The sequence below is a fragment of the Equus caballus genome, chromosome 2, assembly GCF_041296265.1.
Source record: "Equus caballus isolate H_3958 breed thoroughbred chromosome 2, TB-T2T, whole genome shotgun sequence".
Classification (NCBI taxonomy): Eukaryota; Metazoa; Chordata; class Mammalia; order Perissodactyla; family Equidae; genus Equus; species Equus caballus.
The window spans coordinates 102314072-102458250 of record NC_091685.1 but is presented as its reverse complement, the minus strand read 5'-3'; the positions used below and the strand labels follow the sequence as shown (position 1 = coordinate 102458250).

Sequence of the window (144179 nt, the reverse complement as noted above, 5' to 3'; positions counted from 1 at the left end):
AAATAATAATTATGTGATGTGATAGAGGTGTTAGTTACTGATGGCGTTCAGGGAAGGCCGCCTCAAGATGCGCCACGCTAGTATGTGGACGATTTCAAGCTGAAGACAATAAAGTCTCAGAAGACTCAGGAAGAGCATCTGACCTCGCCCCTCAAATTGCCTAAAAGACTTTAACATAGAAGGCCTGTCCCAGGAAGGAGCTCATGCCATGTGATAGCTATAGTATGATGTAAAATAGGTGTGATAAAAGCACACCAACAAACCCATTTTTTGGCCTAGCAAAACCTGTTTAACAAACATTTGCATTCCATCTCTATGTAAATTGTCTTCCTCCCCTTTGAAACCCCAAATCACTATCCCCAACGTCCTCCTTGTCTGTGGCTGAGGATGCTTAAATAGGTGGCCTCTGCCAGATGGCTGAGTTACTCAGTTTCTTCTGGGCTTCTCCCATGCATACATGCTATTAAATTTTGTTTGATTTTCTCCTGCTAACTCGCCTCTTTGATTATTTGACCAGCCACAAGAACCTTAAGGAAAAGCAGGGGGGAATTCTTCCACTTCCCCGACACTATATAAATATAAATGTATCTAAGCAACATGTTGTACACCTTAAATTCACACAATGTTATATGTCAATTATATATCAGTAAAAAAAATAAATTTAGAAAAACAATGGTAGTTGGCTCTGTCAAATCTCAGATGAGTCCTCAGACTTCCCAGAATACTCATGGCATTTATGAAAGCAATTATCAAGGTATTCTAAAAATGTTAGTTTAAGTATTTGTGTCTTCAGTATAATAACTTATTTCTTTAACCACCCAGGAAAGCATGGTGTGTATTTTTATCCATTTTTGTTCAATTGAAATTTGTTAAACAAACATCCAATCAAAAATTCTCCATTTGACCTCGTTTTCACCCCGAATCTTGCTAATTCTTTCATTATGCACTGACTAATAAGCAACCTAAATTTAATGGCTCTCCCTTTTTATCCATTAATTAGACTCTTTTAGGGAAATATGTTCAAATTGTCGAGTGCAGTAATGGAATATAAAAAGTGAAAAATCAGCATTTTTCTTTTAGCTCAGGCATCTTTAGATACAAAGGTGGTTAACTGCATGCAGCAATTAAATTACATGAATTAAAAAAGTACAAGAGGCTGCTGTGTCTATTTTGAAGGATTTCACCTGAATGATTGTCTGGGGACATATAACTTAGGCAAAACAGAGATCACTACAGTCAGCAGCACAGTGGTATGCTGGTGAAGGGTTAACAGGAAGTGAGGTGGGAGCAGGGAGGAGCTATAACCATGGGTCTCCAGGACCAGTTCAACTGACCCCATCTTATAAACAAGGTGATTAAGAATAGCCTTTTAGAAAATTTGCAATGTCATGTAGCCAGAGCACGTACAGAAGAAGAACTCTTGACCTAAAATGACCACAGAACCAAAGATTCTCCTCCCTATGGAACCAAAAGATGGGGAGGTGACTGGAACTTAAAAATTGGGCTCTTATCAGAAATGAGGGATCCCTTATTCAGGAAGATCCAGTGTTAAAATTCCTTTTTCATTTCATGATAAATGTTTAGATCCCCACCATGAAAGTTTAGAACCTCATCATAAATGTTTAGAACACTGTCATAAATGTTAGCAGACCACCAATCAAAGTCTGTCCCATCAGCATTTCTGCATGCCAGCCCATTCTCCCTAAACTCTTAAACTCCCCAAATCTTGAATCGGGGAGACAGATCTGAAGGTACATACCCCCTGTCTCCCTGCAGATTGATCTCCCAGAATAAAACTGATTTCCTTCCCCAAGGCTGATGCCATAATTTATTGGTTGTTTACGCACATCCGACAAGAGAATTCCAATTTTGTGTAGTAACAGCACCCTGATCTGTAGACATTTTTTGACTTATGTACTATAGATACCCTCCAAATCTCTGATTTGAAACTGTTGACATGATGTCATGGAATGCAGAGTTGGGAGGATAGAGGCACCATTGCTCTTCCAAGGCAACCACTCCAGCACAAAACTGCCTGTAATAATAGTAAAAGAAAAGCAGTGACAGGTGGTGTAATAGATAAAATAAAGCTCTCAAATTATTCTACTTCAGATTTCACATTAAATGGCAGTCAGAAATTTAACATTATTCTTCAAAAATCATTTTTCTGTGAAACTAACATTTAGAGTTCATTTCAGGGGGATTATCACACTAAATCATTTTAATTCCACCAACAATTTCAAGTATATTTGAAAAAGGGGCAGATGGCCTAAAGTGACAAAAGGCTCTCCATATTACATAAGGATATATGCAAAAAGATAGGAAATGGCCTCCAGAAAGCTATGCTTCATTAGTTAAGTCTTTGCCTTCAACTACTCTTTTCATAGCTATAGTGTTGTTTCAGATATATTTCCTGAGTGCCCTAGGATAAGAATTACAATAGAATTTAAATGACAAAATACCATTTTAGTATGAATTGTGCCTAGGTTTACATTTTCCATACTGCTCTTCTTTGTCCATTGTACCACATACATGTACATTTTAACATATATATTTGACCAAATAAGTTTAATGTAGAGATATTTTGACATTTTAAAAACCTTGCCTTTTAACTGAGAGTGTTATCTGTGGACATGTAAAATGTATTACAGTTCATTATTAACAAATAGAACGTTTCCATATCTTGCTCCAATTACATAGTTTTAGGAAATCCTCCAGTTACTCTGTATTCTCCGATGAGATGACCTGGTTTATTGGTGGCTTCCTGTGTGCTTTCCATTCTCCTGTCTGTATGCAATTCATTTGCACTGGAAAGAAATGTATTTTGAGGGAGATTTTCTAAGGTTAGCTGCCAAACAGCAAATTTTTTTCTTAAACATTTAAAAACTCTCATTGTGCTACTCAAGAGATGTAAACCCAGTATTAAATCCAAAATATCTCATTAGTTTGTATAAAGTTAAGAGCGAATATTTGGTAGACTTTTAAAAAAATCTGTATTCTGATATGATTGTGTAGATATTTCTTACTTTTGGTGATCTACATACATTATTCAAATGGATCTTTAAATTACTCAATAAAAATACCTTTGGAGAAGACTTAGTTTATGCTAGCACTGTGATAAGTTCTAGGAATGAGTTCCTATAACAACAAAAATAGATGTTTTCAGGCAGAGGAAACAATTTATCCTTCAAAAAAGGTGAGAAACAGCATGATGTGCCAAAAAGGAATGAGCACTGGGGCACAGATTTCAATAGTAACATTTAGAAAATTTCACCTCTATCGTATTAGTCATGTGTTCTGAGAAAAATTGCGCACATGAGAATTGAATGATCATCTAAAGACAACAGGCCAAAGTGATAATTGAGGTGAATAATTTGTGTATAAAGCAAATTTATTTAAGGGACTTGATTACCCATATTCTTTATCTGCATGATGTGAAGTGCTCTGCTTTAACTAATGAGAACATCTTTAAAACACAATTGATGTTAAAACGATCTTCCTTATAGATCTTATTTTTTGCGTGTGTCAGTGTTACAGCATTTTTACTTATTTCCCAGGACAAACATTTTTAGATTCCCTAAATGTCAACATATGTGATTCTATGCTATTTTGAGATATTAACCCATGTTTTTCTTTTCTCTGTTATTTTCCCTGAACTTTCTCTTTCTTTGCTCATTTTCATGTGAAAGATATGAGATAGAACAAAAACCACAGGTAATCTGTATGTCTTGGGGTTTGCTTCCTAAATTCCTAGGAACGTTTCTAGGATTGGAGCAGTTAGTGAAAAAAAAAAAAAACCAAACAGGGGCGGGGTGGAATTTCAGATAGTACATTACGCACAGGCTCAGTAAGGGAGAATCACGAGGGCTGGAGATGGGAACTCTTTTATGAACTTGGGAGAGCTGGTGGAAACAAAATATTGATGGTTTTCAGTGTAGAGATCCAGTAGGCAGAATCATATACCACCCCAAGATGTCCTCTTAATGCCCAGAATCTTTGAATGTGTCCACTTTATCCATCAAAAAGCACTTCATGGATGTGATTAAGTTAAAGATCTTGAGTTCGGATGACTACCTTGGATTATCTGGGTGGGCTCTATGTTCTTATAGATGTTCTTTTAAGTGAAATAGGGATGCAGGGAAGTGAGAGTGATGTGACGTAAGAAAGACTCAGCAAGGATTCTCTGGCCCCAGCACAGCAAAGAATCAGAAGCAAGCCAATGGGCCTGAAGAGCCTGTCAATGAAAATAATCCATAACCAATCTATAAATGAAAATTTGGGTGAGTTTATTCTGAGCTAAAATCTGAGGACCATGGCCTGGGGCCTTTCTTCCCGAAGGAAGAAAGGGCACTGAAGAAGTGAGGTATACAGAGTGGTTATATACTCCCAAACAGGATATTTCACATATGATTGAAATGTCCCTCCCACAATAGTCACAAGATTGCCCTGTCCCCACAGCGCTTGATGGACAGAGCAGGTCTTGGGTCTGCTATCTCAGAGGGTGCAGCAGGAAGCAAGTCTATTGTCTCAAGCTGAGTGGTCACAGGTGAGTGCAGCAATCCGTTCCTAGCCTAAGGAAAGATGCTTAATCCTTAAGGAAATGCCAAGGTTGGGAGGGGGAGGGAAGATGCACCTTTATCTCAAGGGCCTTTGTTCTTGCCATAGTGAATATCTAAAGCAGATATACAATGCATGCTCAACGGCCTTGGTCAGGCCTTTTTGGAAAGACAAGGTCAGGCCGAATTAGGTTTACACCAAATGGCTTCCTCATATACTCCGATATATCCTATTACTTGCCATTTTTATTTGTCAAGCCATACTCTGAGAATGCTAGATGTCTCAGTATAGACAGAGATGAAGTGATGACCAGATGAGTTTAGGGACCAAAAATTAATTACTATGCAGAGTTCATGATCTTATGCCCAACTTAGATATCATCCTGATTTTGGGAATAATTACGATTCTTTATTTAACTCATATTTTATTCACAGACAAAAATTTAGAAACATTATTTATGTTTGTATATTTCTAGTTCTTTTTTATTTTTTAGTAAATCTCAAAATACCCATGTGATGCTCTTTGAGAATAAGCAATATCAAAATACAAATGTCTTTGTTCCACTTATTTTTACTGAAATTCTATTTTAGACAGGGACCCAAATATACTATTGCTTTCTTTACATCTTATTAGAATCGCAAGAAAATATTGACCACAAACTTTTAATATGTTCATAACCTAATTCACAATATCATAAAGTTTGAGATGTTTAGAAACTCTTATGAAAAACAAAATACGTATAGTAGATTGAGAGTACACATTCAAACACACATGAGAGTACTTATTGGGGAAGAATATTAACAATATTTAAGAAATTTCTTAAGTTAGGGGCCGGCCCCGTGGCACAGTGGTTAAGTTCGCACTTTCTGATTCTTGGTAGCCCGGGGTTCGCCAGTTCAGATCCCAGGTGCGCACATGGCACCGCTTGGCAAAAGCCATGCTGTGGTAGGCATCCCACGTATAAAATAGAGGAAGATGGGCATGGATGTTAGCTCAGGGCCAGTCTTTCTCAGCAAAAAGAGGAGGATTGGCAGTAGTTAGCTCAGGGCTAATCTTCCTTAAAAAAATAATAATAATTTCTTAATCACTAACTGAAGATTAATGTAAATATCTGCATGAAAAATAAAGAATAATTTGAATATATATATACACAAGCCTAATTGGATTCATTTTTCTCTTAATTATTTTCAATTTCAGGTTCTGGAATGTTTTTTAATGAAAGATAGAGCAAGGCCATTGGCATTCAATATGCTGTACCCTTAACATTGACAATTATATTAGAAGCATTAAAAATATTTCATAAAAAGTTTAGAATAGTTCTCACCTGGTTTCAGACAGCTAAAACATTTGAACTTACTTCTTAGTTGCATAACTTTACCCCTATTCTTTCTTTTAATCTTAAAAAAATACATAAATTGAAGCAGTATTTAATGAGTACTTTGATATTAAAAGAAGAATCAATCTTGCTAATTTCAAAAGAATGAAAAGATTTTTAGATTATTGTAAGGATAGGCGGGCAGTTTGCTTCTGTCAAGTTAATTTGAATAGCCCAAAATATTCTTTTTATTGTAATTGCACTTCAGAATCCAGGCAATAAGGTCAATTTACTATGTTGATAACATTTATTTTTCTCCTGATGACTAAGCATACAGTATTTTCAATCATTTCCACTATAGAGAAAAGAGGAAAATAGACTCAAAACCTCATTTAGTGTATATTTATTACACGGATATGTCTGCCAACTATTCAAATTAAGTTGGCTATTGAAGAAGTTCAAATTTCATTTTTCTTACTACTATAAACTATGAAGGAAATATTTACTCTATAAGGGTAAAAGTAATTTACGGCAACACAATTATAACTGTATATTGATAGAATATTAGTGATCATCTGATTTAAATTATCTTTTTAATAGGAAAGGAAATTGAGAGTAAAATGTTTATTGACTTGCCCAAGGTTTTTCTTTTAACTACCTAGGAACATTCAAAGATATGAAACTTTAAAAAATAACCTTTTAAATGAATCAATACAGAAGAATGAAGGTATCCAGAGGAGAAAGCGAAAAACAATCCTGGGACTGCATTAAAGACACAGGTTTTAATGGCCATGTAGGGACAAGAAGCTGATGCCTTGCACTCAGTCAAATGGGAGTGTTAGAAGTGAAGTAACTAGGTAAAGCCCAGTTCCTCAGAAACTGAACTTGCTCAGTAAAATGATGCGCTGGGAAAAAGAAAATTAAATTGAGATAAAGGCTAGTCAGAAGAGGACTACACTATCTTGACCACTACTAGAGCTGGATAAAATTAGAAAAGGAAGGAAGGAAGGAAAGAAGGAAGAAAGGAAGGAAGAAAGAAAAGAAAGAAATTTCCACCCAAATGTAGATCCATAGTCTTGCTATCACAGGAATTTGAGGTTGAAATGTACACACATGTATGATGCAGGAAACCTAAACATTAGAGATGAAAATAAAGTTGACTCAAATTGGTAGTACCCAAGTGCACCCAGAAGATGTAAATACAGATTCTTTTGGAGGAACTTACTCTCAAGCTATAACCCTCATGATTTTTAAAACTTTAGATCAGTTAAATATCTGTTTCCAATAAATAAATAGTAGAAAAAATGTGGAAACAAAATCTATAGCAACGCATGATTAAAGACATTAGGAACTATTAACAGAATTAAACTTTGATGTTTTTTAATGTGAGATTATCAGCTACAAGAATTGTAAAAAACTCTGTCAGGAAAAGATCATTGAAAAGAAACACTTTGTGGCTGTTTTGCAGACTTAAAATAGACTTTAAAGCAAAAACAGCATTAGCAGGTTTAAAGAGGGCCATTATAGAATGATACAGGTTTCAATTCACCAGGAGAAAATAAAATTCTAACTTCACGTGAAAAACGTTTCTCATTTGTTTATTTTCAATGACAAGAAGTTGTGTTCCTTTTCATTGTGGGAGAGAGGATAGACTTTATGTTCTCCAGTTTCCCTTCTAGCTACAAAAGTCTTTGAAATATATATTCTTTTCCTAATAAAAACTGTCCATTTATGACAAAGACACATCCATATTCAGTCTAAAGTTACTCAAGAGCTTCCACTAATGGGCATGGCCTCTGAAGTAGGTGGACGTTGCTTTTTCACCCATTCTGATGAAGAAGTGAATCACCTCGTTAGCCACATTCTCCATATCGGCTCTCCTTGGGATAATAATAACAATATGGGAGTCTATCATTGTCAAAATTGTTTTCAGCTTCAAGAATTGAATTTCAGACCAAAAATAGGCTAAAAGTAAGGAAAATGTGTGATTGCACATAATGAAAAGTTGAAAGGGGTTGTGATCTCCAAGGGTAGAGCACTCGGGTCCCTAGGTCCATTTCTGTGTGGTTCTCTTGAGTCTGCCTGCTTCCTCATGAACTTCACCCCAGGATGATTGCCCTCCCAGTTCAAGAAGACAGTAGAAGCTGCTGAGGAAAGATAGGTATTTGTTCACATTCCTGGGGAGGGAGAGAAAAGCCTATGCCTACCAACAATATGCATTATTTTCTTTGAATTTTATTAGGCTACTTCATGTTATTGACTTACATCTAGCCCATAAACCCATCAGTTTGATGCCAGGTATGAACAGGATTATGCCTTTGTTCCTGAACTAAGCATGAACTCTTGAACCCTTAAAGGAGTTGTGATCACGAGGACTGACTCACACTAATCAGAACCCAGAAATGCAGCTGGGGTTGGCTGCAGTTTCCTCTGAGTCACCTGAAATGTGTGTGTTGAGTGAAGACAAGAAGAAAAGTGTAGTTCTCTAAGTAAAACTGACAGAGGGGATTGGTAACCCAGTATTGGTAACCCTAACTACTTAGGGGTTAGTGCATGGTATAAAAAAATATTTTATCTTTGTTGAACCTAACTAAGAATCTTAAAATAAAACTTTTAGTTAATAAAGATAGAAAATTGTACAAAATGAATATATCTGTCATGTCTATACTATTTTAAAAAATACTATTTCTTTTAATGTAATCCAAACCACAATTATTGTTTTATCTTCAATGGAGCACAGATAATTTACTTTATTAACAATTAAACTAGGGGCTGTCATCTTTGGTAGTTTGAATATTTTGAAATTTGGCTGTATCATAGTATGACTTTAACAAATGTGAATGTGTTCTCTCCCCTGGAGGTCTATGAGATGGGCCTTGAATTAGTTTGGGTTCTCCAAGGAAATAGAACTAATAGGATAATACGTATATGTATTTAATGAAAGAGAGAGAGAAAGACAGAGAGAGAGATTTACTGTAAGGAATTAGCTCCTGTAATTATGGAGGCTGAGAAATCCAAGATGCATTCCCGACAGCCTGAGAACTAGAACTAATGATGTAAGTTCTAGTCCAAGGCGGAGTCCAAAGGCAGGAGAAGACCCATGTCCTAGCTCAAAGTCAATCGGGCAGACAGAGAGAATTCTCCCTTACTTAGCCTTTTGTTCTATTCAGGCCTTCAACGGATTGGATGAAGCCCATCCACATTGGGGAAAGCAATCTTCTTTTCTCAGCCTACCTATTCAAATTTTAATTTCCTCCAGAAACACCCTCTTAGACACACTCAGAAATAACGTTTATCCAAATATCTGGGCACCTTGTGACTCAGTCCAGTTGACACATAAAATTAACCGCCACAAGATTTATATAGTCAAGGAAACAATGGGAAAGTGTTCTTGAGAAAGCTGGTTTTTCACGAGCGTCTATTATCCATTATTGACTGTGGAGTTTTTATAGGTTTACGTTTCATGTTTCTGAAGAAACTGTGAACATTGTTAGCACTACATATCTGTATTTTCGTGTGAACTTAAAGTCTGTGTTGGTGACCTTCCCAATTGCCTTAATTAGCTGAGTCTTACTAAGTGACGGCAGTTACACTGGTTTACCACATTACTTAAATATGTTCATAGTTTAACACCATTTTCTTCAAAGAAAAACTGCGAATATGCCCCTAGCTTGACCTATTATATTAATTTAAGTGCCTGGAAATCAAACAGAATATGGAAATCAGTTCTTTGTATAAAATTGAGGTTTAACTAGAAACACATTTAGGCAGTAATGCAGCAATGCAATGAAGCTATAAGAAAATCTTGCTTTCATGAACCTGAGACAACATCTGCTGCCTGTGCAGATCTATAAAATATACATAGAATTTAAACACATACATCATATTCATATAATTAATTATTTAAGTTTGTCTAATTTATGAGTCTGTCTTTACTAGTCTACTAATCCTCTCTCTCTAGAGAGAAAGAGTAAACTGTGGTCATTCCAATTTGGTTAGAAAAATGTCTTTCTAATATTTACTCCATTATCTCTACCAGGGTTAGGAATGGCACTTTGAGCAACCAATCCCGTGGCCAGTGACAGGCTTGTTTCCGTGCAACCTAAAGAACATATTTTCATGCGCCCTAAATAAAAAAATACCAAGGTCAGTTGTAAAGCATTTAAAAATTTTCTATCTATCTTGTTAGGACATTTAAAAATTTCTGTCAAATAACGTCAGGGAAGAGTTTTGCTCATAAACCTAATGTGCAACTTGCACATTGAATACGTTTAATGAACATTAGAGAAAAAAATATATATATACATACATGTGTATATACAGTTATTCCTTTGTGTAACATTAATTATATAATTACACATATGGAATAAGTATACATACATACATATATGTATATATACATATGTACATATATACATACGTGTATATACAGTTACCTTTGTCTAACGTTCCTTCTATAATTAAATATATATATATATCTATGTATATGGATATATAAATTTTTCCTCCTTTAGGGCGGAGACATTTTACCCCCACAGTTTCTAGCAAAATTACTGACTCATAGTACTCATAGTAAATGCTCAGGAAACTTTTGACAATAAGTGAATGAACAGATTAATACTAGAAATATTAAGACTTGTATTTTTCTTACTTTCTAACTCAACGAGATAGAAAATATTTCCGGAAAAATAATCATCAGATGTCATAGGCTAGCTTTACTTTTCTTTTTGACTTATCATTAATCCAAGCAAACAAAATATATTATTCATGAAAAAAAATCAAAAAAGCCCATTTCAAAAGTTAATATTGAGCGAATAGAAAAAAATCAAACTAAAAACTTTCCCATGTGTTCAGTAGTAAAGGAAAAAAAAAAACCACCTTAAAATATGCCTTTGAAAACATGAAGAGAAGAGGAGGTCCTGAGAGCTCAAGATAGAGTGTTTCAAATGGCAAGGGATAATATGAAAATGTGAAATGTGAAAATGAGTGAGGAACACAGTCCTCACTCTATCAACACTCTCTGAGATGCTGCAAAAGGGACATATGGGAGCTCAAGCTCCACTAAGGAGTGGGACATTCCTCGCGGTGATCACAGTGATTTTATAACGTTTCTTATACTTGTGAGGAGCCAACGTGTGTTAAAGACAACAAAAAATGTCATATTTATTATAGGCTGTTTAAAATGTTTTCTTTTAAATAGAACGTTATGTCTGTAGCATATATACATAAATATGAATATATACTTTCAATTAAAATTATTGCAAAATAAATATATACCATCTATCTTAGTTTTTTCCCAAAATCTATTTATATAATAAATCATAAATCCTTTGTTAAAAATCTGTATTGCGACCATTTATTTTACATATATTTTTTAATTTGACACTATTATCAGCATCTAGGGACACCTTACATAATAGACACTGTTGCATACTTAATTCTCAATGATAAATGAATAGGATTTTAACTACATCTAATAAACTTGAAAGCATATAGTTGACACACATATCTACAGAGGAAATTGGGGTGGCAGTTGAAATATTTATTGCTATAGGTAGATGCTACATAAAGTTAATGATGCTGGATAAGAAGATGATGCACATGCCCAGGTAGCATCATCCTGCCTGTACAGGTGACCTGTAGATATGATTTGAGATGGAATTTGAAGTGGTTTTACATAGAAGAAAACTAAATAAGCCAATCTTAGTGATTTTACTAGTGCCATTAATGTCAAAAGACCATGGCATGTTTAAAAAGTATATATATGCACAAATATATACATACAAATATGTCTGTACGTTTGCAAGTATACATACATTATATAGAGATTCCTAAATTTTTTGTCATTTTAAAAGTATTTTGAAGAGATTACTAGTTGACTAGTCTGAACTAGACTGAACATACGTGTACTTCTTATCATTTCACTTTTGAACTATACAAAATGTTTTTGTTACTAAAAAGGTCACACTGCTTAAAATATAGATTATATCAAAACAAATTTTGTAAAACAAGTCTATTTTTGTAGATTAATCTATGGATTCATTCATTTGAGATTATTGTGAACATACCTTTTACATATGCAAGCATGTATGGATGTTGGGGAAGAAACGTTTGAAGTATTAACCTGTTTTTTTTTATTGCATTTTTTTCTTTGAATTCCCAGGGCTCTATCTTCCACCCAACTCCAGGCAGCTGGACCTGAGTCACTCATTCCCTCAAGGGGACTGTTGTCTCTATGAAACCAGTATAGCAGAGATGTAAGATAAAATTCTTATAACTATATTTCATGCAGATGGAAAAATTTCCATGAGCTAAACAGTGGATAACAATTGGGAGAAATCCCCCTGACAGGGGACATTTGGCAATGTCTTAGAGTCATTTTTGGTTGCCATAACTAAGGGTAGAGGGGTTCCATTGGCATCTAGTGGGTAGAGGCCAGATCTGCAGCACCCTACAATGCATAAGACAGCCTCCACAACCTAATTATTCAACTGAAAATGTCACTAGTGCCAAGGTTGACAAACCCTGGGCTAGAGGAAGTAAAGAAAGAGGAACTTCTTTAATATGAGAGAAGAAACAAAAGCAAGAGATCATCAAGTTCTATCTAAGAATTCCACCTTCACTAGGATTAGGGAGACCTGTGGAAACTGAGTCTGTTTGCAGACTACGTGACTCTTCATTCCTATGAATGCTAAACATCACCTATGCCAACCAGATACTTTAGCTGCCTTTTCTTTGCAAGCTAATAAGGATTTTCCTTCTACAGCAGCAAGCATGTCACCTATGAATTGCCCAAGCAGTTCTGAGGCCTACTTTTGACCACAGAGTCAAGAGTACTTTTGTTGCCCTATCAAAGGAACTTTCTATAGGCCACCCTTGTTTCAATGATCCAGGACCGGACACTTCTAAGGGAAATGATGGTATGAAAGAGCAAAGCCTTTGCATCTGGCCCAAGTCGGATAAGAGAGCATCGGCTGAAGATTGACCTTGAGCAGTGCAGTGGTTGAGACCCTCCACCTTGTCCTGTACACATCCTCCTCTTAAAAAGCAAAGTGTGTGCATGATACTATCACACAAAAATAATTAAAAAGTCTCCATACTAGCAAACAGTTAAGAAGAGATTAGGAAATATATTGAAGGAAAATGATATTTATTTGTATTGTTTGTCTTACATGCATACTATTTTCCCTTGTAAGTCCATAGTAATTTTCAGGAATAGTCATCGTGATATAATTACTTTCCTGAGATTGACAGCAACAGCCAATCTATTATGGATTTTTATGACATGCTAATTTCCCATCTGTCCAGGGCACTTCTTTTCATCTACCAACGTTTCAGAGAAAAGTTACAAGGATTGAAATCCTGCTTCTCTTCTAATTGCAGGTTGACAATTATTAATGCAATATTCTTGCTAAAGGAGAAGGCACGCCTCTTCATTTTTTAAAAAGGTCAATTTTATAAAAAAAATGAGTGTTCATTATAACCTCCAAATTGAAAATTATTTTCTAGTAATATAAGTAAGCTCTGTCCCTTTTTCGCACTTATCTGTGGTCCTAAAATGACTTCCTTTTTCAAGTTTATTATCCCCAATATTCTCTGTGAAATTTCTTTTACATTAAGAACCTTTCCAACAAGCCTTCATTGAGACATACCATGTAAAGGATTATAAAATTAATGTTAACTCTTTTATAAAAACATTGTGAATGCTGTAAATCAATCAACCAATGACAAACTCAATGATTTCATTTCCCTGTAAGGAAAAGAAGGAAAGCAGGATGCAGAGAAGGCTTCAGAAACCTCCGATCAAGGAAAAAGTTAAGCTACATTAAAGAGAATTACGCATGCTTGTTTTTACATTTGAGTTTTGGCATGCTAAAAGTGGGTGACATTTGTGCCAATATATTGCTCCCTTTGTCCTCAGTGGCTGAGTGGGCTCATTAGAGCAACCTGAGCTGGTTGCTTCACAGCATGAGAAACCTCATACACTTACTCATGTGCTGTACAGATGTTTTTTGAGTCCAACATTTGAAAAATTTTGAGAGGCACTATTCCATATTCCAATTTTTGGATATGTCATTTTACCAGTAAGTAATTTAGAGAAAAATGACATTGATGGTATTGAAAGGGAGGAAGAGAGGATGCATGGAAAATTGGTAGGGAGGTCAGAGTGGAACACATGAAACAAGGTAGTATAGAAATCACTTTGATTAGAGGCAACATATATCACATTGTAGACTAGTGAAGTCTTTGAAAATACTCTGTAAATATAGATTTGAAACACAATTCCAGAATGAAGAAGAAATAAAGGGACTAACGCCATAACTACTTCAAAGGAATGGGTCTTGACAAGAAGGCATGTATTTTAAAATGTTTAACAAACAATAGTTTCTCCCACTTAATAACTCCCCCTGTGAATAAGGGCTTTACAGTCTTCCTGAAGTAATTCAGGGGGAAATCCTCAGTTTGACTAAAATGCCATTAAAATGATGTGACAAGAGAGAAAAGCAATATTAGTGAGAAAGGTAAATTTAGCAGTGCCGATTAGATAAATACTCAGCTGATGTGACAATTATTGAAACGAGCATTTGCAAGTTGCATTAGATCTGCACCTTTTTCATTTAATTTATTAAAATGCTCTGAATACAGATTAACTCCCTCAGCCTAATATTTCTTGGTTCATTAGCATTAAAATGAGAACTTCGAGTTCCTTGGAATAACCTTTAAATTGTTTCTTCTAACTTCAGCTAACTTCTGACAGTATCTCTAAATCTCCTTGAACTATTATTTTGTCATGTTCCACTCTTCTCAAGCTGTTTTTAATTTAGTCTCTACCAAGGGCTAGAGTTTTAAAATTGACTTTTAAAAGCAATCCACAAATTTTGTCGTGGAGTCTGGGGGCACACAGCAAAGAACTTCCAAGCCTTTATTTAGCTATGCTAGCAAAACTTCAGGCCATATGGTGGCTTTGAGAATAAGTCCCTAAAATAGACCGAGGGGCATAGTAAGGGTGGTCAGAAAAAATGTTTTATGCATGATGTTTTCTCCAAACCTTAAGTAGCAGAAAAGAAAAGGTAAACAGTATAGTTCTTGTTACCATGCCTGCTGCTTTTTCAAAAGATTCAGGAAGAGAATTTGCTGAGGGCACTGCATGGTATAGGTTACACCATATAGATTGCACAGAAGCCAAGTCGTTTCATAGAAAAGTATTTTGAAAATGGAGTAAAATATAAAAGGAAAAGAGAGAGAAAAAATAAGCCCTAATGAAAAGACGGAAGAAACACCTGCTGGCAGTGCTGGAAAGACAACAGTCTCAAGATTTCTCAGATGACAAGCAGCTGAAGAGTATCATGTGGGATACTTTGTTTTAAATGGGATGACAGTCGGGGTATAATCTAATAGTTTGCTTTTTGTTTTTTGTTTTTTTAAAATAAGTGTGGTGTTAAGAATTTTGGGGGGAAATATGGTGCATTTAATTGAAATATTAAAGTGCATTTCAAACAGGCAAGCAAGGGAGATTTTCCAGATCAAAACAATCTTCAGAAAATAAGAATGAATTAACTTTATGAATGCTCTAAGGTAAAATGGACCAATGTCACACTCCGTGATTCATAACGGTCTGAGAGAGAGTGTTTGAAGCACTTCAGGAAACTACATTTTTATGGTTTGTTTTCAAATGTGCTAAACCAAAACAATTATGTAAAGTATACCACAAAATTAAACATTTTGACTTATCAACAAAATTGAGAGGTGGTTATGTTACTGATTTGAAATTATTAGATTTTATAACATGTTTATTTATATATTATATTTGTTATCTTTTACTAATTCTGATTATATGTCTGGTAGTTCTACAATATTAATTATGTCACCTAAAATATTACCTATTTCAATGACTATCGATAATATCTTTAGGTTTTCTTATTTCTATTTGCAATAATCTCTAATCTCTTGTAACACATGAAACATAATTGTGTATCTTTTTCTTTTATTAATGATATTGATTCTGAAACATATGATTGATCCACTCCAAATTAACCGCAGTAAATGAAAGTGAAGATGGACTTGTATAGCAAATTCAACTTTTGTGTCAGTGAAGTCCTTCAGTGTGTGTGAGAATAACCACCTATCCGTCACGGAATTTTATCACATAGTAATAAAACACAGTGAAATGAATGGCTTTGTACTGGCGCTCCTGGTTTCCCACTGTGACCTTCACAGGAGAGATTCTACTCCAGTCTACTGCTAAGTGCCTAGAAAACTTCGGCCATCGATCCTACCCACTGAGAAAACACTCTCAAAAATATTTCAATTTCTACGGAAACAATAGTTAACAAACATATGTTTCTTGCTGACACCATTTTGATCTAGAATTAATTTTTTTTTTTTTCTGGCAGTGAAGAAATACTTTTTCTATGCACTGCGTTGCATGCTCTACATTTCTATGCATTACATTTCACCCAGACTGTTCCCATTTAGGCAAACAATTTCAAATTGATTCAGTTTAAAAATAACATCTTGAAATCAGTAAAGCAACTACGAGTTTGTCCGCCCAGAGGGAATAACATATTTGCCTATTTTGGCAACCATTCTTTTGGGTTAACATAATTCTGTCATTTAATTGTCACAAAGGTATTTGAAATAATCCAGCAGAATCAAACTTATTTTAAATATTTTCAGGTAATTATATTAATCATAGGACAGTGTCTATTTAGTGAGTCATGAGTACAATCTTTTCTTAACAAATAGCAGGGTGGAACAAGAAGAAGTTTTAAGATCTGTAATTAGCAGTCCTTGTTCTGCTTCTGGATATATAAGCTTTCACTTTTTGCAAGATCCTCAAACTCTTAAAAACTGTGTACGCTGACCACAAAGCCACATCTGCTGTACTTGTTAGGCAAGGCGGATGTTCTCGAATTCTCAAGTCCCTGTCATCTTTTAAAACAACTGAACTTTTCTTTAGTTAAATCATTCCCTGTTTTCTCATTTGTAGCACATTTGGTGAAGGATTAGAATGTCCTAGCTGGAAGCCAGGAGTTTTATTTTGGGGTTTATTTTTCTCCTCTGTAAAGGGTAACCTTTGATAGTCATTTTAGTGATGTTCTGCAAGTGGTAAACTCTAACTTTTTTCGTATTTATAATTTAAGTATCTTTGATTTTATCCTTAAATGATGGCTAATTTAGATGTAAAACTCTAAATTGAGAGGGTTTTTTTCAGCAATCTGAAACTATTACTACATGCTTTCTGGCATTTATATTTGCTAATGAGAAATAATGTCTTGAAATTATGTCTTTGTAGGTAATACGCCTTTTATCTCTGGCTTAAAAAAAATGCGTTTGTTGAGCTATAGTTTCACCGCATTGAATCTAGTCATACATTTGTTTTATAGATTTTATTTAGTAATCCAGAGCTTAAGGTGGTATAGCATAAATTCTTTCATTACAAGTATATTCCACACTCAGTGGAATCAAACTGATTCTATAAAAACTACTTTTGGGGATTCTCTAAGTGTTAGCTAAAAAAAAAAAATGGCCATGAGGACTGAGATCGTTGTTCTGGGCAATAGGGAATCCATTTTTTCAATTTTCTAGGAAGTCCAACTCTCAGTCCTCTGGTAAGCGGGACCCTTGGTGTTGGGTGGCTAAGTCCTTGTGGTAGCCTAGGTACTGATAGATTTCTTCATATCATCCCTGAAGATTATCTGTACATTTCTTTTGCTTGAGAACCAAACAGACCTTCACTACCACATTTTCTAATCCAGTGCACAGAGTCATTGTGAAAATATACATAGTTTGTAATTCTCATGCTCAGTTTTATTTTTGTTTGGAGTGTTTTATTCTGATTTTTTTACCATTATATATCAATTATATATCAATTTCACTTACTTTTTTCCAAGAACTAGATGTTAGAACTTAACAAATAAAATGTTCATTTCTGTGTTTTAACTTTTCAGCTTCTCTATCAATTCTGTGTTGTACTTCAGTGAATTATTTTCTTGTTTTTGTTAGCCATAGTTTGTTGCTGTAGCTTGAAAATAATGAATTTAACCAATAACATGCCTATAGACATAGAATTCTTTTCCATTTCTCATGGACATGGACCATTTTCATCCTTATGTGATCTCTGCATCTCTCTCTGCACCTCCTCTCTTTACCCTATCATTTTCCTTACTCATAGTGTTGGTTATCATAGCTTCTTTAACTTTACGTATATTAACATCCGTTTAGATCTGTTATTTCGTCAACCCTAAAAATGAGCTTAATCCTTAATATTTATCTAAAATAAATATTATTTTATTTATTATTTAATATTATATTAAATACTTTATCTAGAATAAAATTAATTATTAATAAAATATTAATATTTTATCTAAAATAAAATTCCCAAAGGAACAAATCCAGTTGGTCCATTTTTTTCTCTGCAGGCCACACGTCCTAATATTCTGGCCAAACTGTTGTTGGGCTCAGTGTACCTGGATTAGTCACCTACAGCCTAGCTGACTGGATAGTACATGTGTCAAATAGTAATTTAGATATCCCAAGCTAAGTTCAGGGAGGACAGACACGTTCTGTGAGCAGAAAGACAAAAGTGGGTTTGATCACAATTTTCCATACAGTTACAGACTGTGAAAGCAGGGCCTCGCCATCCTTCTGATCTTTGACATCTTAAGCAAGAGGTGTCAGAAAAGTTATCACAGGGATAACTGGAATGGGATGGCCAAGTGTTCATAGCAACTCTTCTTTTTAGTCCTTAGCTATTGGCTCTTCATTGTGAAGCAGACTTCATCAAGTGTCAGATTGACCACCCACTAGTGAGAATGTGAGCTGGGATTAGGCCGTCATGAGATAGGGCAGTTTTACCCCACTGATGATGTGCTGTTGCCATGGAAATCCTGCTCAGCACAAGTGGAACAGCAGGTTCCGATCTGTGGATAGCGCATACGGCCAGTGCTATATATAAATAAAATTCAAAGTTAAAAAAATGATATTCAAAATAAATTGATTAGTGAAATGATCAAAAATCATGTTCGTTCAAAAATGCATTTAAATATATGTATACATGTTCCATGTGTAGATGGATATGTCTATAGGACAACATAGGTGAAATGGCAGTGAATGTGCAGAAATTAATACAGAGGGGAGTATCAGAAGATCTTAAATGAGTAGTATGTACATTCAAGATAGAAAATAATCTTAGTTAAAATAAAATAATTTTCATAAGTGAATGGTAAAGACTGTGTGTGTATGCCTGGGCACACACTATGCATTAAGACTATGTAGAAATTACATTTAGACTATTTAGAAATTACAGTGTGACACTTTTCCTTGCTATATGAGCTCTACTCAATTTAACTCATACATATTAAAGGCTATTATTATATGCAGGTTATTGTGCTAGCTCCTGGAGATATAATTGTAAATGTGATAGGTATTCCTGCAAAAAATACCTAAATTCAGGAAGGAGTATAAACGAGCACACAGACAGAGATATGGTGTATTATATGCTATGATGACAAAAGAAAGAGGAATTTTTAAATGGAAAAGTCTCATTAGAGGAAATGACACTTAAAATGAGACGTAAAATACAAGGAAAAGATTTTCAGATGAAAAAGAGGTAGAAGGAAGAATATTCCAAGAGAGGATGCAATCAATACATATAAATGTCCCCAAACAAGCATGAAATATCATGAAATTACAGACCGCAAGATAATTTATCTACCTGGAGTAAAAAATCATGAAGGATGGGAAGGTGATGATAGTGGAGTGATACAATTTGAAGTGAGAGAGACAACAAACGGCCAGTTCTTGTAGTGTTCATGTGGAATAGTCTATATGTATAAGAGTCTAAGACCAATGTGGGGTTACAAACTCGGAAAGTAGGGGAGAGTGGAAGAGATCTGTGATCATGTTTGCGTGTTGAAAGATTTCTCTTATTTCAGTGTGATAAATTCACGAGGAAGACGTCTGCAAAAGGCAGTGAGGTCAAGCAGGAGGTAACTGCAGCATTCCATGCAAGCAATGAGCCAGGAGCTTCAGAATTTTCTATGAACCACAAGCCAAATAAGCAGTCTGCTACGTACATTAAGAAAAGGAAAAGAAGCGATTTAAAGTCATGCTTTATATGAGAATCATATTCAAAAATTTATTCAAAATATTAATATTTCAAAGCACAAATATTGATTGTTAAGTTGAATGAGACTATCAGTTTTTTATGACTAGATTCAGAGCTGTTCCTTCTTAGTAGACATACTGCACTGGTACTGAGCACCAGCTAAAATATGAGCCATTGAAATTTTTTTTGTTTATTCTGCTGACATTTAATCTAATAAAATTTTCATCTAAACAGTATTTAGGACTCTTGAGTCTATATGGAATATGTCTGCCCTTAGCTTTGCCAGGGGCAAAATGTATTTTTGTTGATAGAATGAGCATTCTGCTTTCTTCTGGAATTCCCCATTCATGGCTTATTCAGTAAGTCCTTTCAGTTTGTTCAAAGTACTCTTCTTATGTTTTTTTTTCTTTTGAACACTGGTGAAAGCCTGTATGATTGTGTTTTCTGTGAATTAAGGTGATAGAGTATTCTTCGCAAAGATGAATTAAATGGAATATAAACAGACCCATTTTTTCTCAGTGACAAAGAAAAGTATTACAGGCAAACAATTCATGGGGAGATTTGTATTAGGCAATGAAAATGTGTGTGTGTGTTCTACGACTTTAGAAAAATATAAAGTGTTCATTCATTAAAATGATAATTGTCTTACTTTAAAACACAACACTTAAACTAAACAAGGCTTGTGACCCCTCCTTCTTCTCCCAAATATTTTTACCTCCTCTTTTTTTTCTTTTTTCATTTCAGTCTGGAAATATTTTTAAGTTATATAAATGTAAAAAGACTTGTTGGATTATTGGTTTAAAAATCTAAAAATATGAAGAAACATTTTCACATTCATATCAAAATAACTCTTCATGAAAGAAATAATGGAGACATTTAATATTAATTATAATAATGCCTAATGTTCACCATGAGTGTGTTAATCCCATTGTACCAAAGTACCAGCATATTAAGAAGTAACTGCTTAAGTGTGTAGTGATTTTCAGGCCAGCCCCAGTGGGCTAATGGTTAAGTTCTGCGTGCTCTGCTTTTGCAGCCTAGGTTCAGTTCCTGGGCATGGACCTACACTGCTCTGTTAGCAGCCATGCTGTGCTGGCAGCCCACATCCTAAAAAATAGAGGAAGATTGTTGACAGGGATGTTAGATCAAGGCAAATCTTCCTCAGCAAAAAAAAAAAAAAAAAACCCAAAAAGTGTAGTGACTTTCAAGTTTGCTAGTCTTCTGTTGCCCTAAATTAGCATCCCTTTAAGAAAATGAAGATATAGGTTAAAGTTACTCAATAATTCAGTAATAAGGATTCAGATTTGTATTTGCAATATGTGATACAGAGAAACTACCTGTTTTTCCTTAAAAAACAATGTTCAATAAATTTTAAAGGTCAAAAATATACAGAGCATGTTTCAGACCACCTTGAGTGCAAGTGAAATCAATAACGATAGGATTTCATGGGTAAATACTAACTGTTTAGAAATTCAGCATCACTCACATGAATAATTGTTGTGCCACATAAGAAATAACAAAGAAAATTAAAACCCAATGACAGTAAAAAAATCACAAAAATTTATAATATAGAGTCAAAATAGTGCTTAGAGAGAAACTGATAGCTTCAAATACCAATATTGGAGGAGAAAAATGTCCAAAATATTAAAATCAATCACCCAAAATTTCACTTTAAGATACACAAAAAAAGAAAAGTAAATTACATCTAAACAACAGAAATAAGATACAGAAAGCAGACAACCAGAAAAATTACAAAGCTACATGTTGATTCTTAGAGCAGATTATAAAACGCAAGAAGAAAACAAAAACCTTTATAGGCACCTACTCAGATTGATCAAGAAAAAAGGACAAAAATTCCACAAATTATAATATCATGAATGAGAGAGGGGTTATCCCTGTGGAGCCTACAGATAGTCAAAGGATAAAAGAAACTATTTTGTCCAACTTAATACCAACAAATTGGAAATCTTTGATGAAATGGACATATTCCTTAGAAAATGCAACTGAGAAAAACTCACATGCCATGAAATAGGAAATTTTAAGAGCCCTAGATCCACTAAACAAACAGAATTCATCATCAAAAACTTTGCTACAAAGAAAATTTCAGATCCATATGGTTTCTCTGTTAAATTTTATCAAATATTTAAGAAGAAATAATGCCAATCTTGCACAAACTCAGCCAGAAGAAAAGGGAAGAGGTATGTTTCTACTTTGTTATGAGGCTGGAAAAACCATATTTCCCTAACCTCACAAAGACAGCAAAAGAAATTTATGAACTAATATTGCTCATGAATATAAATGCAAAAATACTTTACTGGCAATTGAATTCAACATATTAAACATACTAAAATAATACTAACATATTAAAACATATTAAAAGAGTAATGTAATGCATCATGACTAAGTAAATCTTAGCTCAGTACGGCAAGGTTGTTTTAACAAACCATTTCCATAGATGCAGAAAAAAATTGAAGAAAACAACATCAATTTCCATTAAAAACTCTCAGTGAACTAAGAATAGCTGGGATCTTCCTCAATTTGACAAAAGATAAGTATGATTCATCTATAGCTAATATCATAACTAATGTTGAAATATTGAACTGATACACCTAAGGATATCCACTCTTACCATTTCACGTTCTAAGGAGTATAAAAAGAGCTACTAGAAATAATAATTGCATTTAATATATTTGTAGAATTCAGGGTTAATATACAAAAGTTAATTTTATTTTCAAACACTAGTGGCAAACAATAAGAAACTGAAATTAAAAACATTCTATTTACAGTAGTGTCAAAATTCATATCCGTTAACCACACATTTAGCAAAAGGTGAACAAAAACTATATAATGAAAAGAAACAGCAAACCATAAATTGGAGAAATTAAAGAAAATCTAAAAAACTGATGAGTTATTCCATATCCCTAGTTTGGAAGATCCAAGATTGTTAAGAAATCAATTCTCCCCTAAATGAATGGTAGATTCAATACAATCCCAGTCACCATTCCAGTAAGCTTTCTCTTTCTTTGTAGTAATCAACAAACTGTTTCCACAATTTACAGGGAAATACAAAGGACCTAGCCAGCACTGGTACTCTAGTGGTGAAGATTCAGCTGTCTCATGTCTGCTGTCTGGATTCACTTTCTGACCATGTCAGTTGTCATACGGTGGCGTCTGTGTGTTGCCGTGATGCTGAAAGTTATGCCACCGGTATTTCAAATATCAGCAGGTTCATCCATGGTGGACAGGTTTCAGCAAAGCTTCCAGACTAAGACAGACTAGGAAGAAGGACCTGGCTACCCACTTCTGAAAAGATTGGCCTTGGAAATCCTATGAATAGCAGATGGAGCAATGTGTGATACAGCACCGGAGGGTGAGAGGATGGCACAAAAAGACTGGGCAGGGTTTCGCTCTGCTGTACACAGGATTGCTAGGAGGAGTCAGAATAGACTTGACAGGAGAAACAACAAAAACAAGGATCTAGATGAAACTGAAGACCTACGCCTGAATTCAAGATGTGTGTAAGTTTACATTAATCGAGACACTGTGGCATTTTCATGAGAGTAAGGCACACAGACCAATGGAACAAACTAGAAAGTCAAAGTGATATGCAAAACAACAGACACAAAGGGATATTGTTTTAAATTGCATTTAGTACTCTTGTAGATAAACCTCCTTCCAAATATTTTCAGTAATTTTCCATTCGAAAACTGTCATTTTATTTGGTTATGTGTTTACTTTATCCCTTATAAAAGTTTGTTTATTTAGCATTAACCATTTTAATGATGTTTACAGTAAATATTTAAGTGCCTTTTCATTTTTTTCTGATATTTTGTTACATAAAGTTGTTTTTATTCTTACATAATGAAATGTACCATGGGATGTACCAATATTTTTTCATTGGTTTTGACACTCATTTTTAGATTTCTTTTCCTTGTTTCTAACAGTTTCATCTCTTAATCTATAAAAATCTATTATCTATTTTTTCATACGGCAGAGTGATCATGTTGAGACACTATTCTAATTTTATTTCTCCCCTGCTGTTCCTCCTTCGATAGGACTTGTAGTTTGAAATGGTGTCAGCCTGAACACATTTAACATTGTCTTTCCTAACTTTCCAGTTAATCAGATAAGAAAACACAGAAAGGACAAAAACTGCACAGAAACATCACCAAAGAAAGATCCATTATTGTCAGAACTCAAATTCGACAGCAAACAGTGACAATTCTGAGTTAATGTAAAATTATGAAGTAATTTCTCAACAAATTCCTAGAAACACTTAGGAAAAAAAGTAGGACTTTCTATTCCAACTAGAATATGATTGTGTCTTATCTCATTTTTGTGATAATGGATTTTAGAAAGTCTTTAGAGGTACCTATAACCTTTTATTTTATTCATGTCTTATTTATCAACATTTCTTTCAGATTTGGATATATTTATGTTTAATAATAAATGCAAGATTACCAAACAGATGACTGAATTCATGTTAAATATACTGAGTTACTATTTCCAAGTGATGTTTGCATATATTTTTACAAAGTATATGCAACTTTTTGTCATTTGTACATTCTTGTTTCTGAAATCTTACAATACAGCTTAAAATATCCTATGAAAAACATTTTTAACTTTTTATATTAATTTTATCATTAATTTAAATTCACTTTTTCTTTTAGCCCTCTTTTTTTGAGACTGTTTGAAACTTCTTATTCACAGTCTTTTATTTAATGTCCCATATTTTAAATAATAAGAGATATTTTAATCTCTAAGAGATGATTTCAACTTTCTACTTAGTGTTTGATCCAAATAATCAGCAACATTAAAACATTTCAAGCAAAGAAACTAAATGTGTCATATAAGTATTCATGAGCACCCCCTAAGAAATCTAATGTACAGGTTTTGAAAACAATTGAAATGTGTCAATAGGAGCCACAATATTTATTAAAAAACATAGATATATTGAACTTTTAATATTTTAATGCTTTATTGCTTGTTTTTAAAAAGTAGGGGATGGATTATTTGAAAGTCATTATCTTCTGTATGAGATTTCATTAATTTTTCAGCTGAATATTTCCCAGAGATGCTTGCCTTAAAAAACGATTAAAATGAACATGTGCCCAAAGAACCCAAGAGAAGATGCTGCTTGGAGACATGTTTGTCCGCTCAGAACACCTGACAAATTCTAACAAGAATATCTTTACTCCACTAAAAACTAACATTGCACTTGTGACTGATATATAAAATTTGTGTATACATTTTTTAAATGTACATGTATACGTTTTAAAAAGTAAAAATATTTTGTACTTTAAGATTTTCTCTGTGACATTTCTGATGTTTTTTTTCACGGTAGAAATGTATTTAGAACTTTATTTTTTTATTTTTGCATGATATTATATGATTAACACATTGTTAATGAAAGACTTTCCTTTTTCCTTCTTTGATTTGTTATTCATTCCAGTGTTCTTCTTTCTGTGACTACCATCAAGAATTACTACCTTCCATTTGGAATATGTTCACACACCATAGATTTCATCAGTCTCTTCAATAAGTGCAGACTGGGACAGCAACATTTTAGGGTTGTTGTTTTGTTTTACTTTATCTTTACTGACCCCTCTGCTTTCTTTACTTTCTCACTATTTCTCCATTAACCTACATTTTACCCCAGGAGCAGGGCATCACTCTTCATTTGGTATTTGGTACTGGTTTTCTACATTGCGGGTGAGTACACAATATAGTCTCTCTCTCTCTCTCTCTTTTTTTTTTTGGCAAGGAAGATTGGCCCTGAGCTAACATCTTGTCAATCTTCCTCTATTTTGTATATGGGACACCACCACAGCATGGCTTGATGACTGGTGTATAGGTTTGTGCCCATGGATCTGAATCCATTAACCCCATGCTGCTGGAGCCCTGTACGGGAACTTAACCACTACACCCCCAGGCCAGACCCCACAATATATTCTTTGAAAATTAAACCAAGTATTTGCTGCAACTATCATCAAATCACATAAAAAATTTTGTATAAATACAAATATATTTAAAGCATAAAGAATGCATAAGAATGAATATTTCAAATATTATATGTCATACATTGTATAGATTTTGAATTACTATAATTATGTGATCATTTCTTTGTTTATACTTCAATCACCATTCATTTACAAGAATAAAGTAAATCTGGCTTGGACAGCAAACTAGGTTTGAATCAGAAATCAATATTTTGAGCAAAATATTACACTGACTACTGTTAAAAATATAATGGCATTTTGTTTTGCTTTAAGTTGTAAAACTTTGGGGATAAAGTGGTAAAAAAATATCATCTCCATTTGGATATGCCCTTTCTGCCCCTTAGGATCATGAAACTCTTACCCACTCTTATCATAAGCACACAATCATTGTAATTCCTAGAAATAATTAACCGTACTTATTGTGCTAACTCAGGCCTTCATGAAGTGAAGTCTGGCATATTTTAAGCTTTATTTCTTAGAATCTTTTTGGATGAGTTCAGAGATGTTTTCCTTGGGATAAAGACCCCTTTCAGAGTTTTAGTTTCCTGCAGGCACAAGTGAATCAGGTAAGATGTTGCAGGTGTATTTTATATTAAGATTCTGTATAGGATTCATATTTGGATTCTTTATCCTTGTTTCTTCCTTCTTTACAGAACTCCTGCTTTATTCAGGTAAAAAGTGCCCTGATAAAAACAATGAATTACAGTTAGCTTTATCTGGCGAATTTCAAACCCAGATGCACATTATATTCATCCCAGAAACTTCTACGAAATGCTGATGCCCTGGAGATTTTGGACTAATTGGTTGGGATGGAAGCCGGTATCAGCATTTTTAAAGACCTCCAGATATTTTAACCTTTAAATGCTTAAGCCAATAGTGGTATCCTTTAGGTTAGAGGTTGCATAACCATTACCTAGACTTAAAGGGAAATTTTTTCATTCCTCATGAAATGCAAAATTGAGACCAGAAGAAAGTCCTTATGTCTCTATAGCTCCCTGCCCCTGCCCTCGCCTTATTCTTTGTTCCTTATTTGGAGAAAGCTGAAGTGTGGCAATCCCATGTTTGAAAATGTGGCAGCCCTTTAGTAACCTTGAAGGGTGATATTGCCACTCCTAAAGTTTAAGATTAGAAGGAGTGGAGAAACTGGGATCTTTATGACATTAAATTGCTGAATCAACCCTAAGGATTTCTTGATATATAAATAATAAATATCCTCTAGGTAAGTTTTCTGTTACTTACCATCAAACATGTTCTAACTGATTTAATTATTGTATATTATTAGTTATGGTTAGTTAATATTTATAATACTACTAATAATTATTAATTTATATTACTATCAATTATTGAGGCAATAACTCAATATTTAGTTCTTAATTCAGATAAATTAAAACAAATGAAGGTTTTTAGGCACTGGTTTAAGTCACTGCAATCTTTCATTTTCTTCCAAGCAGTCATTCGCCAAAACCCAAGTCCTTTGAGCTAGCTTAGACTTACTGTTGTGCATTTTGACCAAGGTCATTAGTTTAGTTAGATTGTTAATATTGTGTTCTAATAACATAGTTGCAGCTACATTTGACCCTCTTGGGTCTCATATATTATAAAACTAATGCCTCGTTTAACAGTTTGGAGAAATTGAGGTCCAACCATTTTCTAGCATTTATCTATGTATTCAGAATTTAGTTATTCAAAATATTTATTGAGAAGCATCATTATGAGTCTGTTTAATTTAATGCACAAATATGGATTTGGAATAAAATTTGTGTTCAAATCCAATCCTTGACACTTTTGATTATTTAAAGCACTCTGATATGGGGAAGCATCTGTGGCCTTTCCAAGGACACTAAAAAGGGATAGAGAGGTGAAATAAAAGAGAAAAATATAGGAAAAGTACAGGACGAGGCAGTACAAACTATTGTATTACCAAGGAATCTTTAACCCAAGTCCCACAAGGCAAAGACCTTCAAAAGATTGAGAAATACAATATAAAAAAATTTATTGTTATCATATTTTTTGTATGAAGAAATGAAGGCAAGGAGAGGTCAAATAAATTCCCCCGAATAAATTAGGTATGAATAGATGCAGCCAGGAGCGAAGTCCTCCTCTAATTTTAGCACTGCATCGTACTTTAAAGATTTATGCTGGTGTGTTGTTTCATCTTTCTGATGCATGGTAGAACTATTATAAATGGTAATTGAGCAAAAAGGGGAATAAATTCAAAATAAACAGAAGCCAATGAAACCAAAAGAGTAGTCCAAGAAGCAAAGGTATGAGAAGGTAGAAACCAAGACTGTAGAGGCCACCTCAGGGACAGAACCAGAACTGAAAAGCCACCAGGACTCTTTCTCTGTTTCACTCTTCGTTCTAACACAGGCTTTCTTCCTGAGGCGGGAGCCAGGGTCATCACTTGTGTCACAGGAGTAAAAGGGACTTTATAGTCTCACATCCAATATGAAAAATAAAAATCCTTGTAAAGACCTCGGTTGTCCTAAATAAGGTCACATGTTCATCGCTTAAAAGGTCAGTATGGAGATAAACTGGAAAATATTTATATAACAAAGAAAACAGATGTGATGATTCAATCAAAGGGAAAGCCAGCTTGGAAGACACAACTTAAACACCATTATGTCGTGTAAGGATTTCGGATCTTACTCTAATTGCAGAGAAAGCTACTGAATGGTTTAAGTAGGAGTAATATAAGCACAATTTTGTTTTAATGGATCTTTTTGGCTGCCATGCGAAGATCGAATTAGATAGACATGTGTGCATAAAGGTAGACTAAATGGGAGAATACAGCTTTGTAAATGACCTTTTTCAAACAAAATTTAAAGGAAAATGAACCATTAGGATGGTAATAACCTACATACAAATTGTAAATCTTGTACATAATAAGCAGTGAACCCACTGAACACACCTCAAATCCCAAACAATTATGGAGTTCTTCACATGTTTCATATGAAAAGGAAGTTAGCCAAAGTTAATTATAAACAAAATCAAACATTTTATATTTTATCATAGGATGGTGGCAGGGGAAAATAGGAGGTGGAATAGGTTAAATATTTCAACAGGAAAGCATGTTTTAGTTAATACTTAGTGAACATACCTCTCTTATTATATTTAGCCATATTTTGATGGATGGGAGTAGTCTAGTAAATAATTTACGTAATTATTACTCTTTATATTCATCCTTTAGTTTAATTTACTCCTTAGGTATATTTTTCATTTGACATCCCCAAACCTATTGTCTTTCACATTACAGAAATGATTTAAGGTGGGTTATGCTATACAGTGTTTATCTAAATAAGAATGGAATATTTGAAAACTTGGCAAAAATGTACTTGCTCTAGACATTGAAAATGCATCTGTTTCATATATGCAGAGCCCACTATAGGCAAACTTGTGAAGAAAATGGTGTTTCTTTTCCAAAGTTTCTTACCCCTTCCTCAGTGTCCTTTTCTGTCCACTTCTAACTCCAGGCCCTGCATTCCCTGAGATGCATCTTCCTTATCAGAGCCACAGTGGAACTTTGAGTGAATAAATGAGCATCTCACGTTCCTGGATCAGTGGCTATGTCTGCAAGGTAGCTGGCTGGGTGATAAAACTAACCCATGTCAAAATAAAAATCATACAAAACTACAGGGACATATTCAATGTCCAAATGTCATGCAAGGTCCTACTGGATATAGCCCTTCCATCCACAATACTTTTTGAACTCAGAAGAGGAGAAGTTACTCTAAGGGTAGAAGTTAGGGCAAAGCAGAGGCAGGGACAGTTGTGTTCCCATGTCAAAGGACGAGATTTTAGGAAGTAATGGAACCCCATATTCTTGTTCAAAAGACCATAAATTAGTCACCTTTTGCTTAGCACATAACAAAATTCAAAAGGGAAAGAAACTTCTGAGTACCATAATATACACAGGATTTTAAAATCTTGTATTACGTCATATATACAGTAAACAGGAAACACAACAAGTGAATGTGTAATTCTCAAAGGTTTTTCACTAATCCTTCTACATAATTCTACAGGAATCTTAAACATTAGTTAGTTTGCAATGAATGAAAGCATTTTCTTTGTAATATGAAATTTGTAAATTGCTATATCTTTTTTGTAACGTAACATTGTGAGTGGTCGGGGATGTGTCAAAGATAGAAGATAGTTTCTATTGCTTGTCATGAGTCTCTCAGAGATGTCTCTGAGGGAAAGCAGTCATTGTGGTAATTGTTTTGGGGCCAAGAAAACACGAAAGCCGTAAGACTAAGTAACTTCCCCAAAGTAGACTCGACAGAACCAGGATTTAAGCTTTGCTGAACCTGATTTCAGAATTGTATTTCTTTATATCCTCGCCTTTTTCTTTAAGGTAAATAAAGCCAGGAGACATGAATAGTAAAATATAACATTATTCTAGATTTCTAAATGTCAATAGACTTTTATATGGTAAACTTTTACACTATTTCTCATACTAACCTAACAGATGGTACTGCCTCCGTAAAATGCTAGAATCAACAAAGAAATTAATAGATTTAATTAGCGTTAATTTATCTGAATTAAAGAGCTATGGTATTTTTATACCAGGGTTGATTAAAACACAGAGATGGAAAAATCTTCATATATATTATATAACATCCACGTATATGCGTATATTATATTTAAACAACGTCTATAATACTACTCGTTATATAAGTTTAACCCAAAAAGTAGCTTTACAGCCTGGTTAATCCAAGAGTGCTCTGATATAAGTAATCATTCTCTTGGCTGACAAGCATACCACGTCTTACAATAAAAATCTCCTTCTCTTACTCTAACAAGCAAATTCCCTGTTTCCCAGGAACATTCTTTTAGAGACTCTTGAATGTGTATTGCCTTGAAAGAATGGCCTATCTACATTGCCATTTTCTCCCTTTATTTTCAGTGTTTGGGATTCAGCTCAGGTCGAGACCAAAGAAGCAATTCTACCTCGCAAGTGCTGCAGCTGTTTTCTGCCAGTGCTCCTCCATTCATAGCATGGGGAGGAGTGGCCAGCTCATACAGATTAGTTTAAAAGGAAAATCAATACTGCTTCCTCATCCTCATGAAGTCTTGAGCTAGACTGGCCAGGATCCAGGAAAGGCTCAAGTGGAAAAAACCTCCAATGAGAATGGTACTCAGAGATGCATACCAGGTCATTTGGACTTCTGCCAATGGATACATCACTAGAAGATGGATGTAGCAGGGCAACTCTCCAACCATCTTGTTTAATTGAAAAATATGAATATTGGGAAACAATAAACCAAAGGTTTCTATCCCTTAGCCATGTGTTATTGCCTAGTTATGAACTGGATTATGTTCTTCAAATATTGAAAGGTTTTTTAAATATGTGTATAAATATAACATAAGAAACAAGTAATAAATCATCCTTATTATACATACAACTAATGAGGAATTTTATCTAAATGTTATTGATGTGAATTATTTGGATTCATTTCACTTGTGTGTTTTTCTTTTTCCCTTTATACTGACACATATTAGGAAATCTTAACCAAAATTCAAATCCAGAAATTCTTTCAATTTCATAGAAATATATATTGTTTTCTTAATATATTTGGTTGACCATTCTAAGCAAAAAGTGCCTAGTGCCAAACAGAATCAAAAGAAATGTAAAATTCCATCAATATCAGATGAAAATTTGATGGGTAAGTGTACATTTTTCTCAATTCATGTAATTGTTTTCATTCTACAAAATCCACTATGTGCCAGATGTTGTTTGAAATACTAAAGACAAAAATGATGAACAAGAAAAAGATCATTCCGTCTTTCATGGAGATTGAGTCAAATGGAGACTGATGTTAATTCAGCCATGTGAAGAAATCACTAAATGGACAAAATATTACAGAGTTTTCTTTAACTCTAATACATTTCTCTCCCCACTAACATAATTCCCCCACTAACTTGAAAATCACATAAATAGGATTTACAGCATATTCTAATCAAATCATTTTGGGTATGTTGATAGAAATGATGTCTTATTACTTTCTTGAATGAAGGTACAAATGGACTCATCCATTTTTTTATCCACATTTTTATCATAACAAATAAGCAGAAAATACAGAGTCATACAATAGCAGAAAAATTTAATCCAGATTGTGTAGTTAAGAATTAGGAAAACTGAAATTCTGCATTATATAATCAGTCAATATTACTCTAATAAATATTGGATATTGTAATACAAGCATTTAAACTTTAAATATCATCTCTAGGATTCTAAATATACATTGAAAACATCAAATCTCAACATCAAAATCTATTCTAGGTGAATTATTATATACCATGTATATATTGTTATTATTTGTTAGGTAATAACGGTAGAAATAAAACATGATTCTTACCCTGGCAGTGGGGAGACACATTTAATTGGGAAAACTATAGCAGGTAAAAAGTCTTTCCTAAGTTTGAGAAGCTAATAATTGTCAGAAGTTAACTTTAAATTACAGAAACAGTGCATTTTCCTTTCCAACATTCTACCTCCTTCCCCATCATATAGTTATCCCTTCTTATACTGCCTCTAAATAGTATATAAAATTAGAAAAAATAGGATGTAGGAAACAAAACTTACGTTATGTAGCAAAACATTATGACCATTAGAAAAGGCACGTAATTAACAAGAAAAGAAATGAAAGCATACACCCAAAATGTCATCAAAGAGGATGTATTAGTTTACTGGGGGTGCAATAACAAACACCATAGCCTAGGTGGGTTAAACACAGAAATTTATTTTTTCACAATTCTGGAGGCTAGAAGTCCAAGATGAAGGTGTCAGCAGAGTTGGTTTCTTCTGAACCTCTCTCCTTGGTTTACAGATAGCTGTCTTCTCTCTCTACCTCCACAAGGCCCTTCCTATGTATGTGTCTATGTCCTGATCTCTTCTTGTAAGGACACTAGTCCTATTGGATTAGGCCCACCCTAATGACCTCATTTAATCTTAGTTACCTCTTTAAAGTCCCTATCTCCAAATAGAGTCACATTCAGAAGTATTGAGATTTAGGACTTCAACATAATGAATTTTGAGGGACACAATTCAGCCCTAACAGAAGGTAAGCTATCTTTCTTTGAAAATTAAAAGTGGTTTCCTTTAACATGATTCAAATATAAATTTTAACGTAAAATATATACAAAATATTAAAAAATTAATATAAAGTTTAAATGAAACTAAAGGTTGTTGCATGTGCGTTTTAGTCATTATATACATATAAACCATGATTACAACAGATGTTACATAATGACAATAACATCTAACTTTTTTGTGCCAGCTTCGTATTCTAGGCATTTTGCTATTTTACACCTGTTGATGATTTTATTGCTCAAAACAATTCTGTGGATTGATTCTGTTATTTTTCAGAATTTTTTTGATATAGAAAATGAAGCCTACAGATTTTTAGTAACTTTCCCAGGGCAATGTAAATGCTAAGGAACTCAGGAAATCTATATAGCCCTTTCCGTCTGACTCCAAGCCCAAGTGTTTATTTACTACAGAATAAGGCCTTTGATAACTCATTATACTACATCTTGGTTGTATTTGAATTAGGCTATTGAGAAACAAAGTATGACATAACATATATCATATTTTATACCTCTGGTTTCCTAAAATATTTTCAGGTATTCTCACCAAATAAAAAATATTTTATTTTTCTCTATCATGGAAATGTTTGTTTCCATCACTAATTGTACAACATGGTAGTAATGATGAATTCACAAGACCATATTCTGGATAAACCACTGCAATATTTTTCTTTCCTGAAATTTGCTTGGTTACACAAATACATATTCTAAGTAAAGATAAAGCTTCACACATATTTCATATAATTCTCTTCCAACTTCACACAGAAAAAAAGTAAATATTTACAAGGTTGGGAAATCTTTTTGGTATAAATCATTTAGATGCTGTATCTATTATTTTTCCACGTTATTTTTCTAGACTAACGATGTCAATCATACCACTAAAACTTCTGTTGAATCTTAGGACCATGGACGTGTGTTTTTCTTTCAAGACCTAATTGGAATTTAAAAGTCAGACTTCAAAATTAAATTTAATTTTCTAATTTATATTTTCGGAAATATATCATTGAGAAAGTATAGAAAAGGATATTCTCCTTTTGTCCAACATTATTGTTCTTTATTATACAGACAAATAATTCAATGGTGACTTTTTGTTTAGTGGGGTCTTTTTTCTCTTTTATCTTGTCAATGTTTTTGAGCAAATGTAAAATGCAGATAATTACCTTAAAGTGGAAAATGCTTTCAACCTTTCATACTCAAAGCCATTTTTCAAAGAGTGAATAGTGCTACATAATATAGAATATTTCAAAGAAATCATAATTCTATGAATTTAGAAATATGAAGAGCAACTGGAGTAACCAAATTAGATATCACGCTGTGCTAAATATGCAAAAAAAAATCTTTGTGCAGATGGTGAAAATCAAATCCATTCTCAACTTCACAACCATCTCTATATGATGAAAAATAGTTCAACAAACTATCCATCTGCCATATTCAACCATCTTAAAATCAAATAAATGAAATGCTATAAATAATTTGTGGTTAATTGTACACAATGTTTTGACTTTTTCAAAACTATAAACAATAGATACAAATCCATTCAGCAATTCTTTGATATGCCCCTTGTTATAGTCACTATTAAGATGGATATGACATTAAGGTATTTTCTAGTTGATATTTTTAGAGTGAAGTCATTAATGAAAAGTAGAAGAAAATATTTGGCTCAACAGAATATATATATCTCATTTCTTCTCTTCTGAATTAATTTTACAAAACAAAAATCAAACAAGAAACTTAACGTCTAATGTTAGCTTATAAGACGTATGTGGCATTAACATATTTTTAGTTTATACAGTGACTATAATGGTGTTTGTAGTATAAATTTTAGTGTATGTGAATTTATTTCCCTGTAAAAGGTTAAGAAAAGTAGATTATAAAATGTTTCATAATGAAATTATTTAGGAAAATAGTGTATTTACTAAGTGATTTGGAATTTGCATATTTGCATCCTGTCATCAGTATCACACTCAAGCCTACAGGTAAATTACTGGATGACTTGGATAAATTAATTAAAATATCATTCTTTCAGTCTGTTCTCTGAATAAATAAAAGAATCAGACACATTGGTCTCCAGGCCTCTTTTGTGTCAAAAGTTTTTGATCCTATGATACTATACATGATACTATATATGATACATTAGACTTATGTTTATTTGAAATAGACGGCTGCAAGTTTATAACAAATACAATAGTGTCACGTAACTTAATATTTAAATATGTTTCAAATTAAAACAAGCATGCTTATTTAACCTTCATTTACATATATAATTCTTTCATTCTGAGTTATAAATTAATTGTATCAAAGTCAAATTTTTGGTGTACAAATGATTTGACTGAGGAAACTCCACCTTCAAATTAAAACAAAGGAATATTTGCATAGCAGTATTAATAATTTATATCAGATGACATTATAATGTCGTGACTATTGACCATAATAACAGACCAGGATAAAAGTTTCAAATTCAGTTGGAATTTTATTTATTCCTTCTCACTCATAACATAAATAAAGATGCCAAACACTCAGAAAGCTTAGAATCTTCTCTGTAACAATGGAATTATTAAAAATGACAATATTTGATATAATAAATTTAAACACACCCCAAATATACATATTAAATGTAATATGTTAAATAGGAGCATGTGATTGCATTCAATCAATTAAATTAATATAAACTAGAGATTGAATTTCATCATAGTACTTTTCAAAAAAATAAATATTTAAGCATTTTCAAATACTAAAACCAAAAACAGGCCTCTTTCCTAATATAGAGCGAAACACAAAAATATTTGCAAAAAGAGACTTTCACAGATACATAACTGAATAATGATCAATTGCAGTTCTTTCAGTGGAGGGTGGAGGTTGTTATGAAAAACTGAATCTCTCAGACAGGGGATGGCACAATTACCAGAAAGGAGAAATATAGAAAAAGTAAATTTAAAATATTGTAATACTCTTTGGAATACAAACCAAAGAACTCCAAATTTTTCAAATCAAAAGTACAGCTTCAGTTTCTTTTAGCACATAGTAATACACGGAAAATAAAGAATATTCTAGAGGTAGTCCTAGGATTACGTGGTCTTCATTGTAAGTATGACTTAATTTAAACTGTTCTTATAACTTATTTCATTAATATAAGTGTGAATCTTGTCTTGAATTAAAAAAATAAACAAATTTGGTTGTACAGTTATTACAATGATAACAAAAATGGGACCTTAAAATTTGAAGAGATAAATTTTATCTCATTTTTTTCATCCTTCATAAGTGTCAATGTGCATCATTCTGCCTCAAGACAGAAGTCAAGGACTGCAAGGCACATCATTTAAATCTGACTTCAGATACCATTAAATGGTAACCATCATTAGTCCTCAGATAGCATTGCATATGGAAGTAAACAGACTTTTGCTTTTAAGAGCTTGGGTATGACACTTAACAAAAAAAGACAACTAATAGTCATTGATTGCAAACTATTCATAACTAATCAACCACAGAGAAAGCTATGTTCTATAATTTTTGATTTCAGACTTTTATTTGTATGTTTGCATGTTTATGATTGCCTTTTGTACCTTAAAAACAAAAACACTCTATGTATCTCTATGTATATAAATCAAACTCACAGTACCAACTCTTAACAAAGACCAAGAGCAACTAAGACTCTACATTACTGTCAGAGTGTAAAATGCTTTAGCCACTTTGAAAAATAGTATGGGAGTTTTTATAAAGTTAACATACACTTACTTATATGTACATTATATGCTTATATATACATATACTTATACTTATATATACATATAAATGTGTATATAAAAATAAAAATATATTTACATATTTTTATAAAATATATATGTATATAATATATTATATAAATATAAATTTATATGATATATTTGTATGTTTATATAAATTTATAAACATAAAAATTTATAAACATACAAATATTTAATTTATATTTATTATATATATAAAAATATTTAAAAAATATAACAATGTTTATAAATGGATAACTCTACCTCTAAGTATTTACCCAAGAGAAATAAAAACATTAAAAAAATAACTTCACACAAATGTTCATAACAATTTTATTCTTAATAGACCTAAACCCAAATACCTATCAACAGGTAAATGAATAAATAAATTGTGGTATATTCATATAATAAATAAAATGGATCAAACTAACGGTACATTCATTCACACAAATGAGTCTCAGAAATTATTCTGAAAGAAAGAAGTCACACACAAACATATTATATGAGTCTGTTTTTGAGAAATATTAGAACAGGCAAAACTAACCCAAATTGATACAAATCAGATAAATTGCCTGGGTTGGGCATTAGGTAATTGTGAAGATTGAATTACAAAAAAGGACATAATGAAATTTTCTGGGTAGGTAGAGGTTTTCTATATGTTGATTGGTTTGGTAGTTTTATGAGGGTGAGCATTTGCAGAAAATTATCCACAGTACACTGCATTTTTAAGACAAAGACTTGGGTGGTTGAAAACTCTGCAACATAGCAACGTATTTTTATATTTTCTGGAGACACACCCTGTTGAATCATATGACTATGACTTGTTCACTTCTTTCTATTGTTTAGTTCAAATAAGAAAAGAAGTCAAATTATAAATCTTTAGGAAGTATTGCGAGATAGTGAATGCCACTTATAAATATGATCTTAATGAGATCTTCATCTTATTATAACATATCTTTTACACTATTAAAAGATTTTACTCAAAGAAACTTTTTACCACTTAGAGAATGGGACACATATGTTCCAAATCACATTTAACACAAAATGTTTGAATACGGATATGCTATTGCATCTGCAAATGTGTGCAATTAACTTTTCAATCTTCATAGGACATTAATTATTGGGGCTTATGTCTATTTTAGAGTTAATAGCCATTTAAATATTTTTGATTTGAAACAATCATAAAGCATTCTTTTAAAAAGTGTTTCTGCCTTTGTACCTAGTAGGCAATATTTCCTGTTGCATCTAAGACTTAACCCTTAATATTTTAATAGTACATTCTCATGTATACATGTAGTGCAATGTCTGTCCTCCAATGTTTTACAATTTGAGTTTCTGTTATATAGAGCCAAGCTTTAATATTAGGCCAGGAGATTTGCACACAGTGCACTTCCATGACTGTGTCACCTCATTCTATCCACCTAACTAGGCAGTCATCCTGTTTGGTTTGAAAACATGGCAGGGGTGGGGAGGAGAATCTATTTCTGGAACGTGGGCAGTTTGAAAGAATGTATGGAACATATGATAGGTTTATATAATAAACGTGAGCAATCAATGGAAGAAATGATAAAATGATGTAGGTTAAAGTAATCTAATAGAGAAATCTGAAAATCTAACAATAGTGGCTGCTTTTGAAGTTTCATGAAGAAATCACACATATAAATTATCCAACTTAAACTATATAATCTAAAGACTAGACATTAAAAATGTATTAATTCAGGAAATTTACAGTAGGGCAAAATTCCAGGTCATGTTTGGCAGAAAGAAATGAGAGAGAAGAGTGAATCTTTGAGGTAATCTAAATGAAAAAGCAGCATTATTTGTGGTTTCAATAGACAGGAAAGTGGGGTGAGAGATCAAATGATAATTCCAAGATTTCTTGCCTCTTACAGCAGGATGTTGGCAATATATTCTGAAGATATCATAGCGTGGCAATGGAAAAAACACAAAACCGCCTCACTATCTTATGTTTTCAATCTATATTCGATTCTTCCATTTCATGCAATGGTATTTCACATGACAATCGCTTAAAGGGAGGAGCACTTGAAAACATAGTATAAATTTATATGTTTATTAATCGTGATGTAAGAATACTAAAATTTATGCTATTTCATAGGCAGACATCTTAAGTACTCAAGAATTTAAGTGTTTTCTTTAGAAAAAAATTTACATGGAATTTGCATGGAAGTCTTCATAGCAAATCACTCTTAGCTGATGCTAAGAAAAAAATACTTTCATGTTAGATTTAAAATTTTCAAACTTTATTTCTGAGACAATCCAAATATATAGACATATTTAATGATGATGGTCATGACAGCATTTAACGAGCAATTACTATGTGGTAGACTCTGTATTATGAAGTGTACATGGATTGTCATATTTAATATTCATCAAGATTTTCTGAGTTAATAATATCCATTTGCCATTCATGTTGGAAATAATCCTTTTGAAGGCATCCTTTGCTCTAAAGAGTTTGTCATTTTGATGGTCAAGATATGCTGTATTTAAATAGTAACATGAACAAATCCATGCTTTAGAAGGATAAATTTGACATTGTGGGAGATGTAATACATAAAAAATGTTATGACATCCTTCTCTATGGTTCCTGTCACTACAGCCAACTTAATCACTTTCAAGTTTCACATTGCTTCACTTTAAATTAAGAAATTATAATGTTATTGAGTGTTTACGATGCTATCACTTTGGAAAGATGAGGAAGGGTGAAAAGATGCATAGGACAGCTTACTTCACGCAGCTTAACTGAAGACAGCAGAAAATCCATTGATACAGGAAAAATATGATCAATTACACAAACAGTGGCTCACGGTTAGTGGCTCAATATGTCCTGTATGCAGGCATGGACATGGAAGATTTCACATCAAGATTGACATCGATTTTGTCTTCAACTGCCATCAAGATTGTCTTCAACAACACCAGTCATTGGAGAAATGGAGAGGGGATCATCAATTGTGGGGAAAATTATGTACAGATATATATTTATATATCACTAACAATTACCAAAGACTTAGATGGACTAGAAATTCTAAATTAGTACATGTTGTGATCTAAGAAGGCAAATAAAAAAATACATATACACAAAATAAAATTATCAGAGTATAAAAAGGAAATATATCATGACCAACACAGGTCCCTTTTGTGTAAGGGATGACCTGAGGTTGTCATTACTTAGAGGCCGCATGTGTTGACTGTGGCCGGAATACATCCAATTGTGTCAGGAAAGAATGTGAGCAGTGGCATTTGTGGTTAAACAACTTGCCCAGAGTCGCAGAGCTAGTAAATGACAGCTGGGACTTGAACTCGGATGACATAGCCCGTTCTCTCTTCTACTCTTCTATAACAACTTTGTTTACTAATTCACATTGTGAAATCTTGTAACAATGTTATTGAATGTATGACATTATCTTTATGGGCATGTAAAAATGTGATCAAATGGACTTTTGTATACTTCATATTTCTTGAATTTGGTTTTAAGGTTAAATGTACTCTCTATCTAGAGCTTTGATAGTAACTTCCAGATTTTCTTCTTTTTTAAAATTTACAATTACAAGCTCCACCTCAAAATTGATTCAATTTGAGATATGAAGGAGGTGGGCTAAATCTTTTAATTTCTTCATACAGAGAGATGGTTTCACAGTCACTATTTATTTTAAAAGCCTTTATTTAGTCCCTTAATTCTAAGGATTCCTAGTAAACAATTACACTTTAGTTGTATAACCAATAATATTAGAGTCACACGATCTTGGGTATTACTAAGATTTAATTGTCAATTTAACAGGCAAAACGAGGAGCTATTGTTGAATTAGTTTGTATTTCTTTGAATACTGATAAGATTGAGTATGTTGTTTTTTATTTCCATCTGGATTATTTTGTTTGGTGTGTGTATGTGTATGAGGCACAATGAGAGACAGAGAGAGATTGGTCATATTTGTTGCTCATTTTTCTATGGAAGTTATTTTTGCCTTGTTCTTATTAAGAAAGTCTATATGTTTTCAGATTTTAACTATCTTTTTCCACCATAAAAATTGCAGAGTCTTCTGATTTATTACTTGCCTTTTAATTTTGTCTGCTTTTTGAATTGCAAGCACTTAAAATTTTTTTATGTCAGGTGGAGGTATTCAGCCACTAACTAACGTGGACTAAATCTTTTTTCTTTTTGTTTGAACGTAATCAGAAGCAAAAGTCAGCAAAATCATAGCCTCCATTAGTTTTTAGTCATGTCACTAAGTTTAGTGAGTTTATTTTAATTCCCCCCAGAACCTATCAAATTATACAATGACAATCTTTAGTTCATTGCTTTGTGATTCTGAAGAAAGTTTTTGCCTTCATTGTTATTTTAATGACATATTTGTGGAGGGAAAAGAATTTGTTCTTGTTCTCTCATTATGACTAGGAATTATTGGCTGTTAAACTTGTGAATGACATCTTCAAGAATGCAGGGAGCAGTATTAATAGGGACAATAAAAAGCTGGTAATAACCAAATATATCGCAACAGAAAACATACTAAGTATTCTGTATCTGCACATAATTTTGAATTATATTGTCACTAAAGATTTTTTATGAGAAGTTTATTTTAAAAGTTAAAAATGGCTAGTTATGTTGTAAAGTACAAAAGAATCAGCATGCAAAAGAATAGCAAATATTTCACAACCTTTAGAAATACATAAAAATTTGGAAATAAACAAAGGCAGTACTTTTCCTTCTTTTCTATTGAAAAATTTTGTTATAAAACTGACATATTACTCCTATAATTAGAATATACAAGATAAACTTTTTACTTAACATGAGAATAGTAACTTCTACCTAGTCCTTTATTCATATCTGTTATTAAAGCTGATTAAAGAAACATAAACATTTTTAAAAAGTTATCCTGCAGTATCCAGACATTATATGAACACATAGCATAAATTAAATTGTAGAGATAGAACTGTTCTTAATTTGCAAAGATACAATTTTGAAATAGACATCAGTCTACGCCTCTTTGCAGAGAGCACATCGACAGGATTGTGTGTGTGGTCATACAGACAGATTGATTTTTTTCTAAATCTATGAAAGTATCAAACAACTTCTTGTTTGCAAAACAATGAAGTACCACCTCACTTGCATCACGAGGTTGAAGGGTCCTTCATGGATATCCTCCCGAATGCTGGTTTGGCATTCTTTTCAAACACGGATCTGCCTCTAAAACCGTGGCTGGGCAGTGTACAGAGATCACATGGTGCAACTTCTGGGGGATGTGTGTCAAGAATGCTATGCTTCTAACACCTCTTCTTTGCAGCCTCGAGAAAATAAAGTGATAAACCATGACTATTTCACTCTTACATAGAGTTTTAGCATAACTTTGTTCAGAAATCAGCAATCTTCCTAAGTGGCCGGACACATAGTTGAAGCTTTGCAGCCCACATATGGTCTCTGTTGCAAATACTTTGCCGTTACAGGGAGACAGAAGCCATGGATAACACTTAGACAAATGGGTATGGCTGTGTTCCAATAAAATTTATTCACAAAACAGGCAGCTAGCTAGCAGGCCATAGTGTACTGACTCCTAAATGAGATTACAAGATTGACATCTTGTACATCACGAGTTGCATATTAAGTATTTATAAGATACAGAAATAAATGTTACACTTTTCTAGTTTGCTTTATCAACAATTTGGAGTTTCTTTATAACTCACTTACTTGAATAATGAATTATAAAAGTGGTTCCTTTTCAATCATTCTTTAATATCGCTTGGAATTAGGGTGAGGAGAATTCCACTTTCTTTTCTAATACTCTATATTCCTAACTGACAAATCCAACAATAAATAAATAAAACATCCATCCTTAGGGTGGAAAATTGCCATCCTACATACATCCATCCTTCAGGTAGAGAATTATCATCCTACAAACATACATACAATTGTGGGCCCTTTCTTAGTATACTCTGAGCTTTCCTGCTATAACTTAGTACATGTATTACTAAATATTTCACATTCTATAGAATTACACTAAAAGTACATGCCCATGAATATGATAAGCATAAAATTTGTCAACTAAACCTTAAGGGCGTTTTTAAAAATGAAAGAAGACATTATTCATAATTATGCCAGAAACAAAAAATTTAAACCAGGACTGTCAGGGGCCATCCAAGACTTAAGATCTCTCTATTTATGGGAAAATAAGTTGGAGGGAGACCACTCAGAACACATACAAGTCTGTACCAAAGCTGTAAGTTCTACAGTAATTGGCCCTTGGGGGAGATAGGTTGGACCACTTAGGCAGCTCAGTCTGCTTAGAGGCTGCTCCTGAGATATTAAAAAGGCATGATAGCAAAAATATAAAAGTGCTGACAGCAGTTTACTTAAAGCTAAGGCTACACAGCTGCTGTAAGGATGAAGCTAAAGTGGAGCCCTGCATTAATGGAGATGTGCAACCTGTTATTAGCAAGAGCTGCGCAAGGTTGAGAATATGACTTTCTGGGGAAGAAACCCCGTAGCCAGGTACTCATTTTAGATTTTGTTGAAATATAACCCAAAGAGGCCTGGCTCTTATAAAGCACACTTCCTTTTCTTGTTGGAAATTTTAATCTACATCTGTTATTTTAATTCTTTTTGCTTAGGAAAGGCTGCAAATGAAACAGTGTAGCTTCCACATTTTCCTGATGTTTCTCTATGTAGCAATCATGCATGGGAATTCATGTTACAAAAAAGGGCTGTTTTTTCTACAACTTCAGCTAAAACAATACATTGAATTAAGTTTTTTAAAAGATAATTGTAGATTCACATGCAGTTGTAAGAAATAACACAGAGAGAGACCCCTTGTACACCTTGCTCTGTTTTTCCCTGACAGCAACATCTTAGGGAACTATGGTATGGTATCATAACCAGGATGTTGACATCGCTTCAATCCACCAATATTATTCAGGTCTGCCTAGTTTTCCTATATTCATTCGTGTGTGTGCAAGAAGTTCTATACACATTTATCCTCTGTGTAGTTTCTTGTATCCCCCACCACAGCCAAGATCCTGAACAGTTCCGACACCATGAGAATCATTTTTGTTGCCCTTGTAACCATCCCCACCTCCCGCTTCTTCAGCCCCTCATCTCTATCACCTGCCCACCACCAATGCATCCTCTCCTTCTAAATTTTCTTATTCCAAGAATATTATATAAATGGAATCATACAATGTGTAAGCTTTTAGGGTTGACTTTTTTTTTGCTCAGCATGATTTTGTGAAGATTTATCCACATTTTTGCATGTATCAATAGTTTGTTCCTTTTGTTGCCAGTTAGTATTTCATGGTATGGATGTAACATGGTATATCTAACCATTTACCCATTGAAGGACTTCTTGGCTGATTCCAGTTTTTGACTATTAGAAACAAAGCTGGCATAAACATTCATGTAAAGGTTTTTTTGAGCATGAGTTTTTGTTTATCTTTTGATCAATCCCCAAAAGTACAATTGTTGGGTCGTATGGTGGTTATACATTTAGTTTTTACAAGAAACTGCCCAACTGTTTTCCAGAGTGGTTGTACTATTTCACATTCCCACTGAAGTTCATGAGTGATCTAGTTTTTCTGCAACCTTTGTACTATTTGGCATTGGTACTTTTTTTTTTTTAATTTTAGCCATTCTCATAGGTGTGTAGTGATGTCTCATTGCAGTTTTAATTTTCATTTCTCTAATGGCTAATGATCTTGCACACATTTTCATCTGCTTACTTGCTACTTGTGCATCTTCCTTGGTGAAGTGGCTATTCACTCATTTTGTCCGTCTTACACTCAGATTGGTTTTTTTCTGTTGAATTTTGAGAGTTATTTATAATCTAGATGTTAGTCAATTGTTGGATACAGAGTTTGCAAATATTTTCACCCAACCTAAAACTTATTTTTTTTTATTCTCTTCACATGAACTTTCAAAGAAGAAAAGATTTTAGTTTTAATTAGGTCTGATTTAACAGTCTTTTCTTGCATGCTTTTTGTGTCAATTATTAAAACTTCTTACCCAGCCATAATCCCATGATTTTCTCTGATGTTTTTTCCTAGAAGTTTCATAGTTTTACATTTTATCTTTACATCCATGACCCATTTCAAGTTAATTTTGTATAAGGGAGAGGTTTGGGTTGAGATTCATTTTTTGCCTATTGATATCTAATTGCCCTAGTACAATTTATGGGAAAAACTATCGTTCCTGCATTGAGATGGTTGTGCATTTTTGTAAAAGATCAGTTGAACATATTTGTGTGGGTCTATTTCTGCGTCCTCTATTCTGTTCCATTGATCTGTGCTTATCCCTCCTCCGATATCACATTCTTTGGATTACTTTGGTTAGATAGTAACTCTTAATATTGGGTAGAATTATTCCTCCTATTTTATTCTTCTTTGTCAAGATTGCTTTAGCTAGTCTAAATTTTAGAATAAGTTTATTTGCAGAATGCTTTGCTTGGATTTTGACAGGAATTACATTAAAAATGTAGATCAAATTGGAGAGAATTGGTATCTTTACTATGTTGTCTTCCAATCCGTAAATATATTTCTCCATCATTTAAGTATTCTCTGATTTATTTCATCAAGAATTTGCAATTTTCAGCATCAGAATCTGCAATGTTTTATTAAGTATATACTTAAATATTTCACTATCTTTGGAGTGATTATTGTAAATAGTACTGTATCTTTTATTTCAGTGTCTACATGCTTACTGTTAGCATATAGGAATATAATTGATGTTTGTGGGTTTGTGTGTGTATGTGAGTGTGTGTTGATCTTATTTCCTGTTACCCTGGTGAACTCACTTATTAATTCTAGGAGTTTTATTGAAGATTTCTACACAGACAATTCTGTCATCAGCAAATAAGGATAGTGTGAGGACAATATTTCTTTCTTTCCAATCAATATTTGTTTTATTTAATTTTCTTGTCGTATTTCAGGGGCAGGAACTTTTAGTACTATATTGAATGAGTGGTGAGAGAGGGTGTCCTTGCCTTGCTCCCAATCTTTTGGAGAAACTATTCTCTCCTTCACCGTTAAGTATCATGTTAGTCATTGCATGTTAGTTGTAGGTTTTTGTATTTCTCAGGTTGAGATAATTTCCCTTTGTTCTTAACTTGCTGAGAGTTTTTCTCATGAATGGGTTTTGTAATGTCAAATGCTTTTTCTGCATCAATGGATATAATGATAATTTTTTCGTCTTTAACTTATTGATATAGTAGAGTAAATTGATTTTTAAATGTTGAACCAACTTTGCGTAGTTGGAGTAAATCCTGCTTGGTTGTGACATATAATTTCTTTCATACATTTTTGGGTTCTAGTTGAAAAATATATATTTTTGAGACTATTTCCCTATAAACTCAGGGGAGATATTGGTCTATAATTTTCTTTCTTTCTTTTTTTAAAAATGTTTGCCTACTTTTGGTATTAGAATAATCCTGGCCTCATAAAATAAGTTGGAAGTTCTCAATTTCTCTTCTATTTCCTGGAAAAGATTGTGTAAAATTGGTGTTATTTAGTCGATAAATATTTGTTTGAATTGTTCTGTGAAAACATCTGGGCATGGAGATTTCTTTTTCATGAGTTTTTCTATTACGAATTCAATAGTTTTATTGTTATAAGTTTATTCATATTGTTAATTTTGTCTTGGTTGAGTTTTGGTAATTTGTGATTTTTGAGGAATCAGTCCACTATTTCTAGGTTGTCAAATTTATGAGTGTTATTAGTTGCAGGATTCTCTCACACTCCTTTTAATGGTTCCAGGATTTGTTAGTGATATACCTGTTTCATCCCTGATATTGATGATTTCTGTCTTCTCTTTCTTTTTTTCAATATCTCTGGCTAGAAATTTATCAACTTTACTGATTTTTTTCCAAAGAACTAGCTTTCTATTTCGTTGCTTTTCTCTATTTTTGTATTTTCAATTTCATTGATCCCTTCTCTTTATATTTTCCTCCCGTTGATTTGCTTTGGGTTTATTTTGGTCTTTGTTTTCTAGTTTATGAGGTAGGAACATAGATTATTGATTTTATACTTTCCATTTTTCTAGTGTTAGAATTTCATGCTGAAAATTTCCCTCTCAGCACTGCTTTAGCTGCATCCCAAAACTTTTGATATGTGTGCTTCCATTTTCATTCAGCTCTATGTATTTTTTATTTTCTTTGAGGCTTCCTATTTGATCCGTGAATTAGTTAGAAATGAATTGTTTTACTTCCACATGTTTAGAGATTTTCCTATTGTCTTTCTGTAATTAAGTTCTAGTTTTATTTCATCATGGTTAGAGAACACACTCTGCAAGATTCCAGTTATTTTAGACATGTTGAGGTTTGTTTTATGGACCTGGTTATGATCTTTCTTGGTGAACATTCTATGTGCATTTGAAAATAAAATGTTTATTCTACTTTTTAAGTGAATACAAATGTCATTCACTTTTTTGGATGAAGTGTTACATGTGTCAATTGAATCCTGTTGGTTGACTCTCTCATTCATGTCTTTTATATCCTTGCTGAATTTCTCTACAGCAGTGCTTCAGTTACTGAGAGGGAAGTATTGAAGTCCCTAAGTATAATTGTGGATTTGTCTAGATCTCTTTTTAACTCTATTAGTTTTTGTTTCATGTATTTTGGTGCCCCATTATGTTAAGTCTTAAATTGAAAGTATATCAGTATATAATATTTCTCTTTATCTCTAGTAATTTTCTTTGTTTTCAAATCTACTTTGTTATGAGTTAACTTTTAAAAGTTTAATGTTTAGAAAATTAATTAAAAATTTCTTAAGCTCCAATTTACCTTTCCACTGGGTTTATTTTGAATATGTATACTTCCCTAGCATTCATCCTGATCTCTAAATTATCTATGAGTGTAAAACAAAGTTTAGTTTTTCATCAAATCTTACTTTTAAGTTGTAATGCCACAACTCTTATTGGCTTATCACATTTCTCATTCTTTTCTTATTTTACTGCACTTGAACTCAGAAGGGGAGCAAAAGAAAAAAATTCATCAAATAGTTTTAAGATTCCTCCTAACCCCACCAAGGTATTCTAGAATTGCTCAAGAATGGCAAGGGTCTGCTAAAATTTTTAAGATTTAATTTTGAGCTGGTTTCCTGAATATACTGAAAATATCCATAAAGAGCTGAAGAGAAACCATAAAAGATAAAGTTGAATGGTAACTTTCCATTTCCCTCTGGTTTAAATCTTTTAGATATAGAAAGAATCTATGCAGCTTTGTTATATCAGAATATAGTACACTCATATTCTATAATTTGTTTTAAAATGCATTTTTCAAAATGAAGCAAGAACATGTTTAAATTGCTTAAAATTTTTGACCATTTAAACATTTAATTTATTCCAGCATCACATACATTTATGTAATACTTTATGTTTAAATTCCATATCCCAATAAAATGCAAAAGTTTGGTATATAAGACAGCTTTGTTTACTAAACCTCCTAAATTATCATCACATTATTTGATTACTCGGTACTTTCTCAAAACTACCAGTGTTTAAAACTTATCATATTAAGAATTCTGTTTCATTGCTTTTTCTTCTTTAGCAAAGCCCTTAAAATAATGCTAGAAAACTTATATGCTGTTAGCCAGCATAAGAGCATTTATAAGGATAGATGTGTTTGTTTTGAAGTCAGTAGACATGATTTTATGATCCCATTTTCAAGTTTAATAAAAGTACTCGAAAACTGGAAATAACAGAAGACAAGAACTTTTGAATCATTTTACATGATATACGGATATGATTGAAGTAGCGGAAAGATGTGTTTAGAGCTTAATTTTTAAGGAGGAGATAATAGCTATACTGAGGAACTAAAAGAAGGTCTTAGTGAAAAGCAAAAGAAGAAAAAACAATTTCGTAATGAATACATGGGTTTGGAGTGTATCTAACAGTAATTTACAGACTGAAGTGTAGCAACGTTTGCTTGTATTCTCAGCACCAAACTACTAACTCATCATAAAAATAGGGTTTGACTTCTGGATATAATATACTTTCTTTATAAAATAATGTCCTGAATTTTAGATGCGAATTTTGCATTATAAATCTGCTACAGAACTTTCTGACAAAGATTATGATAAATCCTTCTTCAAATTTTGCTCTGATGTATCATAATAACAATGAGGAATGAAACCACACACATATAAAAGGAAAACAAAGTATTCATCTTATGTGGTACTCTTGCAAATCTCTCTTAACATCTAAAGATATAGGTTTCATATATTTAATCAAACAGGTTAGGTATACAATATTGCCTTTACTACTGCACTTTAGAATTGAAGATGTCATGTTTAATATATTTTTATCAAATGTCAAAATTTCAATAACTGGTAAAATAAAATTAAAAATAAAATGAAATAAAAATGTATGAAAAAACTATACTCTTATGTACTTAAAAGTTATGGAAATATTATACATTTTATATGTTTAGAAGCTTGAAATTCAAACAGTAATTGCTTATCCCAAAAGTAAAATAATATACATATACAAAAATATTTGAAATTTGTGTGCACCTATTTCGGATTTAGAGTCACATCAATAAACATCAAATTACTTTGATTATTTAAAACATGTAAGTAGACAATATTTCATGTCTTAATATTCTTTACTGCATAAAAGTTCTACTTTGTTGATTATTTATGAATATTAAATAGAATCATCCAATGTAAATTCTAAATTTTCAATATATTTACTAAAATGAGAGAAAATGCCCCCATAATAAGATATGTGGACTATGAAGCAAAACTCAGCCTTTGTAATTTTTTACAAGTAAGAGTTTAAAAGATTTATGGAACATTATTTGAAGTGATAAATTTCGTCTATAAAAGTAATACATTTTCTAAGCAATGTGAGCAATAAAAATCATGTAATTTTGGGGCCAGCCCAGTGGCATAGTAGTTCGGTTTGCACACACACTCCACTTTGTTCCGGGGTTCATGGGTTGAGATCCCGGGTGCAGACCCACACTCTGCTGGTCAAGTCATGCTGTGGCAGCATCCCACATACAGAATAGGGGAAGACTGGCACAGACGTTGGCTTGAGGACAATTTTCCTCAAGCAAAAGGAGGAAGATAACAACTGATGTTCACTCAGGGCCAACCTTCCTCACAAGAAAAAAAAAACTCACATAATTTTATTGTTAATTATTTTCTAAAACAACATATGTTGAAAATTCACTATTTTTAAATTTTTTTATGTGAAAGTTTTTCTTTTTTGTAAACTTAAGCAATCTACTATAGATTTTCAAATTTTAAAAGAGCAAAGTACAATTTAAGCATTATACAATAATGGGGAAATTGTATTCTTTCCTGTTGTTCAGAATGTTCTATAAAAGAAGTGATAAATTTTACTAGCAACGGATGAGAGATTTGGGTCTCCCATTAATTTCAAGCAACTTTTTAAAATTTTTCAGTTATTTGAAACAAAGAAACCAAAACAAAGTAAAGTAAAACAAAACAAAAATATATAATGACTAAATAAATTTACTCTGCTAAGATAAAACATCTTTAAATATTAAATATAGATGACAAAGTGTTAAAAATGTTTAAATAAATTTAAATATGAAGAGCTAAAACTTGTTAAACTTCTGTCACATTTCAAGGACCAATAAACTATGCTAAGATGAAATATCTCTGAGTCTTCACAGCCAAACGAATTTGTTGGTACCCAATTTACAATTGAAAACTCTGTCTCTGCTTTCTCTTTTCCTCTCTGTCTCTGTCTCTCTCTCTATATATATACAAATGTATAAATATATGTTGTTAAAAGATAAACTGAGGCATATTAAAATTTTTGAGTTTGTGCAAAAATTGATTCTAATCAGGCAGCATCCAATCTAGCAGGTAGAAAAGAGCTCAGAGGAGCTATACAAAATGAGGCTTTCATAGGCAGAAGGGAGCAGGCATAGGGAAGTTATACTAGATAAAAAAATGGAATAGTTATTGCAAGATTACTTTCTTTTACAGAATGGTAGGGGTCTATCAGGCAGATTACCTAACTACAGATGGTCCCCAATTTATGATGGTATGACTTAATGTTTCTTCAACTTTATGATGGTGTGAAAGTGATACACATTCACTAGAAACTGTGCTTTGAATTTTGATCTTTTCCTGGGCTTGCGATATGACATGTGATAGTCTTTTGTGATGCTGGGCAGGGGCAGCAAGCCGCAGCTCCCAGTCAGCCATGCGATCATGAGAGTAAACGACTGATACACTACCAACCATTATGTCCCTACACAATGATCCTGTTTGTCACTTTCAGTACAATATTCAATCAATTAGATGAGATATAGAATACTCTGATATAAATAGGCTTTGTGTTAGATGATTTTCCCCAACTGTAGGCTAACTTAGGCGTTCTGAGCACGTTTAAGGTAGACTAGGCTGAGTTACGATGTTAGGTAGGTTAGGCGTATTAAATGCATTTTTGACTTACAATATTTTCATCTTCTGATGGCTTTATTGAGCTGTAATCCTATTGTAAGCTAGGAAGATCTGTAGTGCTGATCAGGGGATTCCTGATTGACTCGATTAAGATTTCATTTCTGAGAGAGCTGAAACTATAATTAAGTCTTTGTTTGGTGACATGAGGTTTAGCACAAGCGACTCCATTTTGGGCCTATTGTCTTATTTCTAACAACGCATATACATACATATATATAAAAGAGCTATTTGATTTCAAAACCCAGGTTTTTTAACTAATGCAAGATATTTCCTCTCCTCACATTTTATCTATGTTGGTCTATTATTCCTGTGGCTTTCTATGCCATGTACTCACATGCCCATCTCATTTTGACAGAAAGCACAAATAGCCTCTTAGGAGATCTTCCTCCTTTCAATGTCATCTCCATTCACAGTAACCTCTTTACTACCGTAAGAGTGTTTTTTTAAATGCCAATGTGAACATATTCCCTACCCTTTTTAGATCCTCTCAGTGGCACTTCTTCCTGTCCTCACCTTTTATTATCCCAAACTTTCATCTTGGGACACAAGAATATTAAAATGTTTGAAACATTTGTATTCTCTTCCCTTCTGTCCTAACCTTTTCCTTTCATTGTCATCTTCACCACTCAATAAATACAGACAAATACGTGCACGTGCTCACCACATTCACCATGCTCTCTTGGGAACACAACTCTGCCTTTGCTGTTCTCACTATCTCAGACGGCTGGCTCATCTTCCAAATTACTTTTTGCAGTATAGTATCTTTTCTTATTTTTTAAAGCACAAATGGGCTTCTTTCCACTAAACATCTTGCTTGATTAAAGATGGTTCAATGCCTATCTTTTCTTTCAAAATTTTTCTTTATCTTCCATTTTCTGTTGTTTGAAATGACATGCCTAGGTGTAGGTTTTGACTTTTATCTTGCTGAGGTTCCTGAATCTGTGGTTTGCTGTGTGACATCAATTTGGGGGAAATTCTCAGTTATTATTGCTTCAAATATTTCTTCTATTCCTTTCTCTTTGTCTTCTTCTTGTATTCCCATTATCCATACGTCACACCTTTTGCAGTTGTCCCACAGTTCTTGGATATTCTGTTCTCTCTGCTTTTATCTGGTCTTTTTTCTTATTGCTTTTCAGTTTTGTAACTTTCTATTGACAATCCTCAAGCTCAGAGATTCTTTCCTCTTTAGTAATGAGCTCATCAATGGCATTTTTTATTTCTGATATAGTGTTTTCGAACTCTAGCATTTCATTTTGATCCTTTATTAAAATTTCTATCTCTCTGCTTACATTATCCATTTGCTCTTGTTTGTCATCTGCTTTTTCCACTAGAAAGCTTAGCATATTGATCATAGTTATTTTAAATTGCTGGTCTGATAATTCCAATATTCTTACTGTATCTGACTTTAGTTTTGCCCCTTGCTCTGTTTCTTCAAATTGTCTTTTATCTTTTAGCGTGCCTTGCAGTTTTTCTTAAAAGGCAGACATGATGTACTGGGTTAAAGGAACCCAGTACTGGCTCCCATGAGGGTTTTCTGCTCGTGGGTCTCTGCTCTGGTGAGTTGTGATTCTCTACATCTTCCTGTCTATCTTCCAATTTTGGGGGCAGCGTTTTGTCCTGTACCCCCAATTCTTTGGCAGATGCAGGAAGAGTTGTTGATTTTCCATTTGTTCAGCTTTTGTTTTGGGGGCAGAGTTATGACTTCAGAATTCTTTACATGCTAGGCTGGAAGCTGGAAGTAATAGCTTTTTCAGTGCCTATCTTTTCTATCTCAATAAATGAACACTTGTGTGATCTTGTTTCTTAGGAAGCTGCATGCTATTCCAATAATTGTCCATATCAAATTTCAATACAATTGTGTGTTTATTGTTTTTTCCTACTGATTAGTATGTATTTTGAGAGTGTTATTACATCTATTCATTGTTCCAGTACTAGGGATTAACTCAGTGTTTGATAGTGGTAAATGATTTTGGAATTGGATTAAAAATAAGTGATACTTATATTAAAAGTGATTATTTTTTATATACATTTACTAAGCTTAATTTGGGCTTAGATATTTGTTAATTTATTTCATCTTTTTATATGAATAGGCACTATTTACTCAAGACAGCTTAGTTTACATTACAGAATCAAGCAATCTCCAAATCGCAGTAACTTCAACTAACTAAGGTTCATTTCTTGTTCACATCTGTTGATGATTGTCTGAGAGCTCTCAATCATTTGGGTTTTATTGAGACTCACAGGGTAACAGGTCAAACATCTGGGACATCACTGATGAATGCAGCTTTTGCCCAGAATTGACTGACTTGAGAATGTTTCATATTTCTTTGGCTAAAGAAGTCACATGACCATACTTAGTTGTAAAAGGAGTAAGGACATGCCAATCTACCATGTGCTAGGAAGAAAAAATTCACCTTCACTTTTTCCAGTTTTTTAAAATTTATGTACTAGTATGTGTCTTCTAAACTGGCTCTACATAACAACTTGCCCCTAGGCTTTGCAGTTAAATGTGAACATTGGGACAAAGTTTTTTTAAAATATTTCCAAACATTTATTATTACCAACTAATTTACTTGTTTTGAATTTTATTTAAAAATTTTTCCTGCTTATTATCTGATAGTAGGGAGTATTGAAAAAATCTTAAATTACCATTGAATGTGTACTGTATTTTAACCTAAATTTAATGAAATAACATCTGTCCCCAAGAACTTGGTTACTGGTAATTTCAAAATAATTGATTAAGATGTAGGAGTACTACGTTATCATGGAAAAGAACATTGCAGAGAAATCAGCAAATGGAAATGAAACATTGAACCTAATAATGGAGAGCCCTTGGGCATGTTATTTCAACTTTCAGAATGTTATATTATAATTTTTTTAAGACATTTGGATTAAACGATATATTCCTTAGCTCTAAAATTCTGATTTGTAAGAATTGGTGATGAAGACATGTTACATAGCCACAACTTACTCCTACCTGCTGTGTTTATAAATTGGCCAGACGTTGAATTCTCAGTATTCCCAAGCCTGCTATCTTTTAACCTTTCTTTGACTAGTTAAGCAAATGAAGCTTAAAGGGATTAGCACAATAGTGTGTTTTCATGGTCTGCAGTTGCCATGAAATACAATATCTGGAAGTTTCAACACTTCAAATATTATCTTTTAAGAATATTTACTGATTATGGGAATGAGCATTGGATAGTCACTTTAGAAATCTAATTCAACAAATATCTCTTAAATAATTCCCACTAATTTTAGGTAGTTTTAAGGTTTTGTTTCACTAAGAATTAATTATACTAAATGTGTGAATTAGATATTCACGAGATGTGAATGTATATACATTTTTTTCAATAATTTTTCTTTTCAAACTTAAATAATAAATTAAAGGAAATGACATATTAAGTTTAGCATCAAGAATTAGGGGAAGTGATGAAAAAACTGTCTTTTTATTCCTTAAGTGATACAATCAGTTTAATGAAGCAAAAAGAAATTGAGAGTTATACTATTATTATCATTTATAAAAGAAACTTAAATGCATATACCAAAATGTAATTTTTAAATATTCCTCACAATTTTCACATTGGTGATGTATATTTTCAAGTATTTTTGTTTTAGAATCAATTCTCCAGTCAATGTTTCATCTTACCTTGCCTTACAATTATTATATAGCTTCACATTAAACAAGGATATATTTTCAAAAATTTAATATTCCATTTATTCATCAACCTTTATTAGCCTCGTATTTGGCAATTCTGTATTTTCCCTAGATAATTTCCTCCCCTTATATTTGTTACGTTAAGAAGTTAATGGGTTTTTCTTCCAGAGTTCCCATTCTATTAATTTATCATCCTTTACTTCCGTACCCTCCATATTTCATGATGTCAGAATATCATTATTTTAACCAAAATTTAAATAGAACTTGGGATTATGTGGTAAAATCTTTATGACTCAATATTTAGCACAGTGTTTTAACTATTTTGCCTGTTTTGCTTGTAGGTTTACACGTGATTGCTTTGTTTTTTACAGTCACAGACTAGTATTTAAAATAAGCTTTAAGTGATATTTCCATGAATATTTAGCTCTGGAAAATTTCTAGAGTAGAGTGCTGGAGTAAATGCTCTTTCTTTGTATTCCCAATGTAGCTCTTTAGTCATTTAGATTTTAAATTGTATATCATTTGACTTTCTCCCGTAGAAGAGGTCTTTTAGGTTTGTTATGATCGTTGAATCTCTTTGAGTGAAAAATAACCAAGTTAAATGGTGGAAAGTCAGGGAAGGTAAGAATTACAATAGAAATTCTGAAATTTCATTTTTCAGAATGTATGTTATGGATGAATCTGTAATTATTGAACAAATTTGAAAAAAGGGGCAATGGAAGAATTTTAAAAATGTAGACAATAAAATTCAGGAGAGAGAGGAGAAAATTATGGAAAAATAGGGGACTAATGTAACTGAATATTAAAATATGGTCTATGTTTATTAATTAAAATTATTTAGTAGTAACATATGTTTAAGGAAAAACAGGAAATATTGAAAAACAGCAGTACATACTCTCATGCCTAATGTTGTGTTAACTCCCTTCTTCTCTATGTTGCAGTTTACGGGGACTTTTAATTTTTTATATTATGTAGAACATCACACTGGTATACTATAGTGACCAGGTCATGCTAATTGACTTGATGGTCAGAAATCTACAAGTTATTCCAGGTATTTTGGAAGACACGTGCTGGCAAGAGGGCAAGATATAAACCATAAACAATATCAACATTTAGGCATCTCTTACATAAGCAAAGCTTTTAAGGATTTAATGAACCAGCCCATGTTGGGACCCCCCTACATGGTAAAGAATTAGCTGTTGCAAATTGTCCCCTAAAATTCACTGAGAGTGAATTTTGACTTGGAATCTTCATATGTTGCTTTGGGTAATACTGCTCCATCCCATTCAGGAGACTGCCAGTTTCTATTTGGACTCAGGGCAAGAGAAGCCTTTGGAGCAAGTCCAGTCTGTGATATATGCTCTAATCTGCCATAAAGTTTTGGCTATATGATCCAGCAGATCCATTGATAATAGACTTACTCATGGTTGATAAAAGATGCTGTGTGGAGTCTTTGGTGACCACCAAGAAGAGAACTACAAATTACTAGAGCTCTGGAGCAAGATGAGAACTACTTGCTACTTGGGAAACAGCTCCTCATGAGCAACTTGGCCCTAGTAGAGACTGAGCTCTAGGCAATGAGATAACAAACAAACAGGAGAGCTGTGTATTTTCAGAAGATAAGGTAGGTTAAGCAGAAATTCATCTTATAATGTTTGTGATACATTCGTGTTCAGGCCCAAGCAGGTCTGGAGAGAATAAGTAAGTGAACTAAGCATATGGTCTAACTCAGGCCTTTATCTCTGTTGTACTGATTCTTCAGTTTGCACCTATTGCCTGATGAATGATTCCCTAAGACCAGAAGGTGGAGTAAAAACAAAACAACAAAACCACATTCACCTCCGGATTTGCTTATTATATTATGTGAGCCAAAAATCGAAGGCCAGTGCAGTACAGTTCTAATCTGGGGGAGTCTGATAGTCATCAGAGAATATTCTTTTACTGGACAGAGCAATATTTGAGCAACAAATTTGTTTTTTTACTTTGGTCTCATGCCCTCAATGGCTAGAATACAAGGACCTGAGAAATAGGGAATGATGATAGGAGTGACCTCCTCACCTTCATTCTTCAATAACGCAGTTTCAAAATGTGAGCTTCCTGGCCCCACAAGTTCAGTTTTTGTTGGATCAGAGATCCTGGTTTTCAAGTATGAGGACACTTACAAAAGTGAGCACAGTACTGTGGCCACTGAACCCGAAGCCATGAGTATCACATGGTGACTTTGGGCAACTTGTGCCCATGGACCAACAGGTAAAGAAAGGATTTACTATACTGGTTGCAGGAATTAGCCTTTATTGTCATAAAGAGTCTTAGTATATACAATTATATATGCAATGCTCAGCTCCAGACGTTACAACATAGTGTCACCAAGGACTTCTTGGTTGTCTAAGGCTTGTACTCTAGTAGGTTCTTCAAAAGCACTGAAAAGAATTGTATTCCAGGTTTTGTTTTTGTTTTTTTTAGTACTCATTATTGTTTATGTACTTTTATTTGAAGGTAAATTGAACTGGATATAAAACTTTGGTTCACTTTTTTTATTTTCATGCATAACTTAAATACATTGCTACCTTGTGTCTGTCATGAAGTTTTGCTGTTCAAATTTTGATACCAAATATAATTTTTCTCCTAATTAATAACTTGGGTCTCTTGAATGTTCAAATAACTTTCCAGCTTTTAACTTATTATTCATTATTATTCTTTTTTATAATATACCTCAGCTTTTATTGTTCTGAGTAAATATTTACGGATATATAGTGTACTCTCTCAATATAGTTCCAGTTCAATGTTTCAATTTAATTGTAGTATTTTTATTACAGGAAAATTTTCTTAAAATTTATTTATTCATTCATTTATCTATTCATTAATTTATCTACTTGTTCATTTATTAATCTATTTATAATCTACCTATTTATTTTTATTGCTTAGGTTTATTTCTTTGGTACCTCCAATAATAGGTATGCTGGATCTTCTTTGACTGTTTTCTATATTTACCTTTTTTCCATAAATCCATTTCCTGTCTTTATTTCTGTTTCGTTAACGTCTTTTTCTCCTATATTTTCTCTAGTTCCTTTACTGTAATTTCTGTGGTATTTATTTACTCTAGTTAAGACTTCCTTTCTGAGGAGTTTTGTTGTTGGTTTTTTTGAACTCTGCCAATTATATATTCATATCCTCCATTCATCAGTTATAACATTTCTAGCTTTTATATTTATATTTATATTGCTGTTGTTTTTTTGACCTTTATAGTTTTCTTTCTTTTAGCTAATTTTATAATATTAGCATATAATCTCATTCTGTTTAACTTTTTTATTTTTCAGTACATATTTAGTTTTTTATAAATTTTATTAAATATTTTATATAGAGTTCAATCAAAAATTTTTATATTCCTTCTCTATAGAATAGTGTTTTCATATATAACCTTTTAGTGGAAGTTTCTTATATTGGAGTTGAGAGTAAGCCAGGGTAGTTTTTCCATCTTTACTTCTTGAGGGCACTCATTTAGTACAAAATATTAGGAATATTAAGCCTGTCTATATAACTATTTCCATAAAGCTGAGATCAAAATTCTTTATACTCCTTACTAGATGCTAAAACTCATTTTCCTTATTGCCAGTGTTCCCATCCTGCTTAATTTGAAAAGTACTTTGAGCCATTTTCTTCAAGTTGATGCTTTGCCCACATAGAACACAATTCTATACAAGAATGCTCAGAAGTGAGGGTGAAAGGTGCTACACAGCCCTGTGTGTTTATATCTATGCATTTTATGGTTACCTTAGTGAACATAAATTATGACATTTATATTGGATATTTCCTTGTATTACTCATCTGCCTGAATGATTGACAGAGCACACATTTATGTAGTTAAATATTAATTAAGAAACTTTTCTACTGAAATATTTTTAAAAATTTGTTATTTATTAATGTGTGGGTCTTACAGGAAACATCTGTTGTTAATTTGTCCTATCAACAATATACAGATACAGTAGAGATAATTTATTACCTGGTTTTATTTGAAGATGTTGCTCATAATTTTTAATTTTCCTATCTTATGCTTTATTAATTGCTTTGTCTTCAGAATGGAATCACTTTTAAACAATCATTATAATTTTGCCAGAAATTTAAATACATTAAAAATATTTTTAAACATGTACTTTTTTCAAAGAAGAGTAACTATATTGTTTGTAATGATTTTTTATTCTTATGTGTAGCTCTGGTCATAATTTTAGGAACTTGAAAGCAAGAGATCTTCAGTTTGACTTGTGAACTATTTTGTTTTGTCAAACTTTCACTGGGCATAATTGGAAGAAATTATGATTTCTGTATGATAAACTTAAAATTTCACCTAATACAAAGAAGGCCAAAGATGTAGCACAATTTCTAACATGGATATTATACTTTTGTCAATCCCTCCCTGGAATATGCAGTATTTTTTGTATTTAATCAATGTAATGTATATTAACAAGAAGATTTTTTGTTGTTTTATTCTAGAAGTGGTCAATCTAACAACGAAAATATTAAATACCAAATTCCTAACATTTACAAATAAATTAAGAATTACTGTGCTGATTAATCATATCTCACAGAAGTTAAACTTGTCTCTTGAAGAATGAAGTGTTTTTAGTAAATTGTTGCTGCCACTCTCCTGCTCGTCTGAGGTACACTCCCTTCGGTCACATTCTCCCTGAACCTAGACGTCTTGTCCCCATTTGCTTTGCAGCATAGCTGAGACAAGGTTTGAGTTCTTGAACAAACCTACCAGAATGAAAAAGGAGCACCAAAGTGAAAACGAAGAAAAGTAACATCCAATTCACGGTCTACAAGCTGTTTTCTGTTTTGCTTTTCATCAAACTGTGACAGCAATAATCCCCTTTGTGGAACTGTTGGCCCAAGAATCTAAGACCTGTCTCTAAGCCCTTGATCTCCTTTCTAGACCCCGTCTCCATATGAGGGTAAATCTCTTCTGGGTGATTGACAGCCATCTAGGAGATACCCAGCTCTAGGAGAAAACTCACCTATCTCCATGACAGACAGGCCTAAGTAAGAGAGCATATAATTTAATATGCTATCCAGTAAGCCCAGCAATCACACCATAGGTGATGCGATACTAAAAACCATCCCACAGGTTCTTCCATTGTAGGACTAAAGGTGCCTGATGATTTTAGTTCAGCATTCGTGGCTGAATTAAAATGTTTATTTCCTTTATTTTATATTTCCCAGGAGTCATTTAAAGCTTTTACCCACAAAAATCAACATAATGTGGTTTTCAAAAAGGTGGTTTTAGTGATTCTCTTGAAGATAAATCACACTGTGAATATTTTATTTATAGTGGTCAACATGAATCTGTTGTTATCCTGTGGAAAATTAGCTTAAATGTATTTTTGATGATAAAGGGCCTATGGCCCCAATTAGTCAGAAAATCATTTTAGTCTGTTTCCATAGTTATTAACACTTAATGGGAATCTACAATGTCCCAGGCTTTATGCTAGATACTTTACACACATTACTAAAAATATAATCCTTATTTTGTAAGGTGAGTATTATGCCCAATTACACATGAAGAAGGAGTTGGATACCAGAAAAGTGAAGGGAGCTGTCAAAGGTCACACATCTGGTAAAAAGTAGGGATGGCTATGTCTATGCAATTGAAATGTTTTTTCAATTTTTTTTCCTGACTAGGAACATTTTTTCCTGTCTAGAAATAATAACCCTATTAGAATCCAGTATGTGTTGATCAATAAAATATCCAAAATTTGTTTATATTTTTCTGCTTAAACTATCACTTTACTGATGCAAATTTGATACTCAATTTTAACTCTTTTTGAAATGTTTTATTATAAGAAAATTATTATTAAAATCTGATCATTTGTTTAAAGAAAACAAGATTCTGACAATGATAGTCAGTTTTCCTTTACGTTTATTTCTTAAACACGTCTTAGTTAAAAGCAAATCTGTTTCCTGGGGAAAAAATGAATTTAACAACATACGTACTGAAAACACTTGACACATAACTGATATTGTCTAAGAATTTTATAATTAAAACCTAAATGATTGTACCCATTTTGAAAAGAAGAAGAACATTGTATATTGAAATGATCCTTGAAACTATTTCTGGCTATCAATCAAGGATTATGGAACAATCGTTATATTTCTTTAGTGTAGTAAACTTAATACATAAATTCACGATTTGCTATTTAATCATTTTAAGGCAAGAAATATTTCAAGTCATCACTCACAACTTTTATTAATACATTAATGAGAGCTATGTAGAAATAGGCTTCATGAAGAATGTATAAAATAACTCAGTGGTGGCCTATATTCCATTCTTTTATTCATTTATTAAAACATTGATTGATGTTTTCTCCATTCATTCATTCCTTCCTCTAAGGGTCAGATGAGTTAACGACATGAATTCTTCAAAAGCATCTCTCCAGGTGTACTTTCATAGCCATATCAAGAAGCCAGCTGTTTGGAGATGTTGAATACCTACTGGTAAAATATGATCAGTTAGATGAGCTAGACCAGAGAGGTTCTATAATATAAAAATTTTTGATAGAAATGGTACAACGCAATCTGGCATTCACTCAAGCTGAATTTGTATTATATTTCACATTCATACACGCATATTTATTCAGCAATAGATTCCAGCACTGCATATACTTGAAATGATTAGGAGCATAGGTCTATCCTTAAAAACAATGCACTTGTCAGACCTAGCCATAGGAGTAGTTGTTGAACCTCTTGAATTTCACAATAGCAGAAGTTTCTTTGTCAAGTTGTGTGTTGCTCAATTTACAAATAGCATTATTTTGGAGTAGTGAGTGATTGATATCTTTGTGCTTCTTGACATTGTTGAAACACAGATCCAACATCATAAGTTTAAGAGTTACCTGTAATAAATGTTATGAGAAACAATAACTTATATTCATCATGATGTGCTAATTTACACTCAGTAATCAGTAGACAACTCTTTGTGGAACTTAAGTGAATAGCCACTTGACTCTGCAGAAATAGTTGCTGAACTGAAAATCTCAATGCAATGTAATACATTTTCCAAGTCATCAGAGAAGTGACTCAGAAATAGTTGGAAAACCATGACAGCGATTTAGTATTCTAAAGCACACTTCAAATCCTAGCTGTGAATTTACAGGAAAGAATAATAAATTGTATGTAACTTATTTAGTATAGAGAAGGACAAGCAGCATGGAAACAGAGGCCAATGAAGCTGAGTTTGGAAATTCTCTTTCATTTGTATCTGAATGTGGGAGGCAGTATGTTTGTGCTCATTTCCTGCTGATTCCATGATCAAAGCACTGTTAGTATATTATACTAAAATTTGCATTTATATATTAATTCCTACATAAAGGCACTAGAAAAAAATCAGCAGTAGCCACAATTCTAAAGTGAAGACATACCTAAACTACTTTATATAAATAATTATTTTCAGGCCATCAAAGATTGATGTTATGTTTACAAAGTTAGTATAAGAAAATGGATAGTTAGTAACAATGTAAAGTAATGACAAAAGCCCTGCTTTTGCAGTCAAACAAGCTTGGTTTTGAATTATGATTTCTCCATTCCTTATGTGCAAGTAACTCCAGGCAACTCATTTTCTTTTGTGGAAAAGAGAAAAACAAAATAATTATCTCACGAGATTATACTTAACATTAACTCTTATTCTATGTAAAGTACTTTGTAGGCGACCAGTAATATCGACACTTAAAAATATCTTTGCCAAACACCTCTTTATTAAATACACCTCCTTTCTTTTCTAACTGAATGAAGTCCTCCATAGTTATAGACTTTGGTGAGGATCAAGTCTGTGAATATCAGTTCCTACTTTACTATTTATTTTTTATGTTCAATTCCCATGATATCATAACAAATGTTAACCAAATTTCTTTCCAAAGAAAACATAGGCATTTGTGTTTTATACTGGCTCACGTTGTATTATGGAAAGAGGAATGACCTGTACCTGGAAGGCATGAGTTCAGACGTCATTGCTACAGCTTTTAGCTGTGTGATAATGGGCAAATCACATTACTCTTATTTTTAGCTTCTTCATATGAAATTCTAGGGAATAATATAAAACATACTTAAGTGAATACATTGAGTTAAATGGTATTTTGAACAAAATTCTTTTTGCATTTGATCTGGCTTTTTAGTCTTAAAATCAACAAGATCAATTGACTTCAGGTAATATGAACTGTTTTGGCTAGTTCTGGTCTTCATTCTAATGAATTCTCTAACAAATCTCATGTTAAAATGAGCTGTTCTTACGAAACGTCTACCTTTACATCCTTACCTACAAATTAACAGTGTTTCTAAAACCTATTTTGTCATTAGTCATTCTGAACTAATATACATATTTTTCTAAGTATAAATAATCTATTACACTAAAAATGATGGAGTAGTCTTTATTTTTATATTATACTGGTAGTTATATTAGTAGTTGCTTTTACTAGTAGGTTAGACTAGTGGTTATTCCTTTGTGTTTTTGAAAAATAATTCATTACACTCAGGACATATTTTAGTGCACAGTGTGTAAAATTTAGTTCCCTCGAGATTAATTATTAAGAAAAAAATTGTTGTGAACTACCACATCATACAAGAGAATATCATAGCATGTTTGTTTGTTTCTACCACACTTTTCTTTTTCTGAATGTTTCTGGTACTAACACATCGTCTACAAAACGCCATGCAGAAATAAATCTTGTGATTCCATAAGACAGGCAGTATCGCATTCACCAAATTATGGAGTCTGGTTCTGAAATTAACAATGCCTGATGCTTCCTTTTAGAAATGTATATACATTAATCCCCAAAATATAATATTTGTAAGTGAAACAGAGGTGGAGGATTATTTTTAGGTCTGATAGATTATCAATAGCCAGAACTTCTTTTTTGAATGCACTCTATTTTCACATAACAAACTTAAATTTCTCCCTGGATTTTTAATTAAAAGACACAAGTGAATGCTCTTCTCCTGCACTGTAACGAGAAGATGCTCAAAGGGCATCTAAGTAAGATTCCCTTCCCGGTGACCTTTAAAGCGTAGCTCTTTGGTTTCCGTATACTTTCACTATTTATTACAGTAAATTCTGCTGTTTACTTAAGTTATTTTGAGACCGTTTCTGTTCTGTATAACCCAGTTTAGTTCTGATAGTGTTATTTGCAAATCTAAAATAGAAAAATGTTTAAAATCAAAAGCTGGTTTATATCTCATTTGGCAGCACATTCTGGCAAAATCTATGTCAACCCAAGCTAACACAGGCTTCTTATACAGTTCATTACTCCCCCTTGGGATGAACATTCACATATTTTACTGAGAAATAATAATATCAAGCTACCCAGAATCTGATAGGGACATTACATAATATGCAAAATGTAAAATTCTGAAATACATTAATTTGCAGGAATTTTTTTATATTTTATATGCTTGATTCAATATTTTGAGGACTTATGGCAGTTCTTGACTTCTTGCACCCATTGCCAATGTAGTTTGGTTTGATGGACTGTTTCCATTGTACTATAATTAAAGTTTTGTAAAAAAAGCACACAAAAACAAATATTTGTAATGATATGTCTTTCTGTTTCATTTAATAAATAATCTGGGCTGCCATTTTAAGCCATGACAATTCCAATGAAACACTAATATTTGAAAGTCTACTGGAGATTCTGAAATATTTTATACAGTTACATATACAGAAAAAAGCCATTATTTTCTAAGTGCCTAGTTATAAATTGTGCATTTACCAAGGCAATCGGGAAACAATTCATGCATATTATATGTATATTGCTAAATTGTGTACAATGAAATTCTAAAAACTATTGGCCAAAAAACATGAATTATGCAATACATTTTGGTATCACTAATAAACATATAATAAAACAGAACTGACTTACCCTTCTGATATAAGAAGGAGATTTATGAGATGTCATCTAGGTAGTATATTTGTGACACTCTAAATTCATGAACTCCTTCTGCATCCCATCCACACTGATATCAGAAGGATGTGACAGTACAACACATGGGATATAAAATTCTTCATAAAACATTACAACTCCATGAAGAAGCTTTCAGGATGTTGCCTGACTCTGTTTAGAGTAATTAGAATATTTAGGTTTTATTTGAAGTCAAAAATGCTCTTAATGCGTAATACTCAAATGTTTCTTTTTCTTCTATAAACTGTACATTACCTGTATCTTAACTTCCAAGTTTTCAGACAAGGCTTTATAAATAAAGCATAAAGAAATTTCACTTATGGAAGTTGTGAATTGTGGGTGAATCATATGAATATCAAAACTTAGTAAAGATTGAAGGATATGGGTAATTTTTGTCTAGATATAGTAGTTAAGATGTTTTTTAGAAAGTTAAGGCTAGGCAAGTTACCTATATGTAATTTAATTTTAAAGCAAGTATGTGAATACACATTATTGACATTGCTTTGACAACACAAAAACAAAACAAAACGTAACTTGGCATTGAAAAAGTATGATTCCATGAAATAACCATTTTCCAAAAGTGTTCATGCAAATGGGTATACATGTAATAAATTTGCTCCACAAATAGAATTTTACATTGTTTATTTTAAAAATAAATTTTCAGATAATAACCCCAATGAATAAGCAGTTGAAACTGACACAACAGAAAGTTTTAAAGCAAAGGATGGCTACAGTGTTTTGCTTCCCAAAGTGAAACTGAACAACTACCACCACCGCACTTGCATCCTCAGGCTCCTTCTTCATTCCTGTTTCTCTAGTAATGGTTGGCTGATGCATTACTACCCACTGGGGCAATGCCAGTAATGCTGTCGCTGCAATCTCTGGCGCAATGACATCAAAAGACTTCTTCGCGCTATTATGCCAGGTATAAAAGCGAGACAAGTTCAATCTGGACACCTGAAGAGCCCTTCTCCAAGGTCTTGTCAGCTGTAATCTTTCTGAAAGCTCCTGTTCATCAGGTCTAGTCTAGAGCAAATAGGAAATCCCAATAGGTAGTCTGTTCAGGAGAATAGAAAAATCAGTGGAATTAGATGGTTTCATGGCAATGCAATCAAGGAATGAGGCAATTTTTCCATTTTTATCTATTTTTTAAACATTTTATTTGAAGTGTATAGGCATAGCCTCTGAAAATTATTTGAAAAGTCAATGCTTATATGCTCTGCCAGTTAATTTTTCTTACTGTGCTTTTAAATTATTTCTTTGAATAGCACAGGCCTTCTGAAGACAAGGGAAATAAATTTCAACCAAAAAAATCAATTCCGTAAGGCATAGTTTAGTCCAAATAAATACAGAGTCCATTTGGACTGTACATATTTCTTATAATAATAAAAAAATCCCTCTAATTTTGTTGCTATATTATAAAATCTATTGCCTGGTATTGACATATACTAATACTTGCCTACATTGATACACATGACAAAGCTTGACTCTAAAATCTATTGACAAGCTGTTTTATCTGAATCCACTTAGTTTAGTTCTATAGAGACATACTTTGTGAGAAAAAATCTATTTGAAAGCACATGTTAATAGTTATTTATATTTAAATAAATTTTATCTTTCATATTTTAGTGGTCCAAAACAATATTGTTAGTAGTATAATTATTACTATTAGTATAATAAGAGTAATTATATTATCTTGGACCACAATTATGTGAGATAGATCTATTTAAATATAAATAAAATACTTATTAACTTGCTATTTGATGATTATATTTTGGAAACAATTTTTGATTTTCAGACAAGAGGTATTCTCTAAGTACTAGGAAAATATATTATAAATATAAACATAATATATTATAAATTATATAAGTATATATAAGTATTATATAAGTACTAGTGAAATATATTATAAATACAATATATTATAAGTAGTAAATATTCTCTAAGTATTAGGAAAAATGCTACCAAACTTCATATCTTCTAAGTATTTATTGTTTAAAGCTGGTAATAACCAGTGAGTATAATGACCATTACCTTTAACATCTTCACTGTTTACACTTGGAGAAGTAATCTGTTTTCCAGCAGGCATATAAGGAGGGGTCACATGAAATTCTAGACACTCCAGGAGAAACTCATGATGACTTGCCATAAAAATCACCATCATTGGAATGACCCATGTTATGGATGAAATTGTACTAGCAGCACACTCTGTTCATTTTATGGATTTTTTTCAGTTATAAATATTATGAATCATTAAAAATATGTATCTGGATATTTGAAGTATTATGACCCAAATTCATATGCATATGTTATGAAATAAATTCAAATTCATATAGCATTAAAAAATTCTTTTTTCTCATATGTAGCTTTCAAATCCTTGAATTCCTCTTTATTTTTAGCTCTTTTCGCCTTAATAAATTTTTAAATACATATTTATGTGTATGAATACACAAGTATTCTATTTGACCATGTTATAGACCCAATTTGCATGTAGAATGTGTTTGGTTTATTAGTGATTTGCTTAAAAACAAGTGTTATCGTTAGTGTAATAAAGTTATGTGACATTGGTGATTGTCTTAATTGACCTTTTTTAGAGATTGGACTAGCTTCTTGGGGAAAAAAATCTTCAAATACAATTGGTAGCTTGTTAGCTAGTAAAATATGTAGATTCACAAATATGATTGTATAATTTTTCCGAAGATACCAGAATAGTCCTTTATTACATATGAGAATAGAGTTACTAAGTCTTACCTTTGATTAAAAAATAAATATAAATGATTTGATGTCATTTTGTACTTTTTCATTGATGACTATGATAGGCTTCAATTTTAAATTAATTCACAGGATATTGTTGAACTATTACTTTATGCTCACTTAAGTTCTATGAAAATTTAAGAAAAACTAAAGCTCATAAAATTTTTAGGTTTTTTTCTTCTCGAGTCATAAAATAATCTGATAGTACCCACACTTATTATTGGTATCAATAAGAAATAGGAGAAAGATGGTTTTTAAGTAATATAAACCAAACTAAGGTTTCTTTTATTAAAATTTGAAGACAGCAACAAATCCAAAATTATCTCTTTTATGCCTATATTAACAAGGATTATATAGCACTACATTTAACCTGAAATATGTCAATATTTAAAAAAATTAATATTTAGGTAAATTCTTTAAGTTTCATATTCAAGGCTTTGAATTATATGATTGTGTGCATGCAGAATACAAACATGATCTCATCACACACTCAGAATATTTTGTTTGGATATAAGAATTATAATTTTAATGATTGATCAGATAATGAAGAAAGTATTTATGTGATATTTACATAAACATATGAAACATAAACTTTACTCAATATGACTATATCGCTCACAAAATAGAATTAAAATATGGTCTACAGACCTATTTTGTTTGGTTCTTCTGTGCTTTTATTTGTTTGTTTTTCAGGAAGATTAGCCCTGCTCTAACATCTGCTGCCAATCCTCCTCTTTTCACTGAGGAAGACTGGCCCTGAGCTAACATCCATGCCCATCTTCCTCTACTTTCTATGTGGGATGCCTACCACAGCATGGCTTGCCAAGCAGTGCCATGTCCGCACCTGGGATTGGAACCGGTGAACCCCGGGCTGCCAAATTGGAATGTCCCCACCCAGCTGCTGTGCCACCAGGCTGGCCCCCTTCTGCGCTTTTATTGGTACTTGCTCAGACAAAATATTTGTCATAGTTTGATCTATATAGCAGACAAGACATCTGGAATAACCATACTGGAAGAAACAATTTCCTAGATTCAACACAAAAAAATCTAACTATGAAAAAGAAGTACGGACAATTGGGATTTCATAAAAATGTTTTAAAAATCTGTTTGGGAGGGAGTGACAGAGAGAGAGAGAGAGAATACACCATCATAAACACCTTAAAGAATTCCAAGAGCTAACATACCTTCAAATATGACTTAATACAACAGTGAAATAAGAAAATAAAAATACCACAAACATCAGCAATAACAAAATATGTTGGCAATAGAGAGACTAGAAACATGCACTCCCATATGTTGCCTTGATTGACAGCATAGGTGCCATTGCAGTGTGTGGGGAAAGGAATTTTTTTTTTTTTTTGTAGGGAAGATTGGCCCTGAGCTAACATCTGTTGCAATCTTCCTCTTTTTGCTTGAGGAAAATAAACTTTGATCCATTTCTTTAACCACACATAATAAAGAATTTATATATGTTAAACTTGTCCACAAAAGGGTTCATTTAACATTTAAAAAGAATTCCTACAAATCAGTAAGTAAAAAGTAGATAATCCAATCATTTAAAAAATAGGTAAAAGCCTTGAACAATCACTTCAGAATAGAGGATATCTAAATGGTTAATAATCACTGAAATGTTGCTCAACTATTTAGTCATGGGGAAATTCAAATATAAAATCACATTGAGATAACACTACAGATCCAACAAAATCCCTTAAAAATAAATAAATAAATTGTGGGTATTAGTAAATTAGTGGCACACCTGGAACTCTCACACATAGCTAGGGGATTAGAAATTCCTACAACCATTTTGAAAATCAATTTGGCAGAATCTACTAAAATTGGAATTCATATACTCTATGGTTCAGTAAATCATACTATTTACTATATGCTCAGGAGAAATGAGTGTCTGTATGTAACACACGAGTCAAGGATATTAAAAATAACTTGATTTGTAATAAAAAACTGGAAGCATCCCTGTTACTCATCAATGACAGGAAGAATAAATAATCTGAGGTAAATTTATAAAATATAATACCGTACTCGAGCAAAAATAATGAATTATTAACATATACTGTAACATGGATGATTTAATAGTAGACAAAACATTAAGCAAAAGAAGTCAGGCATCACAGAATCCATTCTACATTTTTCCATTTAAATGGAGTTCAAAAACAGACAAACTTAGTACTTACTGATGGAAGTCAGAAAACTGATAAAACTGAGGGTATATTCACTGAGAGAAGCAAGATGGAGGCTTCTGAGATGCTTGTGATGTTTTATATCTAGATCTGGGTGACAGTTATATTGGTGCACACATCTGTAGAGACATCATGAATTATATATCTAATAATTGTGCATGTTACTCTACATAGCTTATTCTTCAATAAAAACTTACTTTAAAAGAGGGAAAAAAACAACCATGTTAGAGAATCAGCAAGAGATCAACCACCAACAAAATTATGCAAGGAGACTATAAAAGTTGGAATTGACACACACAGATTATAAAATACATATGTTTCATGTATGTAAAGAAAAATACGAATGAATGATGAAGGAACAGATTATACAGTGAGACCCACTGAGTGTACATCCAAGCATATACCCTAGGGAATTATTTCATATTTGTTTAAGGAAACACAAATATGAATGTAAATAGCAGAAATATTGTAATAATAACTAAATAGATAAACAAATTAAACTTGGAACAATCTAAATGTCTATAGATAAACATATTTGTTTTGTTTATCCAATGTATAGTATGAAGAGTGAATATGACTAAAATACAAATATAGATATTAATGAGAATAAATCTGATTAACATAATAGTGAAAGAAAGTTCCAGAAGAGCACATATTTTATAGCTCAATTGACAGGAAGTTAAAAATCCGGAACAAAAAAGGATATTGTTTAGGATACCTACAGACCCGTAAAACTATAAAATAAGCAAATAAAAACACCAAATTCTGGATTATGAGAATCTGGGAGGGGCACAAACTTCAAAGTTGTGATAGCAGAATGATTTCCCTTAAACTTTGTTGTAAGTACTCTAGCCTTCAATTTGTTATTATTCCTTATGCTTTTCACCTAGCTTATAAATATTTCTTTATATTTATTCAAAATTTATTTAAACTTGTATTTAAATCAAGGGAATGATAATCTTACAATTTAGGGCAATATTTACTTAGGATAAGGAACTGGGAAAAGAAGGCAAAATAAATGGAGAATAGCACACCAGAGGCTTCAACTGTTTTGATAATGCTCTATTTCTTAATTGAGTGAAGATACAAAGGTGTTTAAAAATTATCGTATGTTTCATACGTATTTGAATGTTCATTTAATATAATTATTGTATGTATGGTATATTGTACTTAATTTATATATATGATAAATACTTTTGGGTACACAATTTGGACCATCTTAAAATTAAGTTGTCAGCATATAAAATTTAAAAAAATTAGTAAAAATCCATATTTTGTGTTTCTATGGAAGTGTAAGAGATCTATGCAAAGCATGTACAAATAATGGCTATTGCAGGCTGAAAAGAGTCAAGGGCGCCTACTGTAAGTTCATGTATTTTCCTTTTTTCCATAGTACCCATCAGATCAATTCACTTATAAGTTTTATTGCTTCCATCCTATTTGTAATGGCGATTAACATATTTTAAAATTTCTCAATCTTCTGAACAAGCAAATATATATTATAACATCAGAATAAGTAAACAAATGCAACTTCATCTTTGGGATTAAATTTTAAATGAACATCTAAGACAAAATTTTTAAAAATTGGAAAATATACATTCTATTCAGTAATACTCCTGTTATCAGATATATTTCCTGTAAATAAGAAAACAAAGCAACTTTTCTGATAGGTACCACCCCAAGGATGGAAAGCACGAAGAATTCCCAGCATAAAAGCCACTAGTATTTGTAACAGCCCAAGAATTTTTTTTGAAACAGGCTATAATTTCACTAAATATATGATATTAGCATCCTCTCTACAAATTTTATAATATGACATGTGGGCTTCTATTGTTGGTATAAACTACCATAAGAGTGATTATATACATTGAAGTAAATCACCTCCTTAATGTTGAGGAAATGAAAATTTAGTCAACTGATAAGGCAAACATTCCAAGAAAGTCGAAGTGATACCATGTCTAGTTCCTATCAAATGATTAATAGTTGTTAGTGGTAGTTGAATTGTTGAAAAATCATACTGAAAGGATGAAGTGTGTATTCAGAAATAGAACAGCAAAATAAGGAAGTATATAATTAATGGATTCCTAAACATATATATGCTTGACTCTAAATCAAAAAGTACAAAGTGCTGTGTATGCAGTGTTCATGATTTCTTAAATTATCCATCACTTCCCAGTGTATTCTGTTAGAATGGTGCAACACTTGGTTCCCCTGCGAGACGGACGTCTCGGTGCTGGCAAGTTGGGCAGTCAGATCAACAGCAGATAAAATAGACTTGGTTAGTAGGATACTTTGCTGTCGTATCCATCTTTAGCCTCCATCTCTGTTACTGAGGCTACAACATTTATGTGCCTTCTGGCCAGTTCTGGGATGACCAATGACAAAGGCTGGCTTTGTAAACTGAATCATTTTGTCTTATTGTTCACACTTTTTCCACGGTAGATGCTTCCTGATGGGTATTAATATACAACACAAAAATCCTCACACTTTATGCCCATACTCCATCCACATGCCTCTAACTCAGACCTCCTTTTCTCTCATCTTCCAGTCTTTCTCTTTTCCAAGTACCTGGGCAATGTGTCAGGCCATTTGCCATCTAGAAAGCAGTCTGCTAAGCACTTTAAATATATTAACTATTTTAAGCCTCACGAAAACACTGTAATTTAGTTATTAGTATTACCTATATTATCTTCCCTCTTTTAGTGATGAAGAAAGTGTTGTCCAAGGTCCTACAGTGAGTAAGTGGCAGCGCCAGGATTTGAACCTAGGCAGGATGGCTCTTGTGTTCCTTATGCTTATGAACTTTCCATAGATTAGCTCTAGCCCAGACAAGAAATCTGGACAGATGTATGTTGTACACTTGCCAGGTAACCCATTCCGCCCACGTGGAAGAAGAATTCAGGCGTGCTTGGGGAAAACAAACAAGTGTGGGGAAAAGTCCCCCAGTCAAAATTAGATCTACTGTTTCCAGATGAGTTTAACTATTTTATGATTAGCTAATTGACTACTTTTATTAGATGTTACCAAAAGTTATCATTAGACATATTTGATAGTCAGCCTATACGACTTCAAAAATAATATAGATAAAAGCAATTTTTACCCTTGCTGTCATGATCCAGAATTCACAGTGGCAAATTAAATGAGATCTTAAATTCCTCTAGTCCGGTTCTGTCACAAGACTGTTATGGAATTACATTTTGAAGTAAAAAAGAATTTCACATATAATTATTACTCTTTGTATTCATGACCAACTTGGCCCACCATGATTAATTTGCAATTAAATGGTACAGAATTTAAATGGATATACAGTGTTCTAATTGCCAACTGTATTTGCCTATAAATAAAAGCAAGGGTTTCTCCAGAGTGTTTCTTTCTTTTTATTCTTCAGCAAATCTATGCGTTAAAAATTGAGATCTTAACATTTCTTCATCTTTGTGTAATATTGAAGTGAACTAGAAGGGATGGTCTTTTTCCAAACATCTTCTACTATAAGGAAGATAGAACTTCAGTATCTGAATCCATATTCATAGAAACTACTCACAACTTGGGTATTATATGACTACAATCTAAGGAAATGGGAACATTTGATCACATTACACCTTTCTTTGGCTTTTCTTTTCGTATTTTACTAATGAGTAAAGAAAAAATATATGGAGAAATAAAGCAAAGATAAAACAAAAAAGAAGTCAAAATATCTTTTCTCTTTTCCGAAATATGTACCAGTTGAGGGCAATATCTATTACCTATCTTTAGGAATTATGCTTCAGTTTTAGCGTTTCTGAACAAATTTTGTGGTAATAACGAAATTTTCCACAAAGCAAAAAACTTAGAGTTAACAAAAATCTTAGAATTAACACAAATTCTGATCCAACTTAGGTTCTCTGTGGATTATACTTTCACTGAGTGGCATTTTAATCAAATTTAACAAACGGAGGCATGCCTGGTACTAGTGAGGACTGGAGTCTGAAAATAATACAGCATGATTTTCATTCGGCAAGGATGATAATACAAAGTACAAAGTGATAGTCTCAGAATGGGGTTTTAATGTGCCATTGAAACTTAAAAAAGGGGTATAGTTCATTGAATGGTAAAGACTGTAGTAAGTTTCAGGGCGGATGTAATATTATATTTAACTTGTACTTTGTAAAAGCTTTGAAATGCTGAGGGCTTCAAGTTAAGAGAATAGGTCAAGAAGAATTATAGATATTTGTAACCTGGAAAAATACTTAAAAAACAGAAATGAAGTTAGCTTGATTAAAGGAAATTGCACAAAAAGAGACATGTCTTCATTTTGTATCTGCAGTTTCTCATGACCATTTTGTTCCTAAAATATTTACTTTTGTCAAAGTCACCTGCTAATATTGTCCTATCCAATGATCAATTCTAAGCCCACATATTTGACAACTATTAGTGACTTTTGACTCAATAATTCTCTTCCTAAGTGTCATATTCACTTGGCTTCTGAGGTATCATAATTCTTCCCACCTACTTACCCAATTGACAGTTCTGTCCCCGGCTCCTGTTATGAATTACTCTTATTCCTGACCTATAAACGTGTCCATGACTGATGTTTGTCCATGGGCCTTCTCCTTCTCTAACTAGCCTTCTTTCTAAGTGATATCTTCTGGTGCCATGGTTTTAAATACTACCTATACACTGATAACTCCAAAACTTGCATCTCCAATTCCATCATCTTGCTTAAATTACTCACTTGAATAATCTCTTAAATGCTATACAGGGCAAAATTAACATGCCCCAATCCAAACTTGAAATCCATTTTCCCAACCATGTTCTTCTCCTAGGTTTTCCCATAACATTTAATAACAAATCTATATATTCATTTGCTCAGATTTTTAAAAAAGTAATTCTTGACTCATTTTTTTCCACATCAAAAATCAAATTGCTTAGAAAATTCTTTCAGCTTTATTTCAGAAATATATCTGAAATCCAACGTATTTAAGTCATCCCATCACCACTTCTGTAGTGTAAGTTACCACCCTTTTTTAGCTGGCCTGTTACCATAACCCCATTACACTTTACTCTCTACATAGCAACAAATATATGCTTTTGGAATTAAAGTCTAGACTTTAATTCCTTTCTGGAAGAGTAAGAGATTGACCATCCTGCAGATAACAGTTAGAATTACTAGACAAATACAAATAAAAAGTAAAATAAACAAACAAACTGAAACTACCAGAGGGCTCTGAGAGTGAATAATATAGGCAGATTTTAGAGAGGAGATGATGAATGGAGAAAGCGAGCAGCATAGTGTGAATTTCCGGTTTCGATGGCTATGCAGAGCCCACGGACTTCCTGGATTCATGTTTAAAGTATCAGAGGAAGGAGTTAAGGCAATCAGGGCTCTGAGACAGACTTATGGGAGGAGTTTGTGGAAAGGAGAGAGCTGGAGAAATGTGTAAACTCTACCCAGGAGGCTGCCCCGTGGCCCAGTGATTAAGTTCGCCCACTCTGCTTCCGCGGCCCAGGGTTTTGCCAGTTCAGATCCTGGGCGCGGACATGGCACCGCTCATCAGATCATGTTGAGGCAGCGTCCCACATAGCACAACCAGAGGCACTCACAACTAGAATATACAACTATGTACCAGGGAGCTTTGGGGAGAAGGAAAAAAAACAACTTGGCAACAGTTGTTAGCACAGGTGCCAAACTTTAAAAAAAATAAACTCTACCCAGGTCTAAGGATGACATCTGAACCATGCATTTGAAGGGCAAACTGAGATCAATCTGAATTGAGATTTGAGCTGCCACTCATGGTAGGCAAAAGAGAGTTTGCAACTTGAGGCTAATGAAGTTAATTGCCTGGTAAAACAACTATATCAACAGCCTCTAAAGGAATATATTAGAATGAACAACCTACATGACAATATGTTTGTAATGTTTGGGGTACAGTTCTAAATTATTCAACATACAAAGATGCATGAAAATGTCCTCGAAGGAAAAGATGATCAATATATTTTGCCCTATGATAGCCCAGATAATTGTAATTATAAAATAAGGACTTAAAACCATCATCACAAAGGTAAAGAAATTTACTCCTGACATAAAGCAAAAAAGTAAGAAACCTCAGATAAATAGAAAATATTTAAAAATCAAATGGAAATGGTAAAACTGCAAAATCAATATCTAAAAATAAAAGTGAAAAATCCCTGGATGGATTAAGTGGCAGAAAGTAGCTGAAAGAGAAAAGAGTCAGTGAAACTGAAAATAGATGAACGAAAATTATCCAGTAAGAAAGAGACACATAATGAACAGCGTTTTATGGATCTGTTCTAAGGACAAGGTAGAAGGGCTAACATGTGGATAACTGAAATCCCAAAAGGAAAAAAGAAAGAAAACAAGGTAGAAAAATATTTGAAAAAAATGATAGTTGAAAATTACCTTCGAATGCTGAAAGACGTAAATTTATAAATTCAAGAATCTCAGCAAAATTCAAATGGTTGAATTTGAAGAAAACCACTCTTGGCCACAACTCAGTCAAACTACTAAGAACCAAAGATCAAGAGAAAATTTTGTAAGCATATTGAACTCCCTGATAACATGCAGCACAGAGGCATCACAATTAATGGTTAAGCAGCCTGACATTGAAGTCAGACTACATATGTTCCACTATTGTCTTTACCATTTGTGGAATCTGGTCAAAAACTATATGTGTGATTTTTCAGGCAAGACCATAGACTTTACCTGCCAGTCCTCATGGGAAAAGCTGTCCTCTCCACACTAGACGTGATGTACAGCCAGTGAGCTGCAGTCTCTGAAGGGAGTTGCAGTCAGACACCTTGGCTGAGGCCTCCCCATGGACCAAGGGAAAGAGGGGGAGACTTTGAAGTTATTTTTCCACTCTGACTCAGTACCCAGTACTTTTCCACCCCTAGCCCTCTCTCTTTTTTCTTCCCCTGGATCCTGGGACCATAAAACTGCAGAAGCCTTTTGCTCAGGGCTCCCTTGGTAGGAAAATGGCTCTCAGGTCTTTGCTGATGCATCTGACTCTCGAACTGTTCCCTCTGGGAAGATGGAGCAGAGGAGTCAACGTTTCTCTCATTTAGTCTCTAGCTTACATTATCAAAGTAAGTAATGAAAGCGTTGAATCTTACTTCCATCTTGACTTGTTATTTTAATAGGCTGCTCTAACACCTGGCAGCTTAAGACTCTCTCTATCTCAAAGGAGCTCCTGACAAATTGGCTCAGCGAGCAGCACAGTTGATGAAGCACAATGCCATTGTGAAGAGCAAAAAGCTTGAAAAGCCTAAGGGGCACCATTTCGAGTCTGGTGGACATTCTACATGAGTGCTAGCAGATCATTTGCAAGAGTTGGAAGGTCCCATGGGCACTTCACCAATGAGTCCGGGAAAGCGCTAAAGTAGCCCGTGGGGCACTTCGCCCGCAATGCCAACTGGTCACAGGGAATGCTAGCAGAAGCAGTGTAGTTTTCTTGAAGCATGCTGGTACACTGTTGATATAAGATTTTTCTTCTCCAAGGAGGATCTTTGGTCCTTCTCTTTTGCCCCTAACTCCTGGCTAAACTCGGTCAGATTAGCAATCCAACAGAGGGATTTGAAAAATGCGGGGGAAGCAGTTCCCTAGCCACTGTTTGTAGCCTTTCAATGATAGGACCAGAGATGGTTGGGGATTCCTGGGAGCGGAGTAACTCCAATTAGGTCCCTTATGCTGATAAAAACCCAGCAGTTCAGCAAGTTGTTGAAATTTCAGGGAAAAAAAAAGAGTATGGGGCCCTTCATGATTGATTTGCCCAGTGGCATCAAAGAGACCTTAGAGATTTAGTTAGATCCCTTTAGGAGGTATCCTGCTCGAGCTAATAAAGGAGAGTGGCCCGGTGTGGGACCCCTCACTACAAACTCCCTCTTCACAAGGCCCAGGGACCAGCTGCTGCCAAGAAAGAGGCAGAAGCAGCAGCAGCAGCCACAGCCCCAGCCTGCCGTGCTCAGCCCCTTCGAGTCCTGGCTGGGGAACAGCTGTCTACACCTGCTGGCTGCTCCAACCAGCTCTCTCTCTCTCCTTGTGGTTGTGGGACTGGGTTGGAGGGCTCTGCCAGTCTTTTTTCAGACCCCTAACTTTCAGAAATAAACTAGACTAGAGGTTAAGCCCATGTGCCTCCATCCCCAGGAAGGACCAGAGGCCCTTTGCCAAGGGTAGAGCTAAATGGGGATATATAAGAAAATTGCACTTAGTGAGCCTCTTGGAGAATCATGTAAAGGTGACAGTGATCCTGGCAAACTTTAGCATCAAGGTAAGAGAAAAACACAATGCTTTCTGGTTTGGGTGCTGAAACCACCACCACTGGGACACTTGACCAGGGCTGACTATCGGTGGGTCCCTTTGGGTCCCTGCCAACCTCTACTGTTATGGCTTCCACTGCTGAATGTATCATTGCTGTTAGTGTATGGTCCATGTGCACAACTGCTAGCCTTCACTCTTACATTTTTCCCTTGGTAACTGTAAAGAAATAGACAACTTGTATTTAGGATCATTAATGCCTCAACCTCTAAAAACAATGAGAATTAAATTCTAAATTTGCAATCAAGGAGACGTCAGGATTAACATTTCTTCAAGATAACTATCCATGATATACACACACGGTGTTTGATTCTTCATTAACTCAAAATATACTTATTGAGCACCTCTAACGTTCCAAGAATGGTAATGCAGACTCAATCTCTCCTGTCATTCAGGTTAATTTCTAAAATAAACATTAAGAAAAGTAGTTCCAAATAAATAATTAATTAAAATCTGAAAGATGTCATGAGGGTACATCAGAGATAACAAGATACAACATATCTGAGAGCCTGATCTAGTTGGTTACTATTTAGTCAATTTATTTATAAAATCAAGTGAAGACAATTAAATATCACTCACTTTGATAGATATTATGGATCAAATAGTGAACAGATCCAAGATGTAGCTGCCCATTGAGCTTAGCATATTGCATTAATCACTTGGACAAATAAATAAAATGTAATAAATGCTAAGGACTTCACATGATGTTGTGAGCATAAAATAAAAGAAGTATGAAGAAATAGGAAGAACAGAGAATACGTCAGAGAGGAAAGTATGAGAAAGCAGGGATTCAAAAGAAATATAAGCATCTTCTGAGTAAACAGAGTGGAGATAAAGTCCACGGGGAATGAAAAGTCTGAGGAGATGAGTGAGGCGGCAGGAAGTAATATGAGTCATTTGAAGAAGCGGAGAAGCCAGGGAGAATAAAGAGAGGCATGGGCAGAGTAAAAGGCCTGCAGAATTAGGTAGGGCCCAATTGCACAGGTCCTTTCAGTTCATGTTGTGGATTTTAGTCTTCATTTCTAGAGCAACGTGAAGCTGTTAGCATATCTGACACCTGAACTGAAGAGTTTAGTCTTCTGTTTTGAAAATTCCACACAGGTTGCCCGTAGAAAACAGACTGGAGAAGGCCCAGAGTGGATGTGGGAGGACTAATTCTAAATTCAAGTCTGAGCCTCAGAGAAAAGGTCTACAGCTAACCTGGAGACGTAAACATGCAAGTCTTCTGTGGTATAGATGGTAATTAAAGCCAGGTGCACAGATAAAATTGTCTTTGGAGAAAGTGTAGGATCTGAGTAAAATAAAAGTGAGTCTAAAACTGAGCCTTGAAAGACAAATGCTGTATGTGAATGCATGTCAACAGTGTGCATGTATGTGTGGGGTTGTGTATTCAAAAAGCATCCCAGAGAAGAAACTCAAAAAAGATTGAAAATTAAACTTTGGATTTATGGCCAAATCACCTCTGTACTATGAGCTCAAAGGTTTTTTTCTACCTACAATTAATGTGGGGCTGCTGAACCAAAACAGGAACAAGAAGAACAATTGAAACTATGCAGACTTTGACTCTGAAACAAAATTGCAACACAACACAGAGAGTGGGTTGGACAAGATTTTTAACCACCTGCACTGTTCCATCTGAAAAACACAGAATCTGTTTCTGCCTGCAAATCAGGCAGCCATTATCTGGATGGGGAGTACAAGCTTTGTTTGTGGCCAGGATCATCCATACACTCTTCCATTGCTGACAAATCTCCAATTCTATCTTTACTTTATTTTTCTTTTGACCTTCTTCACCCATTTCCCTCGCCTCACCACCCCACCCCCCGCCTGCCCCCTGCCTCTGGCAAGCACGAATCAGTTCTCTGTATCTGTGAGCTCAGGGGTTTGTCTGTTTGGTTGGTTGTTGTTTTTGCAGATTCCACATATCCTTTACTTCTCAAATTATTTTAAAATTTCAATTAATACTGTAGGACTGTGATTTGAAGATATGTATCAGTGGCCCATTGTAACCAGGGCTAGTAGGGCAATGTAGAGAGAGTCGAAAGACCCCAGTATGAATTACTGAATTATGTGTTCTATAATTTTCAATGCATCACTTCTAGTAAAATTAAACATGAACACCGCCTGAAATTAACAAAAAGCAAAGCTTCTCCTCAAGGTTAAGTAAATTTGACAATGGGAAAGGATGTTTAAAGGCTGGAAAGTAGAATCACCCCAGATAATGCGTAGTAGATGCCAACATTTGACTAGAGTTTTCACATCCCTTTGCGATTCATTAAAATCTAAGGTAGTCATTCCATCACCACCCAGGTTTGAAGCGTGAGGTTCAAAGAGAAAACATAAACTACATATTGGCAAATGAGCCTATAAAAATCTTTCCAAATTCAAAGATGAGTTAACACACACACACACAGGCACACCCATGAAAAACCATTCTAGGGTCAATGAAAAAACATTTTGCTTCATAAAAGAAGTGGACAGTTCTTATGAAGAATCAAAGAATTAATTAAAAAAATAATATGAAATTATTTACCAAGGAACACTAAAATGTGCATAAAGTTTCTGTTTATCTATTATTAACCAAATATAATAGAATAAAGATGACATAGAGAAAGAGAAAAATAAGGATGCAAATGGCTATAAAATAAAAGGATTATAAAACTACAAAATAAAACACATAAGAGGTGGTAAAAACTCAATCAATATTCAAGAAAAAGTAGATGTGATAAAAAAAAGTACTTGAAATGCTTTTTAAAATATTGAGGATTCTCTCTTTGCCATTGGTATTCTGGAGTTTGACCACAATATGATTATGAAATATAGAATGTAGTGAGAAAATCACCGTCAGTAGAGAATGGTTCAGTGAAACTCTCTTTAAGGAACAAGACTAAATTAAAGATGTTTTCAGTAAATGTAGGCTGATAGAGTTTACCACCAAGAGATTCACTTCAAATTATATTCATAAGGAGGCAATGCAGTAAGAAGAAAAATAATCTCAGAAGAAAGTCTGAGATTCAAGAAAGAGTGATCATAAAAAATAACAGGAATTTTATAAGTAAATGTAAACAGACATATATAAAGTAGTAAAAATAATGTACAAACCACTGGGTTAAAAAAAGAGAAAGCTTAAATGTCAGAAAATAACATGTAACTCAATAGGAGAGTAATCAGAGTTATGTTTTAGTCTCTTGAAAACAGTAATAGAGTGGAAAACTTCTAAATAAGTAGAAAATAAAAAGTGAATTGAGAAATAGAAAATCATAAACAAACCAATGAAGGCAAAACGAGAGACAGATAAATAGGAAAAGCCTAGAAATACGAGTATATAAATTAAATTAAGAAAATCATAGTTTTAAAAAGTTACAATTATTTGGAAATTAAAAATACTTCTGAATAAGTCATGCATCAAAAAATAAGGAAATTTTGAAAAATTTTAAAGCTAAACAATCATAAATTCTCACATGTTTAATTGGAAAGAATGAAACTAAAATAGTACTTAGAAATTTATAGCATTGAATGGTTATATTAGAAAAGAAGCTATTATTTACTTAAGCTTACCACTCAAGATGTTTTAAAAATCCCATAAAACCAAACAAACATAAAAGGGAACTAAGGAATATGAGAAAATGAGAGTAGAAATTAATTCACTTGAATGTAAAAGATAATGGAGAGACCAACAAAGTCAACATCTTTTCCTTTGGAGTATACCGTAAAAATTGGTAAATACCTGGCAAATTGATCAAAAATTTAGAAAAGACACAAATAAACAAATTAGTTGGGAGGAGAAAGATTACTGGAACATACAGTTTGTGAAAGCTTATTAATGAGAAAATCAAAATCTTGTATTATTCTACAATCATTAAAAACAATTAACCAGTTGTTTAAAATTTTTCTTGGGTTTAACAGAAAAGATTAACAATTGTTTTATAACTTCTGAAGGAAGAGATTATATAATCCTCACAAAAAATTCTTCTAGACAATGAAAAGAAGCCAAAGTGACACATTTCACAATGCTTACAAGTTATTATGAACCTAATTCCAAAACAAGATGAGAATAAAAAAGAAAAGAATATTGTAGGCCAGTTGTTCCTATGAACATAAATTTAAAATCTGCAATAAAAATATTAGAAAACTGAATCCATCAGTGTATATTCAAAAATAATGCATCAAGGCCAAAAATGGATATCCTGTAGAAGTGGTAAGTGGGGTTTCCAAGCAGAACGTGATTTGGAAAATTCTTGGGTAGTGGAAGGCTTCAATCGTGCTGGAGATGCCACAGAACACTGAGGAAGTGGATGTCAAGGAAAGGAAGAGCTGAGGTTGTTCCCCATCCTGGAGCATAGGCATTGGCAGGGCCCACTTGAGGCAGGAGTGGGCAGTGTAGTTAAAGACTCAAAGTCCATTTCCATGAGTTACCACTGCCAGGAACAGAGCCTTGGATGACATTTCTGCCAGGCCTCCCACTTGTTGGGCTTCCTCTCCAGGACTCATCACCAGGGCCCCAGTCCTGCCACAGCTCCAGACCTTTTCAAACTTTCTTTTTCTCCTACTCATTCACCTCAATTTATTACTGGGGAAAACCCTTTTCCTCCCTTTATTCCCCCTAAGGGTTCTTCCTTTCTTCTATCCTTTCATCAATCTAGTGTTTTCCCCCCATCTCCTTAATGCCTATTAAATTCAGAACTTAAATTGCTAGCCATGACAAATCTTAATTGAACTTTCCTCAAAAACAAGGAAAGTTTCATTTTAATTTGAAAACTTTCCCAGGAGGTGAAGAAAAAATTATTGGAATGCCATTTTTTAACACACAAAAAAAGATCATTAAAAAGTGATTTTCCATATTTTAAAAAACAGCTGAACTCTTTCTCATGCCATGTAAACATGGTTTCATGCTCATTAGTTTCTTGTAATACATACATTATGAAGCAACTTACTGACATTTGAATAGAATATCTTTTCTTGACAATGTGAGTCACATTATATTTTGTAACATATAACGTTCTAATCTGTCAGTACGCAATAGACATTTTCTGCAGACAACTTATTTCCAGGCAAGTGAATCCACAATACAAAGATCAGCTCTCATTTTAGATGATTGTATAGAACCTACAAGCACACAGACTGTAGAACAATTTGCACAATAGAAGAATTTTTAATCTGAATCATCATAGAAAACCAAGGAGCAAATGTTCATTTGATTCACTACTAAGAACATTAAATAAACCCGAGGCCTGTCTATGTGCTCTGTGTTGTCTGATTAAAGACTTTTGAAAGTTTTGCAATATTTCATGATATGATTTGACTGTACTATTCTGTGAATATACTACTATAAAATATCACGAAAAATGAAATATTTCTAATAATCTATTGAAAGAAAATATTTGTTTGGACTGCCTAATATTTAATTTCCCAAATTACAAACAAATGATTTATTAATACCTAGATGGTAGCTTTCTGAATATATACCTAAGGTTAAACTCTATAAAACTATTTATTAAAACTGTAAACTTGTATTCATGATGGTGTGTATTGAAGCTTTATTCAGAGAATTACTCTTCTCTTATTTTGCCTATATGTATACTTGTGTCTTTATTAAAATATCATTGCTGGGGCCAGCCTAGTGGCATAATGGTTAAGTTCCCACACTCCACTTCAGCAGCCCAGCTTCCACAGGTTCAGATCCCTTGTGTGGATGTACCTACTCATTAAGCCATGCTGTGGCAGCATCCCACATAAAACAGAGGAAGATTGGCACAGATGTTAGCTCAGTGACAATCTTCCTCATAAAAAAAAAAAATCATCTCAACATAGTTCTGTATATACACCTGTGAAATTTTTGGCTAGCCATACCTAACATGACTAGATGTATAATGCTTGAATAATAGCAACCTCATTTTTAAATAGAGTCTCATTTTTAGAGAAAGATACATATGTATGTATGTCTACCTATTGCTTCACTGAACTCTATCTCAGGAAACAAATTCTCATAAGGTATGCAGTAGTGTTTTGCGCATGATTTCTAAGAAATAAGAGAACAGAGTTTTAATTTCCCTGAATCTTTCCACATAACCTTTCCCATAACCTTTAATAAATTATTTAAAAACACCCTTTAGAAAAAAACTTACATAACCATTAGCCTTAAACTACATGTATTTGCTGTTGTTTGATTCCAAGATATTAAAAATCATTTTCTGCAATAACAGAATTCTATCATTTTAGTCATATTAAGTGAAAATATTTATTTAAATATGTGTTCAAAAAAAAAGTGAGAAATAAGATATTTTCCCAACTGAGAGTAGATTTCATAAGACTGTTGGAAAAAGAGTTAGACAGGTAGGGATAAAAAGCAAAACTGCTAAGGGCGCCGTGCTTCAAGTAGACAGAGCCGCGATCTCGATGGCGGCTATCCATGAATTTTAAAGGAAGTGAACAAGAAAACCAGTGAACCTTTAACTGACATTTTTTAAAGTTCACTAGACTTGGGAGAGATTCTAGAGGATTTGAAAGCAGCAAACATGACTATGTTATTTCAAAAGGGTCAAGATAGAAGCAAAGAAAATATTATGAGAGCAGCAAGTTGAGAAAATTCTTACTAGCTAAAGCTGCAGGCTGACAGAATATTAGGAAAAAATTCTTTTAAATTAATCAACACAAATATACTCATTGGATGACGTGCTTAAATAATATAAACAGCCTATGGAAGAAAATACAGGCTTAAATGTGAAGTCAAAGTTGATATTGAAGTAAACCTTGAATAGCCACTGACAGAAGAAAAGTATTTGAAAGCTTTGAGAGGGTAAAGAAAAGAAGCAAAAAGACACAGCTTAAATTTAGAAAAACATTGATTTAGTATACCTCTAATCTAAGGATAACTAAGTTTCTAGGTGCAGAAGTCCACACAAATGGGTTTACATAAAGCAGGATATGTGATAATGCATCAGAAGTTCCCATGGGACCTAATTTTAGAAAAATCTGCTAAATGACTCTCTGGATCTATTTTCTTTACTGAATCCTCTTCTCTTCTCTTCTCTTCTCTTCCCTTGTCTTCCTCTCTCCCTCTCCTCTCTCATCTCTGTCTCATCTCTCCAACTATCTGTGTCGGCTTTTGTTCTGTAAGGTTTTCAATTCTTACTCTCTCACATCATTATCACTAGCCCAGTTCTGGCCCTGACTCAACATGAGCTTCTTAAATCCAGGAGCTCTCACGATCTATCTAACCATGTGCTTTTTAATTCAAATTTTAGAGAAAATCAGTTGGCTTAGGTTGGGTACAGTGCCCACTCCTGAGTCAGTAAGCTATGCGCAAAATAATGCAGGTCATCTGGCCTCTTAGCTCCACACATTAATCAGAGGCTATAGTAATATACATCCAATAAAGGGATGGCATAGGCAATCTAAATCTTCTGAGTCATCAGGTTAGAAGGCTGGCTTAAAGACTTGGAGACTTTGCTCAACACAAGATCATAATTATGATGAAGATCTAAGTCATGTACATTGTGCACTAATGAGAGAGCAAGAGCATGTTTATGTACTGTACTATATGTAACAAAATAATTGCTACAGTTATTACTCGTTCTTATTCTACTTTTGATTTTTATCCAATTAGCAATGGATAGCCATTGAAAAATCTATAGAAAGGTGATGACTAACAAAATGAGATTTGTATTTTAGAAATATTTCTGTCATTAATACTAATATTTTTCTAACATTAATATAATAGATGTTTTGGATAGGGAAAAACAATACAGTTATAAGCTTGGAAATATTCTAGTTGAAAAATTACTGGGACCTTAAATAAGAAATGGACGGTTGGGCTGACACAGAGGCATTGGACATAAAAGACATGGAAGATTTATGGAATTAAGAGGACCCAGCAGATAATCAGAAGTAGAGAGGGATGAGTGGAGATTGCGCTCATATTTCTGGTGTGAGTGGCTTTTTGAGTGACAGTGCAAACCACTGCAATAGCGAATGTTGAAGAAGGAGAATGCTCAGCGCATGACTGGCCTGGGAGGGAAGCTGGGGGATGGCATCCATCAGAATGTTTTTCAAACAATAGAAACTGTCATTTTTAACCAGAAAAAATGAAGTCATTGGAATGCTGTTGAGCAGGTCACAAAATCAATGAGGTCTACAGAACTAGGCTCAGAAAACTGGCAGGAGCCTTGGACAGTAAGTTGGTGCGAATTCATACATTGCCATGCTACACAGGAACGGCATGAGTAGGGAGCCACTGTGGCACACCTGCTGGTGACCTCTTGGCACCATCACTGCCTCCTGCACCATTCACAACTTCCAACTTTCTACCTGAATTTCCCTGCTATCCCCTGTGGATTCAAGTCTCAGATGAGAGCTAAGTAACCAGCCAAATGTCCATCTCGTGTCACATTTTGGCACTGGGGAGAGATTTGTTGACTTCCTAGAAGAAAGTCCTGCCGTGCCACCAAGAAAAACATCTAGAATGCTCTGCTCAAATAAAGAGTGCCATCAGATATTAGTTGGCTGAAAAATACATTAATAAATACAATGACAAATGTCCTCTATGGAGAATAAACGAGATGAGACACCTCTGTGGAAGATCCCACCACACAGTTGCACATGTGAGTTTGGAGCATCAGATAGACGTGGAGGGTTTCACTCTTCAGCATACAAGCATTTGTTAAAGCTGTAGCAATAGCTCTATCGTTCAGGATAAATCCAGATTAGGAAGGAGAGAGACTGGAGAATATTAAGGATGAGTGATATTTAAAGGTAGGAGAATCCTCGGTAGCCCACAAAGCAGAAGGAGAAGAAACAGTCAACGAAGTAGGAGAAGCATTGAGAAAGAGCAGTGTTCACAAAATAAAAAATGAGTTTCAGAGGAGAGATTAGAAAACCATGTCAAAAGCTACTGCAGTGGACTAACACACCAACTGTAACGGAAGTTAATAATAAGGGGTCCTTGATGACCTTATTAATTCAGTGAAAGCTTGGGATAGAAGCCTGCAATTATTGGATTAAAAAAAGTGGTGGAAAATGATGAATCAAAGGCAGTAAGTGTGGAAAACGTATTTTCTATTTTTATTGATAGAGAAAGGAGAGAAGAATGTTAAATGGGAAGAAAGGTTTTGTCGTATTCTTACTCCACTGAATATTTATTTGAGAGGAACATTAATATGATGATAGGCTGAGAGGAACGTTAATATGATGATAGGCTAACAGGAAGGAGGTTGTAAGTCTGGGTGTTGAAGTCATGGGCAAGAGGGAATTTTGGAAGGAGAATTCTAGAACTGACACTTTTCAGTGAAAGATTGTAATTACCAAAAATCATTTTCTCTTTTTTTTGGTTTATCCCCTGAACTTTAAACATTTACACACACACACACACACACACACACACACACACACACACACACACAAATAAAATAAGAAGAAGGAAAGAAAGAAAGAAGGAAGGGGACAATGTAATGAAAATGAAAAACATATAGGAAAAAATCACTGCAGAGGAGCACAGAGAAGGCAGAATGTATTCTGCAGTGCTATCTACTTTTTTTTTTCTGGAAAAGACAAGTACTTTTCTTCATACCAGCTAAATATTTTGTAATAATACCTTTGGATAAGGATTCCGCTAATGTCTTCTCAGGCAGAAATTTCTATATAAAGCATAGGTAATTAGGGCCTCAGGTTATGTATGAGCATCTAATGGCCCAATTAGTCCTTCAGGGAAGCTCATTTTATCGTTCCATTGTTTCCTCTGCAGTGTTTCCATTTTTAATGTAGCCTCCCTATTTAGAAAACTTGCTTTGCACTTTGACTGACTCAGCTTGAAGGAACTTTTGAATCTAACTCATATATATGAATGTACGGATAATGATCTTTTGCACTCTCTCTCTCTCTCTTTCCCTTTCTTTCTGTATCTCCTCATACTAACACACAGGATAGCTAAAACAAGGTCAGTACAGATGACCTCTGACAAAGACCTTCTTCTTGACTGAACTTTAGTCAAGCTCTTCTGACCCCTCCTCAGGCTCCTCTGAATCCTCCTCTAGATGAGGCCTCATCCTTGCCAGGCTATGTAGGTCTGGCCCAGTTCAGTTTTAGCCAGAATCCTGCTAAGTCAGTTTAGAGTGAATCTCCCATCCTTTGTATCTCATCGCTCTCACTATCAAATCAAATTCTAAAACTGAACTATCCACTCTCCGATCCCCTGGCCTGCCTTCAGCAAGAACCCTGTTTAGTCAGTCCAGCAAGAATCCCCCCACCCCTTGAAGTCTCCTCTTTGTAATTTTCCATCTACCAACCCTCCCACCCCACTGCTCATTGGCTATAAATCCCCACTTTTCCTTGTCATATTCAGGATTGAGCCCAGTTGTTTACTGGGGTCTCTTTTTCTCTATTGCAATAGGTCCTGAATTAAACCTATTTGTACCTTTTTAACTAGCTCTGGTTTTCTTTAACACCTCTTTCAATACATTTTGTATATTAACATTATTCTTCTTGAAATTCCACAATTTGAAATGCCTTACAATATATTCATATTTATTTTGAAATAGAATGCAGAGAAATGCATGAGCATTTTTACCTTCTTTTTGAATATGCTTTATTACAAGTGCTATCCAAACATCTAACGTGATAACTGAAATGTAAATGATCTACAATACTTATCCTCACTTGTCAAACCTTCCCTTCTCCTATGTAATTTAGTAGAAATTAAGGAAGCAAATAAGTTACAATGAATCTGTTATTTATCTTGGTAAGTTAACCAAGGCAACAAATATGTTACCATATAATATAAAGAATTCACATATTCTTTGGGCTTTTTACTTGTTTTGTATTCTAGAAAAGTCTGCAGACTGATCTTCTATCTTCTATTCCCAATGATTCTTTGTATGTTTCTTGTGGCAGTGTCTTTTCACGAGTCAAAGGCATTCTATTCTATTTCTATTTAGACCAATACTGCTGCCCTCTTTAAGATCTGGTTCATTTCATCCAAATGACTACTGGAGTTAAAAAGGAATTGCCAATTTAGTAATCGCCTACTCTCCCCACTCCCTGCCAGTTTTCCCCAGGTCAGCCTTTGATTGGATGAGAAATTTATGCATTTTTGCACAAGTCTAATCAGAATGCAGGCAGAAAATCTCCACTGCACAATGGAGATGACTGTAAAAGCCCCAGAGTTTATGTAAATAAGGGGGTGTTTGAGGCAGCCAATCTAGGACTCAAAAAGCTTGATTTGAGTGTGCCCAAGAATAGCTATAGAAAAGCATCGCTAGTTTGCATTTTAGCAGATGAGTTCTCCTTGCCGAATTTTTCATCAGAGTAAGTTAGTTCAACTCTTTAAAGAAACACAAAAGCATTACAGAAAACACTTTTTTTTTAAACTACCACAAAGGACTGCCAAATAATTAAATTAACCCACATTTTTTTAAGAGCTTTATCATTACATAGAGCAAACGAATGTAAGTGCTTGCTTTGTTGGGAATCAATTCAACAATTATTAAAGTCCCTCAAAAAGACCACCTCATCTACTTTTTCTTTCGACATACACTAGTCAGTCATATTAGATGTTCATATACTCAATCTTGATTCTGTTTATTTTGTGATATTTCTATATGAAATATTAAGTAAACTAAGAATAGTGGTTTTCTCAGTTCTTATTTTGCATCAAACAGAACCAACTAGAAATGCACAGGTTTCAAAGGGAGTTTTTGAAAATAGCCCCCGAACTGCCATATTATTCTAAATTATTTGGTACTTTGGATATGCTCAAGATTAATTTTGTTATAGCATAAAAGCATTTGTTTGTCAGTGCTCTCCAAGACTTTTTTCCCCCTCAAGAACTGGTCATATTTGAGGAGATATATATTTCATCTTAATTGCAACTGTGCAAAAAGATAATCATTTAGAGGTGGCTTTCTCCTTTTGCTTCCATGACAGTAATGATAAACAGCCTGTGGTAAGACAAAAAATGTCACACACACCCTGAAGACATGTCAGTGTCCTAATCCTTGGAAACTGTAAATGTGACTTTATTTGGAAAAAGACATAAATAAGTTAAGGATCTTGAGATGAGAAAATCATCCTAGATTATCAGGGTAGGCCCCAAATGCCATCACCAGTGTCCTTATAAGAGAGAACTAGAGGGAGATTCCACACACAGAGGAGAAGGCGGTGTTTAAGACAGAGGCACTGATTGGAGTGATGAGGCCACAGCCAAAGGATGCCAACGATGCTGGCCACCGTCAGAAGCTAGAAGAGGCGAGGAACAGATTTTCTCCCAGAGTCTCCAGAGATAGCACAGCCCTTATGACATCTTGATCTTGGAATCCTGGCCTCTAAAACTGTGAGAGAATGAATTCTGTTGTTTTCAGCCACTGAGGTGTTGGTCACTTCCCACAGCAGCCACAGGAAACTTGGTCTCATCCCGAAGCTGCTTCCCTCGGGGGAAGGCCTGGACATCTCTTTCCCTCTGTGACACTTTCTTCTGGGTGTCAAGTGTCCAGATCAGTAAGGTTCAGGTGTGTTGACAAGTTAACATTCTTTCAATCTTTTCTTTATTTTCCCTACCTCAAAGAGGTCTGAAACTAAAATCTGACTCAAGTTTGTCGTAGTCGGGAGTAAGTGGCCAAAATAAAGCTCTTGGTATGAAGTAATTCAGAGGTGACAATTTTAGGAAAACACGATTCCACATGTTACACTATTCAGTTACCATATTTATCTGAATTGGAGTTTGGGGCAAAAGCATCAACTAATAATATGTATATTATGGTATTTACTATCTTTATTCTGTATCTATTTCCTACATTATCTTCTAAGTTGCAATAATTAGTCCAATGCAGTCTTCACACATTGTTACATCTTCTGCCAATTATTAAATAAAAATAACCATAAATAAATGAAGCTTGTTACTATTTCAAAAGAGAATTTTGAAATTGGATATTTATGCTAAGTTATTACTATGATTCCTGTAGGTGTTATTACTTTGCATAGGTAAAGTAAGTTTGTTTTTCAAAATTCTACTAGTATAGCTGGTCCGTTTAAGTGGGGGGAGAAGGGAAAAAAAGAAGAAAAATCAGACAAACAAAAAGCCCAGTTCAAAAGAGGCTCTCAGCTATGTGATAAAGCGTTATTTTACGTGTCACTGAAATTGTGTATTACAGATGTAAAGCGAACTCTTAAAGAACCAGTGCCCAGAGCAACAACAAAAAACAGCACGAGAGATCTCAGACCTATGGCAAGTCAGGGTATTGATGGAGCCGAGGGCCTGAAGTAGTTAGTACTTGATTCAAGGCAGAAGTGGAGTTTCTCCACTCTTCATCTTCAAGAAAAGACAAATGGGCTTTCATAACGGACCTTGCTCTGACAATGGGAATAAATGACTGTGATATCTGAGCACTTTCAAGGAGACCCAGAGATTCAATATGCAAAGTCTTTCATTTTATCATTGAAAGTGCAGCCTTGGATTATTACTGACAGCTAAGATGCAGTTAAAGTAAAGGTCATGCAGACTATTGACAATAATAAATTTTAAGATTTGGTGTCTTTTTGCTGAGGCCTTCGCAGAATCATTTATTAAAAATAAAGAAACGGAAAAAACTAAGAAAGAAAAAGAAATAAGTAGTGTGCTCTAGTGCAATTTAAAACAATAGATGCATTTTCTAAACTATTTCTGAATACCAAAACACTGTAGTTTTTAAAATTGTGCTAATAAAACTATTCTCTAAATTCTTAAGGATAACAAATCCTATAAACACTAGTAGTATAATGTAACCAAAATTAGAATATCTCCATATTTTGATACAGGTTGACAATACATAGTAGGAAGTTTATTTTTTATTATATATACCTGACCTTAATAGATCGTCCAATTTTTGACTAATTGCCTATTTGAATTATTTATTATTTCTTGCCTCAAAAACAATGACAAAAATATAGCTTTCAAATAATATATTTCTAAAATTACGATTCAAGATAAGCTTTATTTTAGGACTAATGTTCTGCAAGCAAAAAAAGAGGAGGATTGGCAATGGATGTTAGCTCAGGGCGAATCTTCCTCACAAAAAAAAAAAAATTGGATATGATCAGCTCAGCCCAGGGCGTTTCTATTTGTACTAGTTTCCCCTGGTGCACAATTATTGGCAGTCCCACAGGGAAAATTGTGCAAATTATTGTTTATTCATAGGCTCTGAGTTGTGTAACAGATTGTGAAAATCGTGCGGTGTGACAAGCAGCTGGGGAGCCTCAGCCACTTCACTATTAATTTTTCATATTCCTTCAGCACAATCACAATGGAAGAACATAAAGGAGAACTTTCGAAGAAGAGGTCTGCTTCTAGCAGGGAAACAGATTAATAACAATCGTCTCTGCTCAAACTCTGGCAAAGCCCTGTAAGAGCAGGAGGAGGAGACCCAAAAGCATCTTTACTGTGTAGATTACTAGTACACAGGGCAGCTAGTGATGTTCCCTGGAAGCGGAAACTTCAGAGCTCAGGCTGTAGGTGTGATGGGCCACGTGAGCTTAACATGAACATTTTAACAATCCATTGCCATTTAGATTTAGGTGGTGACAGAAAACAGTTTAAAGTCTCATAACTTAAAAAAGCATATTAATCGCCTACAGGGTGGCTGCACAGTGTCATTTACCCTGGGTGATATAAAATGTTGAAGAAATAGTCTGCACTGTGATAATTGCAAAAAGACACACACCTAGATCTCTTTAGCTTTACAGATATTACGAATATGAGCATTTTTACGTTATTTATTTAGAAAAGTACATTATGGCAATGGAAATTAAGACATTTTCTATGTTAATAATCATGGCTAACATTAAAAAGCAAAAGATTGCAGTGATATACAATTTTTCTGTTGAAAGCTGTATAATAGATTCTGGTCCCTTGTGCATGTCCACACTGTTGGTTGACTGGATATAATTTAGTTTCTCCATACAAAAAGACCATAAATATAGAAAAAAGTAATATAGACAGTAAAGAGCTGTTTTCTTGATAGTACTAATATTAATAATAAACCTGTATTGAGCACTTCTCCTATACCAGGCAGTGTGTCAGCATTTTACATGCACTAAATTATTTAACCATCTCAACAACCTATGCACTCAGTAATTGTTAATTTCTATTTTAAATAAGAAATGGAGGCACATAAGTAAACTTGGCTGAGTTTGCAGAGAGCTAAGAGGCAGAGAGGATTCATAGCACAGCAACTTGAATCCTAGGCTATGGTTCTTGGATTTACCTATAAATTTGTTGACATGTCTTGGAGTTTAGAAACATAACTCTTCAGTATGGTGTTGCTTCATCAATTAAAGCATGGTATTTTAGTTGAAAAATTGACATTTCGAAATGACTGATGAATAGAATGTTGAGGATACTGTTGAATGCATACAGAATGACACGGAAGCTATGACGGTGTTTGGAGCCAGATTTTAAGGTATCTTTTGCCTCTCGACTTACTCGAGAGGTAATATTGGCTGAGTCAGCCCCTGGAAGCCTCGGTTTCCTCATTTCTACAATGCTAACACTTCCTCAGAGCCTCCTTACGAGGACTGGAATGTAGCAGTACCTGATGACTGACCTTTTTGTGAACATGGTAGTTATTTTTATTAATATTAAAAATTTCAGATTAAAGTGGAAATAATTCATCATTTACTGCAACTATGTAAGCATTTTTTCTAGAATACAACTCATGGGGCTACCACGTCAACATCTTACTATTAGAATTTATATTTTATTTTACTATAAAACTTCCCTGCATTGTTATACTTTTCACTTAAAGGGACTGTGTCCTATTTAAGGACAGAAGCTTTCCTCAGATTATGTACATCACATAAGTGGGGCTCACATTTTTTTAGCTATCAAATCTAGATGTATCAAGCTCTAATGAATCAATAGGAGCCACTCTTTCGTGATGACAATACTACTTGAACAATTAACTAGGGGGATAACACACACACACTCAAGTCTATTTTATTTTTACAATAATTTGAGACACCAAAATGTTCTAATTCCAGATTTCTACTTTTAAAAAAGAAATAAGTGTCAATGCAGTTACTCATTTTACATGCCCATGGCAAGTGGTCAGAAAAATTCTATTTGATTTATTCAATAATCACATTGAATACTGAGAATATGATAGACTTTATTAGCTATTCTCAAACCAAATAATCAATATTCAAACTAGCCCCTAAAAATTAATCTGATTAATTTGGGGACAGAGAAATTAGTTCATCTGATTAATTTGGGGACAGAGGAAAGAAAACATATTTTTAAAAGCTACCCTTTAAAAAAAAAGTTTGTTAAATTGTGGTGAAATATGTATAACATAAAATTTACCATTTCAATCTTTTTTTATTTTTAGTGAGGAAGATTCACCCTGAGGTAACATCTGTTGCCCACGCTCCTCTTTTTGCTGAGGAAGATTTACCTTGAGCTAAAATCTGTACCCGTCTTCCTCTATTTTATATGTGGGACGCCTGCCACAGCATGGCCTGATGAGTGGTGCATAGATCCACGCCCAGGATCCAGGCCTGCGAACCCTAGTCTGCTGAAGCAGAGAGTGAGAACTTAACCACTACGCCACCAGGCCAGCCCCAATTTTAATCATTTTTAAGTGTACAATTCAGTGACATTAAGTACATTCACATTGTTGTGCAATCATTATCATCCATCTCCAGAAATTTTTTATCTCAAAAACTGAAAGTCTATCTCCATTAAACAATAACTCCTTATTTCCCCTTCCCCCAAACCTGGGAACCACCATTCTACCTTCTGTCTCTGTGAATCTGACTACTCTAAGTACTCACATGAGTGGAATCATACAGTATTTGTCCTTTTGTGATTGGTTTATTTAACTTAGCTTAATATCTTCATCCATGTTGTAGCATTTGTCAGAAATTTCTTCTTTTTAGGGCTAAGTAACGTTCCATTTATATATATATGACATTTTGTTGATCCATTCATCCGTCGACGGACACTTGGGTTACTTACAACTTTTGGCAATTCTGAATAATGCTGCTGTGAACATGGATGTACAGATGTCTGTTCATGTCCCTGATTTCGATTCTTTTGGGTATACACCCTGAAGTGGATTTGCAGGATCGTTTGGTATTCTGCTTTGAAGGTTTTGAGGAACTGCCATACTGCTTCCCACAGTGGCTGCACCATTGTTCCTTCCCACCAGCAGTGCATGAGTGTTCCCATTTATCCAGAGTCACAGTAACATTTATTTTCTATTTTTCCTTTGTTTTGTTTTGTTTGTAATAGCTATCCTAATGGATGCGAAGTGGTGTCTCATCGTGGTTTTGATTTGCATTTTCCTGATGCTTAGTTATGTTGGACGTCTTCTCACGTGCTTATTGGCCTCCTTATGTCTTCTTTGGAGAAATGTCCATTTAAGTCTTTATTCATTTTTGAATCTGTTTTTTGGGGGGTTTTGTTCTTGAGTTTTTGGAGTTCTCTATTGATTCTGAATATTAATTCCTTACCAGATGTGTAATTTGTAAATTTTCTCTCTCATTCTATGGGTTGCTTTTTTACTCTGTTGATAGTGTCCTTTGATAAACAAAAGGTTAATTCTTATGAAGTCCAACCTGTTTATTTTTTTGTATGTTGGCTTGGTAAAATTTGTGGAATGGTTGATATTTGAGGAAAAGCTTGTAATAAACAATAACTTCTAAAGTCTATTTTTTAAAATAGGGGCCAGACCGGTGGTGTGGTGGTTAAGTTCGCATGTTCCCTTTTGGTGGCCCTGGGTTGGCTGTTTTGGATCCCGGGTGCAGACATGGCACCACTCATCAAGCCGTGCTGTGGTAGGCGTCCCACATATAGAGGAAGATGGGCATGGATATTAGCTTAGGGCCAGTCTTCCTCAGCGAAAAGAGGAGGATTGGCGGCAGATGTTAGCTCAGGGTTAATCTTCCGAAAAAAAAAAAGACTTTTATTTTAGAACCCCAATAGGCAGTAAATAGGAAAGGATAGTGCTGATGTAATATTTGTATTTAACAAACATAAATTCCAATAGAACAGATAAAACAGGCACACGTAATATTTGGAAAATACGGAGTGCTTTATTGGAATTCTAAAAACAATAAAAAAGTTATTGCTCTCTATCACAATAAGATTTCAAAAGCAAATAATGTTTAAATAGAAAAGAAAATACAGGAGCCAGCCTGGTGGCGCAGTGGTTAAGTTGTTGCGTTCTGCTTTGCCAACTGGGCTTTGCCAGTTCTGGTCCCCGGTGTGGAACTACGCACCCCTTGTCAAGCCATGCTGTGGCAGGCTTCCCATACATAAAGTAGAGGAAGATGGGAACAGATGTTAGCTAAGGGCCAGTCTTCCTCAGCAAAAAGAGGAGGATTGGTGGCAGATGTTAGCTCAGGGCTAATCTTCATCAAAAAAAAGAAAAAAAATATGGATTTATATAAATCAAGTGTCAAACTCTTCAGGCAGTTGAGAATAAATCTAATCAATATGCATTGTGCACATCTTTCACATGAAAATTAATATTTAAGAATTCATAATATTAATATATTACTGTTTAAAAATTGTTATTTAACAAACATTATCTTTTCACAAATCTAACTCCTAGCATATACAATAAAAATATGCATACAACAAAAATGTAAGTATTGAATACTCGTCTCCTCTCTGATCTACATTTTAGTTTAAGACAATAATTTAAGCAGCTACTCAAAACTGTTCTCACGGTTTTTCTTCTCATTCATATATGTATCTATAGTTACAAATGAATTTAAACTTATATGTGTGCACTAATATTAACAGTAATAATATTAACAGTAAAACAATGCTATTGTCTATGTGTTGATCATTTACTAAGTGTCAGGAGGTCTGCTAAGTGCTTTTTGTACATTAACTTCTTGTTTTTTGATTGCGGTAACATTGATTTGTAACATTGTATAAATTTCAGGAAGACATCATGATATTTGGGCTTCTGTATAGACTACATCATGTTCCCCACCAAGAATCTAGTTGCCATCCATCACCATACATATGGGCCCCTTTACCCCGTCATCCTTCCCCAATTGCCATTCCCTCTGGTAACCACTAATTTGTTCTCCGTATCTATCTGTTTATCTTCCACATATGAGTGAAATCATGTGATATTTATCTTTGTTTGACTTATTTTGCTTAGGATAATACCCTCAAAATCCATCCATGTTGTCACAAATGGCAAGATTTCATCTTTTTTTGTCGCTGAGTAGAATTCCATTGTATATATACAATATATATATCTTATTTATCCATTCATCTATTGATGAGCACCTACGTTTCTTCCAAGTCTTAATTATTGTAAATAATGCTGCAATGAACATAGGGATGCATACATCTTTTGAATTAGTATTTTCCTTTTCTTTGGATAAATGCCCAGAAGTGGAATTGCTCTATCATATGGTAGTACTATTTTCAATTTTTTGAAGAATCTCCATACTGTTTTCCATAGTGGCTGCACCAATTTACATTCCCACCAGCAATGAAGAAAGAATCCTAAAATTTATATGGTACATTAACATTTTTAATCCTTTTATTAAAATATAATAGAAATAGTATTACTATCATTAGTACCTCTTGAGGGGAAAATGTCAATTTTAGTGGTCATTTTGTCAATAAATAGTGCTAAAAAGAATTCCTAAAACTTTCATGCTAACTTTTTCTAAAATAAAACAAAGTAATTATAAAAATAATATTCAAGTATCAAAATGTCCCATGCATTACAGCCAAATATATCTCAATTTAAAAAGTCCAAATGTATTACACACATTATATAAAAACCCAACTATCCCTGGTAGTTGGAAGATGGAACTCTTGTGCATTCTTCTATCTTGTCTGTTTCTTTATTTTGTTTGTTTCTTCCTAATTACCTGCTACTGTCACAATGTAATTTATTCACAATCAAGTACAGAGTAGGAAATAACTTCTTTGGTCAACAGATGGCATTCAGATTCTAAGAGGATCAAAACACATTCAATGATTCCCTGGAAATAATGATATGCCATAGATAACTTTTTTAAGATACCTTTCACATGATGTTATTGATTTTTTTTTTTTACAGTTCTCTATTTTTCTTTTTTAAGCAAAATTGCATGAGGACCACTGTCCGCTATTCCTACTTTCCATATTAATTTGCAATGTTTTTCTTCACACATGTACTATTCCAGTATTGCATCAATGGTTGTCTTTCTTTAATACATCGGACACTTAACTACTGTTCCTAAATTGTCATTTTATCAGCATAAGTCTCTCTGTATAAATTTCTCAAAGGCATCTCATAGCTAAAAGGATGAAATTCAAATTCCTTAACCTGATATTAAAAATCCACTGCAAAGTTAATTAAACTTGACTATTAATTTTTTATTCTGCAAGTTTAATGAATTGTTTATTAGTTCTAACAGTTTTTTGGTGGAGTTTTGGGGGTTTTCTATATATAATATCATGTCTTTTGCAAATAGAGACAATCTTACTTCTTCCTTTCCAATTTAGATACTTTTTATTTCTCTTTCTTGCCTAATCACTCTGGCTAGGACTTCCAGTACAATGTAGAATAAAAGTGGCAAGAATGGATATCCTTGTCTTATTTCTGATCTTAGAGAGAAACTTTCAACTTTTAATCATTAAGTATGATGTTAACTGGGGGTTTGTCATATATGGCTTTTATTATTTTGAGGTGTATTCCTTATTCCCTCTATACTCAGTTGTTGAGAGTTTTTATCATGAATGGATGTTGAATTTTGTCAAATGCTTTTCTGCGTCTATTCAGATGATCATATTATTTTTATCCTTTACGTTGTTAATGTGGTGTATCACACTGATTAATTAAGGGATGTTAAATCATCCTTGCATCCCTGGAATACATCCCACTTGATCACGCTGGGATTTAATATATTGTTGACTGGGAGATGAGAGATTGTTCCTGCTCCTCTGTGCTGAGTCCTGGGGGGATAACTGTGGTGGGTACCTACATGCCCATTAGAATCACTTCTTTCTTTGCTGTAGTGTGTGGGTCTCATGGATACAACCCCTGCTGACTTTCAGAGCTAGCTGTTTTGGGAGCCATCCCTCCTTTGGAAGTCTTAAAAGTTGAGGTGCTAGATGTAGGATACAAATGCTTTGCTCCTCAGGGAGAAGCTTAGAGTTGGGGATTTCCTCCCAATTGTATGATACCATGTTGGGCGTGGGGTTTATGGCAAGAATATGTTTTAGCTTTTCCTACCTGTTTTGATTGGGTGTCTTCTAATTCATCTGACCTGTAGGAGTTGCTTAACTAGTTTCTGGGTCTCTTTCAGAAAGGTTTACTCCACATGTACCTGTACATTTGGTGCATCTGTGGGAGAAGGGGAGTCGAGAGCCTCCTATGTCACCATCTTGGTCAACTACCCTCAAGATTATACGTTTGATCATAACATAAATAGAAATATTTCCTTCCATCCACCAAGTGTATTTGGATATTTATATAATGTGCAAGACTTTGAAAACATATATTTGAATATTTTAACAATTACTTAATATTCTTTTTTAAAAAGTGAAGTTGAGATTGACATTTTGGGGACTCCTTTTAATGCTGTTTATTTACAAAATGACCACTAAAATTAACATTTTTCTTTCAAAGTTCTAGATGAAAAGTGCTATAACAAAATAGTTGATGGCAGATAATACCCGCCATTGTGTAGCTGCCATTTCACGTATTTTTTTAATCTAATAATTGCCTACTCCCTAAGAGTTTTAAATCTGAGGAAATAATTTTCAAGTTCCTTGGAAATGCAAAAGGCAATTATGTTGCTCTATGCACTACTGCATTTCTGGAGAGAAAAAATCTTTTGTTCATTAATTCTCCTAGCACCTGAATGCTTTGTTCAGTAATTCTCCTAGCACTATTTTCCCAAGCAAGTCAACAGTTTAATAACTTGTAGGAAGTTATGGGAGGTTCATTATCATTTTGAGACGTTACTAATCATGGGAATAAATGCATTCTAAATTATTGATTGAAAGATATGATGCCAGGCACATATTTCTTAATTCTAGGGAAATTAACCAGGATAGGAATGGCCTTGGGAAGCAAATCTAGCATTTATTTCCTGGTTGCACAATCAATATTGAGAATACATGATGCTTCAGGATTCTTAACTTTATAGTTTTACCCAAAAGATGGGGTTATGTTGTACCATGACTTGCTCATTCCTGAGATGTTAATGCTTCATGCCTCCATCAGCAGACATAAATCTTGTTTATTAGCCCTCAGTAGTTGGTTGTTGGTTTCCCAGTTTGCTTACCCATGTTATTTTGTTGTTTGTGTTGTTGTAGTCATGGGTATTTTCCATATTCATGACTGTCTCTCATCCTTTGAGTATTCTTTTTAATATTTGGAGATATTCCTATACACTGAGTCCTATGTGCTCCTTACATAGAAAAGTCAGAGCTAAGTACCCATTCTCCTTTATAGTGAAGTCATGTGTACATGACTTAATTTGCCAATCAGACACCCACATAACAATTTAATTCAGAAATAAGCATTGTGACGAAATAGGCCTTTCGCAGATATTTATTTTTGCTGGCACGGTGAGGCACAGAATATCAGCCCTCAGCAGTGGCAGAGGCAGCCATAGTTACCACAAGTTCTCAGTGATAGGAAACCTGGTTCCCGCACAGGGACCATGTCAACGCTAGCATAGCAGCTGCAGTAAAGCATTGATTTCTCCAAACTTCCAAGCAGTTCTGAAACCTACCTAATATCATTTAATAAATCAATTTACTGATTAAACCATCCAGATTTGATTGTGGATTTTACTTTTTACTAAGTAATTTATTGATTGAAAGATGTGATGTCAGGCATAAATTTCTAAATTCTTTTTGATTTTACTTTTTTGCTAAGAAACCTGAGTGATTTTGTTTATACATATGCTTTTAAGAATAAGAGAAGTCAAGTAGAATATTCTCTGACTTCTATGTATGGGACTGTCAGTATACACGAAAATTAAATTTTCAGGATATAAGATTTGGGGACATGATTACCCTCAAAATTCTGCAAGCATTGATCACTTTCCTTCCAGCATTTTTATTCATCCAGTTGATGAAGACATGAACTAACAAAATGTGAACAGAAGATATCTCTTATCATTTAAACGCTCTCATTTATTTTGCTGTTGAACACAGCAAGCCTTTCAACTTAAACACTTACACATCATTTTCAAACCAGTAAATTCACAGCTATGTTTTGTATAACAATTTTCAAAAACATTTGAGGTTTCTCTGTCGAGAACTCAGTTAGTGCTTATAATGGATCTCAATTCTCTGTCCTCAGTTATATATTGTTCTTCGCATTTCTTTTCATCCCATTATGTCTTTTATTTTCATTGTAGTGAAGAACCCTAAGCTGATTATCAACATCATTGACATGTTCTTCTGCATCATTATATTTTATAATAAATATAACCAATATGAATGTTTTACTCTTGGAGTCTTTATATTAACTGATACAACAAGATTTCTTAGGTGCAATCATACAATATTTCATAGAAATATAGCATAAACATGCTATAGTATTTCTGACTCAAAACAATTATTTATGTCTCATTTAAGGCAAACACAATAAAGAGAAAATCATCCAGAGGATAAGTTTCAGGGCCAAGACAAATACACTAAATGCTTTTCCGAGGAGATCTCTGATGATCCTGAAGACCTGCTTTATTTGTACAAAAAATTCCTCATGGTCTGGCAAGAGGGCCTGACCTACGTTCATTCTGCAGATACGTCAGAAGCACGATAATCACTGCCTCTGCCTCAGAGTCACAGGAGCAATCATGTACCGTCAGATGTGTGTCTGCATGAACTAGCCTGTCATTAGGATCAAGGTTTGGGGAAGGAGAAGTTCCCTCTACCATTTTTTCATATTCTGATAGTCTTTGTGAATAGCTTCTATTTTAAAGACTGTATGGCTTTAATGCCTAACAGTTGAGCACAGCTTGAAAAGACATTAGAAATCCTAGTAAATGCTGAAAGGCCTGACTTCACTTCATGATCTAAGGCTTTGCTGGGGGAAACTTGACACATCTATGCATTTTTTTAGTGTTTTTCTCTCGCTCTCTTTCCCTCAATCTCCCATTTAACTTAACGTTTTTGGCTTTTTAACTAGGTGTTCTAGTCTTCCAGTTTCCATTTAACATAGCTCATTGTTTTTTGTGTCCTATTCAGGGATGCTAAACTTGAGTGACTCAATGTGTATGTGGAGCAGAGGGGCCTCTTAGATTAATGTTATCATTAATATCATTATGCATGTTTACCAATCATTGAAAGGGGGGATGGGTATCCAAATCCAGTCAACTTTGATGAATAATTGCATAAAGTTACAGATCAGAGTATGCATAATTCCCAGCCCAATTTCCAATATTTATCTGCCATTTATCTGATGAGTGTTTTTATCCATTGGTGTGGGTTCTCTCCCATCTACATTAAATGTGTTGGACTCTCTGGACAGATATCGAGTAAATACAGAAAAGGGCCCTAACAAAGCTTATCTTGTTTTCCCCTCCTCAACTAGTATTGTAGGCGTAGGAATCGTATTCTCAGCTTTCAAGGCATTTCCAATAATCCTTTTCCTTCCCTTATCCCATCTTTTTTCTGTGGTTTTTCTTTTGAAATTATAATAAATGAATGGATAAAGAATGAGACATAGTCTTAAGGGTCAGGGTGGGGACCATGGGAAACTGTAACATTGCCTAAAATTTAGCATGCAGCCTGTAGAAGGATGGCTATTCAGTTTTCTGCTTGGTTGAGATTTTGTTTCTGATCCAGGGATTAGAGAAAGAGGCAAGAAATAAAGGTCTTTCTATTTACTTTCTGGCAGGCAGGCACACTAGCAGCATCGTACTGATTGTATATTTAATCCACTCCCCTTGGCCTTGTAGTTAATGGAAATTCCTCTCATATTCTGACAATAAGTTGACAGTAAGTCCAGTTCACAGTGTTGTGCAATTTCATCTTTTAAAGTCTCTTCCTAACTAGTTTAGCAAAAAGGTGGAGGAGGCTGCTTCAAGGACTGCTAGCCAGATGGCATTTTAAACTGGAAACGAAAGTATAGGCTTTTGAGTTTCCAATATATCTATGAATTTAATGTAAGAAATAATTCGTTCCACAACAAAAAAGATATGCTATGTACTGACCTCATAGAAAAAGCTGGAGAGTTAAAGCTCGATAAATAGGATATGTAGTTTGCTAAATTCCCATTGTGATCTCCATTACTTTTTTCTTTCTTTAACTGTGTATCATTTATAAACTATTTCTCATGCACTCTTCAAGTTAATTACCATGTTGAGAACATATAAAAGTTATTGAACAAAGAGGAGTTATTTAACGTCTTCAGTATGGTTGTATTTTCCAGAAAATTATAGTGTGGAAGAATTGGATCTTTTTTTAACATTAAAATGTGAAAATCATACACAAGTAATTTCTATTGTTTGCTATGTTTACAAAAACCTTTTCTTGAAATATTTTAAATTCAATTAATAGATATTAATTGATATTAATGGAGAACCAACTATTTTTTCTGCACCATTCCAGGTGCCACACGTGGGAATAAATACCAATTACGTGGAGCTTACCTTATTTCCTTTATCTGTCTTTGCTAAATTTTCATGTGTCCTTCAAGTTGCACGTCCAATACTATTTTTCCAGACCTTTCTACTGACTCTTAATTATAAGCTTTTTGAAGATGGAAGTCATATTTATATCCTCTTAAATCTCCCAATCCAGTTCTTTAACATGTACTTATTGAATAGAATCATATTTAACTACATAGGTAAGCCTTTCACAGAAAATGACATTCTTTTTTTTGTTTTGTTTTGAAGATTAGCCCTGAGGTAGCATCTATTGCCAAGCTTTTTTTTTTCTTCTCCAAATCCCCCCAGTACATAGCTATATATTCTAATTGTAGGTCCTTCTAGCTCTGCTATGTGGGACGCCACCTCGGCATGGCTTGATGAGCAGTGCTAAGTCTGTGTCCAGGATCCAAACTGGTGAAACCCTGGGCCACTGAAGTAGAGCATGTGAACTTAACCAGTCAGCTACAGGGCTGGCCCCAGAAAATGACATTCTTGAGTGCCCTTGTATTTGGCCCTTAGGAAAAATTCTTCATTCTATGATATTTGCTTGAAACAAATAATTTTAATTATTAGATAGGAAATATCTGTGTCTCAAGTCATGATGACTGAGGATTAGGTTTTTCTTAAATTTAAAAGATTGCAAAACTTTGTCACGTAATATTAAGAAGTAGGCTCATGAGTGCTAATGAATCTGAGAAATATTTAAATAATTCATGAGTACACTCAAAATACACACATCCCCATACACACACACTCCATCTTCAGATTAGCTAATAATAGCAGTGACCAAAACAATGATTCAGTTTATGGAACTTATAAATTTATGGAACTCGGTACCATATTAATATAAAAAGTGAGAGAGGTGCTAATAGAAAGAATCAACAACATTACATAACTTTTGGAACTTTATTTCATATTTCTTAAATTAAATCACAAAAGAAGCTCTTATTCATGATTGAGTATATATTTCCATAATGCCTCAATTTCAAAGTATGAGAATTGAGCCTTTTCTTCTTAGGAACTGAATTTTTTTGTAAAGCGAAGAAGTTTGTTTATATTTTACTCTGTTAGTAAACTGAGGCACAAGTGTCTGGTCAAACTATACAATGTAAAGAAGTTCCTAGGCTCAGTTATTGAATTCAGGTTTGTTTCATCTTATTTTATTATTTGATTTTTCTTTTATCTTGACTAATAGTTTTCACTGTTGCATTTTATGCATTTTTCAACCTGTCTTCTATCCATTTTGGAAGAAGGTAAGGTACTAGTCATTAAATAAATAGGGAAAAATATAAAATACGAAATTCAGGTAATTTTTTTAAACAAACTAGTATTTTACAAAATGCATTATTTGACAAGAGTAGAATTAATAAACATAAGAACTATATATTCCAAAAAGGTATTCAGAGTTAAATATGAAAACAATTATATCATTGAGTCATACCCTCTCATATAACTAAAAAGATCAAAATAATACATCAGTTTCAGGCTTTTATTAGAGAGAAACATTAAAGTAATACTCTTAAAAGTAAATCTCTAAAGAATTTCACAAGTCAACCTTAACAAATATCCCTATGTAAATTTAACTAATTTTGCTGTTGTAATATCTAATATAATATCAGCAATATCATACGGAGTAAAGTTTCCTCTGGTAGCAAACCCTGCTCGGATATAAATCTTGTAATGTAAGGGCTATATCATTAGAATTTAAGAATAAAAGAAAAAATAATAAGTTGCCCCAGGAGTAGTCCTGGATACTGAATATTATCACTTTCATTAAGTGGAGCATGGACTTCCACAATTGCCGGCAATGTGACACTATATTGATGGTATAAATAAAGGTACTTGCTATTATACACATATGCATGAGAAGGCATTCAGGAAGAGGTATATGGTAGAACTTGACATCTGAGGGCTTCCCAACCGAGGGCCCCCAAGGCATTTGAGGAAAGTAAGGTATTGTTGATCTTCTGGGGGACAGATTAAATTAACAAGGAGGCAAACAATGGAAAAATGATTCTGTAACACTATGTCTCTTCTCCCAGGAGATAAGGACAGCGGAGCTTAACTGTGAACATAGACACCAGAATACATAGTACTGGCATCAGTAACACCAGTGAAAGGGTCAATAAGTATGGACAAAAGCACACTGGGTGTATTAGTCAGGGTTTTCCAGAGAAACAAAACCAATAGGATGTACGTATATATATGGAGAGAAATTTATTTTAAGGAATTGGCTCAGGTGATTACGGAGCCTGGCAAGTCCAAAATCTGCAGGATAGGATGGACAGAAAACCAGGGGCAGGTGTTGCAATTCAAATCTGAAGGCAGTCTCCTGGCAGAATTCCTTCTTGTTCTGAGAAATTGTCTTTTGTTCTATTTAGCCCTTCAACTGATTTAATGAGGCCCATCAACATTATGGAGGGAAATCTGCTTTACTCAAAGTCTACTGATTTAAATGTTAATCTCATTGAAAACCACCCTCACAGGAATAATATTTGACCACATTTCTGGGCACTGTGCCCCAGCCAAGTTGACACATAAGATTAATGATCATGCAGGGCCCGTCCTAGCCAGAATGAAACATTTACTTCAAGAAAGTTTAAGCCCTATTTCTTATACATTACTTTCAGCAGGACAACAATTAAATGATTTGAAGTGAAAGACCAAAAAGGGATCCACAAGAGCTCAAATTCTAGTAACCCAGCCAATGGCAGCAAAGTCCATATTTAAGGAGTACGACTAGTGAGTAGGTACATTGATTGTTGTTACTATTTTATGTCTAGGCTGATACTATTCAACCATCACATAAGAGCAGTTGTTATATTGGCAAATGTGTATTGTGAATAGAATCATTTAACTTACTTGCTTGAATCTGTGTCATAGCTTCCCTTTGAACTTCAATTATGATCCAAACTTAAAACATGACTTAAAATTCTTTCGTGACCTGAGACCTGTTCACCTCTCAAATTCATCTCTAGCCATTTCTCCCGTTGATCTCTGTTTCAGCTTATTCTGGAAGACAACAATTATTTTCTAATTCAGGACTTTTGAACAAATTGTTCCTTTTGCCTAGCACACATCAGCATTCTTTACTAGCAAGTACCTTCTCATCTGTTCAGTCCTGGTTCAAGTAACATTTGTCTTGAAAGGGCTGCCCCAATTCCAAACCTTGTTTGGTCTTCCTCTCTCTTGTAGCCCCCTTTTATATTAATAGCTTTTATCACAATTTTTAATATGTATTTATCTGTCCATTTGTTTAATATTCTTCTGCCAAGATGTTTTATTCACTGCTGTATTTTCAGAGGCTGGAACAATTTCTGGTAAATTACAGCAATGCAGCAATCATATGTAAGTCATTTATACTGTTTTTAAGTAATAACATACAAAGATGTTTTATATATTAACTGCTGAATACATTGCCAAAATTTTAATTCTATTACTAATATCAAAAACTACAGCTATTCCTGTTAACATTTCTTTTCAGGCCAATTATCAAACGTGAATAATTTTAAAATTTGAATTTTCTCATCCATGTAACTAATAGCTGTTATAAATTTATGCCTATTTCAAACTTAACAAACATATCCTTTATGCAATTTTCTCTACACACTTGAATATGCAAATCAGAGGACTTCCAGTTGAAATAATTTAATAAATTCATTTGTTGAGCTCCCTCTGTGTCTGAAATAAATAGCAATAAAAAATAAAAGATAAAAACCTAACAAATTAAGAAAACATTGACGGTCTAAAAAGTATAAAATAAACAATTTTGTGGAACAAAATAATTATAAAAGTGGTCCAGAAAGTCCGAGCCCATGAGCTCAGGAACTGATTCAGAAGACGCGGATGCTTCAGAGGAAGGGAGCAGAATAAATGTATTTCATGCAGGACAAGAGACTGATACCAGGCTCAGTGATTAAACTAGAATAGCAATATTCAAAGGTGTAATGGCTAAAACTTTTCAGAATTGAAGAAACAAATAAATCCTCAATTTGACAGTTTATTTTGAGTTCTGAGGAAGATAAAAACAAATCCATGACTAGGTATCTCATATTGAAACTATAAAACACCAAAAGCAAAAAGAAAATTCTTAAAAGCCACTGGAGGAAAAAGACCAATTTTCTATAAAATCGTGATGATTAGATGACAGCAGCCTTTTTTTTTTTAAACACTAACAACAAGGAGAAACAGAATGGTGTACTTCATTCTACATGTTTAAGACATACACGTTATGATTCAGAATTAACTTCCCAGCTAAACTGTCATACAAGAGTTTGGGCAAACTTTGTGTGAGTGTTTCTATGAATATAGCATAAGAGATAGCCTGAAAATCTTTCAACAATTCTTAAAAGTACTATATGAAGGGGCCGGCCCAGTGGCGCAGCGGTTGAGTTCGCATGTTCTGCTTTGGCTGTCTGGGGTTCACCAGTTTGGATCCCAGGTGTGGACATGGCACTACTTGGCAAAAAGCCATGCTGTGGTAGGTGTCCCACGTATAAAGTAGAGGAAGATGGGCAAGGATGTTAGCTCAGGGCCAGTCTTCCTCAGCAAAAAAGAGGAGGATTGGTGGTAGGTGTTAGCTCAGGACTAATCTTCCTCAAAAAAGTAAATAAATAAAGGACTCGAAACAAACAAGAAGTTAAAAAGACAGAGTGAGTAGCCAAGATTGTGATGGGGCTATCTGGCTAGCTTGGTAAAGGAGAGGCTGGCCTTTCAACAGTGGGCATGGGGCAGGAGCTAGGGCCTTCAGTCTGCACTAATTGGGAAGGTGGAACTGAGATTCACCATGTCAAGTGTGACTCTTGAAGAGCTAGTGAAAAGACAAAGAAAAACTGGGCCACCCACATAAAGAGGCAAATGTTCAAAGAATGCTTAAAAACAGATTTAAAAATTCTAAGAATCTCATAGATTATTGAAACAGTTATTGCAAATTTTAAAAGTTTAGAACTGAACAAAACTGGAAAGATCAAATACCAAATCTTACAGGACAGAGATTAGGCTGTATTTGAAAGTATCTTTTATGTTATAAATGGTTTAATAAAAACACAGGAAAATCATTCAGATAAGTATTCCATGCAAGAAATAGAATAAAATTGAGTAAACTTAAGGAAAGTAGAAAAGATAAAATAATTAAGAGGAGAAGAAATTTATAAAATAAAAATGTTTTAATTTTTAAATCCAACATAGGTATCAAGAAAAGATAAGAATTATTGCTATAAAAGGTTGAAAGAACTGCGGGAAAGAAAACTGTATGCCAATAAATTTTGAAGCACAGCTAAAGTGTCAATTTCAAGTAAAATAATGTCAAATTTAGTTAAGAAGAAATGAAAAACTTGTCTTAACTGAAATCATGGAATTGATTAGTAAAATATCTTCATTTAAAGGCACCAAGTCAAGGTAGTTTTAGGAAGATGTTTTACCAAAACTTTATGGAACATAAAACTCTGACTGTTTCTCAACTTTTTAGAAGCCAGGAAAAAAAAGAAGCAGATACCTAATTCATTTTTATGAGACTAATATAGCACCAACACCAGAATTAGTACCAAAATTATGTACTTTATAGCACTAAAACAAACATTTAACAATCTTAATTACAAAAGTATACATAAATATCTCTTAAGAAAACTATATTAAACCTAATGTAGAGATTTTCTGATAAACATAAAGATAATCTGTTATCAGAAAACACGTCAACATAATGGAACATATAAGATAAAAAAGCTATGTAATCAGTTAAACGGATTCAGAAAAATAATATCTATATAGGTTAACATTCATTCACAATATAAAACCTTACTAGGAAGAAAATCTTAGTGAACTTAAAGAGAACTGCTTTATCATGATGGAGTGTAGAGCATATTTTCTTAAAGTAAAATCTTAGAAAACACTTTAAAGTTAGGAACAAGAAAAGGATGGCCAGTATCATGCTCGTTGAATATATTACTGATCTTAGATAATATAAGAAAGCAATAAAAATAAATGAGTATGACAATTGTAAAGTTAATCATTTAAAGATGATATGATTGTGAACATATATAATCTAAGGACATCTAGAAGTGATAAGAATTAATCAGAAATTTCAGCAAGGTTGCCAGATATAAGATCAAGATCTATTTGAAATCAATACCACTTCTATACACCAGCATCAACCAATTTTAAAACATAATAATAAGAAGAAAATTCTATTCTGCAATAACAGTAAAAATTGTAAGTTACCTAGTAATAAATTTAATAAAAGATATTTATAGAAAAAATTATGAAATATTACTGAAGGAAATTTAAAAAAATACCTAAACAAATGAAGAAATGTACCCCTTCTCTAGATGGAAATTCTGTATATTTTATAGATGTTATCCTCTGATAGTTGATCTATAAATTCAGAGAAATTTCAATTAAAAACTACATTTTTTAAGTGGAACTTATCAAGCTGATGTAAGAGTAAATGGCTAAGAATTGTCAAAAAATATGAAGAGTAATAAGTGGGAGGATAAAAAAAGTGTAAAGAATTATTAAGGAGTCAGTAATTTGGACAGTTTGCTACTGGTGCAGTTTTATAGATAAATATACCAAAGGAAAGTAAAGAGAACACAGAACGGAGCATGGATATACTGAAATTCAGTATTTAAGAGCCTACATTAAAAAATCAGTATGGAAATTACGTACTTTCAAAAATCATTGTAGGACAATCAACCATCACTGTAGAAAGTAAAATGTAGTTTTATCTTATTATAACAACATACGTAAATTTAAGTTTCAGATATATTAAAGACCTGAACTGAAAATCAATTCTTTAAACTTGCATTAAACATTTAGAGAAGAATGTGGACATATTACTGGTGGTGGACATGCACATTAATATGTCCACATTGGGGAGAAATTTAGCACCAACTAGTACAGTTGGAGATGTGCATATAAATGTTGACATTTCTACTTATAAGTATATATATCTTTCACTAAAATTCTTGTACATGTACACAAAGAGATCTATACAGAGATTTTCACTGCATCATTATTTCTAACAGAAAAACGTATCAGAAAGATGTGTTTATCAACAAGAGAACAGAGAAATAGCTAGGTGCATATTTACGAATAACACATTTGTGCGTATGTTTTCCTTCATACCCAGGTACATAAAATCAAGCTAATTATATCATTTCACTCCACTATCAGCATCAGGCAGTATAAGATTAAATTTTTGTTTTATTTGATTGTATATTAATTTTTCCCTTTTTTCTGATCTTCATTTTTACTATCTGTGATAGTTAGCCTCAAAGATGGCCCCTAATGATGCCTGCCAACTCTTAAGTAGTCCCCTATCACATTTACCAAGGTTGGTCTGTGAGACCTATAGAATATTGCAGAAGTGATGTTATGCTAACCTCTGAGATTGTTAAACCTTGCTGTTTACCTCTTGCTCACTCTTTTTCTGTCTGATTTCACTTGCACTGGGGACAGCCAGATGACCTGACTTAAGGACATTCAGGCAAGCCCAGTGAGGAAGCCCACGGGGCAAGAAACTGAGGTCACCAGCCAACAGCCATGTGTTATCGAAGGCATTCTTGGAAGCTTGTCCTCCAATCCCAGCAAAGCCATTCGATGCCCACTGGGCTGCCTCACATTTTGACTGCAACCTCAAGAGAAACCCTGAAGCACAACCACGGCACAAAGCTCTTCCTGGATTCCTGACTCTCAGATATCGTGAAGTAAAAATGCTTATTGTTTTAAGTTGATAAGTTTTGGAGTAATTTGCTATGCAGCAGTATATCACTGATACTTCCTTTTTCACCTTAGATGCCTATGCTAATGTGTTTGATATTGATCCTTTGTAAGGATCCTTGAAAGGTAATATAATGGTCCTTTTTGGGCATGTATTTTTAATTCATAAAAATGCTGTTGTGCTACAGATGCCCTTCTGTTTCATTTTTTTACATGATTTTAAGACATCAGTTTGGCTGAATGTATAACTGTAATGTTTTTCTCTAAATGCAGAAGAGCATTCCACAGTATGCATTCTTCATAACTCATCTTCCTGCCCATTCTCTTAGAGACCTGTGACTAGTTTTCTCAAAGGTGTATGCCCTGAAAGGGATTGGTGGGTCATAGAGTAAATACTCTCCATTTTCTTTTTGAAGACTGGCTTCGTTGCCTTTCATCTCTTTCCTATCCCCACAAATATATTTTATTTAATGTACTGTTTTACTAGGTAATATATTGATATAGGGCAACATTTAAAATATTTTATAAGTTTAAGTCTCCATTATGGTTATTTCCTTCAGCCTCCCATTTCTTCTCCCCAGAGGGAAGATAATACAGTTAGCTCACTGAGAGTCCTATTTAAATGATTTATTGTATACACAAGCAAAGATGGATGCTTTACATTTTTACCCAAATAGTAGCACATTAAATACACTGTTCCACACTGTACTGTTTTTGTTACTTTGTAATTTATCTTGAAGAAATTTCTACTTTAGAACATAACTCCCTCTTCTATATAGGTCCATATTGTACCATTGTTTGATTTTATCATAATTATGTAATAATATCTTTATAGGTGGACAAAGTAGACTAATTCCCACCTTTTGAAGTTTCAAATAATCCTATGAAGAATAATCTTAAACAGATAAAAATGATTTTATATATGTACAAGTTTACCAGTAAAATGTATGTTTAGAAATATATTTCCGGGTCAAAGGCTAAGTGTATTTATAATTAAAACAGATATTAATATTTAAATAGATATCTCCCTAGAAGTTGTATCAATTTAAAAAGCTTTATCAGAGAATCCATGCTTGAAATTGCTAATTCCTCATTTTCTCTTTCAGGTGTGAATTCAAACTTTTCTATTTGTTTCTGGTTTTGTGTGTGTTTGTATAATGCACACAAATACTGAAATCTGTATGTATTATTGACAGGTTTATATGCACATATTCCAAATTTAGGAGGTACAAAAGGTAAAAGGGGAAAAGTAGCCTTAGCTCACATCACTTTGCTCAGTCACACAGTGATTTTCTCCTGTGGCAGCAACGGCTACATATATATATAAATTTGCACACATAGATGAATTCCACTTATTTGGACATTTGTACTTCCTTTTGCATTGCAAAAACTGGAAAGAGAAAGCTCTTTCATGAAAGGTACTGTTTAAAAAAGAGGCGCCAGATTTCTGTGTAACCATTTATATTAGAAATATATGGCTGTATCATCTCAACAAGCAAACATCACCATTTATATGGATCTTAACAAACTGCTACTTTTCTTCATTTTCCACCTACTCTGCGAGACCGTGGATAAGAGGCTCGACGCTCTTGCTGGTCTTAGTGTCTGAGCCTGCTCCAATCCGCACGGCTTGGGTGTGTTGCACAGCAGTCATTCTGGGCTCATCCCCTAGTATCTTTGTATCATCTCTGTCCAGCCCACGGAAGGGAAAATAAGACACAGACACACGTGTCTTAAATGCCTTGTCCCAGAATGTGTGAACATAACTTTGGTTACTTTCTACTGAAGAAAATTTAGTTACATCGTCACACCTACTTTCAACGGAGTCTGGAAAATATGATTTAGTTTCAAACATATATTTCTTTATTATGTGCCAATATTTGAGTCACATTTTTTGTCTCTTAGTGTTTTATTGTTGTTGTTGTTAAGCCGTTTACTATGAAAAGGGAGAACAGATTGAAGAGCAGAAGTCGTCTTTGTCACGTTTCAGAGTTTTCGCTTTCACGTTTATAGCTATAATCCACACGGAATGCACATCTAGATACGGCGTGAGGAGATATCTGTCTTTGTTTTGTTTTCTTTATAGGGAAGGAGTTTTCTCAATTTAAGGCTACTCTTATTGACATCCTCATTTCCGTATATATGTGAAACTATTTTTTCAGTTTTCTAATCTGAACTTTTGGTTCCTTTATCCTTGTGCTAATATTATACTATATAAATTGCTTTTTACATATTTCTTAGAGCACTTTTCACAATAAAACTCTTCTTTTATTTTCTGTTAGTAATTCTGTTCCTTTACTCTTTCATACGAGTTTTAAAATTAGATTTCCAAATTTTACACACTCACAAACACAGACACACATCCCTCTCTATTAGAATTTTTATTAGAATTCCTTTAAGTAGAACAAATTACAAACTGTTGATCATCATGATGTAGATGTGTCCCATTCATAAACAAGACACATTTATCCATGTATTCATGATCTTCTTTCATAAATTTTAATAAAACTTTTAAAAACTTCCCCATATCTTTTATATCTGCTCTATTAATACTTTGATACTTTAGATCATTTTATGATACTGTAAGTAGTGTCTTTGTTTCTGTTATATATTCTAATAAATACTTGCTAAAGAAAAGAAAAACAATACACAGTACTATCTATATCACCATCATATTAAATATTATTTCTAAGATATATAAATACTAATTTCAGGATGTCATAATGTTACCTTTGGGAGAGAGAAAAATAGTGTTAGCAAACTTTGCAAAAGAATTTCTAATCATATGTACAATGTCTTATTTCTTTATAAAATTAAACAATTTTACCAAAGTTGAATTCTCATCTGTACGTTACTGTTTGTTTAATGTATCTTCCAATAATTTTTTATAACGTTGAGGAGTAATATTTTACATAAGGATTTACAAGAGCATCATTCATAATAATAATTTTAAATGAAGTGAATTATTGTAGCCCTCTCTGACATTTTATATGTAAGCTTTCCATTATGTAGGTTCCTTATTGAAGAATACAACCAAGGCTGCTTATATGATTGCAGTGCCATGCATGGGATAATTATAGTTGAATGAAATTAAGCCTTAAAGGTGAAAATACCTGATTCTAGCTATGGCTTTACTATTGTTTCTGAGTAACCATGCATGCCCAATTTCTTTAACTCTACATTGTTTGAGTAATTAAATTAGAGATAATAACATGTGTGCTCCATTTCAATGAGTTTAATAATAATATAGTGCAGCATATACAATTTCTGTTTATAACATGCTGTACAAAGTAAAGCTAATGTAATATTGGTACTTTGCAGAGTTCAGCTCAAAAACAGTTATTGAGTGTGTGCTATGTCCCAGGCACAGAATTTGGGATAACAAAAAAAACCCCAAATAACAAAATCATAAAAGTACACAGATGTGTTTTTTTGTGCTGAGGAAACTTCACCTCTGAGCTAACATCTATGCCAATCTTCCTCTATTTTGTATGTAGGTTGCTGCCATAGCATGACTGACAAGTGGTGTATGTCTGTGCCTTGGATGCGAATCAGTGAACCTGCACCATGAAAGCAGAGTGAGAGGAACTCAACCACTACATCAAGGGGCCAGACTTAAGGAGCTTACATTCTAATCTTTTTAAAGAATTTGGGGTAATTCTTCCACTAAGCACTCTTATTCATGGTTTCTAGGGCCTTAATGTGATATTCTCTCTTGATGTTGACAAATAATTTTGTGAGTCTGTTAGCATGTAAAAGTTCTTACTAAAATTTTAAAAAAGAGCAGATTTGGATATTAATATTTTATGAGAAGATGCCATTTGTAAAAATAGAAATAAAACACTCAGTTAATTAACTCACCAGTTATATGAAACAAATTTTTTCTGATGGTGGGCAAAAATCTAAAATATTAGAGCAATCATTTCACTCATGACCTAAATCACTCTTTTCTCCCTCTTTGGTTAGGTCCCCTTTCTCCACACAAGAAGTCTAATAAGAGCATTCAGCTAGAGAACCGAATAGGAAAGAGCTGACTGTTTTACAGAGCCTCTAAATTTAGTTTTGAAATCATTATAACTTTTCATTAGTTATAGTTCTGCATCTTTAGTTTTTATTGACAAGATCTTTTATTTTTTATAGAGTAACATCTTCAACATCTCTACATGATAGCCAAATCTGTGCCTTGAATTTCAGAAATTATTACTAACTGAAAAACTGACACAACCACATATGTCCCATAACAATCTCAATATTTACATGTCCAAAGCCTAAACTCATTTTAGTTCTTCTTAAAAAATATTTCATGTCCAATGTTCCTTACCATCACCCTTCAGGCACCAAGTCAGCATCTTGATAGTCATGAGAATGTCTTTCTTTCCCTTGACCCCAAAATGTAACTTGAAATCCTGTGGGATGCTGAATTCTAAACATCTAAATTCTAAACATTTATTTATTCCATTCCCACTACCACTGGCTTACTGACAGCCTCCATCAAATTTCACTTACAAAATGCTAATATCTTGATGGTTTCTCCGCCCTCTTCTTACATCGCTTCATTCGGTCTTTGGCATTGCTATTAAAATGAGAGTTTAGTGTGTGCATTTGATCTTGTCTCAACTTATTGCAATCTTTCAGACTTCCCAAGAGACATAAAAACTATTTGTGATTGAGTCCAGCAAATCTGTCCAGAATCACATTACTGTACTTACCTTAGCAAACTGTATCAGAGCCAGAATAAACTACTTGCTGTAGCCTGCACATATGACTAGCTACTCCATCCGCTGTTTCCTCTATTTGGCTTGCACTTGCCTTTTCTCTCCTGAAAACTTCTACAAAGCTTTTTGCCATTTCTTAAGCCAGATTCTCTCCTCCCTACCTTGATAATGCTTTGCTTATACTCCCCCAAAAAGCACTGACAGGGTTCCATCTGATTTCTTCTTTTTGTTTGGACTCTTAGATGATGAATCTTACCCCCTCACACAGTGCTTTGAGCATATAGCTGTCTGCTAACTGTACATGTTAATTAATATGTATTGCATGCTATGATTTTTAAATTGTACATAAAGAAAATCTATCCCTCTCTGTCTATGGGTGTATGTGTTTACATAAGTAATGAATAGTTTATTACACTGTGATATAGAAATAGACAGGATTACTATAATGTAAATCTCATTTAGGTCCTATTCTTGGAAAGACTGTAATGCAAACAAAAGACATAATACATATAGAAAACTGAGTTTCTAAATTTCTTATGATACATTCACAATGCATCGCTCTCTACATATATGGCAAGTAAACTATGCATCAGAACATCCGGCCTCACTCTCATCCAGCATATACTTATTAAATATGTGTAAAAAGAACCAGCAATAGAGAGTGTAGCACACTCATTTTTTGTGCATTCTCTGTGCACAGATGCAAGTCTGCTTCATGTTTATAGCTCAGTGATTTTTGAAAGAAGATTAATGACATGGGTATTTGCAAAGAAAGTGTCTATGTGACCAACATTGGTGCTGCTCTTAGATATCAGTGTTGTGGTGCTTTGTAACAGCCATTTTTTTGCCACACAACCCTATTTCATGGAGGTGACAGGCTGTCACATGTAAGGTTTATTTCTATTACTCCTTTTGCTGCTTTAATTCAGTCTATTTAATTCAGTGTCTTTTCCTTTCCTTTTCATATGTTAATTGTGATTTGAACAAATTAACATATCTAACAAATCCTGCAATTAATTTTTCAATTCAGATTGAGGCACATATTCCTCCTGAAATACATTAGTCTTTTTAAATAGTTCAGTTTCCAGTATTTACCTACATTTCGGAACAAGGTTATGCCTAGAGTTACTTTGATGCTGACTCTCTGGCATCGCTCAATGGCTGATTTTAAGAACTGGGCTTTAATCACTACAACTGTAAAACGTTCATGTTAAGCTCGTCCTCTGAAGGCAATCTTTAATATCTCCTGAGCAGTCAGATTTTTGTAGAATACCATTGTGAGCTCAAATGAGATACTGTTCTGTTAGGTCATATGAATGGGGCTGGAGCTGTGAGGGACTGTGGGAAAGAAATTTGGGGCAGGAAAACACGGTTATATTTTTTAAACAGTAGTATCTGAGATGTCGGGGCTGGCAGGAATAAATAATTACATTTATGCTTCACGTAATGCAAATACCATTTTATAAAATCATGATAAACACTGTACACACGCCAAAAGTCTTTTACTTGCATAGAAAACACCTTATACTAATTTGGAATTATCAGGGATTTTATATTTACCTTTCAGAGATATTTTCTTCCTTCAAAATTGCAATAGCTTAAAGACAAAATAAGTCATAATCTGCCGGTTATAGAATTGCATTTCCCCGACAGCAGAGAGTTTTTAGATTAGCATTTCTTTACTTATTATGTATCCTACTCCATTGTGATTTTGTTCAGACAGCAACAAGAGATAATACTTGTTTATTGAAAATTTAATTGTCTCTCAAACAACTTAAAGATCCACAAATCTGAAATCTAAAATCTATGAAAGCATAACAGACAATGCTCTGTTCAGTATCCAGGTCTTCAACACACAAGGTAAAATATGATCAGTTGCAAAAAACAGAAAATCCAACTCATACTGACAAATTACAAAGGAGACCTAGGTGCTTGCCCCACATCCACACAAAGAAAACGGCCCACAGAGATGGTCTCTTTTATCTCCCAGATAACTGAATAGCCCAGATTAGTTGAGACCAAATGACCACTCAATATCACTGAAATGCTCTCATCTCTGTCATCTTCTAGGGGCCACCTTCATCCACGGGCTGCCTTATCCTGCAGTAGTGAAATTGATGCTGCAGCTTAAGATCTCACATTCCTTTTCCACACAGTCCAGAAGAGAAATCTTCATCTCTTCCAACCATTACCCAACATTCTGGGCTTGATTCCATTTAGAACAATTTAGGGTCAGATTTTGAAGTGACAACCTTGCAAGAGGGTATGCCTATCATGTCACTTCTTGGGGATGAGAGATGGCATCAAACCCACTCCTACTAAAAGGCTACTACAAATCAATGATCTGGGCATAGACGACAAAGAGGCAGATGACAAAGTCCACTGCCGTTCTATGATATAGAGACACTATATTCAAACATAAATCATTGTAAGAGACTGAAATAATGGCCAATCAGGACCTCTTTCTAAATATTTTATTGTAGATTATTTTCAAACTACAAAAGCAATGATGGCAATTGCAACAAACATACCACATAAATGCAGATGTCTAATCTGCATATTCTCTCCAACGCAAACCTTTATCCCAGCAAGTCAAACAATCCTTCAAAAATAACCTTTTAAATCAATCAGAGATATGTGACAAAAACTTATATTGAATCGAGTGCATAGTATACATTCATTTTTGTGGCTAAAACAAAAGAAAGGTGTCCTTTCTTGTTCCTTTCTGTAAATTTTCTATGGCTCTTATATTGAGAAGTAAAATCCACATAGAGAAAATTGAAAAATGTAAAAGTTCAGTGTAACAAATTACTTAAAAATGCACTCCCCAGAAACAAAAAGTACCCTTCCATGTCAGTAGCATCTAAGATAAAAAATAGAACATTTTGATAACCCCAGAAGCCTTCCACTTTCTTCCACCAAACGTAATTCCATCACTCTCTCTAAAGCAAACCACTATGTGGGCTTAAAGTAATCACACTTTTCTTTTTAAGATTACAAAATTTTAACCTATACAGTTAAAATTTATAATCCCAAAAGCACAGATTTGGTAGATTCTTAAAAGTCTGCTCATGCAATAATGCATGCAATATTTTATCCAGGTTTCACAATTTCATAATAAGATTGCTCCTTGTATCAGTCATGAACGTGGAAGCAAAGAAATTGCACCTGTAAAGTCATTGAGACAAGTTTAATAAAGAAAGATTTTTAAAGTTATTAACTAGGTTTAAGGCTACTGATAAGAGATACTGGGGTTAAGAAAAAGAGGAATTTTAGCTTCCTTAACCCTGACCTGAAAAGATAGGATAGAGATTCATTCCTCCCACTCTCTAATCTCTTTCTGGAACTTCCTATTTTCGAAAACCCAAGCATAAGCCAAAGCAAGGGAGTTCTTTGATACAGTCCAAACAGAACAGTTTTCTGGGACACAGAGCATGATGGAGATGGATGGATAGTGGAATTGGAGGGGATCACAGAGGATATCCAACAGAGCTTTGAAGTCCTTTTATACATTTCTCAAGTTGGAAAAGTGTGTGGATTCAGAAAGTGACAGTCCTTTCCAATGTGCACCTTCTTGTGAAGAATGATCTCCAGTTAAAATATGAGCCAGTCTAGATATCGTACTGTTTTGAATATCTGTTTATCTTATGGAATAATTGCACTCTAAAAGCCAGAATTGTTACCAAGAGATGAGCAACTTTCAAACATTACAAAACTAGCACATACAAAGTGGTACCACAGTGTTACCCTTTCTAATAGTTACTGAACATGCTCATAACATGGTAGAAGATTTTGGGTTACTGCCTCACTACATCAATGAGAATCTATAGTGCTGAACCTTGAAGAAGATGAATAACTGTTGCTCTATTGGGAGGTGTTTCTGTAGATACTCCTTTGTTTGTGTGGGAAAAGAATCGTCGGGACTCCCATCTGTGGATATCAGTATCTGCCCCAGCTCTTGAATGTTATTTGTGTCCGACATCATCTTTGTAAGAAACTGATGCTACTCAAGAATTATGTTTTAGTTATGGAGGTTTTTTTAAATGTTCATTGCATATTGTAAATTTCATACCATGACTATAAGCATTAGAATGATGTTTATCTTGCGACTACTCAGAAATTAGTCCCAGTTAGAACTTTAATATCAATGTGGTTTTCTGAGACGTTTTTCTCAACTATTTAATCTCTTTCCCAAAAAACCTATATTATCATCATTATCTTGGAGGTTAATGACTACTTGTTATTAAGGACTTACTGTGTGCTAAGCACTGTATTAACTGCTCTGCGTACACTTGATATTTACAATAGTCCTAGAGCTCAGTCCATATGGTAGCCACTAGCCACATGTGGCTATTTGTTTAAATTTAAATTAGTTAAAATGAAGGAAAATTAAAATTTCAGTGTCACTAATTATATTCAAGTGCTCAATTATTAGTGGACAGAACATATTTAGAATATTTCATCAACACAGAAAAATTTGTTTGGCTGTTTAATGAGTCAGAAATAGTAAATAACCTGAACCTTCTACCACAGGATGTGTGACTCTCAAACTACAGTCATAAATTCCATATTATCCAGACAATAGAAACTGTCTCTATTACATTTGCTATTTTTTTTTTTCAGCAAGATACCACTGCATAGTAGACCCCTCACAGATTAGTGGGAAAAGGAATGACTGGTTGAGTAAAAAATCAAGGTAAATGACTTAAAGCTAATTACGTATCTGGCACTTCTACGGGAGGGAATTGTTCAATGTCTGATTTATTGTATGGCTTTTGTAGATCATCATGTGCTGTATCCCTTCAATAAAGAGATAATAATTACATACACGCTTTGTGTTTCTCTCATAATTTGAGATTTGTTATAGTACTCTATATCCCCAAATTAATTTCCCTATTGAATATACTACATTTTTGTTATGCATTTTTGCATATTGGCTAACTTTGTAAGATTTAATCCATCAAAATAGCAATCAATTTAGTCTGAATAGTACTTGCCTTCTGAGTATGACAAAAATAAAGGTGAACTAAATGTTGCATTACTATTCCCACTGGATTTTACCCATGTGTTTCCAATACCCATTTATTGTTATGACATTGTTTTATCAATTTACAAGTGTAGACTTCTTCCTATATTCCCTTGACTATTCATTGTATCATCCAAATTTGAATTATGCAAACTTCTCTTTCTATTGTGTTTCTGTAGTACACTGAAATGGCATAAATCTTTTATTTATATTCAGTTCCTCTGGAGACTCAGCAATTTCACAGGTGCTTTTATTCATTGAATGGTGTTCAGAGAACAGTTGTGAATATTAGAAACTTCTCCTCCTTCAGTGCTTTTAGAGAATTTGTTTTGATAACTAATGTGCATCTGGGGATTTTTTTTTTTAGCTTGTGTATATTCTTCACCTTGATAGGCAGTTTTTAACAGCTGTCAGACAGTTTTCTGTACACTCAGGAATACTTAATTTGGATTTGTAAAGATTAACTAAGAACAAGAAAGCATTGTTTCTAAATTATTTTAATGTGCAGGAATAAACTCCCTCTATAGGAGAAAAATTTCAATAAAATTCTATATAATATTTCTAGTTTGTGGTCACTGAAAATTCTAACCAAAACTGGGAACCAAAATCCTGTTAATTTCTGCATGAAGATAGTATTAATGAGAATAAACTCAGGTTATATATCTGGATTTATGTGGTGTAAGGCCTAATATTAAGGTCAATATTATATGCTGCCTTGACATTTAGTAAAATTGGGATGATCTCAAATGGCCTAACTGCAAGGAGGCCTCCCCACTCTGCTCTCATGGATGAAGTACCCTAGCCAAACACCCTCCTTATCCGAGGGGCCAGACACAGTTCTTGCTGATCCCTGAGGAGTGAGTTTCAATGCTCTGCCAGCCTATGGTATTATTCAGACAAGCTAATCAAATCCTTCCATGGGAGACAGGGTCACTACAAAACCTGCCACCTCCTACAGCCCCTGGTTTAGTCTGTTTCCAGTTACAACCCCACTTGGCCCAGCATAGCATACGGTGTCCTCTTCCCCTGAGCTGTGAGTATATGTGACTAATAATCTGCTGTCAATCTCATGTGTCTCGTGTTGTGTGTCACGTGTCTGGCCTTCCTCATAACCCTACAGTGGGCATCCCTCCTTTAACAATAGGATTGACAGAAGTAATCAACACAATTTGATGTTTTGTTGAGTGCCATATGAAATAATATTTGCATAATCAGAAACAGAAGCACTATTAATTACATCAAAGAACATGTGCATATACATTGCAATCTCTTTTTATAGCTAATTTCTTTAATACTGTATTTATCACTAGGTCACTAAATTATAAACACTTAAAAGACAGTGTCTATAACTTGAAGTAGCAGAGTCTAATGGAAGACACAGAAACACCAACAAGAAAACCAACGAGATAATAAGCAGTGCTCGGTAATCACATTTTTGAATCTTGTTCTCTCTGCATGCTGCAACAAAGTGGAAAAGACATAGGGCCTGGCAAAGAGTATGCATTCAATATGGCTTTCAGAAATAAATGGAAAAAAAAAACCGTATACTAGCCAAATCAGAAGGAGTAATGAGGAAAGGCTTCTTCAAGGAGCTACCAGAAACTGAGAGTAAACTCTAAAACACAAGCCAGAATAGCAATCCTGAGCTGACAGCATGACAGCGCAAGAAACAAGCCTTAGAGTGGAGATTGGGGTTTAATGCATTCACATTTGTAAGATATGTGACCTTAATCTTCTACTCATTGAAGAGCTAGATTAAGCTGAAGAACCTGTCAATAAAAATGAAAAGTAACTTGATTTAATTGGTAATCAGATAAGTATAAATAACACTTTTGAGACAACAGCCCATATCCACCATATTGGTACACTTGAAAGAGTGAGAATTCTAAGTACTGTGAGGGTTGTAAGGGAAGAGGAATTCTCATATGTTGCTGGTTGTCTCTAATCTATGGTGGTCAAGAACAATATATATGAAGTAAAATATCTCAAGAAAGAAGAAATTTTATAGAGTAGAGAGGTGGAAAGTATCATATTTGTCTTTTTGTTTCTCATAGTGAATAGCATCATTTAGAAATTTGTGTGTGTCCAGTGAAGTATATTTAGATTATTTTATCTAGGTTTAGCCAAGTTAAGACTCATAAGGGGATAAATGGTCTAAAATATTTTTTCCAAAAAAACCCTGAATTGAAGATGATACTAATAACATTAGATCAAAGTACAATATGAAAATGATTGAAAATGATAATTATCTTACTTAATCAGCTCTGACATGATGTCAACCAAAAAGTGAATTTTCAAGATTATTTTAAATATGAATATATCCCCGTGATCTTTATTGCTGGACCAGACCCTAAGTGTATACTTTGACTTGCCTAATTGGAAGTTATGAAATCATCAAAAATAGATAGATTATAGTAATACTTTTCTTCTGTATTGCAGAATTTTTAATTTTATATTTGTATGAATATTTTATAGTATATATATTATATTAACATAAGAGAAGAAAGGAAATGCTTGAGTATATTGACTAGAGAGTCATTGAAATAATGAATTTTGTCATCTAAACTCAGTAGGGAATGACCTGAGGAATAAAGAGCTCAGTGGAAAAATGGGGATAAAAATTGAAATGCCAATGGACTGGAGCAGACTTTGATCAGTTCACCAGGCCTGACTTTTGATATATTAAAGGGAGGAGCAGGAGCATAAAAGGATTTAGGATTTAGAACTTATATGAGTTCTTGCTTCTGATATTATTTTGAGTGATATTTCTTTTTGAATTTCTGGTCTAACATTCTCTATCTTCAGCCTACCGCAAAATGAATCAGATAACTAATGGCACAATGTTTTCATTATGACCACTAAAGATGAAAACGAAAAGTTAATATCATCAGTTTTACTGAAACATAGAACCAGCCTTAAGAATTATCTAGGGAATATGATTCAGTTACAATGAATTCATTCAAAAAAAAACTATAAAGGAACTTGAAAATACTGAGGCAGAGAAGGGAGAAAAGGGAGAAATGAAATAGTGTCAGTAAGTAAAAAGAAAGAAAGAAATTGAGAAAGGGAAAATAAGAAACTTGTTGGCAGTCTTTTATGCCAGGAAGGGAGCAGAATGCTTAGTAGAGGTATACAGAAAAATCAGTTTGAAACTGGCTGTAACATTTTGTATACCAAACAGAAAAGTATAAGTGACCCAGTTTCTCTGCATCCTCATCAGCTTTTGATGTTGTCACTATTTTATCTTAGGCATTTTTCTTCCAGAATTGTTTAGTCATTCTGACTCCTTTACCTTTCCACATAAATATTAGAATAATCTAGCCTATAAATAAAAATATTGCTGGGATGTTGATAGAAATAGTGTTAAACCTCTATATCATTCTTGGAAAACTGACTTTTTTACTATCATGAGTCTTCCAATCCAAGAACATAGTATGCCTCTAGATTCATTTACATTTTATTTGACTTCTTTCAACAGTGTTGCGTAGTTTACAACATATAAGTCCTATATACGTGTCATTAGCTTTACACAAGTATTTTATTTTTTTGAGTGACTGAAAATTCTATCATATTTTAATTTTGGTACTGGGGTGTTCATTACTAGTATAAAGAAATAACAATTGATATTTGAATGTTTATCTCGTATCCTGCAAATTTGCTGAACTCTCATTAGTTCTAGAAGATTTTAGTAGAATTCTTGGGATTTTCTACATAGACAATCATGTCATCTACAAATGGGGCAATTTTAATTCTACCTTCCCTATCTTTATGCCTTTTTTCTTGCCTTATTGCACAGTGTATAACTTCCAGCACTATATTGAATTAGTGGTACTGCAGGATATTCTTGCCTTGCTCCCTATTATAAGAGAAAGCATTCAATCCTTCACTGTTAAGCATAATGTCAGCTGTAGGTATTATGTAGATTATTCTATGAAGCTGAAGAATTTCCCCTATTTTCCTACATTTTCTAAGAGTTTTATGATAATAAGTGTTGAACTTTTTCTGCACCAGTTGTCTCATCTAATAATGTGATTTTTCTCCTTTCTTGTTAATATAATGGATTATATTGATTGATCTTTGAATATTGAAACAGTCTTGAAACCTTTGTCATAGACTATATTTCCTTTTATATATTTCTGAAATTTATTTACTAATATTTGTTAAGAATTTTTGCATCTATATAAATGAAAGATATCGTTTTATTATTTTCCTTGTTTTGTGCTATCTTTGTCTGCTTTGGTATCAGATAATCCTAACTTTGTAAAATAAGTTGGGACGTGTTCCCTCCTGTTCTGATTTCTGGAAGAGACTGTGGTGCCTTCATGTTAGCTCCTCCTTAGATGTTTGTCCAATGAAACTATCCAGGTCTGGAGAATATTTTGGGTGGTGGGGGTGGGGTAGGGTTTTTTAATAACAAATTCAATTTTCTTAAGGTTATAGGACTCTTCAAATTATCTAATTTGTATTGGGTGACTTGTGGTACTTTGTGTTTATTTAGGAATCCATTTCATTTACATTGTAAATTTATATATATAAAGTTGTTCATAATATTTTCTTAACGTCCTTTTGATAGCTGCCAGGTCTTTAACACCATCCCTTATTTCATTTCACCTATTGGTAATTTGTATCTTTTCACTGTTTTCTCGGTAGAGGTTTTTCAAATTTAATGATCTTTTCAAAGAACTAGCTCTGTTTCATTGATTTTCTCTCTTTTTTGGTTTCTAATTTCATTAATTTCTGCTCTTATTTTTATTGCTTCCTTCATTTTCCTTGCTTTAAATTTATTTTACTCTTCTTCTACTAGATTATTGGGATGAAAAGTAAAATTATTGAATTTATACCTTTTCTGTTTTCAATATACATATATATATATTTAATGTTATGCATTTCCCTCTCAGCATTTATTTACATGTGACCCACCATTTTAGATATATTGTATTTTCATTTTTATTCAGTTAAATGTATTTTTTCATTTTCCTTGAGTCTTCCTCTTTGACCCATGGGTTATTTAGAAGTGTGTTGTTTAGTTTCTAAATGTTTGGAGATTTTCCTGTTATCTTTCTTTATTGATTTCTAGTTCCATTCTATTGTAGTCAAAAAACACACTATGTATGATTTCAATTATTTTAATTTGTGGAGGTTTGTTCTATCTTGTTATATATTCTGTCGATGCTTGACAGGAACATCTATTCTGCTGTTGTTGGGTCGAATACTTAATGAATGTTCGTTAGATTCTGTTGGTTGTTGGTGGTATTTTCTATATTCTTGCAGATTTCTGTACAGTTGTTCTTTACATTGTTGAGAGAGGGAGGTTAAAGTCTCCAAATATAATTGTAAATTTTTCTGCTTCTCCTTTCAGGTGTTTCAGTGTTTGCTTCGTACTTTGCAGCTCTGACATTGGTATATGGACATTTAGGATTGCTCTGTCTGCTTGGTGGAGTACACTTTTATGATTATATAATGCTCTCTCTCTTTCTGGTAGTTTACTTTGCTCTAAAGTCTGCTTAGTGGGATGTTAACATAGCCAGTCTTGGCTTCATTTGATTAAGGTTTGTGTGGTAAATTTTTTTCATTCCTTTACTTTCAATCTGCTATATTGTTATATTTGAAGTGAGTTTCACTTTCTTATAGACAGCATATAGTTGGGGCATGCTTTTTAATCCACTCCGTGAATCTGTGTCTTTTAATTGCTGTATTTACATATTTGATATGTGCGGGCTAAAGTGTGTCATTTTATTTTTGGTTTTAGGTTTGTTCTCTCTGATTTTTGTTTTTATTCTCTCTTTCTTGCCTTCTTTTATGTTATTTAAACATATTCTTAGAATTTCGTTTTGATTTATACACAGTGGTTTTGAGTGTATCTCTTGTGCAGCTTTATTATTGGTTGCTCTAAGTATTACGTTACGTATAGGACTTACCGTAGGCTACTGGTGGTGTCATTTTACTAGCTTGAGTGAAGTGTAGAAACCCTATGTCTTTTATAGCCCTTTGCCTTCTTTGTTTACAGTATAACTGCCTTAGATATTTCTTCCACATACATTTAGAACCACATCAGTGATAAATTATTTGCTTCCACCACCAAACATAATTTAGAACACACAAAAGGAGGAATTCTACTCCATTTTCCATATGTTTTGTGTATCATGTTCTTCTTCCTTATGCCCCAAGGTTCATTCCTTTCTTACTTCTTTTCTGTTTAGAGAACTTCCCTTAGCCATTCCTTTAGGTTAGGTCTGTTGGAGACAAATTCTTTTAATGTTCCTTCACTTTAGAATGTCTTGATTTTCTTTTTATTTCTGAAGGTTATTTTCACTGTTTATTGGATTCCAATCTACAGTTCTTTTCTTTAAAATGTTATGCCACTTCATTTTTCTCTCTGTGGTTTCTGATGAGAAATCTACTGTCAATGCAATTGGTTTTTTTTCCCTAAAAGTATTGTATCATTTCTCTGTTACTGCTTTCAAGATTTTCCTTTGTCTATAGTTGTCAGAAGTGTCGTTATGATGTGTCTTGAAGTGGATTTCCTTGGGTTTATCCCTGTTTAGGCTTCACTCAGCTTCTTTAATTTTTAGGTTTGTGTCTTTTGCCAAATTTTCAGTCAGTATTTCTTTGAGTTCTTTTTCAACCTCTTTTCTTCTTGTCGTTCTGGGACTATGATGACAATGTTAGGTCTTTTGTTATACACCTAAGGTCTATGAGGCCATGCTCTTTTTTATTTTTTAGTCTATTTCCTCTTTGTTGTTCACATTTGGTAATTTCTGTTATTCTTTCTGCCAGTTCACTGATTCTTTCTTCTGTCCTTCCCATTGTGCTGCTGAGCCTGTCGATTGAGTTTTGGGGTCATTTTTTTTTTTTTTTTTTGGCTACTATATTTTTCAGTTCTAAAGTTTGCATTTAGTTCTTCTACTCCATTACTGAGATTTTTGCTTTTTTTCCCTGAGACTTTCTATTTTTTTTATTTGTTTCAAATATGTTTGTAATTGCTCATTATAGCATTTTTATAATAGCTCTTTCAAAATCTTTGTAAGATAATTCTATCATTTCTGTCCTCTTACTATTAACATTTATTGACTTGTTTCATTCAGTTTGAGATTATCCTGATTCTTGTATGATTAGTGATTTTTGATTGAAATTTGAATATCTGGAATATTATGTTACAAGACACTAGATCTTATTTAAACCTTTTGTTTTAGCTTATATCCTCTGAACTGCTCTTTTAGTAGAAAACTGGATTCCTCATGTCGCCTCTTTGACATTCAAAGAGGGGGAATCTTCATTACTGCTGGATAGGAGTGGCTGTTCCAGTGATACCTCTCTGACTCAAAAGGGTAAGAATAACTTATTATTTCCCCTCTGGTCACCAGTGACACCATGGGGGTAGGGGGTGGGGGGATTCAATAACCTCTTAACAACTGGGCAATGGTGTAAATCTTTATTATTCAACTAGGACAAATCTGATACTACTCTAGCAGAGAGGGTAGAGTGCCTCACTACTGCAGGTTGGGGTGGAAGTCCAATATATCCATCCAGTCTCTGCTGACACCACGAGATGTGGCCTCATTAGTGCCTGGTGGGGATGAAAGCCCTGGATCCCAACTCTGCTCTCTCTGATACCTCCCCAAAAGTTGGAGGGGTTTGTTACAGATTAGCAAACATGAAAGTCTAGGCTTCCCATTCAATCTTTGCTGACCTGCCTGAGGTTGGACCCACAGTCTTGTCTGTGATGTTTGCCTGGAGTAGAGAGGTTATTTTTGTCCTTTGGAAGCATCTGGGGTCCTTGCAACTCTGGATTCCTGGGGGAGTCAAGATGAAGCCATGTGACCTAGATTCAGCCAATTAAAGTAAAGGCTACCCTTTACTTGGTCCTTAGGCTAGAAAGAGCAGGTTTTTTGGGGGGCTTCTTTGTAAGCTCCCATTCCAAGTGTGGAATATATGATGCAAAAAGAAGTCTAGGGAACTTAGCACTATGCTGTTCCTTGGATACCAAGGATCAGAGCTGATATGCCTTCTGTTCTCCACCATTTAGAATCTTCTTATGTTTGTTTTATATATGTTGAGAGTCCCTAGTTGTAATTAAAGAGAGATATAGGGAATGTATGCCTACCGCATTATCCTAGAAGCAGAAATTCTCTCATTGTATTTTTAAATAAGTGTATGCCAGGGCCATGCAGCTTTCATCAAAGGTATTATATTTCCTTGGACACTCACCAAAAGAAGTAAGTAAATCTGTGTTTCTTTGATTTTTGAGTGGGTCTAATTTCTAGAATCACATTATTAACTTACTTTATGTTGAATTTGCCCCTCCAGCTCTTCATTTTCACTTTAGACATGACTTTAATCCCTAAAGCCCAATGGTTCTAGAATATATTTAGTTAGTTCTAATATGTCATTGATTGTCAGATAATTGTAATTATAATCAAATGAGAGTGAGGTATATATCAATGTAACGTTGTATGCCAATTCCAGTAAGAATTTAAATGGGGGGTTGTCTAACTTAGGATAAAGAAAAAGAAATACCGTCATGTGGCACATAATGACATTTCAGTCAACAAGAGACTACACATATGATGGTGGTCTCATTAGATTAGTACCATATAGTCTAGGTGTGTAACAGGTTATATCATCTAGGTTTGTGTAAATATACTCTGTGGTGTTTGCATGACGAAATAGCCTACCAATGCATTCTCAGAACATATCCCCATCATGAAGCAACATATGACTGTATGTGATTTTTCTTTTCAAGTTTTCAATTTTCTGACATTCATGTAGGGCGCTTTTGAAATACGCAAGCAAACAAAAAAAGCAGCAATATAGAGCAACTGGTACACTTGTAACATAGCAGTGTATAATCATTGAAACTGATTCCAAAGAATATTTACTAACACAGAGAAATACTAAAACTTTAATGCTAAATAAAATTGCAAAACCAAACCAAGTGAAGAGCTATGCTACTGTATGTCCTCCTGTTGTACAAGTGTCTGCCTTTTTTTTCTTTGCACAATTTTTTGTTTCTCACTTTCTTGTGGGCAGTATCTCTGAACTCACATATTAGAAAACCATTGAATTTTAACTATGGCTGAAGATACACAGAAGATCTCAGTTGTTTTATCCATAGTCGGAGTGAACTCTGATTAAAAACTTAAAAATCACATCTAGTGATTTTAAACATCTAGTCTTGTGAAAGAAGTATGAAAGTTATCCAGCCAAGCCTTAGGAAGCATCTGGGGTCCTTGCAACTCTGGATTCCTGGGGGAGTCAAGATGAAGCCATGTGACCTAGATTCAGCCAATTAAACTCTTTCTCCAGAGGTGTGGAACTTTGAACATAATGAAGCAAGAGTGGAATAAGACATTATAGGTTTTTCATACTAGCACTGGCACCCTAATTATTAAATATTTTTGTTCCTGTTTTTTATTCCTTTTTTTCTTATCTCTGTAACAATTGATTCTGTAAATTTTCAGGTAGATTTTAAAAGTTCTGTTCTTTTCTTTTTTTTTCTGATTCTTAATGAGATTTGGATACTGTCATTTACTACTAAAAAAAAAAAAAATCCCAGCTGATATTTGCAGAAACATAAGTAAGAGTATAAGTTGCAAGAAAAATACTTAAGTATAACACAATTTAGCAAATATTAACTTCATTTAGTGATAATAGAGGTGGAATTTTAAATTTTTTTCTTATTTATTTTTCCCTGTCATCAACAAAGCAAAATTTATGATAATTTACTTTTATAATCAATAAAATTGCTTAAAGAGTAAACATTGCAGAATATAGAGCAGTAGGAATTAGAGAACTAAGGCAAGTCTCACAGAGAACTTGCTCAGTAGGGGCAAAGTTCTCTAAACACCCGTTTGTTTAATGTAGCAGCTAGTAACAAAGTAGAAAGAAAACATTAAGAAAAGGTTGTACCCCAGGTATGTCAAACTGTGCTGAAATAAAAATTTTCGTTAAATTCTCAATTCAAGTAGTCATTATTCCCCCCCAAAAGAAAATCAAAACAAGGAAAACTACATACACAAATGTTATTCAATTCTTCTTCTTTCCTCCATTTCTCTGTTTTTTCCCCAGTAATGATGAAAAGGGTCGAACTGGTTTTGATGGATCCCTAATCTTGGTTCCACCAGGGTCTTCCTTGGAATATCATAACATTTCTGCCTTTGCAATTATATGACTTTAACAGACGCTGATGTGGTTAAGAGCATCACGCTGTGTCTACAGCCCAAATTTATCTGGGCCACTTTTATGTAAAAATGTCTGTGAGATTAAGGATAAAAGAAGTGTTGAATCTCAAGTACTGCTTTGGTATTTTAATCAAAGAGGATGCATTTTGGAAGTAATTTCCCATCAGATTTTGAACTGTTTGGGAAAAGGATTAGAGGATGTTTCACTGTGTTTTGTACGTCATCAATTACTTTTGTAAAAACCGTAAGTAGTAACTAAATGAGCTATTCACAAGCAGACTTTATCTTTGGTATTATACATTAGGGTAGCACTGAATCTCAGGCATGGCTTCAGAGATGCAGAATATATTATTATCTATAATTCATTGTCTCAGTGAAGTCACTATCATCCACAGCTAAAGAATTATTATTCTGAATTCAAACTTCTAAAATAAATTGGTCACCAAACTAAAACATCTGAGGAGCAGACAAATTGAAGATATGTGGATCTGGGTTCTTTGTTTTTTTAGTCATATATACATTTTGCACCAGAATGACCACTTTTCTATGCCTTACTTGAAAATAATGAATTTAAACTGCTATGAATTTAAATAAAATTTAAACTCAGAATTTTAATGAAAAAATAAAACATAATAGAGAAAAATATGATTTTTTTAGAAAATTGCCCTTTAAGTAATAAATTTTTTATATAATACTATTTCAATGCTAACTGTATGTCCATATGGTCAAAACCACAGAATGAATGCAAAAGAATATTATTTACCTGATGGGAAAAGTAGTGTGCATACAAATACTGCACTAATCTAATTAGTAATTGAGTATTCTCCTAAAAACTCATCGATCATTTAGATAGCAATGGTTTTTATTAAAACAATTGATTAATTATAATTGAATTATTTATTGGTGCTATATGTTGTTAAAGCGACATAGCTTCAGTTCATAGGGAGAATCTTACAATACTCCATATTTCGCATATTTATTCTCAATGATAGTAAACCCAGGCATCAATAAGCAATTAAAGTAAATTATATTAAGAATGATATTTAATAAAAACGTTCTTGAAGATGACTAATAACCTAAAAAGCAATATTTATCTGAACTCTAATTAATGAAAGAATAAAAAGTACTGAAATATGCAACAGCCTGACACTTCCTCTCTTAAAATAGTTTTCAATCAGATGGGAAATTACTTCAAAATGCATTCTCTTCTATCAAAATAATCTCAGCATCCAATTAGAGCAGATATCTTTCATAAGACATGCTCTCTCTCACTGTTATTTAAATAATTATTTTAACCCCTAACTTTCCTAAGGAATTATGAATAGTACAGTATGTCAATTTTTGCACATTATCCTTCTTTGTCTAAGGAAGAGATTGTTGCAGATGAATAATACCTTTAAGAAAGATCATGATATTTTAGAGAGGTGGACAAGGAGAAAGAATGGGCTTGGGGTTAAGACATTTCTTGAAAGTCACTTAAATTAGTTGCAACTCTGTTTGCTCATTTATAAAGTAAGCATTAGGATAGGCATACCTACTTTACAAGATTATTCAGAGGATAAGATATAAATGTATGGAGGTACTTTATAAAATATAAATAGTGTGTATAAGAAAAAGTCACTATACACACCTATAGACAGTGTATATATACAGTATTTATTTGTGTGTATGCATACAATCACAGACGCACAAATACTAGAGGTACAGAGACATAAGTCTCTGTTTTGCACACACGGCGTATCCGTGGCTCTATGACAAAGCTATGTCATATTATGTTAAACTTGTACTTCTTTCTATGTTATACATTTGTATCAATTAGACCCAGCACCTTAGTAGTCAGCTAATTTAATCACATTCTATGTCAGTTTTTTATTCTTTCTCAACCAAAGTTCTGAAGAGCACATATCAACTTGGATCCAAAAGAAACAAAAGGAAAAGACAAGCTACTTTGGGCACATTTTAGTTTGAAAAATGGAAATCAAAATTAAACGTGGGCACCATATAGTTAAACTGACCAGGAGAAAAAGCACGCACACTTTTTAGCCCAAGTTTAATATCAGGTTGACTTAAAATCCTTGAAGCATAATTGGCCGAAAGTACTCTGAATTTTGTACGTTGGTTTTCTAATGAGGGAAAAATTCCAAAGCTGCTATTTGAGAGGGGATCTTAACTCTGTCAGGAGAAAGCAATGGAAAATCCTGAGATCATCCAGCACTCACACTACAAGTGCAAAGTTAATTGGATGTCATTTGTGTTAAATAAAGAATTGCCGGTTTTGATAAAAGCTGTTCTGACAGTTTCTGCCCAATTGCACACTTCTGTCACAGATTTCCCCAGAAGAATAGGGGAGTTATTGTCATATCTGTTTGTCAGTTAGAAAAGAAAGAGAACCACGGTAAATCATAGGACGAACAGGATACAAGCGAGCGTCCCAAAGGTGTGAGTTAGAAGGAAAAGGAGGATGCAAGAGAAAACACTGCACAGTGAATATCTGGATTCAAAACGTTAGTCCAACACAGTGAAAGAAATGATATTGCTGCATTTCTGAGATGAAATCGCTCCTGAAATCCAGGCTTACTACCTCCAAATTTGCATCAGTTATAGAATATAAACCTTGGAAAATGAGATATCATGTCACAATTAACAACTCCTTATCAAAATAGAATGTCTGATTTAATTTTACTTTGTCACTGTTAGCTTCAGAGCTAGCAATGTGTTTCTTTTTCATTAGAGTATTTCTTGTCACTGTGAGGAAAGTTAAAATCTCTCCTGGGTAGCTTAACCACCTGCTCAAAAATGAATGTTTCTTAGTTCCTACAACATGACTTTCATCTCAAAGAAAATTTGTGAATAGTTTACCAAAAGGCTGGCATCTGAACACATAGCAAACCTCCAAAGGCTCTGTGCGTTTTGTTTCTAGTACATTTTTAAAAATTGTGTTACAAGTAAGAACTGATTTTTCTGCGCAGGCAAACTCTTGTCTCAAGCACATATGGGCCACACGTTCATGCTCTGTACTTTGATTGCAAAGAGTATTACATGGATAGAGGACATAGGTAGATTTGGAGATTTCCTGGTGCTAGTGTCCATGTCCCCAGTACTGATGATGTCTATATGTAATTAATGCCCACCCTTCACTGATTTGAAGAGAGATAAAGTGTTTTACCTTTGTAAGATTAGCACAAAATCTAATCGTGTGGAATAAATTAGATGGAGAGGTATTGATATCATGATTCTGGCTACATTATCTCAATATTCAAGAAATTTAATTTCAATGCTAACCCATTTCTGAATTTCCTTTAATAGGGGTCATATGCACACTGAGGCATACATGCTTTCTCTCAAAACATTAGATAGAGGGGCAGATGTTTAGTTAAAACAGCCAAGAGCAAGACAATAGCCTCACTTTTCCAGGAGATATTGGCTCTTGAGACACTGCCAGTGGGTTTAAAATGGGGAGTGTTTTAAACTGTCATGAGGCAGCTTATCTCCTGCCTTTCATAGGTCTCTGTACTTTTACATTTGTGGGAAATGGGGGGAGTTTCCTTTTTAATTCTTATTTGATCCACGTTAGAGTCTTCTTTTCAACAATTGCTTCATTTTTGTCCACCATCCCTTTGACAGCAGCCTTGAACCTACATTTGCTACATTACGTGAAAATCTAGGGAAATCACTCACCCTTTATAATGACACTTCTACTGTAATGCTGAACTTGGCGTGGGGTGATTTGAGCAAAGATGTGATTCTCATGAACTTACCATCTCTTAATTTCAAGTACCACCGCTAAAGCATAAAATAGTTTTATACACATCTAAAGATGTTCAAACTCATTCGTAATCTAAAGAATGCATATTAAAGTGACAATGAGATATAATTTCACAACTATGGGAAGGAGAAAAAAGCGTCAGACTACCAGTGTTGATGGGAATGTCGAGTACTGGGAACTCTTGTTTACTGTTGTTGGAAGTGTAAATTAACATAACCACACTGTAGAGAGAGTGGGAATTGCCTCGTGGTTAAACATATGAATAGCCTATGAGCCAATTCCACTGTTAGGGGTATATGCTGCAGAAACTCCTAAACATAAGCCTTGAGAGTAATGCTCAAAAATGTTTATAGCCATCTTCAAAAAAATGGTGAGGATTCAATCAGGATATGGAAATTACTCCAATTATTTTAACAGAGAGAATGAAATATCAAAAATTACTAACTAGACATAAATTTGTTCAGTAGGTGTCAGAAAATGCAGAAAGAAAACAGGAAGTTATCACAAAGGTAGAAACTGCAGGAAGCAGCTAACAACTCTAGGACTAATGGGACAAAATGGAAAAGATTGAAAGCATAAAAACTCAAAGCTTGGAGAGAAGGGCCTGCAGAGCTGAAACATGGCTGAGGCCTCTGGGGAGGGAGTGGTGGGCTTGGATCTGGACCTCTGAGTGGGAAGCGCCAGTCATCGGTGCTGCTCTGTCTGAGGGGACACAAGAAGATTTCGTGAATTTCAGTAAAACTACAAAGCAGATTGAACTATAGCTGTGGGAAGAACTTCTGTTGCTGAGATGAAGATGTTTGCTAGGATGATCCTCAAAGGAAGCAGAAAAAAGTAGCAGGAAGCAAATAGGAAAAAGCAAGACCTTGCCTCCTCCTCCAGCCTTGTAATCTCCCTACAACACCTCATATTTATGGAACCTAACAGGCCATCAGCTGGCAAAGTGAAAATGTGACTTGCAGAAGTTCCAACCCCAGAATCAGAAAGCAAGGTGTAGAATTAGAAGTTTAATGTTGAGGATCAACAACCTAACAACTGCCCAAACTGGAAATAACCTAAATGCCCATCAGTCTATTAAGGATATAAAATTATCCTATGTTTATCAAATAATATACTACCCTTCTGAATCAGTTAACTCTTCAACAGAACAAGCTTCTCAGTGGAATACAAGAAAAAGCAATTATTTCTCACAGATCAATGGGAAGGCTCTTTGTGGATGGGCTAGGAGTCGGCTGACCTAGGCTGGGCTTGACTGGGACGCCCTTCTTCAAGGTCCAAGTCTAGCTGTCTCACGTCTCTTTCGGAGCCCAGACTGCAGGAGCAGCAGCAATATTCGTGATGGCAGAAGTACATGAGGACAAGTTGAAAAAAGTGAAGTTCTTCGCAGGCCTAGGCTTGGAACTGGCACTTGCACTTCTGTCACATCTGACTTGCCCCAGCAAATCATACAACCAAGCCCAAAGTCAAGGTTTCAGGAAGCACACCCCACCAATTCCCCCAGCCTGAGGTAATGCCAAGTTTGTAGGTGCGAGAGATAAGGAATCATGGCCAATAGTTCAATTTACCTTAGTCTCCCCTCTTGGTCACAATTATTCATAACCCTCCCACATGCAAAATGCACTCACTCTCATTTTAGGACCCTGAAAGCCTCATCCAATCCCGACACTGAGATCTCGTTAATACATTAGGTCCACAGGTCTGATTGAAGTTGCTCTTGATCCAAAGACTCGTGAACTAAAAGGTTATCTTCTCTGCACGCAACCAAGATTCCACCACCAAACAGTGACAGCTTGACAGGAAAACCATAATAAACACTCCCAGTAAAAAGAGAACAATGGAAAACATGTGACAGTCTTTAGTCCTTAGAAATTCTGAATTCCCACTGGGTAAATGCAAGTCTGTTCAGTTACAACAGGAAGAGAACCTGGTTTAGGCTCACATTCTACAACCTGGGATTGTCTTCTCTGACCATTTTTCTGCACAGCTCTTGCCTCTGTTCTTGGCTCTGCTCCTTGGAAGTTTCTTTCTTTTTTTTATTATCCATCTTTGCTATTTCTCAAGAGGACTTTGGAATATATGTGTTTTTGCATATCCTGCACTCTGCCCATAGAAAGTTGGGGGCTCAGATGTCCTCTTATATCACATAGAGTCTCACTCCCTTTTAGTTCAGGTTATTAATGCTTTTGCCAATATGGCTCTCTCTAAAAACATTTTAGGCTTTCTAAATATTTGATTCTAATCAAGTTAATGTGCCAAAAGTCACATGCACAATTCTTCTTAAGAGGTACCTCTCTCTCTAGAGTCAAGTAGAAACACTTTGAACACATCAGGCTTCTGTAGGTCTATTCTCCTAACCTTTCTTGAAGTCCACTTCCAGTTGAAATGATAAGAAGTTATCACCATAATTCTTTTAAAATTCTTAACAAAAAGTTGTGATGATTTTGACCTCAACTAGTTCTGCAAAGCCAACGCCACGTATTTTAAGATTTTGTTTAATTCAAGGCCAAAATATGTCAACATGTCATGGTCAAGCCCAAATTCAACAGACAGGGAAATATACCTGTCCATGATGAGGCCTCAGCAAGGGCGTGGACGCAGGGAGGGGTGAAAAATTGGAACCAATCACTAAACAAAACACCAGTGAGAAGAAATCAACCACAGCTATATAAACTGACATAGTTGCATTACAACATTTTAGTGGTAAGTAGAAGAAGCAAATCACAGAATATACACCTATGTTTACATTAAAATAGAATTAAAAACCTGGAAAACGGAGCAATGTATACTTTAAGGAAACATTTATAGATAACAGAAATATTCGAAAAGAATATCAAGGAATGATTCACTGACTTTCGGATCGGTTTTAACTCTAGGATGGTAGAGACGGGATGAGATAATGGAAGCAAGCACAGGGAATTCTACAATACTAGTAGTCTTTTGGGTTTTTTAGTGGGGAGCAGGTGGTTAGTATGCAGATTTATGTTTATTTTTGTTGTATCTGTTTCTCTAAATTGTATAAACAGATTTTTGTGTGCAGTGTATACACTGCACACATGTACATTATATTTTATATATATATGACAAAGAGGTAAGTTTTAATGTACTTAGCTTTGAGAAAATGAAAATCAAGGAAGTATATAGTGAGAGAGGTGGTTAATTGTGTTGCTCCCCAGAGGAGAGAATGACAGAGGATGTGAACAGGGGAGGACACAATGGAGGATAAGGCCTAAAGCATGGCCAAACTGCATCAAATTCAAATTTCCCTTGCCCATTCTTTTTTACCATGCCCAACAATGCAAACGGGGTGTAAGGCCGCAAGCCCAGCCAGTGGGGTATCGTGCTGAGAGACCGAAGGAACAACCTGGAGACTGCGAACAAGACATGTAGGTTTATTGGGTCCTACTTACGGGAGAGGGTCCAGTGGTGGTTGGCTGGATGGAAGCGTGCACCCGCAATCGCCCCCCAAGAGAAGCTGGCTTAAGTGGGCGGAGGAACAAAGGCTGCATGCTTGCCAAAGGGCTGTCCTTGGTACAACCAGCGTTCCCAGAACAGTAGCTCACGTGGAGGGGCTCTGTGTCCCTGTAAGACGTGATGTTCTTCTCATGGGATAAGGGAGGATCTGGGCTGGCCAGGCCCAGATGGTTACAAATCCCGGTAACTGGGCTGCCTGCCCAGAAGGGAGCCAGAAGGACACATGGTTTCAATGGGCCTGGGGGCTTTTGCTGAGCAAGCAAGGCCCAGGCCCTATTGGGCATAATTTTTATTCTCGTTATAAGCATAAACATTAAAAAGATTAGTACCACTGTGTAATTAAGCGATATCAACATGGAAGCAAAAGAAAAATTGATCACTCACATCAGTGAAGGAAAAGGAAAGATAATCAGGCTTATAGAACATCATGAAAAATTATATTTACAAGCTCACAAATTTCTTTCCGTCTTCTCATGATATATTATCCAAAGCTAAGTAGTAATTTAATAATACTTTGGAACAATTGAAAGAAAGATTTAAGACTGGCTTTGAAAAGACATAAAAGTTTTTTTTTTTAAGTTGCCTCATAAGAATAGAAAGAATCATATTAACTGAAAGTAATATGCCAACATGAAGCTCATCATAAATTACAATAATTCAAAAATGCACTGGTGTTAAATTTTCAAGTAATAATCAAATACGTAATTCATTGTATTAGATGGTAGGTATTTGAGATTAAATACCTTAGACTCTAAGATTTTTATTGTAATTATTGGCAGAGATCTTTTTCATAATTTTAAATGTGTTTTAAATGTATGCATATATTTGCATATATTTATTATACATATACACATATAATCTTATATGTATTATTATATGTACATATATAATTATATATAATGTACAGGTTTTAATAAATTTAAACCATGAAATTAAGTCCTAATTTCATGCAAAATGACAGAGAACAATTACCTTTTGTAAAAGGCAATTAAATTTAACAACATCAAGAGGATGCCTTTTGACTTGTAAAGCACCTGCAATAGCTTATCAAAGGAAGTGCTGCCAGTTTCCGGGACGCATATTTGATTAACACTGCCTTAGCATTGGTACTATGCCTATATTTTTAGGACAGAAAGGTTTAATTATTAGCGCATTGTTCAAAATGACTATGTTAAGAAAAATGTGACCACTTACACTCTCTTTTTATTTTTGAGAGTCTTGCAAAATAACCTACTGTCTCTATGTTTCCAGTTAACCCTGGTTATTGGATGTGTCTTACAAGTGGCTAAAGAAGTGTCAATAACTAGCTCCTAATCAGCCCTTTGGAGGCTTATCCATTAAATTAATTTGCATCTTTACCAGCTTGTCTTTGAAGTTCTGTTGAATCAAAAGACCTTATTAAAAAAAAAAATCATGGGGGATTTCACTCTCCAAATCACAAGAGTTTTTCCTCATTAAGTTAACAGAAAGCTTGAAAAACAAAGTTAAATTAATATTGTCAGGACACTCTTTCTTTGATTCTATTATTAGAAATAAAACCATGTTTAAGCATACTTTTTGGAATCAAATTTTTATAACTCAGGGAACCTACTTTAGGAATGTAATTATGATAAGTGTAGTTCGTGTAATCAACTTCTTTTCTCTTAAAATAGTTCTATTTGGATAGACATGTATTGAAGCAATCATAGAGAAAGTAACACAGTGGTCACCGCGACAACAAAGATAAGGGAGAGGGTGGCAGTGGAGGTCAAAGTTCACCTCTGTTTCTCCTCATTTGATGCTGTTTTTCCTTCTTCTCTCTCCACTCTCTTCCTCCCTCCTTTCTCATCCTAGGAAAAGCCGTGTACATGGAGGCACATACTGAAAGCCGCAATTCTCAATATAACCTGTATTTGTATTTGAGAAAAACTTTACTAATCCAAAGAAATATCCTTTTGATGAAATGAGATAAGGACAAATTTTTGAGAAAGTAATAACAAGCAATATTTAAATAAATCTAAGAAGGAACAAAATATAGAGAATCAACATAGAAGCCACCCATCATCTATTCTTTAGTTCTTTGCCTTTATATCAACTCTGTACCACATCAGTACGGTAATGAAATGGTGGTCTTCATTTTAAGAGGGTCGTATAGCAGTAAGTCAAAGTATTTAAAAATGCTAGTTATTAAGGCTTGACTCTGGAGGGTACTATGCATTGTGGAATATCTAACTAGTCACACTTAGGAGATGTGTACACACTAAAAATAATCTAACTAGTCAAGGAACTTAAATTGCTAAGCCAACTGGCTACTAGATACAAACATTTGGAGTGTTGTCACTATAATTATTTTTTACACTCATATACACACATACACACATTTAAATATTTTTTGACAGTTAATTAGGCTTCTTTCCTGGATACATTTGTTAATTCATTCAACAACTTTTTTTTGAGAGCCTGCCCTATGCGGAAAACTGTGCTGTACCAGAGAATATAGTGATCAACAAGACAGACTCAATCCCAAGTTAACAGAGTTTACAACAGTACAGGTGAAGAAATAAACTAATATACAAAAGAAAAATCTATCATTAGATATTGTCGTAATGACAATGAAAGAAAAGGCTCCCACAGAACACTAGGGAGTATCTTTTTTAGATGAATACTATGCCAAAGTCCCTCTGAGGAACTAACATTTTAGATGAGACCTGAGGATAAAAACAAGCCAGAAATGTGAATATTTGGGATAAATATTTTCAAGGAAAGGAAGCTATAAATATTAAAGACCTAACCCAAGAAAACTCTTACTTCTTTTGGGAATTAAAAGACAAACAACACGTTTAGAGTGTATTGTAGGGTAAGATGGTTTCAAAAAGAAATAGGAGACGGATTCAATAGACAGATTATGCAGTACCTTGTAGGTCATATTTAAAAGTTTAGATATTATTATCATGCAATGAGAAGCTTTTGAAACAGCTTCATAAACATGTTAGCAATGCAGACAAGCTTGAAGGTTATTTTAATGTTCTGGTGAGAGAAAGATACCTTGGTCCCTAAGGTAGTGGTGGTAGCAATGAAAACAAGTGAGTGCATGTGAGAAATTAGGTGAGACAATTATGGAATTTGAATATAGATATAATTAAGATATGAAGGAGAAAGCAGAATGACCCTCATAAGAACGACCTCAAAACTTCTTAAGGTGAATGGTAATAATATCTGAGTAGACGAGAGAAAGAGAGAAAGAAATTAATTTGAATAGAAAGGAAATCAAGTGTTCAGTTTTGGATGTGTTAAGTTTAAAATTCTTGAAAGACATTCCACTCTAGATGTAAATTAGAAAGGTGGACAAATGAGTTTATAACTGAAGGAAGTAGTCCGCTCTGGGATACACATTTAGTGTTCACGCTCATAAAGACATTGTTTAAATAATATAAGAAGAGAATGCAGAAAGAGAAGAGAAAAAAATCTCAGAACAGAGAATTCAGGAGCTCTACTATTTAGAAGTTGATGAAAGAGGACGAGACCAGGAGACAGAGCAAGAGTTGCTAAAAGGTCATAAAATGTTGAGTCACATATGTCAAGGGAAAAGACTGCAGAGAGGCACCAATGTCTCCAAGAAAAAAGGAATAGTTAACTGACAAATATCCTTAGAGTTGGACAGAGGATTGTATCAGAGGGTGTAGGTAGAAGTACAAGGAGCTAGGCTCTGTGAAATCATCACGGGGTCCCTGGATATGACACCAGGACTCAGGCAAGGTGTAGGAATATGACGCTAAACAATATGATGCAGGAATATAGGTTTTAGAGTCAAGGATAGAGACTTAGAGAATATGACAAGAACCTGTTTAGAATTTCAGGGGTCACAATATAACATCCCTTTTCTCTGTCCATGTTCAGTATAAAGTAAGACAAGAGAAAAGAGTCAAGCAGATTACTTTATTACTGATAGAACCTAGATTAGACGTTAGGCCTACAATAAGTGTCTTAATAGTGAAACCCCAAATGAAAATTGGAGAGTCTTATCTGTTCAGTCAGAAGACTAATTATAGGCTTTCTGCATAGGAGACCAATCCATACGAGACACAAAGCATGAAAGAGTAGAACAGAAAATGTGCTTTCTTTGGGGTTCAGGCTTCCAAACTCACCATCGAAAGGGGTACTCCAACTTCCTTTGTGAAGTAGAGCATGTGGTAATGGAGCTAGGGGTTAGGAGTTGTAGGGCCTGGGCCTTGCTTGCTCAGCAGAAATGCCCAGGCCCATTGCAACCATGTGTCCTTCTGGCTCCCTGCCAAGCAGGCAGCCCAGCTACTGGGATTTGTAACCATCTGGGCCTGGCCGGCCTGGATCCTCCCTTATCCCAGGAGAAGAACATGGCATCTTACAGTGACACAGAGCCCCTCCATGTGAGCTACTGTTCTGGGAACGCTGGTCGAACCAAGGACAGCCCTTTGGCAAGCATGTGGGCTTTGTTCCTCCGCCCACTTAAGCAAGCTTCTCTTGGGGTGTCGTTGCGGGTGCACACTTCCGTCCAGCTGGCCGCCACTGGACGCTCTCCTATAAGTAGGACCCAATAAACCTATATGTCTCCTTCACAGTCTCTGGGTCATTTCTTTGGCCTCTTGGCACAATAGACACCCTGCTGCCCTAGCCCAGCTGGGCTTGTGGCCTTACAGGAGCCTTTAGAAAAATCTCACTTCATGGAAAACAGAGGAGACAGCCTGGAAAACACCATTCTACCCACATCCCAGCAGACATGTTTATTGCTGCTGTGATGGAAGTCAAGTCTCCAGTCAAGAAATAAAGACAGAACAGAGCTAATAGAATTAGAGCCGAGGTTAGAGAGAATCCATTCTCTAGGATATCTTGAGGCTGAGTAACACAGCTGCTGAGAAAAAGTTCATAAACTTCCCCATCAGTAGTGACAGGATTGAACCTGGAGATTGAGAAAGATTTGATTTACAGGTGCCTTGAAGTGACTCCAGCTGTGACTAGAAGGATTTTCCATCATGAACACAAATAGAACATGGCCACGGATAAGAAGGCACTATGGCAACCAGATAACTAACACGAAGTTTTCCTTCTAACAGGAGAATAAAATAAGAAACCTATACTCTATAAGGCATAAAAGAAAACCTACAATGCCAGAGAAATGAGGAATCCTGTTTCTCCGTGTAAGATAGAGACACAGCAAGTTTGATTTTGATTCTATGCAGTTTTATCACCAGCTATTCAGGAAGTGATTTTCATGGAAAGGTCAAGGATGATATGGAACATGTTTTAAAATTTACAAAGTAAGTCGTGTATTAATCAGAATGTTTCAGTTAAAAATGGAAAATTCCTAACAAACTAGCCAGTGAATTTTAAAAGGAAATTCATTGTTATAACTCGGAAGTTGAGGTGTGGTGCGAGTCTCAAAGCTGAGAGGGACACAAAACATAAGTTCAGATCTCTCTCTCTCTGTAATATCTTCTTGCTTCTGTATGATCACTTATATTTCCTTCTCACTCTATACAGAACTGATACAAAACTTTATGTAGGCCTCTCTACTAACTCCAAGGAAATGGCCAGGGACAGCCGGAGGCAAGGCCACCACTGACTGGCCTGTATGGAACTTTAGTGTGGAA

General features: G+C 34.1%; 1 long non-coding RNA gene across 1 annotated transcript; it reads right to left on the bottom strand.

The window, feature by feature from the left end:
- Nucleotides 1-64468: 64468 nt before the first annotated feature.
- LOC111772559 (uncharacterized) lies at nucleotides 64469-138726 on the bottom strand. Its single transcript, XR_002806499.2, has 3 exons — nucleotides 138513-138726; nucleotides 69786-69910; nucleotides 64469-65899 (listed from the first exon to the last, which is right to left on the bottom strand). It is a non-coding gene; the product is annotated as an uncharacterized lncRNA (long non-coding RNA).
- Between the last annotated feature and the right edge of the window lie 5453 nt (nucleotides 138727-144179).